At 32.2% G+C, this 106,027-nt stretch overlaps 1 protein-coding gene and 1 pseudogene across 1 annotated transcript; one reads left to right on the top strand and one right to left on the bottom strand.

Moving 5' to 3' along the window:
- Positions 1–47,022: 47,022 nt before the first annotated feature.
- Positions 47,023–85,099, top strand: LOC128167685 (uncharacterized). Its single transcript, XM_052833541.1, has 17 exons — positions 47,023–47,052; positions 49,165–49,212; positions 56,868–56,969; positions 74,647–74,712; positions 74,855–74,890; positions 74,989–75,054; positions 75,170–75,238; positions 75,415–75,774; positions 75,882–75,929; positions 76,045–76,110; positions 76,286–76,387; positions 77,516–77,560; positions 77,656–77,721; positions 77,841–77,876; positions 77,980–78,048; positions 84,339–84,407; positions 84,583–85,099. Exons 2-17 carry the CDS (start codon positions 49,165–49,167, stop codon positions 84,970–84,972), a joined length of 1,638 nt encoding a protein of 545 aa, XP_052689501.1. The 5' UTR covers positions 47,023–47,052; the 3' UTR covers positions 84,973–85,099.
- Positions 85,100–105,005: 19,906 nt separating this feature from the next.
- Positions 105,006–105,673, bottom strand: LOC128165991 (uncharacterized; annotated as a pseudogene).
- Between the last annotated feature and the right edge of the window lie 354 nt (positions 105,674–106,027).

Below are 106,027 nucleotides of genomic sequence, written 5' to 3'. Positions count from 1 at the left end.
TTGTAATGCATTATAGAAGCAAAGTTGTTTATCGTTACAATATCTATCAGAAAAAATCATTGCCACGTCCATTTATTACGTAATTAGGGATTTTTAGGGGCCAAAGTGCTAAAGCTTTGACGCAATATATCTAGAGAAGAAGACATATTTTGTTAAGCATTGTAGAAGAGAAAATATCTGTATTGATGATTCTAATCGATTCCATTAATCAAAACACCAATGTCTGTCCCCATTAAGGATCTAGAGGGCTGGCCCCTAAAATATTCTATCATTTGTAATTATAAAATGAACAACAATTCTACATAAGTGTAAGAACAAAAAATGTTATAATTCGTGAGACCTTTCGAATGAACTCAAGAAAAAGGGGCTGGCCCCTTTATTTAGGGGCCAAGACTGTCGTAAACTCTATTACAGATAACTTAAAAACGATACAGATTTTGTAATGCATTGTAGGAACAAAGTTATTGATCGTAACAATATCAGTTTGTAGATCTCATTTCCAAACCCATTGATGACGTAATTAGGGATTTTAGGGGACAAAAATCTTACATCTTTAATGTTCTGTATGAGAAAAAGCAAAACTTTTTGTTAAGCATTTTAAAGGATAATGACAATCGTTTACATTTTCTGAAAGGGAGTGGTTGAGGGGAATTCTGAAATTTCATTGATATTTTAATGCTATCGTTTAAAAATTGAACGGAAGACCTACTCGTTACTCGTAACGAGATCGTATCTAGTTAAGGTCTTCCGTTTCCAGCGGAAGACCTTATTGTTTTCGTACTGTTTCTTATTATTATTATTTTTTTTTTCCAAATTTTGTGCACGAGATTTCTTGAAATCTATTCGACCGATCTCAACCATTTTTTCACAGATGGTTGGGCGTGATCTAAACTTCATACATTTTTCTTAATTTTTTCGTAGTCACTTCCGGTACCGAATTGTCGGCCATTTTATAATTTTTAACGACCCATTTTGTGCAGCTATAAACTCGGAAACCATAAGAGATATGAATATGAAATTTTCAGAATAGGTAGACTATAGTTTGAAGTTATGCAGCATGTAGTTGTTTAATGCCTGTTGCGCCATTTCTAGGAGCTCGCCTGGGCACGAAAATTGGGCACGAATTTTCATTCAAAATTTTCACACGTTTTGATTTATATCTTTTTATCAGTTGATATTTTGTTTAAACATACAAACAAAAGTGGTAGAGAATCAAAAGTTCTTTCCAACAAAATCAATAAAAAGGGGCTGGCCCCTTTATTTAGGGGCCAAGGCACTCTTAAACCCTATTACAAATTACTTTAAAACGATAAAGATTTTGTAATGCATTATAGAAGCAAAGTTGTTGATCGTACTAATATCTATTAGAAAAAATCTTTGACACGCCCATTTATTACGTAATTAGGGATTTTTAGGGGCCAGAGTACTTAAACTTTGACGCAATATAACTAGAGAAGTAGAAATATTTTGTTAGACATCATAGAAGAGAAAATGTTTGAATTTATAATTAAAATCGATTCCACTTATCAAAATACGAATTTCCGTCCCCATTAAGGATCTAGAGGGCTGGCCCCTTAAATATTCAAACATTTGTATCTCAAAAATGATAAACAATTTTAAATAGGTGCAAGAACAAAAAATGTTAGAATTTGTGAAACATTTCGATTGAATTCAAGAAAAAGGGCCTGGCCCTTTAAATTAGGGGCCAAGAGACTCGTAAACTCTATTACAGAAAACTTAAAAATGATAAAGATTTTGTAATGCATTATAGAAGCAAAGTTGTTGATCGTAACAATATCTATCAGGAAAAATTATTGTCACGCCCATGTGTTACGCAATTAAGGATTTTTAGGGGCCAGAGTACTTAAACTTTGACGCAATATATCTAGAGAAGGAGACATATTTTGATTAGCATCGTAGAAGAGAAAATTCTTGCATTGATGATTCTCATCGATTCCATCAATCAAAATATCAATGTCCGTCCCCATTAAGGATCTAGAGGGCTGGCCCCTAAAATATTCAAGCATTTGTATCTCAAAAATGATAAACAATTTTTAATAGGTATAAGAACAAAACATGTTAGACTTTGTGAGACCTTTCGATTGAATTCAAAAAAGAGGGGCTGGCCCCTTAAATTAGGGGCCAAGAGACTCGTAAACTCTTTTACAGATAACTTAAAATGATAAAGATATTGTAATCCATTTTAGAAGCAAAGTTGTTGATCGTTACAATATCTATCAGGAAAATTCATTGCCACACCAATTTGTTACGTAATTAGGGCCCAAAGTAATTAAACTTTGACGCAATAAATCTAGAAAAGGAGACATATATTGTTAAGCATCGTAAAAGAGAAAATGTTTGCATTGATCAATTTAATCGATTCCATTAATCAAAACACCAATGTCTGTCCCCATTAAGGATCTAGAGGGCTGGCCCCTAAAATATTCAATCATTTGTATCTAAAAAATGAACAACAATTCTAGATAAGTGTAAGAACAAAAAATGTTAGTAGTCGTGGGACCTATTTAATGAACTCAAGGAAAAAGGGCTGGCCCCTTAAATTAGGGGCCAAGACACTCGTAAAGTCTATTATACATATCTTAAAAACGATCAAGATTTTGTAATGCATTATAGAAACAAAGTTGTTGGTCGTAACAATATCAGTTTGTAAAACTCATTTCCAAACCAATTGATGACGTAATTAGAGATTTTAGGGGACTCAAATCTTAAACCTTAAATATGCTGTATGTGAAAAAGCAAAACTCTTTGTTAAGCATTTCAAGGGATATTGACAATGGTATGCATTTTCTGAGAGGGAGTGGTTAAGAGGGGAATTCTAAATTTTCATTGATATTTTAATCTTATCGTTTAAGAATCGAACGGAAGACCTACTCGTTACTCGTAACGAGATCGTATCTAGTTATTATTATTTTTTTCCAAATTTTGTGCACGAGATTTCTCGGAATCTATTCGATCGATCTCAACCATTTTTTCACAGATGTTAGAGCGTGATCTAAACTTAATACATTTTTCTTAATTTTTTCGAAGTCACTTCCGGTACCGAATTGTCGGCCATTTTGTAATTTTTGACGACCAATTTTGTGCAGCTATAAACTCGAAAACCGTAAGAGATATGAATATGAAATTTTCAGGATAGGTAGACGATAGTTTGAAGTTGTGCAGCATGTAGTTGATTAATGCCTGTTGTGCCATTTCTTGGAGCTCGCCTGGGCACGAAAATTGGGTACGAATTTTCATTCAAAATTTTCACACGTTTTGATCTGTATCTTTTTATCAGTTGATATTTTGTTAAGACATATATAACAAAAGTGGTAGATAATCAAAAGTTCTTTGCAACAAAATCAAGAAAAAGGGGCTGGCCCCTTTATTTAGGGGCCAAGGCACTCTTAAACTCTATTACGAATAACTTAAAAATGATAAAAATTTTGTAATGCATTATAGAAGCAAAGTTGTTGATCGTACCAATATCTATCAGAAAAAATCATTGCCACGCCCATTTATTACGTAATTAGGAATTTTTAGGGGCCAGAGTACTTAAACTTTGACGCAATATAACTAGAGAAGTAGACATATTTTGTTAGACATGATAGAAGAGAAAATGTTTGAATTTATGATTTAAATCGATTCCACTTATCAAAACACGAATTTCTGTCCCCATTAAGGATCTAGAGGGCTGGCCTCTTAGTAATCGCTTGAACATTGGGGGAAATGTCAGATTTAAAAGATGCGATCGGAAGGCAAACCGAAAGTAGAAATCGCGGGTTCAGTTTACACCTACGCGGGGAAGTCCAAAAACAATGGATAATGCATTCTGCACATGTAATACAGTCTTTAGAGAATGCATTCTGCTCATTTATTTCAGCCTTTAGAGTTGTTGTCACGTCGTTTACGAGAATTTTCTAATGTTTGAATTAAACGGGATTGATCTATTCTTGATAAAGGAAGAAATGACAAAATACGTAACATGTAAATTTATTCAGTATCAAGTCGATGACTTATATTTTCACAACTCTAACATTCATAAGTCATTCATACGCTCTCTGTGGTCTAGATTTAATGGAATACAACAATTATACATGCACCAGAATTATCATACGAATACTTACATCCCATGCATTGTGTACATTTGGATTCCCCGTACAATCACTAAGTGCCGTTTGATTTCAGGATTTCCTTATAAATTGTTCATTCCGCTCTATATTTAGCAGACAATATGAATGAGGTCCGATGTACATTTACACCAGTTTCTATTTGGGTTGAGTGTAAAGTTTTGGAGTTAGAATTTTTTTCTACAGTACAAGTCAAGCAAGGCAACTGAAGCCCAAAAGCCCAAAAAATTATAACTCCGCAAAAAATGAACGCGATGGTCTGGTCTTTGGTACACTATTTTATTAGGACATGAAGTTGATGTTCGATACAAAACGAGTTTAGAAAACTGAATGACTGATGACTGAAAAAGGGGGGGGGGGGCGGAAGGGGGGGGGGGAGTGTTACGGTAACTTCTAAATTACATTGTAAATAAATGCTATCAAACATTGAACGATTTTCTTGGGGCGTTTTTTTTTATAATTTTTTGGGGTATGTTGCGTATGAGGGCTTCAGATAAAAATATCAAGGTCAAAGGTCATGGGTCAAGGTCACTCTGAATTTTTGAACATTCATTCTTCAAAGAGAGAAAACTCTTGGGGAAAAAAGCACAACTCGGTTAGGGGGGGTCAAAGGTCAAGGTCAAAGGTAAAGGGTGAAGGTCACTCTGAATTTTCGAACATTCATTCTTTAAAGAGAGAAAATTCTTTCGAGAATAATTTTAGTTTTCAAATTATAATAGTCATTTTTAGGCCCCTCAAACCCCTTTAAGGTGTCAAAAAGTAGCCCCTCGGAGCATGTTTTTTAAATTGTACTTTTCGATCTGAACAATAAACCGAAAAAATTTTGAAAATCGGATAAATAGTGAAAAAGTTACAAATTAAGGGCTGTTTTTATCTTCGGCCCCTCCACACCCCTTATTTTTTGCAATATTATTCCCAGGACCCTTTTCAGGTCTGCGCATTGCGTTTATCATTATGTAGATGAAATATTAAAAGCTACACTCTAAAACTATGCGAGAAAACGTAAAACGCGTGAATTCGTACTGTTTCTTATTAAGGTCTTCCGTTTCCAGCGGAAGACCTTATTGTTTTCGTACTGTTTCTTATTAAGGTCTTCCGTTTCCAACGGAAGACCTTATTGTTTTCGTACTGTTTCTTATTATTATTATTTATTATTAAGGTCTTCCATTTCCAACGGAAGACCTTATAGTTTTCGTACTGTTTCTTATTATTAAGGTCTTCCGTTTCCAACGGAAGACCTTATAGTTTTCGTACTGTTTCTTATTAAGGTCTTCCGTTTCCAACGGAAGACCTTATTGTTTTCGTACTGTTTCTTATTACAGTAAAACTCGTTTAGTACGAACACGGATATTGCGAATTTACGGATATAGCGAAGTCATCTTGGATCACCAGCTATGTAAATTTAATGAATTTCTTATACGGTTATAACGAATTACGGATATAACGAAGTAATTTTTTAGGTCCAAGTGACTTCGTTATAACCGAGTTTTGCTGTATTATTATTTTTTTTTTTTTCCAAATTTTGTGCACGCGATTTCTCGAAAACTATTCGGCCGATTTTCAACATTTTTTCACAGATGATGAGTCATGATCTGAATTTTATATGTTTTTGAAAATTTTGTTGTCGTCACTTCCGGTACCGATTTATCGGCCATTTTGGTGTTTTTACAACCTATTTTGTGCAGAGCTGATCTCAGAAACTATCAGAGATATGACTATGAAATTTTTAGGATAGGTAGTCTATAGTCTGACGTTGTGCACTATTATTTTGTTTTACGCCAGTGGCGCCATTTCTTGGAGCTCGCCTGGGCACGAAAATTGGGTTCGAATTTTCATTCAAAATTTTCAAACGTTTTGATCTGTATCTTTTTATGAGTTGATATTTTATTAAAACATGTATAATAAAAGTAGTAGATAATCTAAAGTTCTTTCGAACAAAATCAAAAAATAGGGGCTGGCCCCTCTAATAAGGGACCAAGAGACTCTTAAACTCTATTACAAATAACTTAAAAACGATAAAGATTTTGTAATGCATTATAGAAGCAAAGTTGTTGATCGTAACAATATCTATCAGGTAAAATCATTGCCACGCCCATTTATTACGTAATTAGGGATTTTTAGGGGCCAAAGTACTTAAACTTTGACGCATTATATCTAGAGAAGTAGACATATTTTGTTAAACATTGTAGAAGTGAAAATGTTTGGATTGATGATTCTAATCGATTCCACTTATCAAAACACGAATTCCTGTCCTCATTAAGGATCTAGAGGGCTGGCCCCTAAAATATTCAATCATTTGTATCTCAAAAATGATCAACATTTTTAGATGGGTGAAAGAACAAAAAAAGTTCGTATTCATAAGACCTTTTCAAAGAAATCAAGAAAAAGGGGCTGGCCCCATAAATTAGGGGCCAAGATACTCGTAAACTCTATTACAAATAACTTAAAAACGATCAAGACTTTGTAATGCATTTTAGAAGCAAAGTTGTTGATCGTTACAATATCTATCAGGTACGATCATTGCTTTGCCCATTTATGACGTAATAAGGGATTTTTAGGGGCCAAAGTACTGAAAATTCGACACAATATATCTAAAGAAGGATACATATTTTGTTAAGCATTGTAGAAGAGAAAATGTTTGCATTGATGATTCTAATCGATTCCATTAATCAAAGCACCAATGTCTGTCCCCATTAAGGATCTAGAGGGCTGGCCCCTAAAATATCCAATCATTTGTATCTTAAAAGGGAATAGCAATTCTAGATAGGTGTAAGAACAAAAAATGTTAGTATTCGTGAGACCTTTCGAATAAACTCAAGAAAAAAGGGCTGGCCCCTTAAATGAGGGGCCAAGACTCTTGTAAACTTTATTACACATACGTTAAAAACGATCAAAACATTGAAATGCATTATATTAACGAAGTTGTCGATCGTAACAATATCAGTTTGTAAAACTAATTTCCAAACCCATTGATGAGGTAATTAGGGATTTTGGGGACTAAAATCTTAAATCTTTAATGTGCTGTATGTGAAAAAGCAAAACTCTTTGTTAAGCATTTTAAAGGATATTGACGATCGTTTTTAATATCTGAAATGGAGTGGTTATTTGAAATTTCATTGATATCTTAATCGTATCGTTTAAAAATTGAACGGAAGACCTACTCGTTACTCGTAACGAGATCGTATCTAGTTATTATTATTATTTTTTTTTTTCCAAATTTTGTGCACGCGATTTCTCGAAAACTATTCGACCGATCTCAACCATTTTTTCACAGATGTTAGAGCGTGATCTAAACTTAATGAATTTTTCTTAATTTTTTCGTAGTCACTTCCGGTACCGAATTGTCGGCCATTTTGTAATTTTTGACGACCTATTTTGTGCAGAGCTGATCTCAGAAACTATCAGAGATATGACTATGAAATTTTCAGGATAGGTAGTCTATAGTCTGAAGTTGTGCACTATTATTTTGTTTTACGCCAGTGGCGCCATTTCTTGGAGCTCGCCTGGGCACGAAAATTGAGTACGAATTTTCATTCAAAAATTTCAAACGTTTTGATCTGTATCTTTTTATCAGTTGATATTTTGTGAAGATATATATAACAAAAGTGGTAGATAATCATATGTTCTTTCCAACGAAATCAAGAAAAAGGGGCTGGCGCCTTTTTTTAAGGGGCCAAGGCACTCGTTAACTCTATTACAAATAACTTAAAAACGATAAAGATTTTGTAATGCATTATAGAAGCAAAGTTGTTGATCGTACCAATATCTATTCGAAAAATTCATTGCCACCCCCATTTATTACGTAATTAGGGATTTTTAGGGGCCAAAGTACTAAAACTTTGACGAAAAATAACTAGAGAAGTATACATATTTTGTTAGACATCAAAGAAGAGAAAATGTTTGATTAAATGATTTAAATTGATTCTACTTATCACAATACGAATTTCTGTCCCCATTAAGGATCTAGAGGGATGGCACCTAAAATATTCAATCATTTGTATCTCAAAAGTAAACATCAATTTTAGATGGATGTAAGAACCACAAATGTTAGTATTCATAAGACCTTTCGTATAAAATCAAGAAAAAGGGGCTGGCCCCTAAAATTAGGGGCCAATAGACTCCTAAACTCTATTATTCATACGTTAAAAATGATCAAGATTTTGTAATTCATTATAAAAACAAAGTTGTTGATCGCAGCAATATCAGTTTGTAAAACTCATTTCCAAACTCATTGATGACGTATTTAGAGATTTTAGGAGACTAAAATCTTAAATCTTTAATGTGCTGTATGTTAAAAAGCAAAACTCTTTGTTAAGCATTTTAAAGGATATTGACAATCGTATACATTATCTAAAATGAAGTGGTTGAGGGAGAATTTTGAAATTTCATTGATATCTTAATCGAATCGTTTAAAAACTTGAACGGAAGACCTACTCGTTACTCGTAACGAGATCGTATCTAGTTATTATTATTTTTTTTTCCAAATTTTGTGCACGCGATTTCTCAAAAACTATTCAGCCGATTTCAGTCATTTTTTTAGAGATGATGAGTCATGATCTGAATTTTGTATGTTTCTGAAATTTTTGTTGTCGTCACTTCCGGTACCATTTTGTAGTTTTTTACGACCTATTTTGTGCAGAGCTGATCTCAGAAACTATCAGAGATTTGACTATGAAATTTTCAGGATAGGTAGTCTATAGTCTGAAGTTGTGCACTATTATTTTGTTTTACGCCAGTGGCGCCATTTCTTGGAGCTCGCCTGGGCACGAAAATTGGGTACGAATTTTTATCCAAAATTTTCATACGTTTTGATCTGTATCTTTTTATCAGTTGGTATTTTGTTAAGACATATATAACAAAAGTGGTAGAAAATCAAAAGTTCTTTTCAACGAAATCAAGAAAAAGGGGCTGGCCCCTTAAATTAGGGGCCAAGACACTCGTAAACTCTATTAGAAATAACTTAAAAATGATAAAGATTTTGTAATGCATTATAGAAGCAAAGTTGTTGATCGTTACAATATCTATCAGAAAAAATCATTGCCACGCCCATTTATGACGTAATTAGGGTTTTTTAGGGGCCAGAGTACTTAAACTTTGTCACGATATATCTAGAGAAGGAGACATATTTTCTTAAGTATTGTAGAAGAGAAAATGTCTGTCTTAATAATAATAATCAATTCCACTAATCAAAACACCAATCTCTGTCCCCATTAAGGATCTATAGGGCTGGCCCCTAAAATATTCAGTCATTTGTATCTCAAAAATGAAAAACAATTTTAGATAGGTGTTAGAACAAAAAATGTTATTATTCGTGAGACCTTGCGATTGAACTCAAGAAAAAGGGACTGGCCCCTTAAATTAGGGGCCAAGAAACTCGTAAACTCTATCACAGATAACGAAAAAACGATAAAGATTTTGTAATGCATTATAGAAGCAAAGTTGTTGATCGTTACAATATCTATCAGAAAAAATCATTGCCACGTCCATTTATTACGTAATTAGGGATTTTTAGGGGCCAAAGTGCTAAAGCTTTGACGCAATATATCTAGAGAAGAAGACATATTTTGTTAAGCATTGTAGAAGAGAAAATATCTGTATTGATGATTCTAATCGATTCCATTAATCAAAACACCAATGTCTGTCCCCATTAAGGATCTAGAGGGCTGGCCCCTAAAATATTCTATCATTTGTAATTATAAAATGAACAACAATTCTACATAAGTGTAAGAACAAAAAATGTTATAATTCGTGAGACCTTTCGAATGAACTCAAGAAAAAGGGGCTGGCCCCTTTATTTAGGGGCCAAGACTGTCGTAAACTCTATTACAGATAACTTAAAAACGATACAGATTTTGTAATGCATTGTAGGAACAAAGTTATTGATCGTAACAATATCAGTTTGTAGAACTCATTTCCAAACCCATTGATGACGTAATTAGGGATTTTAGGGGACAAAAATCTTACATCTTTAATGTTCTGTATGAGAAAAAGCAAAACTTTTTGTTAAGCATTTTAAAGGATAATGACAATCGTTTACATTTTCTGAAAGGGAGTGGTTGAGGGGAATTCTGAAATTTCATTGATATTTTAATGCTATCGTTTAAAAATTGAACGGAAGACCTACTCGTTACTCGTAACGAGATCGTATCTAGTTAAGGTCTTCCGTTTCCAACGGAAGACCTTATTGTTTTCGTACTGTTTCTTATTAAGGTCTTCCGTTTCCAACGGAAGACCTTATTGTTTTCGTACTGTTTCTTATTATTATTATTATTATTAAGGTCTTCCATTTCCAACGGAAGACCTTATAGTTTTCGTACTGTTTCTTATTATTATCATTTTTTTTTCCAAATTTTGTGCACGCGATTTCTCGAAAACTATTAGGCCGATTTCAGTAATTTTTTCAGAGATGATGAGTCATGATCTGAATTTTATATGTTTTTGACATTTTTGTTGTCGTCACTTCCGGTACCGATTTATCGGCCATTTTATAGTTTTTTACGACCTATTTTGTGCAGAGCTGATCTCAGAAACTATCAGAGATATGACTATGAAATTTTCAGGATAGGTAGGCTATAGTCTGAAGATGTGCACTATTATTATGTTTTACGCAAGAGGCGCCATTTCTTGGAGCTCGCCTGGGCACGAAAATTGGGTACAAATTTTTCTTTAAAATTTTTATACGTTTTAATCTGTATCTTTTTATCAGTTGATATTTTGTTAAGACATATATAACAAAAGAGGTAGAGAATCAAAAGTTCTTTTCACCGAAATCAAGAAAAAGGGGCTGGCCCCTTACATTAGGGGCCAAGGCACTCGTAAACTCTATTAGAAATAACTTAAAAACGATAAAGATTTTGTTATGCAATATATAAGCAAAGTTGTTGATCGTACCAATATCTGTAAGAAAAAATCATTGCCACGCCCATTTATTACGTAATAAGGGAGTTTTAGGGTCCAAAGTACTTAAAATTTGACGCAAAATAACTAGAGAAGTATACATATTTTGTTAGACATCATAGACGAGAAAATGTTTGAATAAATGATTTAAATTAATTCCACTTATGAAAACACGAATTTCTGTCCCCATTAAGGATTTTGAGGGCTGGCCCCTAAAATATTCAATCATTTGTATCTCAAAAATGATCAACAATTTTACATGGGTGTAAGAACAAAAAATGTTTGTATTCTTAAGACCTTTTCAAAGAAATCAAGAAATAGGGGCTGGCCCCTTTTTTTAGGGGCCAAGGCACTCGTTAACTCTATTACAAATAACTTAAAAACGATAAAGATTTTGTAATGCATTATAAAAGCAAAGTTGTTGATCGTACCAATATCTATTTGAAAAAATCATTGCCACGCCCATTTATTACGTAATTAGGGATTTTTAGGGGCCAAAGTACTTAAACTTTGACGAAAAATAACTAGAGAAGTATACATATTTTGTTAGACATCAAAGAAGAGAAAATGTTTGATTAAATGATTTAAATTGATTCTACTTAACAAAACACGAATTTCTGTCCCCATTAAGGATCTAGAGGGCTGGCCCCTAAAATATTCAATCATTTGTATCTCAAAAGTGTTCATCAATTTTAGATGGATGTAAGAACCAAAAATGTTAGTATTCATGAGACCTTTCGTATAAAATCAAGAAAAAGGGGCTGGCCCCTTAAATTAGGGGCCAATAGACTCCTTAACTCTATTACTCATACGTTAAAAATGATCAAGATTTTGTAATGCATTATAAAAACAAAGTTGTTGATCGCAGCAATATCAGTTTGTAAAACTCATTTCCAAACCCATTGATTACGTATTTAGAGATTTTAGGGGACTAAAATCTTAAATCTTTAATGTGCTGTATGTTAAAAAGCAAAACTCTTTGTTAAGCATATTAAAGGATATTGACAATCGTATACATTATCTAAAAGGAAGTGGTTGAGGGAGAATTCTGAAATTTCATTGATATTTTAATCGAATCGTTTAAAAAATTGAACGGAAGAGCTACTCGTTACTCGTAACGAGATCGTATCTAGTTTATTATTATTATTATTTTTTTCCAAATTTTGTGCACGCGATTTCTCGGAATCTATTCGACCGATCTCAACCATTTTTTCATAGATGTTAGGGCGTGATCTAAACTTGATACATTTTTCTTAATTTTTTCGTAGTCTCTTCCGGTACCGAATTGTCGACCATTTTGTCATTTTTGACGACCCATTTTGTGCAGCTATAAACTCGAAAACCATAAGAGATATGAATATGAAATTTTCAGGATAGGTAGACGATAGTTTGAAGTTGTGCAGCATGTAGTTGTTTAATGCCTGTTGCGCCTTTTCTTGGAGCTCGCCTGGGCACGAAAATTGGGTACGAATTTTAATTAAGAATTTTCACACGTTTTGATTTACATCTTTTTATCAGTTGATATTTTGTTAAGACATATATAACAAAAGTGGTAGAGAATCAAAAGTTCTTTCCAACAAAATCAAGAAAAAGGGGCTGGCCCCTTTATTTAGGGGCCAAAGCACTCTTAAACTCTATTACAAATAACTTAAAAACGATAAAGATTTTGTAATGCATTATAGAAGCAAAGTTGTTGATCGTACCAATATCTATTAGAAAAAATCATTGCCACGCCCATTCATTACGTAATTAGGGATTTTTAGGGGCCAGAGTACTTAAACTTTGACGCAATATAACTAAAGAAGTAGACATATTTTGTTAGACATCATAGAAGAGAAAATGTTTGAATTAATGATTTAAATCGATTCCACTTATCAAAACACGAATTTCCGTCCCCATTAAGGATCTAGAGGGCTGGCCCCTAAAATATTCAAACATTTTTATCTCAAAAATGAACAACAATTTTAAATAGATGTCAGAACAAAAAATGTTAGAATTTGTGAGACCTTTCGATTGACTTTAAGAAAAAGGGGTTGGCCCCTTAAATTAGGGGCCAAGACACTCGTAAACTCTATTACAGATATCTTAAAAACGATAAAGATTTTGTAATGCATTATAGAAGCAAAGTTATTGATCGTACCAATATCTATTAGAAAAAATCATTGCCACGCCCATTTATTACGTAATTAGGGATTTTTAAGGGGCCAGAGTACTTAAACTTTGACGCAATATAACTAGAGAAGTAGAAATATTTTGTTAGACATCATAGAAGAGAAAATGTTTGAATTTATGATTCTAATCGATTCCATCAATCAAAATACCAAAGTATGTCCCCATTAAGGATCTAGAGGGCTGGCCCCTAAAATAATCAAACATTTGTATCTCAAAAAATGAACAACAATTTTAAATAGATGTCAGAACAAAAAATGTTAGAATTTGTGAGACCTTTCGATTGAACTTAAGAAAAAGGGGCTGGCCCCTTAAATTAGGGGCCAAGACACTCGTAAACTCCATAACAAATAACTTTAAAATGATAAAGGTTTTGTAATGCATTATAGAAGCAAAGTTGTTGATCGTAACAATATCTATCAGGAAAAATCATTGCCACGCCCATTTATTACGTAATTAGGGATTTTTAGGGGCCAAAGTACTTAGCCGTTGATGCAATATATCTAGAGAAGGAGACATATTTTGTTAAGCTTAGTGGAAGGGAAAATGCTTGCATTGATCATTCTTATCGATTCCATCAATCAAAATACCAATGTCTGTCCCCATTAAGGATCTAGAGGACTGGCCCCTAAAATATTCAATCATCTGTATCAAAAATTGATCAACAATTTTAGATACTTTTAAGAACAAATATTATTAGTATTTGTGAGACCTTTTGAATGAACTCAGGAAAAAGGGGCTAACCCCTTACATTATGGGCTAAGCCACTCGTAAAGTCTCTTTCACATACCTTAAAAACAATCAAGATTTTGTAATGCATTACAGAAACAAAGTTTTTGATCATAACAATATCAGTTTGTAAAACTCATTGCCACACCCATTGATGACGTAATTACTGATTTTAGGGGACTAAACTCTTTAATCTTTAATATGCAAAATGTGAAAAAGCAAAACACTTTGTTACGCATTATAAAGGATATTGACAATCGTTTTCATTATCTGAAAGGGAGTGTATGAGGTGGAATTCAGAAATTTTATTGATATTTTAATCGTATCGTTTAAAAATTGAACGGAAGACCTACTCGTTACTCGTAACGAGATCGTATCTGGTTATTATTATTATTAAGGTCTTCCGTTTCCAGCGGAAGACCTTATTGTTTTCGTACTGTTTCTTATTATTATTATTATTATTTTTTCCAAATTTTGTGCACGAGATTTCTCGAAATCTATTCGACCGATCTCAACCATTTTTTCACAGATTGTTGGGCGTGATCTAAACTTCATACGTTTTTCTTAATTTTTTCGTAGTCACTTCCGGTACCGAATTGTCGGCCATTTTGTAATTTTTGACGACCCATTTTGTGCAGCTATAAACTCGGAAACCATAAGAGATATGAATATGAAATTTTCAGGATAGGTAGACTATAGTTTGAAGTTGTGCAGCATGTAGTTGTTTAATGCCTGTTGCGCCATTTCTTGGAGCTCGCCTGGGCACGAAAATTGGGCACGAATTTTCATTCAAAATTTTCACACGTTTTGATTTATATCTTTTTATCAGTTGATATTTTGTTTAGACATATATAACAAAAGTGGTAGAGAATCAAAAGTTCTTTCCAACAAAATCAATAAAAAGGGGCTGGCCCCTTTATTAAGGGGCCAAGGCACTCTTAAACTCTATTACAAATAACTTAAAAACGATAAAGATTTTGTAATGCAATATAAAAGCAAAGTTGTTGATCGTACCAATATCTATTAGAAAAAATTATTGCCACGCCCATTTATTACGTAATTAGGGATTTTTAGGGGCCAAAGTACTTAAACTTTGACGCAATATAACTAGAGAAGTAGACATTTTTTGTTAGACATGATAGAAGAGAAAATGTTTAAATTTATGATTTAAATCGATTCCACTTATCAAAACACGAATTCCTGTCCTCATTAAGGATCTAGAGGGCTGGCCCCTAAAATATTCATACATTTGTATCTCAAAAATGATCAACAATTTTAGATGGGTGTAAGAACAAAAATTGTTAGTATTCTTAAGACCTTTTCAAAGAAATCAAGAAAAAGGGGCTGGCCCCCTTTTTTTTGGGGGGGGGGGGCAAGAAACTCATAAAGTATATTACAAATTACATAAAAACGATTAAGATTTCGTAATGCATTATAAAAGCAAAGTTGTTAACTGTAGCAATATCTATCTGGAAAACTCATTGCAACACCCATTTATTACGTAATTAGGGATTTGTATACATTATCTGAAAGTGTGTGTGTGTGTGGGGGGGGGGGGTAATTCTAAAATTATATCGATTATTCATGGTATGATTAAAAACAGAAATCGCAAGGAAGACCTACTCGTTACTCGTAACGAGATCGTATCTAGTTATTAAGGTCTTCCGTTTCCAACGGAAGACCTTATTGTTTTCGTACTGTTTCTTATTATTATTATTATTATTATTTTTTTCCACAAATTTTGTGCACGCGATTTCTCGAAAACTGTTCGGCCGATTTCGACCATTTTTTCTCAGATGATTGCCAGTGGTCATAATTCTATAAGTTTTTTTAAATTTTGAAATCGGCACTTCCGGTTCCGATTTACGGCCGATTTTGTAAGTTTTTACGACTAATTTTGTGCAGACATAAACTCAGAGACTATCAGAGATAGGAATATGAAATTTTCAGGATAGGTAGACTATAGTTTGAAGTTGTGCACAATGTAGTTTTTTGGCGCCAGTGGCGCCATTTCTATGAGCTCGCCTAGGCTCGAAAATTGGGTACGAGTTTCGAATCAAATTTTTCATACGTTTTGATCTGCATCTTTTTATGAGTTGATATTTTGTTAAAATATATATAACAAAAGTGGTAGATAATCAAAAGTTCTTTTCAACAAAATCAAGAAATAGGGGCTGGCCCCTTAAATTAGGGGCCAAGACAGTCATAAACTCTATTACAAATAACTTAAAAACGATAAAGATTTTGTAAAGCATTATAGAAGCAAAGTTGTTCATTGTACGAATATCTATTAGAAAAAATCATTGCCACGCCCATTTATTACGTAATTAGGGATTTTTAGGGGCCAAAGTACTTAAACTTTGACGAAAAATAACTACAGAAGTATACATATTTTGTTAGACATCATAGAAGAGAAAATGTTTGAATAAATGATTTAAATCGATTCCACTTATCAAAACACGATTTCCTGTCCCCAATAAGGATCTAGAGGGCTGGCCCCTAAAATATTCAATCATTTGTATCTCAAAAATGATCAACAATTTGACATGGGTGTAAGAACAAAAAAAATTTGTATTCTTAAGACCTTTTCCAACAAATGAAGAAAAAGGGGCTGGCCCCTTTTTTTAGGGGCCAAGGCCTCCGTAAACTCTATTACAAGTAACTTAAAAACGATAAAGATTTTGTAATGCATTATAGAAGCAAAGTTGTTGATCGTACCAATATCTATTTGAAAAAATCATTGCCAAGCCCATTTATTACGGAATTAGGGATTTTTAGGGGCCAAAGTACTTAAACTTGGACGCAATATAACTACAGAAGTATACATATTTTGTTAGACATCATAGAAAAGAAAATGTTTGAAAAAATGATTTTAATTGATTCCCCTTATCAAAACACGATTTTCTGTCCCCATTAAGGATCTAGAGGGCTGGCCCCTAAAATATTCATACATTTGTATCTTAAAAGTGATCAACAATTTTAGATGGATGTAAGAACAAAAAATGTTAGTATTCATGAGACCTTTCGTATAAAATCAAGAAAAAGGGGCTGGCCCCTTAAATTAGGGGCCAATAGACTCCTAAACTCTATTACTCATACCTTAAAATGATCAAGATTTTGTAATGCATTATAGAAGCAAAGTTGTTGATAGCAGCAATATCTGTTTGTAAAACTCATTTTCAAACCCATTGATGACGTAATTAGAGATTTTAGGGGACTAAAATCTTAAATCTTTAATGTGCTGTAATTAAAAAGCAAAACTCTTTGTTAAGCATTTTAAAGGATATTGACAATCGTATACATTATCTAAAAGGAGGTGGTTGAGGGAGAATCCTGAAATTTCATTGATATTTTAATCGAATTGTTTGAAAAATTGAACGGAAGACCTACTCGTTACTCGTAACGAGATCGTATCTAGTTATTATTATTATTTTTTTCCACAAATTTTGTGCACGCGCTATCTCGAAAACTATTCGGCCGATTTCGACCATTTTTTCACAGATGATTGCCAGTGGTCATAATTCTAGAAGTTTTTTCAAATTTTGAAATCGTCACTTCCGGTTCCGATTTACAGCCGATTTTGTAAGTTTTTACGACCCATTTTGTGCAGACATAAACTCAGAGACTATCAGAGATATGAATATGAAATTTTCAGGATAGGTAGACCATAGATTGAAGTTGTGCACAATGCAGTTTTTTTACGCAAGAGGCGCAAACTTTAGGAGCTCGCCTGGGCTCGAAAAATGGATACGAATTTTTAATCAACATTTTCATACTTTTTTATCTGTATCTTTTTATCAGTTCATATTTTCTTAAAACATATATAATAAAAGTGGTAGAGAATTAAAAGTTCTTTCCAACAAAACCAAGAAATAGGGGCTGGCCCCTTTTTTTTAGGGGCCAAGGCACTCTTAAACTCTATTACAAATAACTTAAAAACGATAAAGAATTTGTAATGCATTATAGAAGCAAAGTTGTTGATCGTACCAATATCTATTAGAAAAAATCATTGCCACGCCCATGTATTACGTAACTAGGGATTTTTAGGGGCCAAAGTACTTAAATTTTGACGCAATATACCCAAAGAAGTAAACATATTTTGTTAAGCATTGTAGAAGAGAAAATATCTGTATTGACGATTCTAATCGATTTCATTAATCAAAACACCAATGTCTGTCCCCATTAAGGATCTAGAGGACTGGCCCCTAAAATATTCAATCATTTGTATCTCAAAAATGATCAACAATTTTAGATGGGTGTAAGAATAAAAAATGTTATTATTCATGAGAACTTTCGAATGAACTCAAGAAAAAGGGGCTAGCCCCTTTATTTAGGGGCCAAGACTGTCGTAAACTCTATTACAGATAACTTAAAAACAATAAAGATTTTGTAATGCATTATAGAAGCAAAGTTGTTGATCATTACAATATCTATCAGAAAAAATCAATGCCACGCCCATTTATGTCGTAATTTGGGGGTTTTAGGGGCCAAAGTACTAATATTTTGACGCAATATATCTAGAGAAGGAGACATATTTTGTTAAGCATTTTAGAAGAGAAAATATCTGTATTGATGATTCTAATTGATTCCATCAATCAAAACACCAATGTCTGTCCCCATTAAGGATCTAGGGGGCTGGCCCCTAAAATATTAAATCATTTGTATCTCAAAAATGATCAACAATTTTAAATAGGAGTAAGAACAAAAAATGTTAGAATTTGTGAGACCTTTCGACTGAATTCAAGAAAAAGGGGCTGGCCCCTTAAATTAGGGGTCAAGAAACTTGCAAACTCTATTATAGATAACTTAAAAACTTGCGTTTTTTAAAGGATATTGACAATCCTATACACTATCAGGGAGTGGAGGGGGGATTTTGAAATTCCATTGATATTTTAATTGTATCGTTTAAAGATTGAACGGAAGACCTACTCGTTACTCGTAACGAGATCGTATCTAGTTATTATTATTTTTTTCCAAATTTTGTGCACGATCGATCTCAACCATTTTTTCACAGATGTTAGAGCGTGATCTAAACTTAATACGTTTTTCTTAATTTTTTCGTAGTCACTTCCGGTACCGAATTGTCGGCCATTTTGTAATTTTTGACGACCCATTTTGTGCAGCTATAAACTCGAAAACCGTAAGAGATATGAATATGAAATTTTCAGGATAGGTAGACGATAGTTTGAAGTTGTGCAGCATGTAGTTGTTTAATGCCTGTTGTGCCATTTCTTGGAGCTCGCCTGGGCACGAAAATTGGGTACGAATTTTCATTCAAAATTTTCACACGTTTTGATCTGTATCTTTTTATCAGTTCATATTTTGTTAAGACATATATAACAAAAGTGGTAGAGAATCAAAAGTTCTTTGCAACAAAATCAAGAAAAAGGGGCTGGCCCCTTTATTTAGGGGCCAAGGCACTCTTAAACTCTATTACGAATAACTTAAAAACGATAAAGATTTTGTAATGCATTATAGAAGCAAAGTTGTTGATCGTACCAATATCTATCAGAAAAAATCATTGCCACGCCCATTCATTACGTAATTAGGGTTTTTTAGGGGCCAGAGTACTTAAACTTTGTCACGATATATCTAGAGAAGGAGACATATTTTCTTAAGTATTGTAGAAGAGAAAATGTCTGTCTTAATAATAATAATCAATTCCACTAATCAAAACACCAATCTCTGTCCCCATTAAGGATCTATAGGGCTGGCCCCTAAAATATTCAGTCATTTGTATCTCAAAAATGGAAAACAATTTTAGATAGGTGTTAGGACAAAAAATGTTATTATTCGTGAGACCTTGCGATTGAACTCAAGAAAAAGGGGCTGGCCCCTTAAATTAGGGGCCAAGAAACTCGTAAACTCTATCACAGATAACGAAAAAACGATAAAGATTTTGTAATGAATTATAGAAGCAAAGTTGTTTATCGTTACAATATCTATCAGAAAAAATCATTGCCACGTCCATTTATTACGTAATTAGGGATTTTTAGGGGCCAAAGTGCTAAAGCTTTGACGCAATATATCTAGAGAAGAAGACATATTTTGTTAAGCATTGTAGAAGAGAAAATATCTGTATTGATGATTCTAATCGATTCCATTAATCAAAACACCAATGTCTGTCCCCATTAAGGATCTAGAGGGCTGGCCCCTAAAATATTCTATCATTTGTAATTATAAAATGAACAACAATTCTACATAAGTGTAAGAACAAAAAATGTTATAATTCGTGAGACATTTCGAATGAACTCAAGAAAAAGGGGCTGGCCCCTTTATTTAGGGGCCAAGACTGTCGTAAACTCTATTACAGATAACTTAAAAACGATACAGATTTTGTAATGCATTGTAGGAACAAAGTTATTGATCGTAACAATATCAGTTTGTAGAACTCATTTCCAAACCCATTGATGACGTAATTAGGGATTTTAGGGGACAAAAATCTTACATCTTTAATGTTCTGTATGAGAAAAAGCAAAACTTTTTGTTAAGCATTTTAAAGGATAATGACAATCGTTTACATTTTCTGAAAAGGAGTGGTTGAGGGGAATTCTGAAATTTCATTGATATTTTAATGCTATCGTGGAAGACCTACTCGTTACTCGTAACGCGATCGTATCTAGTTATTATTATTATTTTTTTTTCCAAATTTTGTGATGCATTATAGAAGCAAAGTTGTTGATCGTACCAATATCTATTAGAAAAAATCATTGCCACGCCCATTTATTACGTAATTAGGGATTTTTAGGGGCCAAAGTACTTAAACTTTGACGAAAAATAACTAGAGAAGTATACATATTTTGTTAGACATCATAGAAGAGAAAATGTTTGAAAAAATGATTTAAATTGATTCCACTTATCAAAAGACGAATGTCTGTCCCCATTAAGGATCTAGAGGGCTGGCCCCTAAAATATTCAATCATTTGTATCTCAAAAGTGATCAACAATTTTAGATGGATGTAAGAACAAAAAATGGTAGTATTCATGAGACCTTTCGTATGAAATCAAGAAAAAGGGGCTGGCCCCTTAAATTAGGGGCCAATAGACTCCTAAACTCTATGACTCATACCTAAAATATGATCAAGATTTTGTAATGCATTATAGAAGCAAAGTTGTTGATAGCAGCAATATCTGTTTGTAAAACTCATTTCCAAACCCATTGATGACGTAATTAGAGATTTTAGGGGATTAAAATATTAAATCTTTAATGTGCTGTATGTTAAAAAGCAAAACTATTTGTTAAGCATTTTAAAGGATATTGACAATCGTATACATTATCTAAAAGAAGGTGGTTGAGGGAGAATTCTGAAATTTCATTGATATTTTAATCGAATCGTTTAAAAAATTAAACGGAAGACCTACTCGTTACTCGTAACGAGATCGTATCTAGTGTTTTTTATATATTTGTACGACCTTTTCTTTTTCCAAGACATTGTGAAAAACGTGATGTTATTAAAAAAAAAAAAGAATACATATGAGCCGTTTGAAGTTAACAAAAGCATAATTATTTTGTGATCTGTCATACACAAATACACATAGACATAGACAATGTACAAATACATAGACACACAACATAAAACACATATATTTCTATTTGTAAAATTACAAGTAGTAGGAATTTTTTTGTCAAGCAATAATGTTTAATATTTATGTAACGAATAGTGTACTTGCATGAAACAGAAGTTTAGCTTCAAAACACATGCATATGAAAGTACAGTTGTACATGTACATTCATTGAAATGATTCAAACAACATGTAAGATACAAATACTACAAGATATCAAATAAATTAACTTAAATTATTTATTTCTATTCTTTCAAATGAAATTGTCCTTGACAAGCCTTTAAAAAACATACAAATATTAAAAAGTGACTTAAACAAGAGGTACGTAATAAAATGCAATTATTAGCTGAAGTTCAAATAATATCAAACTAATTCCAATCTATGTGCATATGAAGCTGGACTAGGAATCAAACATATGAGTCCTGCAACTCTAGTGAGGAGCTCAGGTCGCAATTTACGGTCTTTATAGCCCCAATTGTTAGATTTGCTAGGATGATCAGTCTAAATCTGACATCTGTGGTCCATAATATGAAATATATCTGTACAATGTTCTTAGACACATTTGTTACGTGTATATTAAAAGTTTGAAAAATGAACCGTTTTGATTGTTTTGTTATTTAATTTTTTTTTTGTTATTTTTTTTTTTTGGGGGGGGGGGTTGTCAGTAAAACAACTAATAAAAATTGGCCTCAAATTAGGGACCTAGAGGGATCAGAAACCTTTCATCCAAAGTGCTTTACTAAGGAATATTTTGTGATATGTTATAGAAAAATGTTTATCTTATAGTTATTAACCCAGTTAATTTAAAATCTTTCTCATGTGTAACGTAAAATGGAGCACTGTTTAGGCTTACTATGAAAATATCATGGTGATCAAAAGTTAGTAAAAAGATTTTTCCTTTGTTACAAATCGTTTATGTAAAGTAAATTTTAAAGTTATAGTTCAAGTTGTTATACATTTTGAAAAGAGTTTCTGCTTTGTTAGTACTCATCATTTATTAGAATAAATATCAATGAAAAGAGCTTCAGATCAACTTTATCTGACCTTTGTGTGATACCTTACGTATTATTTATAATTATTAAGGTCTTCCGTTTCCAACGAAAGACCTTATAGTTTTCGTACTGTTTCTTATTAAGGTCTTCCGTTTCCTACGGAAGACCTTATTGTTTTCGTTCTGTTTATTTTTTTTCCCCCAAATTTTATGCACGCGATTTCTCAGAAACTATTCAACTGATCTCGACAATTTTTTCACAGATGATGGGACATTATCTGAATTTTATATGTTTTTGGATTTTTTGTCGTCATCACTTCCGGTCCGGATTTACGGTAGATTTTGTAATTTTTTACGACCAATTTTGTGCAGAGCTGATATTCGAAACTATTAGAGATATGACTTTGAAATTTTCAGGATAGGTAGACCATGGTTTGAAGTTGTGCACTATACAGTTGTTTTGCACCAGTGGCGCTATTCCTTGGAGCTCGCTTAGGCACGAAAATGGGGTACAGATTTTGAATCAAAATTTTCATATGTTATGATCAGTATCTTTTTATCGGTTGATATTTTGTTAAGACATATAGAACAAAAGTAGTAGAGAATCAAACGTTCTATCCAACACAATCAAGAAAAGCGGGCTGGCCCCTTTTATTTAGGGACCAAGAAACTCGTAAAGACTATCACGAATAACTTCAAAATGATAAATATTTTGTTATGCATTATAGAATCAAAGTTGTTGATCGCTACAATATCTGTTTGAAGAAGTCATCGTCAGGCCCATGTTTGACGTAATTAAGAGATTTTTATTTATTATCTTAAAATTTTTTTTGGGGGGGGGGGGGAGGAGGGTGTTAATTTTGATATTGTATCGATATTTCATGATATCATTTAAAAAAATATAAAAAAAAAATCGGACGGACGACCTACTCGTTACTCGTAACGAGGTCGTATCTAGTTATTATTTTTTTTACCACAAATTTTGTGCAGACGATTTCTCGAAAACTATTCGACGGATTTCCACCATTTTTTCACAGATGATTAGACGTGATATGAACTCAATAATTTTTTATAATTTTCTTGTCGTCACTTCCGGTACCGATTTATCAGCCATTTTGTTCATTTTTTACGACCTATTTTGTGCACACTCAAACTCTGAAACTATCAGAGACATGAATATGAAATTTTGAGGATAGGAAGACAATAGTTTGAAATTGAGCCTATTGTTTTTATTTTACGCCAGTGGCGCCATTCTTATGAGCTCACTTTGGCTCGAAAATTGGGTACGAATTTTGTTCCCCATTTTTTGTCTACAAGATTTCTCAGAGATGGGTCGATAGATTTTTTTGAAATTTGCAGGAGTGATAGAACAAAACTTTATCCTCAGGAATTTATTTCATTTTTTCCAAAGTTCATTTACTGTCGACCGTTTTCTGTCCCGCGTCAAAAATCTTTTTGACTTTGAGGTCGCAATAATAATTAGGACTTGGGCATTCAGACTTTGTAGGATTAAAGATCTATAGTTGTAGATGCCTTCAAACTATTTTGTTTTGTTCGTCATAACTTCCGGTCGTCAACGGAAGCACTCTAAAAATTATTTATTTTTTGCATTAATTTTATTTCACATAGTTTTAAAGTATAAGTATTAATCCTTACATATGTCATTTATCCAATGTTAAATAAATAAAAAATTCTACTTCCGGTGAGATATATCGCCTTTTTTAAAGAACTGTTTTACCCACAAGATGTCAGAAAGTCAAGCGATCAATACACCAGACTAAGAAAAATGATAAACATTTGATAGAAATGTGTTAAACCACTTTCATTTTGTCGACCGTCACTTCCGGTCCTCACCGGAAGGGTTCAAACAAATCAAGCTGTTTGAAAGTTAACTATTTCTTTGACAATTTTAGTAAAATTGATAAACAATAAAGTACAGTTGTCTTATGTTCATGAAATACTAACTTTTATTTTCACTGTGAATTTCTGTTTGTCCACTTCCTTGTCAGGCGACAAAAGGACTCCACGAGAATACGGTGACGACCTAAACAACCAAACTTTGTTGGATGATAGCCTAAAGTTTGTATCTGTGTTTACCTTATTTTAATTGATTCGTCGTCACTTCCTGTCGTCACCGGAAGTAAAAAAAAAAATCCCCCCTTTTTTGTATATTTTACATGGAATGAATATACTAGTACACGATCTTATATATTTTTACTATACAATGTTAAATAAGCAATCTAATTCTACTTCCGGTGAGTTATATCAAATATCTTAAGTAGCTATCCATTTCATGATATCCAAGATTTTAGTTACTGTAAGTGATTGAGACATGAAACTTTTATGAATGATAGGCAATTGATGGAAGATGTGTTCAACGGGTTTAATTTTGTCAACCGTCACGTCCAATGCTCACCGAAAGGGTTCAAACAATCCACGTTTTTAACAAGTCTAACAGATTTTCTTATGTGTTTTATCTAGCATAATAAACAGTGATGTGCACTAGGCAAATGTACAAGAACTACTAGCTTTTTTCCATTAATCACTTTCGTTTGTCCGTTTCAGTCTTGAGATATAAAAAATCTAGTTTAACAAGGATTTAAGATTAGGCAGAGAGTGTCGATATTTCATTGTATCGTACAAAACAAATCGGACGGAAGACCTATTCGTTACTCGTAACGTGATCTAGTTTATTATTATTATTTATTCGTTTCATATGTTTCATCGAAGCAGCAGCACTTTTTGATAAATTTAACATATCTTTTATTTAAATTTAAAAGAAAATAACGATCTGTAAAGCGTATACCTTTGTAAAAAGCGGATTTAGACAGGCGTCCCGATTTAAAACACACCAATTTTATACATTAAACACTCTAAGAGAAAAAATACACGCTCCCAAAAAAATTATGCTGGACCAGAACAAGCATAATAAATAGTTTGAGTGGTATGATAACTGTTTGCAAATAATACTCCGTTTGTTTATGAAATGCATTTTATTCTCATGTTAAAAAAATATTCATCTCCCTATCTGTAAACATAAAATGCGTCAAAATTTACAGTACACTGACAATTGCATTGCGATTAGTCAGTTGTTAATATTTAACGTTGTTGAACTTATTCGCCTATGATGTTGCATGCAGGGGTAATTAATACTGCAGATAAATGTATCCTTACACATAGCAATCGCAGGTTACTTTATTTTTCAGCATTTTGATGACTTGTTGCTTTTTGTGATATCATTGTTAACATTTCCCATACTTTTTGGTCAGCACGACCACAAAGTACACCTTAACAGTGCTGTTAAAGGGGATTAAAGGGGTGGGAAGTTCAATACTGTGAGCATTAATATATCAAAAAGAAGAAATGTTTAAACGTTGTATAGAATGAAAGATCCTCAGAATTATGTAAGCCTATTCAGCAATATGTAACCATTACATTTTGTTAAATGGTCCCGAAAAGGAAATAAAAGCCCCTAAAAAATTCAGATATCTCAAGATACCTAATATCTAAACACGTGTTAACAAAATGTTTATAAAATTAAAACAATCAGGTTTTATTTTATATAAAAAAAGGGGCTGGCGCCTCAATTAGGGGTGAAGAGGAGTCTTACGTTTTTCATTCATAGCTCATTACTAAGGAATATTTTGTAATATGTAATAGAAGCAAATGTGTTTATGTTACAATTTTAACATATGCATTAGAATAACTTTCCCATCTGTCACGTAATAATGGGTATTAAGGGTCAAAATTGTAATCAATAATATCTTAAAAAGGAGAAGTATTTCGAAAAGCAAAATAGAATAAAAGGTGGTCAGACAAGATATAAAACAATATCCAACTATCAAAGTTGAGTTCAATAGCCCCAAAAAGGAGATGAAGGGTGGTTCCTAATACGTTCTTTTCCAGATATCTCATGTACGGAAAAGAATACCTAACCACTTCTTGAATAAAATGTGTTTAAATTCAATAAACCTTTCATTCGATATCAAGAAAAAGAGGATGACCCATTAAATTAGGGACCGGGAGGGGTCTAACGTTTTTCATTCATAGCTCGTTACTGAGGAATATTTTGTAATATGTCGTGAAAGCAAAAATGTTCATCACAGTTAATTACCTTTGAAATAGATTTTCCTTTTGATTACGTAATTAATGGTTTTGAGGGGCTGAAATTCCAAAATTGTTATCAATAATAATATTAAAAACAAGAAATACTTTGAAATTAAAAGAGAATAAAAGATGCCTAGATGATGCATTTAACAGTGTGCAACTATCATACTTTTACAAATGGCACCAATAAGAAGATAAACTAATTCGGTTGGTCCTTTCTGGTACCGTGAAAGGTATATCTAGAGGGCCTCTGCGGAGGTATATCCTTAAATTCCAAAATATGTTGTTTAAAAAAATAAAATATTTCAAATATCACGTAGGATGACATAGGCAAAATTTGCTTCAAACGTACAAACAAAGGTATTAATACGATAAACGATATCATTATTTGACGCACACAAATAACAATACAATTGACATAATATCAATGCGGAGAACCAGTCGTCAAAAGCTTTTGAAGAGAATTGATATCAAATTTTGAATAGACGGGTTTTAAATTCTTGTTTTGGGATATTTTTGACAGGTATATAACTTTGGAATTTGATATTATCACTCGTCTACTCTCCTGTGGTTTCTTTTTTGTGTTTTGATCAATTCATTGCAGAAACTTTTGACGACCAGTTCTTTTGAATTATCTCCAGGTGGGGTAATTTCCTGGGAGAAGTCATAAAAAATGCATGGGTATCTAATTAAAAATTTTGAGACCAACGCATATTAAATTTTCACACAATTTTACAACAATTGACGTGTTTCATGCTTAATAGGCCTTGAAAACCAATTTTTAATTTCTATTTGGGACTTAATAAAAGAGATTTCACAGTGAGTTGATACAAACAAAATAGGAAACCGCAGGAGAGCAGGCGATGCGAAATATCAGTTTTTTCGCGTTATTTACCTGCAGTATAATTAAAAAAACGAATAAAGGAAACAATAAACGACGATATAATTTGTCATGTCAAGGCTAATACCGCTACTAATTGCATTTTGTACATTTTTAAGCTTAATTCGTAACATAAAAGAAAGAGTGCAAGATTTCAGCTAAGTGACAATTATGATGAAAATTATTAAAAAGTGCCATTTTTTAAAGTTAAATAACAGTGCATTGACAATAACTCAGTTTGCCTTCATTCAAGTTTAAATATAAAACAAGTGTGCAAGTGTTAAGTATTGTTGATATAAAGGGGTAGAAAATCTTATGTTGATAAGTGTTGCTCATTTCAGCATCATTTATAATTATTTTGATGTGTGCAACGTGATGTATTTATGCCGACGAGTTTTAAGTCTATTGTTGTAACCTTTATTACATAAATATTGACAAAATTCACAAAAACAAAATTATTCAAATACTAAATTGAAAAAGATTAACAACCAATTAAACTTCTAAGTGTGTGCAATATCCATGTAAGCACTGCCTTTGATCCAATGTGCTTCAAGCGTTACAGGCTTGTTTAGATCTGATTTCATACATTATCATTTGGAATTCAGCATTTGAATACAGTCTATACATGATACATTGAATTATCGCACAAAATTGATTAAATGCATTCATAATGTATTGACAAAATAATGATACAGTCAATCAAAGCATATCCTTTACAACATAAATAGCATAGCATTAAAATCTCATAGCATAGCATTGGAATTTCATGCTATAGCATTGGGATCTCATACCATAGCATACAATCTCATAGATTCTCATTTGTCATATCATACCATAGCATAGCGTACAGCATGATTTTAACTCAGTTTTAAATGCTTTTGTCTAAAGGAATTAATGTTCACATTGCAGATTAGTGGTAAAATTTCTCTTCTATTATTTTAATTTGAAATGTTTGAAACTCTTCTGTTTATCGAGGCGTTTTTGTTCAAATCTCATAGCATACCAGAGCACACCATATCATCAAACCATTTATTTCAATCTATCATAGCGTAGCATATAAACCTCATAGCTATGTTCTGTTTAATAATTGTCACATGTGTGTTTGTATCATTTAGATATTTGTATTTGTATACCATGAAAGCAAAATCAAATCGCTTTCTGTTAAATTAAATTTTTTTTTTTACATTCTGTCTACAATTTAATATGACTAGTGAATAATGTTTATTTTCACTACTAATAGAATAATCAAATCATATCTCATTTTAATTATACGTTATTCCGTGATAATGATTGTGTGTTAAAGTATAGGATAGGAAAAGAGTTGTTTGTAGGATAGGATACGGGACATAGGATATAATAGAGTCATTTTATGCATATTTTTTACAATTGTATGCTACGCTATTGTAAGCGATTTTAATAATATGTTATGAGATTTCAATGCAATGCTATATTTGGCATTTTCGAAAAATAATTTTCTAGGAAAACACGTATATAATTTTCTTTTAAAAAATTACCCTCCAATAGGAATATTTTGAACAAATTAATAAAACATGATAAAAAATTCAACTTCAATTGCTCCAATGTAACAATAATTTCAAAGTCATTCATGTATCTCAATAGACAAGTGCCTGCCTTTTTCTATGGCAAGATTTTATGATTTTAAACTTCTTAAAGCTGATTCTATTTCTTCGTGATACATTATCAAAAACAACTTTATGATATTTAAGCTGTGATGAATTTTTTAAAAATTAAATATTTTCTGTAAACATCGGTTAGTTATTCTTATAGTTTCAAACGTGATAGAAGAGGGTTTTTTTTAACTTCCTTTGTCGATGAGAAATGAAAACCCTGAATTGCTAAAAATTGAAAAACATGTTTTCCATGAACTTTTTAAAACTGTTGCATTAAAAGCTCTATTTTGGTTAAATATTGTAAAATTTGAAAAAATTAAACCGGTGAAAGTATTTCAATTATAAGGAATTTATTCCACAATAATATTGAAAGATGCCCCATACCACCTTAAATATTTTAAACACCAGTGTATTTTCAGGGCTAATAAAACGATCCAAAACTTTGTGCTAGAAAATTTTTCTCTTATTCACGAAGTAATCTACCTTGTTTTGCCCTGCAAGATTCTTAAAGACAAAAACATTTAAACAAAATATTATGTAGCACATTTTCTTGTAGAAAATCTTAGCTGATCTCCCTGTCCGTTTTATCATAGTACAATTAACAAATTGCCAGTGCCTACTGTAAAATTGGTTGATATACACCAATTACGGGGTAAAAAAAAAATAAAGACTGTTTTAAGATTGGGAAGGTATATCGGTATGTGTACATGTAGTTCCTACTGCACTCGCCCCAAAGGTCGCACCATAAGATATACCCAAAACAATACAAATATTGAATACTAATATTTTGTATGCAGTAATTAAGTTCTCGACTATAAATCAAACATAAAATGTGTTGGTTGTGATTGTTGGTATCATTCTACATGCATCAACATGAACAACAAGACTACCTCCTCAATATTTAAAACAGACATATCATGGATTTGTGCTAAATGTAGTTAACATTAACAGCAGAATGGTAGATGAATCGATTATTGTTCAACAATAATACTTTGACTTAAATTTCTATCAGAGGAAGATTCATTAGGAGCACCCATTAACACATTAACACCAACTAAAAGTTAACCAAACGGGTGTCACAGATACATAAACGACACAAAAGGCAAACCAGCAAACGAGTTAAAACTGCTAATTGAACACTCAAACCAAAATTTGAGTATAGACAAATGTCAAATGACTTAAGTCCAGAGTTATATAATAGCTATTGGCAAAATATGTCTGAACAGCAACATACACAACTCAGAGATAATGCCACCAATGTGCGAGTGCTATAGGAAGGACAGAAAAGTTTTGATGAAGTCTAATTACGACAATTAAGAACATGCTCAGAAGCCAACAGCTAGATTCACAAGCAAACTGCAAAGCTGAAGCAACTTGAATAGAATATAACCACAATAAATCCACAACCACAATGATGCAGAATAATTGCTGGTCCATGGCGATACCATTTGCAATATCTTTAGGGAAGTAAAAATTATAAGTTTTAATATTCTACAGTTTGATATTTATGGGCATAATAAAAATTTGAAAAAAAAAAAGAATCCAACTTGATTATTTTTGCACACATCGCATCTAACTTACTATTAGAATCTCTTTTTAGTGAAGTGTAAAAATTAATAGCCATTCTAAGAGTTTTCTTTGAGGATATATTACGTTGTTAAATGTCTCAATTTTTGTACTGCTATTTATACAGGAGACCAACCTGTTTTTTTACAGATACTGAAACCAAGTTTTACTGGTAACTTAAAATTTTTAAAACGAAACTCTGCAACACTTTACAGTCATTAAAAAGGAATTGTAAAGTTCAAATTTAAATAAAATTAATCACTTTGATTGGCATGAATCAGTTACATAATCATATCAAAATAATAAAAATTTGACCGTAGGTAAATGTATTTAATTACTCAGGTTTAAGTCTATTTGATATGACCTTTTAATTCAATGGGCATAATGTCAGAACAATGGTGATGGTTGTGTCCCAATTTCAGGTCTTAAATATGCAGAGAGAATACAAGTTACACATTTACAAATGACAAAAGGCTAATTTGCACAAAAATCAAATGAACACCATCCAAATGAGGGTTTTAAAATGCTTAAAATACGATATATCTGGATGGTGATGGTTGTGTCCCAATTTCAGGATTTAAATATGAAGCGAGAATACAAGTTATACATTTTCAAATGACAAAAGGCTAATTTGACGAAAATCTTATTAACACTATCCAAGGGAAGGTTTTAAAATGCTTAAAATACGATATACCTTAATTTTTATGCCTTGAGTGTTCTGCCTTATAATACACATTTTCAAATGACAGAATGCTGATTTGCACAAAAATCAAATGAACAATATCCAATGAGGATTCAAAATGCTCCAAACACAATACAGCGGAACCTCAGTTGTCCGGACCCTTTCGTTCCCATCACTATTGTCCGGATAGGTAAAGCGTCCGGATATCTTAAATGTGTTTATTGTTGTCATGAAAGATAATGTATTTGTATACAATGGCTCCCAGTGTTAATACTTGGTTTTGTCTTGGTTGTTTACTAGTTGGAAAATTGCATAATCCACCAATGCACTTCCGATGTATTGACATTACTTCCTGTACTTCCGGCTTTGACTTAATTTAAGAAGGCATTCATGAGACAATTCGTTTTAAAATAACATTTGAATAAATAAAATAAATTTTGTAAAACTTCCCAGTTTTCTTGATTTAGTAAGCACATTTTTTGTTTAAAATACAGGGATGTTTAAAAAAGTGACGGCACTTGATAGGTGCACAGGTGAAGATATCCAAGCCACGTGCTGTGAGGCGTGACTAATCGTATCTGACCAGCACTGTCGGTAATTTTGAAAGTGATTTGGGAAGTCAATGTTTATGCAAGCTACTCATGAGGGTCTAGCATGTAAATAGGTGTTAAACTAAATTAACAGGTGTTATCTTTCCATTGTATTGAACGGGGTATCATCAAATTTTACCGTCCGGTTAAATGAAGCAAGACTAATAGTAAAATAGTGTTTTGTAATAAAAAAAAAAAAAAGAAGAAGACTGTCCGGACCCGGTACGCGGAATTCGGGTTAAGTGGGACAAAATAACGTATAAAAAAATGTTCCCAAATAAAATCGTCCGTAAACTGAAGCGTCCGGTTACTAGTATCTAGCGTCTGGATATCTGAGGCCCCACTGTATGAATATTTTTTTCTGTCTTGATGTACATTATTCATTTTTTTTCTTAAGATGATAGAAAAAGAATTACTTCACAAAATTTAAAGCCAAATTTTGTGTATTTACGGAAATATTTCAAAAGACTTCGTGGGTGTTTTGTACCACCTTAAGTACCGGAAAGACACAATCTAGATTTCTGAAGATATAAACCTACCTGGCATCGACTATGATAGTAATAACATCATGGTAACAACTACCAAATAAGACCAATGAGAACTAATTGTTATTAATCAATGATGCTGGACTAAAAGAAATTGCTAACTTCCCAACAGAAGGAAACAACACTCTGGCCTGCATCCGAGCTAAAGTACTCTAAAGGATTGAAAACACTAAAAATCCATGAAATTTAAGTGCCAGTCTAAATGAGGAAAGCCCACAACAACTACGAAAGAAAACCCCAAACGTTTTTAATCTTTTAAAAAGAGAAACGTTGTGATGCTTAAGGAATTGCTCCACCAACCAAAGTTAAAAAACTTCCATGACTTTACCCATTGTATTTAGTCAACGTTCATTTTCACTATTCAATCAGCAGTCGTTCGATATATAAATATCCAACTGATGGGCAGTTGGATATTTTTAATAATATAATATATCATAATAATATATTTTTAATATCCAACCGCCCATCAGTTGGATATTCAAATATCCAACAGTGACGTGCTTAAAACAAATAAAAATGACAAAATGTTGAAACTTGGAGTTCCAAAATAAATCCAAAATTTATAACACAGAATCTTGTCATCCATACATGTATAATCGATAAGACACGAATGAAATTTTAGCAGAAATATCTCTTCTTTTGATTTTGATAGATTTTGGATCATATACATGTAAATTACTTCTATCAACACTTTTGGACTTCCTGTTTGCACCTTGAACCATATCACTCCTTTTCATTAGTTTTAACAATATAGGGAATATTGTCGCACTATGACTTCGTAAGACTCCTATCAATTTTTTAAACATATCATCCTCTGTTAATATACGTCAAAATTCTGATTTTTTCTTTCGCCTTAAGCTTGTAAGTCTAAAATATCATTCAAACGGTATCATTCTCTTTACCGGAACTGTGGACCTCTATACTTTGCGTTAAAAAATTCATCATCTAAATCTATCTCTGCTCAGTACGGCGGAAAGGTTTCTATAACATGTGCACCTGTTCACTCGTCCATGAACAGAAGGTGACGTGTTTGGTTAGGCTATTGTGTATGGTATTGTTGGAGTTACATGTAGAAACGAGCTAGATGCTTTTGTATTACAGCACAGTTGGATATACGAATGGGTCAATGCTTTTTTGAGGTTCAGTGGGAGAATTTTTTTAAAGTAAGATAAAAAACGAGATAGTGTTGAATAGTTTAGAGAAAACATTAGAGAATGTTTCCTCTAAACTATTCAACACTATATTATTTATCCATTATATAGATTACCCATACTGACGGCTTGAAGAAGGCAAACATTCTAAACGATCAATTCACCTAAGAGTGTATTTACATCTGAGAACACAACACGTACAGGTCTCAGTCACGCATTCAAAGGTACCAGACAGGCATGGGCACGATTACTTGAAAATGTAATAAATTAATAATGGATTACATAGTGGAATTTTGTGTAATCGATTAATAATCGATTACACTCATTTTTGTTCTGTAATCGATTACTTTAAAACAAGTTATCGATAAATTATCGATTACTTCTATTATTTTTCACTAAAATGTAAATGATACCTCTTCTGAACATAGTGTATAAATTATTCAAATTGATTTGGATTTAGAGTTATATAGGGATTTTTATTAAGAATGAATAAAAATTTGAGACTTCAATTTCAATCTTTATATCGATATGGAGAGATCAGTCTGTTAAATTAGTAAACAAGGGGTTTTTTTCGCATGGTTTAGGTAGAATCTTGACCTCGCATCTTTAGCTATCATAATAATTTCTGTTGTTGGCTTCTTGAAAATTGGAATTTGATTGAAATTTGATAATTAAAATATTATTGGTAATATGCAAAAATAATTGAAGAAACCTTACTACTTGATTTGAATTTATTGATTTAAGAGTTTGTAATTGTTCTAATTAAAATTTAAATCCTTATTGGGGCTTTAGTTTAATTTTAATCTAAACATAAGGGTGGTCACACCTCATTCACTCCATTATTTTGGATTCCTTAACTGACCGGTACAAACACCCTTAGTGACACTAACACACCCCTTTGTCTCTTTCTCTTGCAAAATGGACACAAAATACATGTATACCCCTTCTCCCTCTATGTTTCTCTCTCAATAATGGTCAATCATTAAGCAGTTCTGGTGAGTAATCTCTCTCTCTCTCTCTCTCTCTCTCTCTCTCTCTCTCTCTCTCATTGTCAAGCAATAGGTAGCTCTAATGATTTTTCTAATTAATGAAAAAATTGGCAAGGCGGTGTGAACGTATACTGAACAACTGATTATCTATAATGTACTCAAGTTAACCAATATTTATCTTTTATGTGAAGGGAAAAAAATCATATTAACTACATGAATATAATCAATTTTATTCTAATTATAATATTATAAATAACACTTGTAGAGTAGTTTTTCTTTTAATATGCGCATCACAAAATATTTATGCGAAGAGTAATCGAAAAAGTCATTATTATTACACTGACATATTTAGTTGTAATCGATTAAATTACGATTACAAGTAATCATTACAATCGATTACGACTACGATTACCCCATGCCTGGTATCGGACTTTTCCATCGACTAACAGGGAGTAATGAGAGATCTATCTTGCTTAGATCCACTCAAAGCTACAGGCGTAGGCGGCATTTCTAGACAGTGTTTTTAAGTGCTAGCCAGTGAAATACCGGTAAATTGCAGGATCTTAACTCTAATTTATGAAGCTTCTATCATACGGCATTAAATAACCGGCCTGTATTCCTAACACCCATCTGCTGCAAGATACTGGAACATATTACTTGTAACAGTGAGATACCTAGCAACCAGCCACAACATGAACCACCAAGTTGATGCGATTCTGTTTGACTATAGCAATGCATTTGATAAAATTTTCATCAGAGACTATTAGTAAAGCAGTAAAGACATTTCAGAATCAGATATTACCTCAGTAATTTGATCAGCGACTTTTTAAGTGGACGAAACCAAGAAATTGTTTTAGGAGGAAAATTCGTAACATCAAACGTAACAGCAGGTGTCCTTCAAGGAATCGTGTTGGACTACTACGGTTTCCTCTGATCACAAACGACATACCAGAAAAAATATTGTCAGCGTCTATATTACATGTATTTGACGACAATTGTATTTTAATAATTAATTATAATAATTGCAAGTTTTTATATAGCGCTTTTAAAATTGGCGAACCATTTCTCAAAGCGCTTTACAATTACAATTAATCTGAACAATCAACAGTATAGAAAATGCCGAAAGATCTCCAAAAAGATTTGGCCACACTTCAAAGATAAGAACAGAGCTGGCTTATGGAATTTAACCCCGACAAGTGTAAAGTGATCGATGTAACAAACAAAAGATCACATATACATCTTGACTATAACATACAAGAAAAAACACTTGTCTATGTACCCCATACTAAATATATACCTAGGTTTAACCTTAATTACAGTGAAATAAACACATTGACATCATATCCAAGAAGGTGAAGTCCACCTGCGCCTTTAATTTCTGCGACGTAACATCAGCAGTTGCAGCAAGAAAGCAAAACCCAGTATTATACCACGATAGTTATACCATCCGTTGAATACGCTGCCATGTATGAAACCCACATACGAAATGAACATAGAAAAAGGTCTGTCATAGAGCGGCACGCTTTGTCAATAGGGACTATTCGATATCCGTTACCGTATCAAAGATGATAACAAACCTTAAATGACCATCATTACAACACCGGACTCCAAACATGACGTTCAGAATATCAATCAATCTGATTACTATTCCATCACTATTCAACCTGACTTCAGTTATTACCACCGCAACCAGGGAATACTCGATAAGATTCAGTGTTCCACACTATACATCAATATTCGTTTTGAATTTTGAACACACCATAAGGGCTTCTGTAGGGTTTTTTTTTTAGTCATGATTAAACATTTTTAAATCTACGTTTTATAAGGAAGCGTATATACATGTATATATGTTACCAGATTACAATTCTTAAGAAAATATCAAATACATGTTCTTTCATTATATTTGTCCCTTTCTTTCAAATAGACCTAGTTCTTTATCTTAATAATACTGTGGATGCTCACTTGTACTGTTAAATTTTTCGAAACAAGTAGTAAAAATAAACTCAATGACCACGCGATGTGTAGAACCTATTAGTCCTATGCAGGTGAAACCCGACGGCTCTATAATCTTTTTTGGTCATTCTGAACTATGCTTTCAAGATTTTGTTTGTTGGTTAGGCAACTTAGAGTAAGATGAATTAATTTAAAGCTGTGTATTAAAGTCTACAGATAAAGATCGTGTTTTATTAAAATTGATCAATGGATGATGATGAGATTGGTATTAAACGACTGGTTTAAAAGTAATCGAGTTCGTCCTCTAGAATACATTTTTGGGAGTTGATTTTAATCAATTCTCCTATGCAGTTACTCTGGCAAACCGAAACTGAAACAGTGTTTGGACCTAAGCACAAATCATCATCGCTGACAAGAGTTAGTTCTTGAAAATAATTGATAAATTCGCTGTAATGTACGCTGAAGCATTTTTTAAAAAGGAAACATATTTATAATTACCTAAGAAATAGTCAGACTTTAAATAGTACGAGCAATTTAGAAGTTTATTGCAGTCGTATGTATTCCTACGCCAGAGTTCAATATACATGTAGTCTCGTTCAACCATCGGCTGTCTTCGTACATCTCCGACAAGCAGAGAGTCAGTCTATATTTAGAGGTCTCATAATCAAGCTATCACGTGACCTGGTATCTCTTACTTGTCGGAGATTAACGGAGACAGCCGAGCATCTGGTTGAACGAGACTAGAGTCCATCATTGGTTGGATCCATACACTTTTTGAAATATTTCGATTACCGATACATAGTTTGATGAAATCAATTCTATTTTTAAATATTACACAACATGATTCATAAGAGGTTTTCTCGAAATTCTTGTCGGATAAACCGAGAATCCGTATTATAAAAATGTGCGTAATTCAAATAGAGATTATAAACTACTTGTCAAGCAAAATAACATATCGTTGATTTTAAGACAAATAATAATCGATAAAATCAACTCCATTCAGTACTTCAGTACTTTGATTACGTTATAAGCACTATACACGACTTATTACAATGTAGGGGACATATATTGCTCATGCAATGCTTAATTTGTGCGTGATGACTTAGGTCAACAGTATTCGCTCGTTTTCCATCATTCTATGGTCAGTCATAATTTCAAATAGAATTTTTCAGTTAAAATGTTTTTTAAATTTTTTCAAAGTTTTCAACGGAAGACCTTATTGTTTTCGTACTGTTTCTTATTATTTTATTATTATTACTTTCCACAGATTTTGTGCACGCGATTTCTCGAAAACTATTCGACCGATTTCGGGCATTTTTTCACCAATGATGAAACTTAATATACACTGCATAAATTTTTTATATTTTTTCTGTCGTAATATCCGGTACAGAGTTATCTGCTGTTTTGTTCCTTTTTACGACCTATTATGTGCAGAGGTGATCTCAGAAACTATTAAAGATATGACCATGAAATTAAAAGGATATGTAGACAATAGCTTGAATTTGGGCCCTATTAAATTTTATGTCGGTGGCGTCATTTCCTGGAGCTCAAGAGGCACATTTTGGTACGAATTTTGTTTTTCTTTTTTCCCTTCTTTTTTGTCAGGCAGAATATCTCCAAGATGACTAAATAGAATCAACTGAAATTTTCAGAGTTAATAGATTCTGATTATATCTCTCAGACTTTTTTGTTATTTTTTAAAAAAAATATTTCTGGTTGTCCTTTCCTGTCCCGCGACAAAAAAAAAAATTGCTTCCTCGAGATCTCAGATACGATTAGAACTTGAACATCGAATCTTTGTAGGATGATAGACCAATGACTGTAAAGGTAACAAAATATTTTGTTTTGTTCGTCGTAGCTTCCTTACATCATCGGAAGTATTTAAAAATTTGCTTTTTTACGTCCTTCATTTATTTTACATATTAGAATGAATATATGAGTATAAATCTTTACGTATGTCATTTATGCGATATTGAATTAACCAAAACATTCTGCTTCCGATGAGACCTCAATTATCTCAGGTAGCTTTTTTTAAACAAATGTTTTACCTGCGAGATGTCAAAAAATGCAAGTGATCAAGACACAAAACTTACATGAATGATAGACATTTGATAAAAAAAAAATTCGTTTGACTGGTCTTATTTTGTCTACCGTCACTTCCGGTTTTCACCGGAAAGGTTCAAACAAATCAAGATATTGGAAAGTTTAACTGTATTAGTTCGAAAATTTTATCAAAATTAATAAACAATAAAGAAAAACTGTCTAATGTTCATGAAATACTAACTTTTATTTTCATTAAGCATATCCGTTTTTCTGTTTCATGTAAAGTAAGAAAAACATTGACTTCCTGAGATCCCGTAAACGGTGTCGACTTAAACAACCAAACTTTGTGGCATGAAAACCCTATACATGCATCTGTGTTTACATTATTATGTTTGATTCGTCGTCACTTCCGGTTGTCACCGGAAGCACTTAAAAAATTATTAATTCTGTCTAATTTTTTTTTTTACATTGAATGATATATAAGTATAGCAACTTATATATTTTAGCTATAAAATGGTAAATCAGCAATATTGTTCTACTTTCGGTAAGATATCTTAAATATCTTAGTTGGCTTTCTTTTCACAAATTTGATACCCGCGAGATTTTAGTCACTGTAAGAAGTTGTGACACGAAACTTTTCTGATTGAAAGACAATTGATTGAAGATATGTTAAATGTGCTATAATTTGTCAACCCTCGCTCCCGGTACTCACCGGAAGGGTTCAAACAACTCATGTTTTTAACAAATTTAACAGACTTTTTTGGGTGTTTCATCCAGCCTGATAAACAGTGATGTACACTATGCAAAAGTAAAAAAAAAGCTCTTAATTTCATTATTCACTTCCCTTTGTCCGTTACGTGTACCGAGATAAAAAAAAAAACTAGTTTCAACAAGATCTCAGATTTGGCAGAGAGTATCGATATTAATTTTTTTCAAAATTTTGTGCACGCAATTTCTAGAAAACTATTCAACTGATTTCAACCATTTTTCCACAGATGATGGAACGTGACTTGTTTTTTATATATTTTTGAAATTGTTGACGTCGTCACTTCCTGTACCGATAAACGGCTAATTTTGCAATTTTTACGATCTTTTTTGTGCAGAGGTGATCTAAGAAATTATTAGAGATGTGCCTTTAAAACTTTCAAGATATGTCGAGTATAGCTTGAGGTTAGGCCCTATTAAGTTTTATGCCAGTGGCTCTATTTCTATAATGCAAAGTTATTGATTGTGACAATATCTTTCAGGTAAAATTATTGCCACGCCCATTTATTACATAATTAGGGATTTTTAGGGGCCAAAGTACTTAAACTTCGACGCAATATATCTAGAGAATGAGACATATTTTGTTTAACATTGTAGAGGAGAAAATGTCTGTATTGAAAACTCTATTTGAATCCAACAATCAAAACACCAATGTATGTCCCCATTAGGGATCTAAAGGTCTGGTCAATTAAATATTCAATCATTTGTATCTCAAACATGGTCAAACATTTTAGATGATTTTACGGACAAATAATGTTCGTATTCTAAAGACCTTTCGAATGAACTCAATAAAAAGGGGCCGGTCCCTTAAATTAGGGGCCAAGACACTCGTAAACCCTATTACAGATAACCTGAAAAGCGATAAAGACTTTGAAAAGCATTATAGAAGCAAAGTTGTTGATCGTAACAATATATATCGGGTTAAATCATTGCCACGCCCATTAATTACTTAATTAGGGATTTTTAGGGGCCAAAGTACTTAAACTTTGACTCAATATATTTAGAGAACGAGACATACTTTGTTAGGCATCACAGAAGAGAAAATGCTTTCATTGATGATTCTAATCGATTTGACCAATCAAAACACCAATGTTTGTCCCCATTAAGGATCTTGAGGGCTGGCCCCTAAAATATTCAATTATTTGTATCTCAAAAATAAACAACAGTTTACAATAGATTTAAGAACAAAAAATGTTAGCATTTGTGAAACCTACCGAATTAACTCAAGAAAAGGGGGCTGGCCCCTTAAATTAGGGGTCAAAACACTCGTAAAGTCTACACATACCTTAAATCAAGATTTTGTAATGCAATCTAGAAACAAAGTTGTTGATCGTAACAATATCTGTATGTAAAACTCATTGCCACATCCACTGATGACGTAATTAGGGCTTTTAGGTGACAAAAATCTTGAATCTTTAAAAACAATTTAATGTGCTGTACTTGTAAAAACAAAACATGTTGATATGCATGATAAAGGATATTAAAAATTGTATACATTATTTGAGAGGGGGGATGAGAGAATTCTGAAATTTCAATGATATTTTATTTTTTCACAGATGTTTGAACGTGATCTAAACTTCTGTAATTTTTGACGACTCATTTTGTGCTGCTATAAATTCGGAAACCATTAGAGATATGAATATGACATTTTCTGGATAGGTAGACTATAAGTTGAAGTTGTGCAGAATGTAGTTGTTTAACGCCTGATGCGCAATTTTTCGTAGCTCGCCTTGGCACGAAAATTGGGTACGAATTTTCATTCAAAATTTTCATACCTTTTGATCTGTATCTTTGTATCAGTTGATATTTTGTCAAGAAATATATAACAAAAGTAGTAGATACTCAAACATTCTTTCCAACAAAAACAAATAAAAAGGGTCTGGACCCTTTAATTAAGGGATTTTGAGGGGATAAAGTACTTAAACTTTGATGCAATAAATCTAGATAGGGAGACATATTTTGATAGGCATTACAAAAAGAAAATGTTTGCTTTAAAGATTTTAATTGATTCCACCAATCCAAACACCAATGTATGTCCCCATCAAGGATATAAAGGGCTGGCCCCTAAAATATTCAATCATTTGTATCTAATAAAATGAACAACAATTTTAGGTAGGTGTAATTAATTAGGGGCCAATACACCCGTAAAGTCTCTTACACCTACCTTAAAAACGATCAGAAATTTGTTATGCATTATAGAGCAAAGTTGTTGATCGTAACAATATCCATCAGGTAAAATCATTGCCACGCCCATTTATTACGAAATTGGGGATTTTGAAGGGCCAAAGTACTTAAACAGTATAGGAATTTTTAGGGGCCAAAGTACTTAATTTTCGACGCAATATATCTAGAGAAGGAGACATATTTTGTTAGGCAATGTAGAAAAGAAAATGTTTGCATTAATGATTCTAATCGATACCACTAATCAAAATACCAATGTCTTTCCCCTTTAAGGATCTAGAGGGATGGACCCTAAAATATTCAATCATTTGTATCTCAAAAAATGAACAACAATTTTGATGGGTGTAAGAATAAAAAATGTTAGTATTCTAAAGATATTTTCAAAGAAATTAGGAAAATGGGCTGGCCGCTTAAATTAGCGGCCAATACTCTCGCAAACTCTTTTACACATACCTTAAAAACGATCAAGATTTTGTAAGGCATTATAAAAACACAGTTGTTGATCGTAACAATATCTATCAGGTAAAACTCATTGCAAAACCCATTGATGTCATAATAAGAGATCTTAATCTTAATCTTAAATCTTTGATGTGCTGTATGTTAAAAGCAAAACACTTTGTAAAGCATTTTAAAGGATGTTGACAATCGTATACATAATTTAAAAAGGGGTGGTTGAGGGGAAATTCTGAAATTTCATTGATATTTTAATCGTATCGTTTAAAATTGCACGGAAGACCTACTCGTTACTCGTAACGAGATCGAGTCAGGTTATGAAGGTCTTTCGTTTCAAACGGAAGACCTTATCGTTTACGTATTGTTACTCCTTATTATTATCTTTTTCCCACATGTTTTGTGCACGCGATTTCTCAAAAACTTTTCAACTGATTTGAGCCTTTGTTACAGATGATTTGAAGTGATCTGGATTTATTTTGTTTCCAATATTTTTGCCGTCGTCACTTCTGGTACGGATTTATCGCTTATTTTGTAGCTTGTATGACCTATTTTGTGCACGCTTCTTCTGAAAAATTATCAGAGATACATTTATGAATGTAAATTTTTCAAGATAGATAGACCATAGTCTGAAGTTGTGCCTATTGTTTTTGTTTGACGCCAGTGGCGCCATTCTTAAGAGCTCATTGTGGCTCCAAAAAAATGTGGATACGAATTTGGTTCCCCTTTTTTGTCCACAAGAATTCTCAGCGATGGTTCAATAGATTTTCTTGATATTTTCAGGAGTGATAGAAAAAAATTATATCTCGAAGATTTTTTTTCATTTTCTCCAAAGTTCATTTCCTGTTGTCCGTTTCCTGTCCCGCGACAAAAAGCTTGTGACACTGAGATCTCAAAAAATGATGAGGACTTGAGCATTCAGACTATGTTAGATTATAGACCTATACTTTTAGATGTTTTTAAACTTTTGATTTGCTCGTCATAACTTCCGATTGTCCCGGAAGCACTTCAATAATTATTTCTTTTTTTTGCATTTAATTTATTTTGTATAGAATAAAAATAAAGGTATTAATCTTTACATATGTCATTTATCCGATGTTAAAGTAAATTCTATTTCCAGTGAGATGTCTCAAATATCTCAGTCTAGATAGCCTTTTTTAAATAAATGTTTTACTCACTAGATCTTAGAAAGTCAAGTAATCAATTCACGAATATTATACGGATGATATACATTTGATAGAACATGCGTTTAACCGCTTTCATTTTGTCAACCGTCACTTCCGGTCCTCACCGGAAGGGTTCAAACAAATCAAGCTGTTTAAAAGTTTAACTGTTTTTCTTTGACAATATTAGTAAAATTGATAAACAATAAAGTACAGTTGTCTTATGTTCAAGAAATACTAACTTTTATTTTCACTGAGCATTTCCGTTTGTCCATTTCCTGTCAAGAAACAAAAAAAAAATGACTCTACGAGATCTAAAAAACAGTGACGACTTTAACAACCAAACTTTGTTGGATAATAGCCGTAAGTATGTATCCGTGTTTACATTATTTTGTTTGATTTGTTGTCACTTCTGGTCGTCATTGGAAGCATTTAAAATCATTTTTTCCTTAATTTATTTATTTTACGTGGAATGAATATATCAGTATACAATCTTTTATGTGTTCACTATACAATGTTGAACAAGCAAACATATCTACTTTCGATGAGATATATCAAATATCTTACGTACATATCCTTTATGACAAATTTGACAAACCCGCGAGATTTTAGTCATTGTAAGTGATTGAGACACGCAATTTTTTGGAATGAGAGACAATTGATTGAAAATGTGTTTAACGGGTTTTATTTTGTCATCCCTCAATTCCGGTCTTCACTTGAAGGGTTCAAATTATTAATGTTTTTAACATGTTTAACAGATTTATTTTCGGTGTTTCATCTATTATGGCAAATAGTGATGAACACTAGGCAAATATACAAGACATACCGGCTTTTATTTTCACTAATCACTTCCGTTCGTCCGTTTTCGGTCTCAAGACAAAAAAACCTAGTTTCACCAGGATCCCAGATTTGGCAGAGAGTATCGATATTTCATCGTATCATATAAAACAAAGCGAACGGAAGACCTACTAGTTACTCGTAACAAGATCTAGTTGTTAAGTATAATTCTGTCCAACAATAACTTATCTACAAAACCTTTTATTCGTCTGTTAATACATAATACAAATCAAGAGTAGTGATTTTTAAACAAAAATAAAAAATAGTGAACGTAAATATCATAAAAGAAAATCTTGTTTCACACAACGTAACCTGTGAAAATTGTTGGTTCTCCACACACCCATATGTGATTTTAATCAAATAGCACACAAGTCATTCAGTTCAAGACTAGTACAAAAATGTTTGTGGTGTTAAACAACTTTTCTAGTCAGTTAGCTTTGTTTGGACGCTGTTAAGGAAAATAAACTGCAAAATGTTATTTTGTAGGTATATTATCCACTCTATGGAAAGTGACAATCGGAAAAAATGTGCTTGATTTAGATCACTACCTATATTGATTTAGGAATTTGTGCATGTTTCAAAATTCAGAACTTTCAAAAGGGGTTTAGAAGACTAACAATTTCAAAAGGTTAGTTTTGAGTGTCTAAGAAAAATCTAGTTACTTAATTTTTTCAAGAAGCAACACAAAACATTCATAAACAGCGTTATGAACAGCGTATCCGTGTTTACATTATTTTGTTTGATTTGTTGTCACTTCTGGTCGTCATTGGAAGCATTTAAAATCATTTTTTCCTTAATTTATTTATTTTACGTGGAATGAATATATCAGTATACAATCTTTTATGTGTTCACTATACAATGTTGAACAAGCAAACATATCTACTTTCGATGAGATATATCAAATATCTTACGTACATATCCTTTATGACAAATTTGACAAACCCGCGAGATTTTAGTCATTGTAAGTGATTGAGACACGCAATTTTTTGGAATGAGAGACAATTGATTGAAAATGTGTTTAACGGGTTTTATTTTGTCATCCCTCAATTCCGGTCTTCACTTGAAGGGTTCAAATTATTAATGTTTTTAACATGTTTAACAGATTTATTTTCGGTGTTTCATCTATTATGGCAAATAGTGATGAACACTAGGCAAATATACAAGACATACCGGCTTTTATTTTCACTAATCACTTCCGTTCGTCCGTTTTCGGTCTCAAGACAAAAAAACCTAGTTTCACCAGGATCCCAGATTTGGCAGAGAGTATCGATATTTCATCGTATCATATAAAACAAAGCGAACGGAAGACCTACTAGTTACTCGTAACAAGATCTAGTTGTTAAGTATAATTCTGTCCAACAATAACTTATCTACAAAACCTTTTATTCGTCTGTTAATACATAATACAAATCAAGAGTAGTGATTTTTAAACAAAAATAAAAAATAGTGAACGTAAATATCATAAAAGAAAATCTTGTTTCACACAACGTAACCTGTGAAAATTGTTGGTTCTCCACACACCCATATGTGATTTTAATCAAATAGCACACAAGTCATTCAGTTCAAGACTAGTACAAAAATGTTTGTGGTGTTAAACAACTTTTCTAGTCAGTTAGCTTTGTTTGGACGCTGTTAAGGAAAATAAACTGCAAAATGTTATTTTGTAGGTATATTATCCACTCTATGGAAAGTGACAATCGGAAAAAATGTGCTTGATTTAGATCACTACCTATATTGATTTAGGAATTTGTGCATGTTTCAAAATTCAGAACTTTCAAAAGGGGTTTAGAAGACTAACAATTTCAAAAGGTTAGTTTTGAGTGTCTAAGAAAAATCTAGTTACTTAATTTTTTCAAGAAGCAACACAAAACATTCATAAACAGCGTTATGAATAGAAAGTGAGCTATCATTTTTTTTTAATCAATGCTAAATTTTGTTTACAAAATTTTTCGGAAAAAAAACTACAAATAAAGTTTTATTCAGTTTTAGTAGATATTATGATGATTTTTATATTCTCTTTTATCCTTTAAAAGCATTGATATTCAACAGGGAGACAATATCAGGTAAAAAAAAAAGGTGTTATAACAGTGTAGATACGGGCGTGCGACTTTCAATTAAAAAAAACAGAATAATATGCAATACAATTCGTTGAATTTGTTTTTAATCTATGTCAATCCAAGTTATGGTAGTCATTTTGCGAGATTTTTTTTCACAACATATGATTAGTAAATTTGGTCCCAAGTAAAAAAAAGTCGTCTGGTCGCCAAAAGACTTCGAATTATTTGTCAGTTATTTCTAGACGTTTCTCGTCTTCTATTGCTCCAGAACGTTCACCAATGGACTTGAATAGCACTGCAATTCTTTTGGCCAATGACTCAACGCTTTCCTTGGCATCTCTAAATATTTTCTTCCATGTTTCCTTTGTCCACTTGTACGTTACTGTACCATTCGTTTTTATAGTTATCCGAAGTCGGTTCTGCTTTTTTCCAACATCGACTTTAATAGGCTTATCAAGAATATCATCGACGTATAATACAACTACAACATCTTTTGCACAAGATTGTATCATTGCACAAAAGCCATCTCGAATGCTATAGAATGCTTCTCTCTTTTGTTCGTGACCTTTAAACTTCTCCTTTACCCTGACAAATGCTTCATGCAGATCCTCGTCATCCAATTCTTTGATTTCCTATAAATCAAAATGCTGGTTAGATATCTATACAACAATGATGAAATCATTCATGCTATTTTAAGCATAAAATATCAAACTAAATGTATTACTTTTTCATATCAATTATGAATATAATAATAATAATAATAATAATAATAATAATATACACATCGAATGAATTAATACCTCCATGTTAAATCCCCCGAATGCTGCCTGAATGTGATTGGTTTCATGCGCGACCAGACTTTATATATGTTCCGCTCAGGAAACAACAATCAATGCATAAATTAGAGCCTCGCTGTGTCTTCACGCAGTGTGAAAGTTTGAGAGAAAGAGAGAGATAGTTGTGGGGGATCGAAATCAAGTAAGGTAAGCTACTTAAAGAATAAATTCAAAATGTATCTGCGATCATTAGAACAATCTTTTTTTCCTTTCTATATAATAAATACGAGTAATCATAGAATATATTGAAATAAATTGTTGATATTAATGGTGTGTTCTTTTGCATCTTTAAACCTTCCAAAACCTTAGGTATACATGTAGATGCAAAAGAATTTATTAAAACATGTAATAAGGAATTTTTTTAACTTCTTCGTTCTGTATCACAACTCGTCCCACACCATCACTAATCACTTATCACCCAAATATTTTATGTTGTTATATCCATTTCCCTTAATCATAGGCTATTATGACTCATTCATTATTCAATTCCAAATATACAAAAAAAAATTCTTTTACGTTGAAGTCCTATTTACGTAAAAAGTGATGCTACAAAATTTAAAAAAAGTATGTCAAAGTGAGCAACGATGTGCAATATTTTCTAAAGATACTTAGGTACATGTGTATAATTGTCAACGCATTTTTTGCGAAGTCGTTCTCATTCCTTTAATAACTGTTTGCATAATATTCTGGCGCCTTAAACATTGTATATCATCCTTCGAGCTTTACTTGTCGAGCTGAAAAATGACCTCGGGTTAGTATAGTATTAAGTATGAATATAAAGTCATGTAATAATCTATACATGTGTATGAGTATATCATTGTAAGGAAGAAGAAAGTTAAATCGACCGTGCTTTTGAAATTTACACACTAGTAATCATCGATCATCATCAGAAACACTCATGTTTATTTTTGATTTGCCTACACATTTTTGAATACCAAAACGCTTTTCCCTCGCAAACGCTCAGGAAAGTATTTTGAAACTAAGCTGACTTAACATTTTTTACTGTTATATGATCTCCAAAAACACCTCTATGATTATAATCCTGCAGATGAGGTGTGAAAAATATTGAAGAAAAAATACATGGAAATATTACTTGGTATCTATTGGAAATTACATTTTTGCAGGCATTATTATAAAAAATTGTGAAAATTAAAAATGTTTCATCTTATAGATAACGAAATTACTTTTTTGTAACGTTTTGATAAAAGTCCTGAAAGACCTCTCTAGATGGAAAAAGTTTTGTATACAAATTGCTACTAAGTCCATTAAAAATTAGGAATTATTTCGCGTCATCATTTTAATGAAATCAATCGTGGACATTATAATTTTGCATACATTTTTTCTGGTTAAACTATTAGTATATATAAAGATTTATAAGGAACTACTTCTTTATCTAGTGAAAAGTTATATTGTAATACTTTGACTGACTCTTGTCCAATCAGATCGTAGAAAGCTGAATTGAGACACAATCGCTCATAATTTAAATGAGAGAGAGACGGACTGACGGACGGAGTAAATGGAATAAATCATAGGTGGCGAAAATTAACAAATTGTCAATATAGCAATGTTTATAAAGAGTTCAAAAGAAATCCTTTAGCGAATTCGTTATAAAATAATCAGCTGTAAGTACATAACTAGATTAATAAATTATCATTTGTTTGCATTTGAAAATGTTTAATACCCAAGGAAAATTACTTCATTCCTAAAAGAAGACATTGTTGTTGACCGTCCAATCTTACTTTAAAACACTTCAGTTTATTGTTACATCAATATACATGTAATATTATACAATCGTAGGAATTAATCAATCAATTAATCAATCATGCACTAAAACCTTTTAATTTGTCAGTTTAAAACTAATGATGATTTATTCATCTGCATCAACTATAATTTACTGCATTAACTTTTGCTCTATCTCTCTTCTCTCTCTCATTCAAATCACAAGTGGCAACGTCTTAACTTCGCCATACTACGATCTGTTTGGACAAATGTCAATCAAAACATTACCTTGAAACTTTTCTTGAGTAAACGCCTATATTAAAATCGTTTATGTACATGTAGTTCACCATGCACAACTAATTCAAACAATTCTTAAAATGGAAATTGTTTTCTGTAAAGATATATAAAGTTTGTTTTTTCGTTGTTTTCGAATCTCAGCATACTCTAGCCGTTTTATATAAAATATTATTTATTTTATTTCCTATATATAACCGTGTGTTTTGTTTCATACAACAAGTATTTTCATATATTCTTTTTCAGATGGAAAACTTCAATCGGACCGTAAGGAACTTTGTTGGTATTTTGAAGGTGAATGTGCATTTACTCTTATCTACTAAGTAATCAATTTCAAACTAAAGAACATAAACTTTTTTTAAGTGGATGTTTCCCTTTCCTAATTTAGAATACTATACCACATACCCACATTTACATATAAGTACAATACAATTTTAAACATTATATACGAAATACGAAGGTATTGACAAAAATATCAAGTAAACAAATTATAGATAATTGCTTGCTTCAAAATATATGTCATCGTTTCAAATACAAACTTTCTTAAGAATCAGATGTTGTAAGCAAAGACAACTCTTTAAATCTAAGATTTATAAAGATTGTCAGAACAGCTAAAAAAACGTTATAATATTTTTTGAAAAAAATATTTACCAAAATGAAAATAAAAAACTGAAGATATTTTTTAAATATATTGATAAAATTTACAAATCAACTGTCACTCGTCTTTAACATTGCTATGCAATCATACTTCAACATGAAATTGAATTGGAAAATAAAAATTCGAGCCGATCGCGATTGTAATTATGCTGAACCCGAACAAAATCATACGAATTTGGAATGTATCACACTTTTGCAAAATTCCATCTTGTTTAGCTGTAAAATGGTTTGATAATTTATTGATCTTGTAATAATTATGCATTTCTCTGACCAGACTGCAGTATTTTTGTAAACTCACAAACTTGAAATGATTCTGATCGGGATAAGGTTTTGATGGGTTCTTTTTTAACTGGGATCGATTCTTTTTAAAATTGCAATATTTCTAAACTATTGCATTTGTTGTTTCAATTTCTTTGTAAAATGTCATTGTTTTTTAAGTGCTTTAAGTGACAATATAATTGTAATTCTTTCGATTTTATAATTCGACTCAAAAGATACGAAAGAATTTCAATTTTGATTTTTAGAACTTTTGTTTTAATTAAAGACGTTAACACTTGACTAGACCATTTTCGGCATGTATTTACTTAAATTATATTACGCATTAATTGCTACCACCTTTACAGCACTAAAATACCATATTTGGAGTCAAAACATTTTCAACAATAAAACAAAAACAAATCACTTACAATATTTAAAACCAATATCTGTCTCTGTTTTTTAAAATAATATTTGAAAAAGCAATTCTTTATGGATCCATTTAATCAAAATTGGTGTGTCGATGAACCTTTAAATGCCATTTAAAAGTTAATAATTAAAGTCTGCAATTTTGTTTCAAACACAAACATGAATTTCTATTTATACTAGACTTTGACCCGTGACATTGCATAATAATGAAATCGGACATTTACGCAATAGATACATTAACACACCGTATTGTTGACATTTACATAACCAAGCATTAAGCTTACAGTAATGCTATTAAATTCACTACACTCTGCTTAGTTAGAATAATCTAGCTGTGTCTCAGGACAGGCCATCGCCACGGTTAAAATGCCAGCGTTTTTTACTCGTTTCGAATTTGCACACCATGTTGACATTCAAAACTCTCGGGGCTTTTCATATTACATGTAAACATGAGTTACTGAGTTAGAGTTATCTCCCGTATTTCCTTTGATGAACAGAATATATGACAAATGTTCAATGAAAATTTACGTGTATTTGTAATATTGTTTCTGAGTTTATCCATGCAAATGTGATATTGTGGAAACATAAAGTAAAAAGCCTGCAATGATTTAGCGTGTGTAATGCGCATGCGCAAGATTGTAAAATCCAAAAAAATCCAGATGATTTCCGGATTTGAATTTTCGTTGATTATTAATTAGCGAAGCTTGATTGAGAAAAAATAAAAACAAATTAGTAATCTTAAAGTACCAATGATGTTTAAAATGTATAAAACAAAAGACAGTACTCTTCCGATTTCTCGGTATTAAAGCCCAAAAATTCGACTCTATTATTTAGTATAGTAGTATAGATGTACAGCTATATAAATTTATAAAGTCAAAATTATTTTGTCACATGCTTTCAGAAATTGGTCTTTGAAGTTTTGTATTGATTAGAATATAAATAATAAAAACCACTCTTTAGATTTATAACAGGTCTGACTTAAAATCTATAAATTGTATATGTTTTGATTCGAGGGGCCTCAATGGTATAAATGTTAAGCTCTATTATGATAATACATGTTGTCAATGTATCAAAATAATGATCAATTGCAAAAGAGCTTTCATCGATTGTTTTCGACACCGATACACAACCATCCTTTTTAATTGCAAATGACATTATCTGATATTTTTTTGTTAACAGCACACAAACCTGTTTACATGAATATACAAATGTAAACAAACCTGTCGTATTACCTTGTTCTGCATGCTTCTTTCATGCATTTCAAACGTTAATCGTTTATGAATATGATTCGGTAAATCGCCGTTATTCATCTTCAAATTATGGCTAGTAGATCGTTAATATTCATCAAAAAATTGCAAAATTTCCAATAAACTTCTTTTTCTTATATCTAGTCATGCTGACAAAATTTGGGTTTGGTTTTCAACATTGCAAAAATGGCATTAAAAAGCAGCATATATACTTTTAATGAATGTGTGATATACAATGGGAAAATATGCAAAATGATATTGACTAACAAATAAAATCTGTCTTTTATGATCATCGTACTGGCAAAAACATTTTAGCGGAAAACAAAGCTGATATACTTAGCCCATATATACTTTGTTTATCTCTAATTCCATTTTTGTTTGAGCCTGATTCAATAATACAGTAAAATATTTGAATGTGTCAGAAATAATTCATTTTATAAAAATGTCTTGAAGTTAGAACAAATTTAACTCACGATATTGAACTTTATAACAATCCAAATCCGACAACCCAAACCCTGAGTAAACAACATCCTTAAAGGCAGATATTTCGTTTATAGATATATGTGAAAAAATGCTGCATTCTCAAAATTACAGACACTTGTTTTTACAACATTCTGTATAAACGTCTTTTTTACGAGAATTTTATTTAACATCTTATGTATTATTCCTTGATTGTCTTATGCAGTATTTTATGCATCAAAGACGCCTTCGCTCAGCAAATTTACACTCTAAATCTATAATAACTCATCAACCTTCCTCTACTTTTCCGATAAATGTATTTTTTTTTATTCTTTCCTTTTTTCATTCATATACACGTTCTGAAACGCTTTTAAAGAAATCTTGTTTGCATATAACTAAGCACATTAGATATAGAATTACAATTATCATATAAGCTAATGTAAAAAATGGGATAAGGTCAGAATGGTCTTCGGATAAATTAAGGATTTAAGACTAGAAATGTTAAGTTGCAATTAGTGATTATCCCAGTTATTATTATATAATGAATATAAATTTTTTTTGCAACAAGAAAGTGGCGTTTATAAAAAAAAAAAGGGGGCCCCACCTGTAAAGTTGAAATTTTACTCAATTTATAGCACAAGGAACCATACGAATAACAAGATATGCATGTCTAACCATACACATACATACAATTACCCACATACCTACATACCTACATACCTACATACCTACATACATACATACATACATACATACATACATTCATTCATACATACATACATACATACATACATACATACATACATACATACATACATACATACATACATACATACATACATACATACATACGCGCGCATGCACACACATATACATACATGTACAATTACACACATAAATATACATACAAATATGTATTACAAAATGCATGTATACAGTTTATCCTAACAAGGAAGGAGGCGGGAAGGTGTTGGTTAATTTTGCACTTTGTAATAAAAACTAACTTGAGCGGTAAGGGTGTTAGCTTCTGGACGTTCGATCCCGATAGAATTAAGAAGGTCTATAAACCAGAACTCAAAAGATTTGATAAATTAAATAGCTAACACATCGAAGAAAGTAGGGATATAAAACAATTTATGGTACATAAAACTTTATTTATTTTCACAACTTTTTCATGCTGAGAATTCTAAAAACAGTACAACGCCGAATGCCTTTTCCGCAATGTCTAATGATTTCTCCGCAGCTTGTTCTTGTTGCGTGAATTTTAGAAGAAAAATCTTGACGACCCAGTGAGTGATTGTGTCATTTATTGACCAAATAAATGACATAATATAGCTAAGCACATTTAATATAGAATTGCAATTATCATATAAGCTAATGTAATAACTGAGATAAGAACGGCTAATCGCCAAAACAAACACCTTATTATTTTAGGCAATTATGGGGTCCTCTAGAGGGGTACAGGTAGAATTTACCTGTGTCCACCTGGATTCCCTATATCAATAAATTAGCATAAATATATAAGAAACAAATGCATGTTTCTTTAAATCTAGTAATACGCATTTTTTAAAGGGCATCAATGATACAGTTTCCAGTCATTTTTGTTAATTTTCTTACTTTTCAACAACATGTATCATATATACTTGAATGCTATAATAATAAAGGTCTTCCATTTCCAACGGAAGACCTTATTGTTCTCTTACTGTTTTCTTATTAAGGTCTTCCGTTTACAACGGAAGACCTTATTGTTTTCGTACTGTTTCTTCTTTTTTTCCACGAATTTTGTGCACGCGATTTCTCCAAAAAATATTCGGCCGATTTCGACCATTTTTTCACAGATGATTGCAGTGGTCATAGTTCTGGAAGTTTTTGAAATTTTGACATCGTCACTTCCGGTTCCGATTTACGGCCGATTCTGTAAGTTTTTTCGACCAATTTTGTGCAGTCATAAATTCGGAGACTAACAGAGATATAAATATGAAATTTACAGGATAGGTAGACCATAGTTTGAAGTTGTGCAAAATGTAGTATTTTTGCGCCAGTGGCGCCATTTCTTTGAGCTCGCCTAGGCTCGAAAATTGGGAACGAAATTTGCATCAAAATTTTAATACAATGTACATTTTGATCTGCATCTTTTTATTAGTTAATACTTTGTTAAAACATATATAACAAAAGTGGTAGATAATCAAAAGTTCTTTCCAACAAATTAAAAAAAAGGGCTGGCCTCTTTATTTAGGGACCAAGACACTTGTAAACTCTATTACAAATAACTTAAAAACGATAAAGATTTTGTAATGCATTATAGAAGCGAAGTTGTTGATCCTAACAATATCTGTCAGGTAAAATCATTGCCACGTCAATTCATTACGTAGCTATGGATTTTGAGGGGTCAAAGTACTTAAACTTTGATGCTATATATCTAGAGAAGGAGACATATTTTGTTAAGCATTGTAGAAGAGAAAATGTCTGTTGCTGATTCAAATCGATTCCACTAATCAAAACACCAAAGTCTGTCCCCATTAAGGATCTAGAGGACTGGCCCCGAAAAGATTCAATCATTTGTAACTAAAAAATGAACAACGATTTTATGTACGTGTAAGAACAAAAAATGTTAGTGTTTGTGAGAGAATCTTTGGTAAACTCAAGAAAAAGGTACCGGCCCCTCAAATTAGGGATATTGACAATCGTATACATTATCTGAAAGGGAGTGGTTGAGGGGGGATTCTGAAATTTCATTGATATTTTAATCGTATCGTTTAAAAATTGAACGGAAGACCTACTCGTTAGTCGTAACGAGATCGTATCTAGTTCAGTAACTATTTATATAGGAAAGACTCAATTTTAAGTCCCAATTGATTTTAATTAGCCATGCATATTTTACTATTTCTGTTACTTTGATTAATATATCAGAATCATCGCCTCTAATAAACCCCATCATCCCAGCTCGAACAATTTCATGTTAATATGTTTTAACTCTCTCTCTCTCTCTCTCTCTCTCTCTCTCTCTCTCTCTCTCTCTCTCTCTCTCTCCTGGTGTTTCCATTCATTTTCGTGATGTGTTTCTCTCCATACCTAAATATTCATGTATAACATTTAATTAATTTGAGCATTGAAAACCAACTGTACATGATAAGCACGGCTTACATGTATTTGGAACTGCGAACGAAATTTGCTCCGTTTTTTATGTTATACATTTCTAAAACTGTCCGAATTTACCTGCTCTGTGTCCGGAAATATCTTTTCAATACCCTTCTCTGTGAAAGTTTTTTTATTTTCTTGGTTAATAAAATTAAATTTTGAGAAAAATAATATGTAAAATTTTCTTAAGAAGAATAACGTACGCAATTTGATATCTGTACAGAAAAAAGTTACTCTCTAGCTAGTCAATTTAAAAAAAAAAAATTGTACATGTAAATTGAACTGACTAATAACTGTGTCTGAAATCACCGAGATATCCCCTAAATATTAGTTTTCAGTTTAATATTGTCAAATAAAATTCAGAAAGAAGTGCAAATACACAAGTATCAAAAAATCCATAAATAGACCTTATAAATTAATGTCAAAAGAAATATCTTTTAAAAAGAATTTAATGCATTCCTATCTCTCACATTAAGCTTTGAAACAAAGGCAAAACATTTTTTTATTTTGATATTTTTCTCATGATAATAAAGGATAGATTAAATTCTGTAATAAACAAAATCAAAAATGATATCTTAGATTTGGAAAATATTTTTCGCTCAAGTTTTTCAATTAAATAATTTCATATTTTTATTCAATCTTTCTTGTAAAAATTTGTTAGTTTGTTCGCTTGCTAGGAAATTAAAGAGTAAGTATCTACTTATTTTGTACATGTACATGTATGTAAAATATAATGTTAGATTAATAAGTCAATAAGTAAATTAAATACATATAATGCACTTAACAACAAAAGGAATATCTTAGTTTAAGAAATCTTGTCTATTCTTCTTGACTTGTTGCAATGAAATAAAATTAATCCAACATACGATGATGGTAATAATAAATATTCAACTCTTGTACCATCCAGGTAAATATTAGCATACTCTACACCTGCCCCTTAGAGGGCCCCATGATTATCTAATTGCCTAATTGGCGAATAGCCGTTTGGGAAACACACCAAATAAATGCCTAACGATTTTATGTATTGCTTAGCAATTATTACACTATACTCTGTCCCAAGATATCCTGAATTTACATTTTGCTTAATTGCATGATATTTATAAATACCCCAGGGTTCAAGCGATGTTCATTCAAAACTATGAAAAAATTCCAAGATTTCTCAGTCGAAACGCTCCTGCTAGCTTATCAGGTTTCAATAAAATGCTAAAAAATGTTATGTCAACGGGGATTTTGTATTGCGGTTGGCCCGGACGATAACGTTGTAAAATTGGGCAAAGTATTCCAAGTGTCTTCCGAATGGAGAAAAGATGTAAACATTCCCCTTCAAAATCTCCGTAAGGAATCTTTTTTCATTCCTGTGAATTTTTCCTAGTGAAAAATGATAATGTGTCAATAAAATTATCTTGGAAATTATTCCTTTCAACTATTTTAATTGCACTTCTTTCACATGTATGTATATTTTTTTATAAAAAATGGTTCAAATGTGCAGCATAAATATCTTGTGACAGACTATACGAATATAATTGTTATCTCCACATATACTTATCAATGAAAAAAAGTTATATATTTTTTCTTGTATACTAGGGTACATTTAATTTTTAAAAAAAATTGTCTAATTTTAGACTTGTAATGCAGAGCAGCGATCAGTTGCAAATGAAGTTTTGGAAGCATTTAATACCTTTATAGACGTAAGTTTTAAAAAATAAAATTTCACATTATTTAAATTTGCTTGGCAGTAATTTATTTTTTGTTTTTGTCTTGCAGGTAATACTTTGGTCTTTCAATAAAACAGTTGGTTCATCAGATACCATCAATAAAAAACAACTGTTATTTCAAGACCTTGTCGACTTAAGTCAGTATTTTCAGGTAATAGGCATAGGTTTACTAGCATGATCAAATTTCTTGTTGTATTGTTGTTGTTCGTTTTGCTAATACCTGCTTTCAAATGTAGGTAGAATGATCAGAGAAGTATAAGGGCTGTTTTGAAATTCATTTCGAAATAATATTATTTTCAGCTGGAAGAAAAGTAAATGTCTGCACATAAGAAACATATGGAAGCCCATTTAGGACCTATCAAAAACTATTTTTGAATTTGATATAACGAATTCTTGAATTTGTTAAAACGAATTTAAATTGTTATAACAAATTGTTGAATCCGTTATAACGAATTAAATTTGTTATAACAAATTTTAGGAATTCGTTTTAACGAATTTAATCTGTTATAACAAATTCGCTGAATTCGTTATTTCAAATTTTAAAATCTGTTTTAACAAATTAAATTTGAAAGAACGAATTCTTGAATTCGTTATAACATATTAAATTTGAAATAACGAATTCTTGAATTCGTTATTTTAAATTCTTAATTCGTAATTACGGTTTTTTAAAATCGGTTATAACATATTTTCACCCAATTTTTGGTAACAAATTTCATGTTTTGGGGAACAAATTAAACGGGGCGGACTTTATTTGTCCCATATCGGCGTATGACGAAATGAGCCGATCAATTGATCGGCGTTAAACTGCGAAGTGGTAAACGAAGCTGTTGCTGTAACCATGGTAACAGATGTAACAATTCCAAAAGACACCTTACTTTATCAGCTTTGCTAGAATCCCTACATAGATAGAAACAAAATATTTAAGAACTGTTATATATGTAGCAATGCAATTTCACCAAAAACACAATATATACAGATTTGTTTCAACGGGTTTCTGTGCAGAATTCCAAATATTTTTTTAATTAATGCTATCAATCGATGAGCATGCTGATTTATTAACATATATCTGCATTTATCATCTCATTTCATCACCAAACCGTGAGATTACGCCATACTTAAAAAAATACCTTTCTGGAATAGAATTGATTTAAGAATAAGGAATCATTCTTTGAGTATTACTAGTCTCAGGTGATTTTGGCCGGGACGTGTTCAAATCAAATAAAACTCGAAGGGATTTATGAAAGATTTGACCACGCTCTGACCGAAATTATCAACTCGTAATATTCAAAGATTCCTTATTACTTTAATACTTATATTCATATTATTTCCAATTTCTACACTTTAAAACAACATTCTAAAACCACTGTTGTTTTTAATAAATAACACATGCTATGTATTATTACGCAGCGCAGCCAATACTGTTTTTCGGTTTTGCTGTAGGACACGCCCATTTTGTGTCGCTCGTTTTTTTATGAAATCATTGGGCTGGGTTATCACAGTAAAGGACACTTTAAAATATCAGTATAATATTTTATATGATGTAGCCAGGCATTATAACCAAGATATGTGCACGCGTGAAGCAATTTTCCATCAGAACGATGTATAGAATAGGCTATTTTTTATATAGTACAACCAGGCACTACAGTACCCGCAACGTTATTTTTTACAATCCTATCCTATCGTATCGTGTATCAATCCTATCGTATCGTGCGTGTATACTGTCCTATCGTGCGTTAATTCTATCCTAACGTGCGTGTATACTGTTCTATCGTGCGTTAATCCTATCCTATCGTGTGTGAATCCTATCAGGTTTATCGTTTAATTTCAACAATTCTTCCGTTTATCCTATCGTGTTAATCGTTTCGTGCCTTTTCATAAGCAAGTAAATTTATTACTAAGTTGCAACTCGTTCGGTGCGCCGTATACGAATATTAATCGAACAAGAATTGTAAAATCCTGTCCAACATTCCGTCAGGATACTAATTTTTAATTTTTTAAGATCAAAATTAACCAATATTATATGTAAATCATATCTTTTAACATTTAAAATGAAAAACGAAGTTCTTAGGAACAAGATAATATATTTACCTGTATATCGAAAATATTAAATCGTACGCAGAGTGTATACCTGCGTAAACATTAACTTTTTATGCAATATAATTTTGTTGCATCATATTTTACAGAAACAAAACTATTTGTGACATGATTTATATTTAATTAAAACCCGAGTTGTATTTTAAACCCGTTATTTACCGTGTGATATTTGATTTCAGGCTGAAATGTACTCGGCAATCAGCTGTAAATATTTAACTTCATGCGCGGATCCAGAAAATTTTTCCAGGGGGGGTCCGAAGGATAATTGTGTTTGCCAGGGGGGGTCCGAGGCATATTTTCGCGATAATTTTACTATGTAAATTTAATAAATTTTCATTTTCCAGGGGGGTCGGGACCCCCCCCCCCCGACCCCCCCTCTAGATCCGCGCATGAACTTGTCTGTAATAATTCGTTTTTAATGCATCATTTTCTTATACAGAAAGAAATGTTCTTATGATAGATTTTATATTTACTTTATACAAGAATTGGATTTATATTATAAATATTAATTAAACCCGCTATTTTTCGAGTGATTTAATCTCGGGCTGAAATATTCGCGGCGATCGGCTAGGGTGTTCGGTAATGAAAACAATTTTAACAATACAGAAAAATTATTGATCATTAAAGCTCATATTTTTAGTTGAAAAAAAAAAATTAACTGGTCATTTTTATACATTCTATAAATGATGCAGCGATGATTAAAAACTCGGCAATTGTTACTATAAAGAAATTCCACGCAAATCTTTATTTGTACGTGTTCACTTTCAAATTCTGCCATTATCAGTTTGTTCGTAAATATCGTTTTAATCCATCATTCGTATATCATGAACATCGTTTATCCTTTCCTATCGTGTATCAATCCTATCATATCGTGCGTGTATACTGTTCTATCGTGCGTTAATCCTATCCTTTCGTGCGTGTATACTGTTCTATCGTGCGTTAATGCTATCCTATCGTGCGTGAATCCTATCCTATCGTTTATCTTGTAAAAAATAATGTTGCGGGTACTGTATAACCAGGATGTGTGCATGGGTGTATCGACTTTTCGGAAACGTTTGGGAGGAAATTCGAAAGTTGTATGAGGGAACTTCGAACTGATATTAGTGCAATTTAAAAAAGTTTAGAAAAAGTCGATTTTAACAGTACAAATGTTGTGTACATTAGATTTACACCAAAATGTTAAATAAATATTAGTATTTGAGAGAACAAAAAAGAGCAATGTTACAGGAAAACAACAGGCACTTAGCATCGGAGTGGAAGAGAGGGTGTGGAGTGGAGCAGGGGCAGGGGGACGACCTAGATTACTCCCTTCAGCACACGTTTACTCGCAGCAAATGTTTTCTTAAATTTAGATATAAAAGGTGAATTAACAAAGAATTCCCTTCCTAATGTTTTGGGACCAAATAAAAACTAAAAAAAAGAGAGAGGAAATAAACTGTAGATTTGAAGTTAACGGTACGCCTTACCCCATATTCCCACGGATTCTGCATGGGTCTGCATACCAATAACCTGGGTCAGTGTACGTATCATCAGGGTCAGTGTATGTATCACTAAGGTCAGTGTTCGTATCACCAGGGTCTGTATACCTATAACCTGGGTCAGTATTACGATTATCAGGATATTTATATCTATTACCAGGGTCAGTGTACGTATCACCAGGGTCTGTGTGCCCATCATGTGGGTTTGCATACAAATAACCTGGGTCAGTGTACGTATCATCAGGGTCAGTATATGTATCACTAGGGTCAGTGTTCGTATCACCAGGGTCTGTATACCTATAACCTGGGTCAGTATTACGATTATCAGGATATTTATATCTCTTACCAGGGTCAGTGTACGTATAACCAGGGTCTGTGTGCTCATCACCAAGTCATTCGACCCATCATCAGGGTCTAAATGCATATCACCAAGGTCAGTGTTCGTATCACCAGGGTCTGCCCATTACCAGGGTCTCAAAACCTATATTGTTATAGGTATTGAGACCCAGGTGATGGGTATACTGGCTCTGGTTACGCGTATTCATGTACACACTCTTGTAATTGGGTACACTAACCTTGGTTATAGGTAAACTTACCCTGGTGATGGGTATACTGATTCTGGATATGGGTATACATACGTCATTGATGTGCACTCTGGCCCTATTAATACTAGTATACAGACCCCAGTGTTAGGCATATAGACCCTGGTGAAACGTACCCTGACCCTGGTGATAGGCATTGAGAGCCTGGTGATGGTTACGTGAATTTCTGGCTATGGGTAAACAAACTCTGGTGATTAGCGCAAACACACATTGACCCTCGGGATAAGTATTGAGACCCTGGTGTCCTGGTGATGGGTATACTGAATCTAGTTATGCGTATACAGACCCTGGTGATACGTACACCGACTCTGGTAGTACTTACTCTGACCCTAGAATTATGTACTCTGACCCTGGTGATGGGTATACAGACCCTGGTGATGGACACACAGACCTTGGTGAGGGGTTATCGATAGAGCTACATGGGGTCGGTGTTCTGACCACCCCTAACCCTCACCAATAACCCCTGAAATAAAAGAAAACAAAAATAAATTATCCCTCTCATCCTTACCTTGAATTTTTTTTATATTGAATTTAAGCGTAGGTGTTTATAGAACCTGGTGAATGGTACAGTAATATCAGTCAAATTCTTTTTTACTGGTATATATAAGGAAACCGTGATATTTTGTTCAGGCGGGTGGCATCGTATACAAGTGAAAAGGGGGGGGGGGGTTGGGATGGGAGAATCGCCAAACAATTCTTGACATGCAAAAAAATAATTCGAAAATCGTACACCGTGGGGGTAGCTATAGAAATGCTAAGTTTACCTCAAACTTAAATTTCACTGTTTATTTCCTCTCAGTCACTTTCAATTTTTTACATGCTCCGAAAATGCTAGGAAAGGGGGGAAGGCAACTGCATGGGGACAGGCCTCTCCATGCCACCTCCACCAACCCACCCGTTTGAAGCTATGTGTCTATTGTTTTCCTGTAACATTGCCTTTATTGACCTCGCAAATATTTAATTAATTTATTTTAGTGTAAACCAAAGTTACATAACATTCTTATCAGTTTTAATGACTATATGATATAAAAGTTGCGGTTTTCTGTTTTTTGTTTTTTGGCACCAATCATCAGTTCGAAGTTTCTCCAAGATGGTATCAAATTTCCTCCCGAACGTTTACCAATCCCGATGGAAAGTTTGTTCACGCATGCGCACATCCTAATTATAATGCCTGGCTATGTCATACAAAATATCATATTTATATTTTTCAAGTGTCCTTTACTGTGATAACATTACAAATCAATTTTGAAAACCTATTGCCCAATTATCTCAGAAAAAAAGGAGCGACACAAAAAAAGCGTGTCCTACAGCATAACCGAAAAACGGTATTTGCTGCAATAATACATAACATGTGCTAAGGATAAAAAAAACCAGTGGTTTTGAAATGTTGTTTTGAAGTGTAGAAATTGGAAATAATATAATTAAAAGCAAAAAGGCATCATTCTTTGAATAATATGAGGTGATAGTTTCGGTCGAAGCGTGCATATCAAATCTATCATAAAGCCCTTCAAGCTTTATTGGATTTGAACACGCTCCGACCAAAATAAATATGAATAATGAACATAAATCTGCCCATGCAAGCGTTTAATGATATCCTATTCATCGTTAAAAGGCGATTAGAATAGCAAATTTTTAAATTGTTTAAAAAGAAATCTGACTGTAACAAAATAATTACGGATAAAACTTTCTAAATTTACAATACTTAAAATAACTAGATACGTCAAAACATAAGCTGACCTATATCAATCATTTTTGCTGTAAAATTGAATATATTTTGTATAGCTTTGTAAGGAAATTTCCCTAGTGTTGACCTCGTGACGTCACTGACGCCTTGTTATCGCCTAATCGCATTTTCTCTTGATTAGATTTCTAAAAGAGGTTAAAATAGGCACTTTGAAGAGGCTTAACTCCATTATTTTTGCATCGATTTCGATGCGGTTTTTGAATTAAATTTTGGTAAATAAATTCTATGACATAAGTTCGACATTGGCTGGACTGCAGGTACCCTTTTATAAATCAACATGCTCAATAATCAATAGCATGACTAAACAAATTTTTGGAATTTTGCGCAGAAACCCATCGAAACAAATTTATATATTCTGCATACTATTTTTGGTGGAAATGCGTTGCTACACATATAGCAGTTCTTAAATCGTCGAACGCCGATATGGGACAAATGAGGTCCGCCCTGTTTAATTTGTTCCCCAAAACATGAAATTTGTTATCACAAACTGTGTGAAAATATGTAATAACCGATTTTAAAAAACCGATATTACGAATTAAAACTTTGAAATAACGAATTCAAGAATTCGTTATTTCAAATTTAATTTGTTAAAACAGATTTTAAAATTTGAAATAACGAATTCAGCGAATTTGTTATAACAGATTAAATTCGTTAAAACGAATTCCTAAAATTTGTTATAACAAATTTAATTCGTTATAACGGATTCAACAATTCGTTATAACGATTTAAATTCGTTTTAACAAATTCAAGAATTCGTTATATCAAATTCAAAAATATTTTTTGATAGGTCCTAAATGGGCTTCCGTAGAAACATTATATACGCGTATGCAAATATTTTGACTGTCTAAATTCACAGATCTTCTTTACATATCATGAAAATACGGAAGCCCATTTAGGACCTATCAAAAAATATTTTTGAATTTGATATAACGAATTCTTGAATTTGTTAAAACGAATTTAAATCGTTATAACGAATTGTTAAATCCGTTATAACGAATTAAATTTGTTATAACAAATTTTAGGAATTCGTTATAACGAATTCAATCTGTTATAACAAATTCGTTGAATTCGTTATTTCAAATTTTGAAATCTGTTTTAACAAATTAAATTTGAAAAAACGAATTCTTGAATTCGTTATTTCAAAATTTTAATTCGTAATTTCGGTTTTTTAAAATCAATTAAGACATTTTCATCCAATTTGTGGTAACAAATTTCATGTTTTGGGGAACAAATTAAACGGGGCGGACTTCATTTGTTCCATATCGGCGTACGACGAAATGCGCCGATCAATTGATCGGCGTTAAACGGCGAATTGTTAAATGAAGTAAACTGGCGTAGAAACAAAGCTGTTGCTGTAACCATGGTAACAGATGTAAGAATTCCAAAAGACACATAGCTTACTTTATCACCTTTGCTAGAATTCCTTCATAGATAGAAACAAAATATTGAAGAACTGCTATATATGTAGCAACGCATTTTCACCAACAATACCATGCAGGGTATACAGATTTGTTTCGACGGTTTCTGCGCAAAATTCCCAAAAATTGTTAAGTCAATGCTATTAATCAAAGAGCATGCTGATTTATTAAAACGTACTTGCAAATCAGCCAATGTCGAACTTATGTCATAGAATTTATTTACCAGAATTTAAAGCAAAAACCGCACCAAAATCGATGCAAAAATAATAGAGTTACACCTCTTCAAAGTGCCATTTTTACCTGCTTTTAGAAATCTTATCAAGAGAAAATGAAATTAGGCGATTACGAGGCTTCAGTGCCGTCACGAGGTCAACACGAGGGAAATTTCCTTACAAAGCTATACAAAATAAATTCGGTCTAATGATTTGACGTATCTAGTTATTTTAAGTATCGTAGATTTAAAAAGTTTTATCCGTAATTGTTACAGTCAGATTTTTTTCAAACGATTTTAAAACCTGCTATTCTAATCGCCTTTTACTGATGAATACGATACTAGTATCGTTAAACGCTTGCATGGGCATATATATGTCCATTATTCATATTTGTTTTGTCGGTGCGTGTTCAAATCCGATAAAGCTTGAAGGGCTTTATAGCTTTATATTCATAGATTTGATATGCACGCTCGACCGAAATTATCACCTAATAATATTCAAAGAATGATGCCTTTTTGCTTATATCTATATTATTTCCGATTTCTACACTTTAAAACAACATTTTAAAACCACTGGGGTTTTTTTCATGCATAGCACATGTATTATTGCAGGAAATACCGTTTCTCGGTTATGCTGTAGGACACGCCCATTTTGTGTCGCTCATTTTTTATGAAATTATTGGGCTATAGGTTTCAAAATTGATTTGTAATGTTATCACAGTAAAGAACGCTTAGAAAATATAAATATATTTTATATGACATAGCCAGGTATTATAACCAGGATGTGCGCATGCGTGAACAAACTTTCCATCAGGATTGGTAAAAATTTGGGAGGAAATTCGATAGCTTCTTGAAGGAACTTCGAACTGATGATATGTGCTTAAAAAACAAAAACAAAAAACAAAAAACCTTTGGTTTACACTTAAAAAAAAGATTTAAATATTTGCGAGAACAATAAAGGCAATGTTACAGGGAAACAAAGGCAGGGAGGAATCTGTCTCCATGCAGTTGCCCCCCCCCCCCCTTCCCCCTCCTTCCTAGCATTTTTGGAGCATGTAAAAAATTGAAAGTGACTAGGAGGAAATAAAAATTGGAATTTAAGTTTGAGGTAAACTTAGCATTTCCATAGCTACATGTAATCCCACGGTGTACGATTTTCGAATTTTTGAAATACATTTCTTTTTGCATATCAAGACTTGTTTGGCGATTCTCCCACCCACCCCCTCTTTTTATTTTTTTACGATGCCACCTGCCTGAACAAAATATCACAGTTTCCTTACATATACCATTAAGAGGACAATAAAGGCGATGTTACAGGAAAACAATATACACGTAGCTTCAAACGGTGGGTGGGGGTGGCAGGGAGGGGCCTGTCCCCACGCAGTTGCCCCCCTTTTCCCAGCATTTTCGGAGCATGTAAAAAATTGAAAGTGACTGGGAGGAAATAAACAGTGGAATTTAAATTTGTGGTAAGCTTAGCATTTCTATAGCTAACCCAAGGGTCTACGATTTTCGAATTTTTGAAAAACATTTTATTTTTGCATGTCAAAATTGTTTGGCGATTCTCCAACCCCACCCCCCTCTTTTCACTTTTTTACGATGCCACCTGTCTGAACAAAATATAACAGTTCCTTACATATTGGGTTTATATATAAACCAATATTACTGTATCTCATACAATATACATTTCACCAGGTTCTATAAACACCTACGCTTACTAGATTCAATGTAAAAAAATCCAGGGTAAGGAGGAGAGGGATAATTTATTTTTTAAAGTTTTTTTTAGGGGTTATTGGGGAGGGGTAGGGGTGGTCAAAACAGCGAACCCATGTAGCTCTATCCATAACCCTCACCAAGGTCTGTGTGCCAATCACCAGGGTATGTATACCCATCACCAGGGTCAGAGTACATATTACCAGAGTCGGTGTACGTATCACAATGGTCTATATACGCATAACCAAATTCAGTATACCCATCACCAGAACACCAGGGTTTCAATACTATCACCAGGGTCAGTGTACGTTTCATCAGCGTCTATTTGCCTATCACCGGGGTTTGTATACTAGTATAAATTAAAAGGGGCAAAGTGCGCATCACTAGCGTATGTATACCCATATACAGAATCAGTATACCCATCACCAGGGTCAGTTTACCTATAACCAAGGTTAGTGTACCCAATTACAAGTGTACATGTATATGCGTGTCCAGAGTCAGTATACCCATCACCATGGTCTCAATACCTATCACAATATAGGTTTTGAGACCCTGGGAATGGGCACCCAGACCCTTGTAATATGTATAATGACCTTGGTGATATGTCTACTGACTTGGTGATGGGCACACAGATCCTGGTGATACGAACACTGACCCCGGTGATACGTACACTGACCCTGATGATACATACACTGACCCAGGTTATTTGTATGCAGACCCAAGTGATGGGCACACGTGCACATCGTAATATTGACCCAGGTTATGATTATACAGACCCTGGTGATACAAACACTGACCCTGGTGATACGTCCACTATGCTAAGATAACATTTAAAAAAAAAACCTAATCCTTGGAAATAGGGGGTTAGGTGAACACTCAACCTCAATTTTACAATTTATTTCCTCTCTATCATTTCAGTTTTTACCTGGTCCCAAAAACATTGGGGGTAGAGGGGGCAACTCTTTTTTAATTCACATTTTATGTGTAAATTTAAGAAAAGTGTGCTGAAGGGGGTAGTCTCGTCCCCACTTCCCCTGCTCCACTCCACAACCCCCTCCCCCATTCCGATGCTAAGTGCCTGTTGTTTTCCTGTAACATTGCTCTATATTGTTCTCTCAAATACTAATATTTATTCAACATTTTGGTGTAAATTTAATGCACAAACTTTCCTATCACTTCAAATGATTATTTATAATTTAAAAATAAAATTGTTCTATACTTTTCTAAATTTCGCAAATATCAGTTCGAAGTTCCTCCAAACAGCTTTCAAATTTCCTCCCAAACGTTTACCGAAAAGTCGGTACACGCATGCGTACATCCTGGTTATAGTGCCTGGTTGTACTATATAAAATCAAAGTACTGAAGAACTGATGGGAGTTGATTTTATCGATTATTATTTAGTTTAAAATCAATGAAATGATATTTTGCATGGCAAGTACTTTCCTATATGTATTTGAATTACTCACATTTTTAATAACATGAATTCTTCCACAGGAATTTCGTGAAAAACCAATATAAATCATGTTGTATAATATTCAAAGATCTATTCTATCAAACTACGTATCAGTAATCGGAATAGTTATGAGAAATTGTATGGATCCAAGCAAAATTGGACTCTAGTCTCGTTCAACCAGACTCTCAGCTGTATCCGTTAATCACCGACAAGCAAGAGAGAATCTGGTTTAACGAGCGTAGGAATATATAAAATGTGCGACTTCAAAAATTATCTAAATCTAACTATTTACAAGGTATCTATAAATAAGTTTCCTTGAAAAACAATGCTTAAGAACTCATTACATCGAATTTATCGATTATAACTAAATGTTGTCAGCAATGTTGATTTGTACTTAGGTCCAAACACTGTTTCACTTTCGGTTTGCCTGAGTAACTGCATACATGTAGGAGAGTTGATTAAAATCAACTCCCAAAAATAACCTATTCTATACATCGTTCTGATGGAAAGTTGGGTCACGCATGCGCACATCCTGGTTATAATGCCTAGCTACATCATATAAAATATTATATTTACATGTTTAAGTGTCCTTTAATGTGATAACCCAGCCCAATAATTTCATAAAAAACGAACGACACAAAATGGGCGTGTCATACAGCATAACCGAAAAACAGTATTGGCGTAATAATACATATCATGTGTTATTCATTAAAAAAATAGTGGTTTTAGAATGTTGTTTTAAAGTGTAGAAATTGGAAATTATATATAAGTATAAAAGTAATAAGGAATCATTCTTTGAATATTATGAGTTGATAATTTCGGTCAGAGCGTGGTTATATCTATCATAAATCCCGTCGAGCTTTATTTGATTTGAATACGTCCCGGCCAAAATCACCTGAGACTAGTAATACTCAAAGAATGATTCCTTATTCTTAAATCAATTTTATTCCAGACCGGTATTTTTTTTAAGCATGGCGTAATCTCACGGTTTGGTGATGTAATGAGATGAAAAATGCAGATATATGTTAATAAATCAGCATGCTCATTGATTGATAGCATTAATTTAATAAATTTTTGGAATTTTGCGCAGAAACCCGTCGAAACACATCTGTATATATTGTATTTTGGTGAAACTGCATTGCTACATATAGTTCATAAATATTTTGTTTCTCTCTATGTAGGATTTCTAGCAAAGCTGATAAAGTAAGGTGTCTTTTGGAATTGTTACATCTGTTACCATGGTTACATTTACTTCATTTAATACCATTTCGCCGTTTAACGCAGATCAATTGATCGGCGCATTTCGTCGTACGCCGATATGGGACAAATGAAGTCCGTCCCGTTTAATTTGTTCCCCAAAACATGAAATTTGTTACCACAAATTGGGTGAAAATATGTTATAACCGAGTTTAAAAAACCGAAATTACGAATTAAAACTTTAAAATAACAAAGTCAAGAATTCGTTATTTCAAATTTAATTTGTTATAACGAATTCAAGAATTCGTTATTTCAAGTTTAATTTGTTAAAACAGATTTTGAAATTTGAAATAACGAATTCAGTGAATTTGTTATAACAGATTAAATTCGTTATCACGAATTCCTAAAATTTGTTATAACAAATTAAATTCGTTATCACGGATTCAACAATTCGTTATAACGATTTAAATTCGTTTTAACAAATTCAAGAATTCGTTATATCAAATTCAAAAATATTTTTTGATAGGTCCTAAATGGGCTTCCGTATGAAAATCATAATAGTTTGGTTTTTAACATTAGTTGATTAACCTTTATACGTTTTATAACTTCTATATAAAAAGTATAAATAAGCGTAGCCAATAATTTGTCCTAAACTTGACGCAATAATCAAATTGCATTGTCAGGTCAAGATCTAGTAAACTTAAGGACACTACAGATTAATGAGATTTCAGCTATGAATTCTTTCAATAATGCTTCGATACAATAGCTTTTCTTTATAAGGTGTATAGGGCTTAATTTTAAGATAAACACAATGAAAAATCTAGATTTAAACTAGCATTTTTAATAACATATGAAGGAAACCATCTTCAAATATTGGATTGTTTCCGTCTTTGACATATGATATATTGAAAATGCAAAGAACTCCTCTAAAAAGGCATGTAGAATGCTTTTGACCTATTATTTAATATCATATTAAATTGGACATAAATATCGGGATTACCTTTTGAAGGATTTTCAATGGACTGTAAAGAAAATGTTATATCTTCTATATAATTTCCTTATATTCATACTATACGGGGTTAAGATATATTTAATCAACTATGACGTCATGATACATTTGGCACCAGAAAGACACTTCGAAATCGTTTCCTAGATGTTGACAATGATTTAAGTTCAGAATAAAGGTAAATAAACAAAATTTGCTGTGTTTCGTCGAGAAAATTTAATATAATTAATTTCTTGTTTGAGATGCATTTTCATGAATACTGGTTCAGTTGACTGTTAGTTTACCGTAGTATCATATGCACACTAAATTGTGGGTCTTCCGGTGTGAACGAACGAGATGTAAACAAAATATAAATTATGTCAAAATTTGATACCTGTTGCTTTTAGGGGCTTCGACCATCTAAATTGGATGGAGCTTCAAGGAAAAAATTTTGCTTATCTAAATTTATAAGCAATAATAATAAGTAACTAGACACGATCTCGTTGCGAGCAACGAGGAGGTCTTCCGTTCGATTTTTAGAATGAAATATGACATCATCGACTTTGATTTTCGACAACAAAACATGTTATGGAAAAAGGAATGAAGTACTAATGCTTTATTGTACCGCTTTTTATAAGTTCTCTTGCTTTTTTAAATACTTGCATTTCTTCCAATTAAGATAGAAAAGATCAAACTTGTTCAAACCTCTGGTCCCTAAAAACCCTAATTGGGTAACGCAAGAGAAAATCATTATATTGTAAGGATATATAAACGTATTATACCTAATGTAGCCTTAATAACCTTTCACAAAATTGCTCTCATTAAAGGGCTATAGATAAAAGATTTTAGAGCTCTTTGATCCCCTAAATTAAGGGGCCAGTCCCTTTTCTTGATATCAAATGAAAAGATATTTAATTCTGAACACATTTTGTCAACAAGTGTTTAGAAAATCGTTACCGTTCTGGAGATATATGAGAAAGAAGGTTTTAGAGGCCTATCCCTTATCTCCTTATAGGGACCGTTTAGCGAAATTTTGAAGGATGCATATTGTAAAGAACATTAATTTGAACAACTTTTCTTCTGTATTGCATTTCAAATTATTTTTTCTTTCTGAGATATGGGTGATAGAAATTTGGACTTTTGGCCCCTAAAAACCCTTAATTACGTAACACATAATAAAATCATTCCATTGCTTGGATACATAACCGTAAGATAAACATATTTGCTTCTATAACCTTTCAAAAAATATCCCTCATTAAAGGGCTACAGATTAAAGACTTTAGAGCCCTTTGGTCCCCTAATTTTTGAGGCAAGCCCCTTTTTCTTGATATCAAATGAAAGGTCATTTAATTCTAAACAAATTTTGTTCAACAAGTATTTAGAAAATTGTTACCGTTCTGGCGATATATGAGAAAGAAGGTTTTAGGGGCCGATCCCTTATCTCCTTATAGGGACCGTTTAGCAAAATTTTAAAGGTTGAATATTGTTAAGAACATTAATTTGAACAACTTTTCTTCTGTATTGCATAACAAAATATTTTTCCTTTCTGAGATATGGGTGATCAAAATTTTGGACTTTTGGCCCCTAAAAACCCTTAATTACGTAATACATGACAAAATCATTACACTGCTTGGATACATAACTGTGAGATTATAACATTTTACAAAATATCTCTCATTAAAGGGCTACAGATTAAAGACTTTAGAGCCCTTTGGTTCCCTTATTTTAGGGGCCAGCCCCTTTTTCTTGATATCAAATGAAAGGTCATTTAATTCTAAACAAATTTTGTTCAACAAGTGTTTAGAAATTTGTTACCATTCTGGAGATATATGAGAAAGAAGGTTTTAGGGGCCGATCCCTTATCTCCTTATAGGGGCCGTTTAACAAAATTTTGAAGGCTGCATATTGTTAAGAACATTAATTTGAACAACTTTTCTTCTGTGTTGCATAACAAAATATTTTTCCTTTCTGAGATATGGGTGATCAAAATTTTGGACTTTTGGCCCCTAAAAACCCTTAATTACGTAATACATGACAAAATCATTACACTGCTTGGATACATAACTGTGAGATTATAACATTTTACAAAATATCTCTCATTAAAGGGCTACAGATTAAAGACTTTAGAGCCCTTTGGTTCCCTTATTTTAGGGGCCAGCCCCTTTTTCTTGATATCAAATGAAAGGTCATTTAATTCTAAACAAATTTTGTTCAACAAGTGTTTAGAAATTTGTTACCATTCTGGAGATATATGAGAAAGAAGGTTTTAGGGGCCGATCCCTTATCTCCTTATAGGGGCCGTTTAACAAAATTTTGAAGGCTGCATATTGTTAAGAACATTAATTTGAACAACTTTTCTTCTGTGTTGCATAACAAAATATTTTTCCTTTCTGAGATATGGGTGATCAAAATTTTGGACTTTTGGCCCCTAAAAACCCTTAATTACGTAATACATGACAAAATCATTACACTGCTTGGATACATAACTGTGAGATAAACATATTTGCTTCTATAACATTTCACAAAATATCTCTCAGTAAAGGGCTACAGATTAAAGACTTTAGAGCCCTTTGGTTCCCTTATTTTAGGGGCCAGCCCCTTTTCTTGATATCAAATGAAAGGTCATCTAATTCTAAACAAATTTTGTTCAACATGTGTTTAGAAATTTGTTACCATTCTGGAGATATATGAGAAAGAAGGTTTTAGGAGGCCGATCCCCTATCTCCTTATAGGGACCGTTTAACAAAATTTTGAAGGCTGCATATTGTTAAGAACATTAATTTGAACAACTTTTCTTCTGTGTTGCATTTCAAAATATTTTTCCTTTCTGAGATATGGGTGATCAAAATTTTGGACTTTTGGCCCCTAAAAACCCTTAATTACGTAATACATGACAAAATCATTACACTGCTTGGATACATAACTGTGAGATAAACATATTTGCTTCTATAACATTTTACAAAATATCTCTCATTAAAGGGCTACAGATTAAAGACTTTAAAGCCCTTTGGTTCCCTGATTTTAGGGGTCAGCCCCTTTTTCTTGATATCAAATGAAAGGTCTTGTAAATATAAACTTTTTTTGCTTTACATGTGTTTACAAAATATTTTTCAGAAAAAAGATAAACTAAGAAAACTATGAAAAATTACAACGTTTTTTTAATCTCAATTTTCGGGACCGGGCGAGCTTTAACGCTATTTAAGCATGACAAATATGAATGCAAAATTGCACATCTACAATCTCTTGTCTACAATCCCTGAAAGTTTGAACACAATATCTTTTACCGTTTAGGAGGAGATCCCTGGACAAGCCGACCCTCTGAAAATCGCTAAAACGTCATTTTCTCAAGAATGGAAATGACGTCATCAAAATAAAAAAATGTATATTAAGTTCGGATTAATATCTATTAGATCTGAAAGTTTCACGAAAATCGATTCAGCCATTTCCGAGAAATCGCCTGCACAAATTTTGTAAGAAAAAAAAATAAAAATAATAGGGAAAAGAAACCGAACGAAAACAATAAGGTCTTCCGTTGGAAAACGGAAGACCTTAATAATAATAATAGGGAAAAAGAAACAAAGCAAAAACAATAAGGTCTTCCGTTGGAAACGGAAGACATTAATAAACAAATCTTTAATATAATTCTTTGAATATCATACCCGCAAAAATGCATGTTAAGAGTAATAGAAAGTTTTTATGATTAATAAAGACCGAAATATTGAAGATAAACATTTAAATATACAGTCATAAGATTAATTGACCTGTATCAGGTCAAAATGCATACGCTGATACATGTGAAGGAAAAATGTATTGGGTAGTCAGTTATGTTAATCATGAAGTTATCTTAATTTGAATACATTACTTAAGGTAATGCGAAACACCCGTGAAATTTAATATTTATAACATTTTCTCAAAAAACACAAAATAATTGCTTAGTATTATGTTAAAGTTAATTTTAATCCATAATCGTTAGAAAATACCGTACATTATACCCATCAATTACATTTGAATGGTGTTCGTTTACTTTTGTGCAATTTAGCATTGTATCATTTAAAATTGTGTAACTTCTGTTCCTTTGATAGTAAATACCTTAATTTGGACACTAAATACCATTACCAGTGTTTAGACTTTATGCCTATCAAATTTTAAGGTTATATCAAATGGTCAAAGTCAAATATGATGACGTCATTTAGGATTCTTATCAATTTTCACACCCGTCAAATATACTTTTAAATATACTTAAACATCAATTAATCTAAAACCAACAGTCAAGTTTTCATAATTTTAATATATTTTACTTGATTGGTCATGAAAACTATACTGCTAAATTTTAATCAAATTTGAACAAGTCAATTTCTTTTTAGAGACCGTTTAAGTGTTGCATCTAAAAAGATTATTTACAAGTTCTAGATTTACGTTATATTACATAAGAAATGACCAGTTACCAGTCAAAATCTATTTAGCAGTACAAACATTTGTAATATCTTAAAAAGGTAACTAGCAAATTCTAACAATGACTATTTCATTTTACTCTCCACTGAAAGGAGATTCAAATTGTAGGAATGATGCGATGTGGGCAAAAATTGTCAGGTTGGATTTTTCTTAAAACGTACATGTTTATAAATTTCATAAAAATAACAAATATTAGCATTTCAGAAAAACTGTACTATAGGAAAATTTTAGCTTATCTGGAACGGACTACCTTATATGTTAATAAAAAATGTTATCATTTAACATGACTTAAATTTTACTAATCTTAACACTAGTCTTATATACATGGATTTGCTTTCTTATTCGAGGTAGCCAGAACAACATGAAAAAGTGTGCTCCTATCTGAAAAGACTAGAGGCAAGTTTGCAGTTGAAAATAAAATGATTCTAAATGATAGGCATAACATCAGTTTATGCATATCTATCTTTTTTTCAAATTCCAGGAATCAAAGGAAGATTGTCTCAGTAGACTTCACAGAACTATTACAATGTGTACAGACAACCTTCAGGTTTGTTAAAGGGTTTTCTAGATCTAAACAAAAAATTTAAAGCGTTTATATACACTTTGCTCAAGCTTACTTAGCTAGTTTACTCAAAATGCATGAATATCAAGTGAAAAAATTATTTCATATCCAGATAATTTTAATTTAGGTCGCTGAGGAAGAGATGCTTGAAAAGAAAATGAAGGTCTGCAAAATGTGACAATATATGCCATTTATTGAAATGCATATATTTTTATTTTTATGTATTTCCATGATATAATACCCCTTATTTATTTCGTCTAGGAAGAAGAAAAGATAGACTTATTGAATTTTGTAACCGTGACCACCAATATAATTCAAGGCATAATGGTAGTATGTTTTTATATTACAGTTCCACGATTTCACTAAAAATCTTTTTCCTCTGTACTGACAATGATTCATTCGAGCATGATTAAATTTTTTTAAACTTTTCATTGTAACTCAGAGCAACCCAAACGACAAATATTTGAAAAGTCTGATGAAAAGGATGAAGGATCATTGGGGAGCATTAAGTGTAAGTGATTTTTCATAAAAAAAAAGAGTCCAAAAGGGTATATTTATCACATATCGTTTTAAAATTGCGTTACAAAGATTTTGTAAACATTTGTAGGTTTAAGGTGATTTGTGAATCAAACTTTTTTTATCCTTTGATTTCTTGAAAAGTTATTAATATTTATGTTAATGTTTTAGTACCATGGCAAAGAAATAAATGTGGAAGAAATCAGCAAAACGAATCTTTGGAAGATGATCAAACGTTATACTAGTCATGAAGAAGTTGATGAGAAACCAGGCCTTCGCCGTCTTCTTCAGGCCTGCATTGACTTTCTCCAAACACAGCCAGGCGAGTTTTGGAAGAATGCTTCCATAACAATCTATGACGAGGACGACAAACTGTACAAGATCGCCAGTGGAACGAGAAAACATCAGTTTATTTGCCGAATGAAAAACGGGGAACCGTTTATTAGCGAGACAACATCGGTATCGGAGCACAAGGAAGCTAAACCAGATCAAAAGCCATCAACTGAAACAACACGCAATCCATCTCAAAAAGTAAGACGTTATATCTGGAGACAGAGTTCCGTATCAAAAAAGCTGACATTATGCATAAAATTGTTTTGTGATTTAAAAAGGTCATTTTTTTATTTATTCTCTTTCAGATGGAAATTTTTGAACAAACTGTAATGAATTTTTGTCGTACATTGGAGGTATTGTATAAAATCAGTTATCATGACCAATAAACATAAGTGAAATATTTTATAAGTTAAATATATACATCATTCATATACATTTTTTAAGATCATATTTATTTTTTGATCTTAGGCTTGCAGTGCAGAGCAGCGAATAGTTGCAAATGAAGTTTTAAAATCATTAAATACCTTTGTAGAAGTAAGTAAGATTGGCAAATATGATCATTATTATACTCAGATATGCTTGATTATTATCATAATTGTTTTTGTTTGTGTTCTTGATTGGTTGTATATTAGTTTGATTTGTTTTTTGTTTTGTTTTTGTTTGTTTTTATTCTGTTTTAGGGGTTTTTTCTATACTTTTTTTCTTGCAGGAAATACTTTTGGCTTTCCATATAACAGTTGGTTCATCAGATACCATTAATGTAAAAGAACTGTTATTTCAAGACCTTGTCAACTTAAGTCGTTATCTCAAGGTAATATGTATATTAATGTTTGTAATTATTATTTTGTCATGCTAATAACTGCTATCGAATGTAGAATGACCAGAGGAGTGTAGAAGATGGTTTAAAAAATTCAATTTCAATTATAGAAACAGTAAATAAAATTAAGAAAAGTTGTTTATCCAAAGTATTCATTGGGAAACCAGAAGTCTATATAGGTTACGTTTTGCGTATAGAATTAAGCTGCATCATTCCACGTGATCTATGTAATCAAACCTGCAGGAAGTTAATGAAATGTGGACAGACTGAATTAAGTCAGAGATAAACATGAGTAAAAATTATTGTCATCGGATTTGCTAGAACACGTATACAGTTTTGTTAACCTTTTGTCTGACCACTAGATACTTATAGACTTTTTGGTTGATAAGAAAAAAATCATTACTGCAAAAATAACTCAATGGCATAAATGTTATCCACGACGTTTTATAACAACTCTTTTCTCCATGTATGATAAAATTATGATTTGGTTGGTCTTGAGCCCAGCTGCTGATATTGATTTTCCCACCTCCAAACCGAGACACCGTTTATTAGAAAATGAATGAATTTTAATTACTGGGCACGAAGTACCCCATCTTTGGTGCTTTATGTACATTTGTTATTGTATGTTTATTTTCTATCCTCATTAGTATTGTTTGTTTTTTCATTGCTTATTTTATATCATTTAAAGTATTAAATCACAGCTTCACACCTGTTCGTTATTGAATTCCACCAAACGGAGCATACACTGTGTTGAGAAAAAATAGTTTTGCATAATTATATGTACCTACCTTAAATGAATATTATTATATCCGACTATTAAAATTAACACCTTTTTAAACGGTAGTTAAGTAGAAAGACATTGACACATTATCTCATTGCATTGTGCTAATCGTTTGTATAAAAACCAAATGACGAGATATTAAAATCATCAAAATATATTATTTATTATATCTAAATGCCTTAAAACGACTTCATATGAATATGATCTCGTGCATGAATACCATCAAAACCAATTTGTTGAAATACGAAAATTTTAAAATAAAACATTTACGTGAAAAATAACCATAATAAACTAACATTGAGTTTACTTATCTTTTTCTAAATATTACTTTTTTTGAGCAGCCAGAACAATACAAAAACGTAATTTCCTACCTGGCAAAACTACAGGTAAGTTAGGTGTCCAATTGAATGTGTGTCAGTTGAATATAATTTATAGAAAAAACATCAGTGCATTAACATGTGTGCTTTATTTATATTTCCAGGAAGCAAAGAACGATCGTCTTAGCAGTCTTCACAGAACTATTGCAATTTGTGGTAGCAACCTTCAGGTTTCGTTAAATTTATTGATTTTTTAAACGTTTACACACAATTTTCTCGCCTCACTTAGAATAGATTTCAAAAACCAGCATTTAAAGATTTGAAGATAGTATGACATTTTATATTCTAGGTCGCCGAGAAAGAGGTGCTTCAAAAGAAAATGAAGGTCTGATTAATATGATGTTATGTGCAGAAGAATTTTGATAAGAAAATAAGAAAATAATCTGTTTGTGATATATTTTTATTTCTCTTTCGGTTCTACGTCTCAGGAAGAAGAGAAAAGCGACTTGGTGGATTTTTTGACCATGACCACGCTTTTAATACAAGGAATAATGACAGTATATATATATATATATATATATATATATATATATATATATATATATATATATATATATATATATATATATAGGCTTCATACACTGGATGAAAAATCAAGTTTCAGCAAAACTGAAACTATATGGAAACCTTGCTGAAACTTGAAGTTGAAGTTTCATGTATAGTTTCCGCAATGCGGAAACCATTATATCGATTCAGCAAGTATCCGTTAGGTTTCAGTCAGCAGAAACTTTAGTCTAAGATTCCTGATGGTTTCCGCAATGCGGAAACTAAATTTGAATCGTGTGAATAGTTGTGTAAATTATTATGGAAATATCAATCAGTTTCAGAACATTTCCGCTAGGTTTCAGTATGCTGAAACTTTAAGTTAAGATTCCTGATGGTTTCCGCAATGCGGAAACTAAATTTTGAATTTGAAACTTTAAGTTAAGATTCCAAATGGTTTACGCATTGCTGAAACTATTACTAAAATTGATTTGAGTTTAATAGTGATATCATTTATTTTCAACAGGTTTAAGTTTAATTCTAGCCTAATGATAATGAATCCGTACATACTAAAATGTATAGTAAGGTTTCAGCGTGACTGAAACTATATGTATACATGTAACTATCTTCAAATGTGCCAAATAAGGCGATTAAGAACCTTACTAAGTAATTAATTGAATTTGAAAAGAAAAACTGATGTCTGATCTTGTTTAATGCATATGATGAAATCATTAATCTTAGGTACTCGGGCACGTGTATACATGTGTATACATTCTTTGTCCAGGTGACCACCTCTGTGATTTTCCTGTATATTCTGTGTGGATTGCAGGGTTTTTTCTGTCAGGAGTGAACAAAAGACTGTTACATAACATATACACAGTACAAAGCGTGAGTTTATAACTGGAGCCCGGCGGGAATTTTTTTTCAATTTGTGTGTACCTGAGTTAGTAAAACTGATAAGTAAATTATAATTATTTAGTAAAATAAATTAATATACCTATTTTGTAAGACTCCTTCTTAAATCATTTAGTTATCATTTGAATGAACATTGAGGTACAGTAACTAATTAAGCAAACAAATTAAGGTAAAGTCGTTGTAAATTTTTACAAATCGTACCAAATATTCGTACAACCTGAAGTTTAGAGCTAATTCATTTCTTTTTTAATACCACGCCAACACATGTACACAGGAATTTTTTTTTTAAATTCTACAGTTGATAATAACAAGTAAAACCCACTTGGAGTTTGAGTCTAATATAATAATTGTTTAATTATTTACATGCATTTCAGACTTTACTGCATGTATGACTGTATCATGATTCACTGGCGTCGGAAGCAAATTGAAAGTGGGGGGGGGGGGGGCTAGACTAATCCTCAGAAATATTGAGGAAAAACCCTAAAAAACCCTAATTCCCAAAATCATGAAAATCCTAGTCCGTGAGGGGGGGGGGGGGGGGGTATACCTATACTACATCCGAAAATAAATTTCCCTACCCAATTTTTTTCCCCAAAATCATGAAATTCCTAATCAAAGGAGCAATTGTAAAATAATTTACTATTCTTGCAGCTTATCCAAGATATCAATGTGCACGGCATAAACTCTTTCTACCCCTTTAATTCTACGGAAACAAGTTGATATATTAGGAGGGGGGGGCTAGTATGCCTATTACTCCAACTTCTCAATCTTTCAAGGTAAATTTAGGAACAATTACATTTCCGGGGAGAAAAAGTGGGGGGGGGGGGGGGGGGGGCTATATGCCTATTGGTTAAGTCTAACTTTGCACTAAGCCCCCCCCCCCCCCAGCCCCCCCCCCCTCCCCTCGGTTCGACGCCTATGTGATTCGTGCATTTCTATACTTTGTATTTACTTTCTGTACTGTAAACACAGATATTGTTACATGTTTATGAAACATGCACATGTTTCTGTTATAAGATATAATAAGCATTATTTATGATTTTACTGAAGTTATACGTTATATTACAAAATCAGTTTAAAATCCAGCACTAGCCATGTGGTGCAAGTGATTTTAATCCCATTTTTAAAATTTGATTATACATTCGTATACATTTGATGTAGAAAGTATACCAAGTAATTAAAATTATATTTTGTTTATATATGGTCAGTCCGACGTGTACGTCTTACTTCCCGGCTTGTTTAACGCGTTTGTATTTTAATTTCATAAGTATTCTTAACGTACTGCTCATTGCATGACCAATCAGTGCACATGTGTAACTGTAAAATAATTGCCATCAATTCATCGTAGTTGTAAATTCACCGTACGGGTGAACGCTGTTAACCGGACCCTGTTAATTGATCGGCATCTAATTATATTTGTGATTTCTGTGTGTTCATGCAGAACCTGCTCTGTGATGAACATAATATTTTCACACCTCTATATTTTGAATAAGAATATGACCGTGCTTATAATCGCGGTGAAAATTGGACAAGTCACGACTAACTTGTCAGTAAACTATATATGGCTCTATCATATTTAGTTTGGCAAAATCATCAGTACATGTAAATAAAATATAGTTAAAGACAAAATCTGATACATATGTCTCATTAAAACTTGTTTAATTTCATAAGACATTTGTAAACAAACGGTCGGCCATTTTTTTTGGTTTATCACGTGTTACAAATACAATTGCAACAAACACACGCCAATACGTTGTCGTATTTAACCAGGAAATACTGACTCCGACAGTTCTTATTTAAAATAAATATACATGTAAAAAGTATACTATTCGGTAAAAAATGATAATTTTGATTAAACATTATTCATTTTAAACTATCCCAAGATGCACTTTTCCAAGATTTAGCGGGTTCTGATTGGTCAGTATTGGCGCACTTTATGATTCCGAGCGAAGGTTAAAATGGACAAGAAGGTGCTGATGTAAAATGGAGAATTGGGAAGCATTAATAGCCTCTACAACAAGGAGATAATGCAGAAAGGAAGAACTCATATCAAGGTAACTTAATTCACAATATAGATACTCCCAGTAACATTTTCAAGGCTGTAATTTATCTCTCATTTGTAAACGAGATCTCGCGCCATCAAATCAAGATGGCGTCATTTTTTTTCAAACTTGGTTCGGCGTTTTAATTTTTATTACCGTATCTCTTTTAAATATACGTTTTGACCAAGTTAACCAATAACCAACTTCATATGCATGATAATCAAGATTATCCAGGGTATACACATATATATTTATATAAACGTTCCTAATATATGAATGCTTGGTTGGTAAACAAGACAAACAATGAATCTTTCGCACATTTTACAATTTACAAACTCTAAATGTAACGAAAAAAAATTATTAATTAAACCCGGAAAATGAAATCTATCACGTTTTTCTTTTTCAGCATTGACAGCATACAAAGTCAATGTTTCCGGTGATTAGTTGCATCCTCTGTTCGGTGATTCGGGTGAATGTTTTTACCAGCTGGACGATGTGAACGCAAGGTATTGCTTTGAAATTGATTATTTTCACCATTAACTCATACATTTGTTGGATGTTTATAATTTACTGTAGTAATGTTTGGGAAATCCAGGTCTAAGTTCTTGAAAAGGATGTTGATGGGGGGGGGGGGGGGGACACACTTATTGTTGATAAGTTTTTCCATTGTTCAACAAACAATAATTGAATCAAAATGAAAATAACATAGCTTCAAACATAAAATGAAACATTTTAGACCAGATACTACTGTAGTCATTATATGACATAGTTTAAACAGCAACTGGCAACTGCATAGTAGCTTCTGTATTCAGAATTTTATTCAGAATGCTTTTATAACATGTTAGGCTGAATGACTTATGTTTATAAAAATCTAAATGAAACTTTATTATTCATGTTTAAGGTAAATAGAACAGACATAAAGTACAGCCCAGTGAAAGGAACAAGTTCATCGCAAGAAGAAGAATTTTAATGCTACCACTGTCCAGAACTACTAAGTCTGCTGTAGCCATGATGTGATCATTTGAGTGCTTCACCGGTCTGGACAATGCTCGAAAGTCCCCCAAAAAGGCATATTTCCATAAACCACGACTCGGGTTACATCAACAACAGCCAAGGACACTCCTTATTGATTCGAATGGACACATCTCTACGACCCGACTAAACCTCTGCAGAACAAGACTTTTTAACTGTAAAGTATTCTTATTTCAAAAAACCTATAAACTATAAAAGTACTTTTTTTATATGATCAAATACCAGTATATTACAATGTCTGTCTGTAAGCTAGAATCTTAGAAAATCACATGGTTTTGACTTATTAAATGATTGATTAGACCTTGCAGATATTAACTTTCATTTTCTTAAATAATTTGTTATATTTGCAAATATTGCATAAAATATTAGACTCCATGTAACATATATCCTCACACCTCCAAGTGGATAAGTGTTAACTACTTTTTTTTCCATTTTCTTTGTTTAAACATTTATTGATAACTTAGTTTTTATTTGCAGCAATATATGAAAAATTAAGAAACCAATCTTAAATGTAAAAACACTGCATTAGGAGATGAATGCATGGGTCATAGAAATGATAAAATACACCAAACAATATTCAATTATGTCGTATATGAAAATATATAAAGACAACATATACCCCATGTATTACAATTTTTATATAACAAAATTACTTGAATGGAAAGTTGTTTCCATGTGGGTTTTATTTCAATCTGTGTTATGTAACTAATATATAATTGGAGTTAGCTTTTATATCATAAGTAAAATGCTGGTATTGATGAGAATTGTAAGGTGAATGATCTGTGTGATACTTTGTATTTTATACATTCATGCTACAAAAAGCAAGTACATGTACATGTAGTAATACTTGTCATATATAAACAATGTATATTTTACTTCATGTCTTGGATTTAAAATATTTAAAAATATTAATGTAGGTAAAGTAGTGAAATGTAGGAAGGTAAACCGTGTGTAAAGAAGAATATTCATCAGGAATGAAGTGTGTTGCAATCAGCATAATTAATTAAATGTGTACATCATATTTTTGCACATGATTTGACAGACTGCTCCATTGTTAGCTTTTTATTGGCCAACAAGCTTTTCATATCTCCCTCTGGGTCATCTATTAAATACTGACAGGCTTATGATATTAAAATCTGATCAGTTGGTACATCATGGGTGGAAATGAAAAGTTCACTTTGGACTTAATGGATTATCAAAAAAATGATATCAAATCCTGTTCTATTGTAAAACATTAGATTATATTACTAACAAAGAAAAGGTTTATCCCAACTTGTAAGTGGGTCACTTTGACCTCATTTTGGAATTTATTGACATATTCAAATCAAATCTGGGTCATACCTCTATAGTCAACTACTATCTTGTAGTGTATTTTTTTTAAAGATGGATACTTTAGACTTTTCAAAACTATTTTATGGTGTACATAGTCATTGTAGTTCAAAACAAATTGAGACAAGTGTATCATGTTCATGTAACAGTGAAGTTTTCTTTGTTTATTCATGTACGTGCAGTTATTTTGTAAATTGCATTCATATTTTTAAAAAAGTAAGATCTTTGTTGCATTTTTAAAGGGAGATTTGATAGGCATTTAATCGAGATAAAAAAAATACAAATGTAAAGATTTCTATGGGAGTTTTTTTTATTGTGCAATTTTATCATTTTTTACATAAAAGTCCCTAATAAGGGAATTGCCATATGGATGTTTCTCCATTATTGTATCTTGGCTGTATTTTATTTATTATTGGAAACAATTTCAGATTTTTGAATAAAATAAATTTGGAACTGTTTGAAATTGTTTTGTTTTTATATAAAGTAGAAACCTTGCTCAGCTTTTGTGAAAGCAAAAATATAAAAAGTTTCAGTAAGTTTCAGTTGCGGAAACCCTTTGTAAACAATATGTTTCCCAATTGTATATGGAGGTTGAAACTATGCAGAAACTTCAAGTTTCAGTAAGTTTCCGTCGCGGAACCATTTGTAAACAATATGTATCCCAAACGTATATGGAGATTGAAACTATGCAGAAACTTCAAGTTTCAGTAAGTTTCCGTTGCGGAAACCATTTGGATTCATGGACAGCCTAAGTTTCAGCACTGCGGAAACTTAATGAAACTTGAAGTTTCCGTGCTGAAACCTGTCGGAAACTTAAGGTAACCTTAAGTTTCCGCAGAGTTTCCAAAGGGTTTCCGCAGCGCTGAAACCAGATATTTCATCCAGTGATAGTTTAACAATGTATTGCACTAAAAAAACTTGCTCATCTTAAATGAACTTCCATTCAAGTATGATTCACAAATTAAAATCATTTTACTGTAACTCAGAGCAACTTGAAGGACGGGTATCTGAGAAGTCTGGTAGAAAGGATGAAGGAGCATCGGGGAACGTTTAGTGTAAGTGATTTCTTTATAGTTTAGATGAACAAAGTGCCAAGTATATAAAGTTATCAAATATGTGCGTTATATTTTTTGAAAACATCTTTTAAGATAGTTATTTGTGAATCCGAAAATTATTAAACATGTAATTTAGTTCGTTTAAAGGCTTTTGTAATTGTTAATATATTGTTAGTTCAAAGACAAAGAAATGGATGTCGAAGAAATCAACAAAAGACATTTGGGAAAGATGATCATACGTTATATTGGTCATGAAGGAGTTGCTGAAAAACCAGGCCTTCGCCGTCTTCTTCAGGCCTGCATTGACTTTCTCCAAACACAGCCAGGCGATTTTTGGAAGAATGCTTCCATAACAATCTATGACGAGGACGACAAACTATACAAGATCGCCAGTGGAACGAGAAAACATCAGTTTATTTGCCGAATGAAAAACGGGGAACCGTTTATAAAAGAGAAAAAATCGATTTCGGAGCACAAGGAAGCTAAACCAAATCACAAGCCGTCAACTGAAACCACACATGATCCATCCCAGAAAGGACATGACCACAGTTGTTTAGTTTCTTAATTTTTTTCCAGAATTAGTTTTCGTCTGCAAACAATTTTGTTTTGAAATAAATTATAAATATATTGTGTGTTTTATACAATTCTTATAACCTCATACAGTGATATCATTTTAAAATTTTAAAACAGGCACACACACACACATACACACACAAACACACACATTCATTAGTAGTAAATTAATCTAAATAAATATTTGCCTTATTTGTTTTTGTGTTTTCGTTAAACGATGGCGTTGACATAGAATGAAAACAAAAGTCCATTGATCATAATTATAAACCATCTATTGTATGTTTCAGCCTATTCTATGGTGTAGTGCTATTATTAGCAGGATCCATTGCGTAGGCAATGGCCAAGCTATAATTACGGTGCACGGTACCGGATGTTGACTGAACAAGCGTTGAAATTGTTCTCCGCAAAAGATATAGTTCCAACTTAAAGAAAACCGTAAAATACATAGCGTGCCATTTAGTAATTTTAAGTTTACATCTGATATATTTTAACATTACACGGTACTATAAATCTTTTTCTCTTTAATCATATTAATACTTCGAGTTTGCAATGTCAAGTTGCTGAGCGGCGAAATACAGTGTTTACACTTGTAGCCTAGGTCATCCTTATCAAGCTGAGGGAACATAGTCAAATTGTTCCGGGACTTGTTTTAATAGTGTAACTATGCAACAGTCAATCTAAGTTAGGAGTGTTAAATATCTTACCCTCCCACGATTTATTACATTTACGATATCAATACGAATATTTATAAACATGTTTATAAACTCCATGAATTCTTTAATAACGACTCAATGTGTCTATTAAGTCTATAATAATGTCATATCATAAAAAGTCTGTCTATACTTATCAAATGAGCCTGTACATCTGTACTTTGAGTACTTTGATTTACTTCATAAAACGAGGTTATTGACCTACTTTTTTAATTTGTGACTTTTGAATATTTTTTTTTAAAAATATATATTAATTTAAAATTTCACACTATAACTGAGATTTTCAATTGTGAAAAAAAAATAACTTTGAAAATACAAATTACGGGTAGAAATGTAGCTAAAGAGATTCAAAGCATTAGGATTTGAACAAAAATTTTAAAATATTTTATTCCAAATATCTTCTTATAGTTTTCCAATCTCAACCCCTTTTATTTAATTTAACAAAATATTGAATAATATTTGTTTATGCCAACACATTTATAGACCAAAACTACTTTAATTAGGATCTTATTCTGAATTAAATTTATGAGATATATGATCAAAAGTTTAAGATATATGTCTTTTAATGTTTTGAAGCATTTTTCATTATTTTTGCATTTCGTGCCATACAACTATCTTATAAGTGAGATAAAACCAAAAGAAACTATGTACTTTTTTTAACTAACATATAAAATCTTAACTTTCATTATTATAGTGGTGCCAAAAAATGTTTAACTGGAAAACAGAATATGAAAACCTTCGTCTTTATTTCCTTTTTTTTGCTACAAATATATATTTGTTTTAGCCCAATTCCATAATATAGTAAAAATATCGAATGTTATGTCAATAATATTTTATTTTATTAAAAATTTTGTGTTTAAACAAATTTTACTCATGACATTTACCTTTATAACAATCCGAATTTTACAACTCAAAGCTTAAGTTAACAACATTATCAGCTCTTTTGTACGGTAAACGTGAAATACAAATTAAATACTGTTTCCCTGCTATTGGCAATATATTTATGTCGTGTCATCTGCAGCACGTGGTCGTACTTACGTGACTGATAATAAAGGTAAGCAGATATGATATTTTCAATTAAACTACATGTATGATGAATATAAATCTTTTCTCTTGAATTGATCATAACTGCCCAAATGTAAAACATTGCAGTAAAAGATTTTAGAACCCTCCCCCCTTTCCATTCTTTTGTACAAGGATTGAATTCTTATATGAACTTGACCCTCGATATTTGAACTTTAAATTTAATATTTCTTTCTCAAATGACACCTAAGAAAGTGTTCCAACCATTTGTCAGAATCTTTAAAAAGTCTTCAACCCTGACTGCGATTTTGCTCCAGACCAAGTTTTTGATTATGTCTCTAAAATAAATCCCACCTTCAGTAAAACTCTGTAGAACTCGTCGAAAATTCATGGGATTGTTACTCACGCCTGAATCTAAATGTCTGCCTTTGAAACAAAATGAACCATATTGAAGAAAGTTATCCACTCAAGTGGCATCAAATCATCATCACGAGAAACGAAATTTCAACTCTTCGATATTTGAATTTAATAAGTGCATGCTCATATTTCACTGTAAATTTGTGATAATTATATTTTTATCAGGAACCTGTGACGATATTTGATGAAGTTCTAGGAAGGATAACTCTTTCTTCCCAGATCCCGAGTTTACATGTATATGAATTTAGTTTACATTTTCTCTCAGTGTGTGTGTGTGTGTGTGTGTGTGTGTGTGTGTGTGTGTGTGTGTGTGTGTGTGTGTGTGTGTGTGTGTGTGTGTGTGTGTGTGTGTGTGTGTGTGTGTGTGTGTGTGTGTGTGCGTGCGTGCGTGCGTGCGTGCGTGCGTGCGTGCGTGCGTGTGTGTAGTGTTTTTTGGGGGTTTTTTTGTTTTTCGACTGGGCTGAAATACGTGACTGGCTTTTATTCATTTCAGATTTTCTGTACTTGTAATCCACAAATACATGACAGTTAATAGGTTTTGGAGCACATGCATTTCAAATCAGCAGGAAAATGCGTATCAGTTAATCCTACGTGTCCTTCCAACATCTTCAAATAGCCCAGATGTGCAAACATTTTCGTACCTTATGACAACATGTAATATGAAATTGTTGAAAAAATTATGTGTTTATAACAAAGATATACGAGGTAGTCTGTACTCCATGAGTTTTAAGTTATATAACTATACCCAACTTAATAAACATTTTATTTATATATGTTTATACTTTTGTACTTCTGACCAATTCATATTAATATGTTGATGGTATATTTGTCCTCATGTACCATAAAATGGTTTTTAAGTGAATAAATGAACTGGTTTCCTTATTATATTGAATTGGAAATTGATTTTTCTCTAATTACTCATTAATTATGAACATTTTCGTGAATTCTGTTTGTAATTATGAAAAGTGGAAAGACCTCTAATTGTTCCGTGACCTTAAACTAAAATAAGTTACGATTTTCCCATATATCTATTAAGAGATTTTAACCATAAGATTTAATTTTTGAAAAAGGAATAATTGTAAAAAAAAAATGCTTTTACTGCATGTCTCTGTCCTCTTGTATTTCTGTTGTTTCCACAACACAGTATGTATATACCGTCTGGCCCAATGAACCAGGAGTAACCAGAGGATCTCTATGACTAATATAATTAATAATATACATTGACAAAAAGAATTGTTAATGATGAACACCATTTTAACAAAGTAAGCTAAAGCTGTAAGTAAGAACACAACAAGAGTACTTGTATGAATATTTCTACACATTTACTTTGTTAGGGACGTGTTAAAAATGTATCGGTATATTTTTATTTAAAATAAATTTGATAAAACCCATCAATCAATACAATAAATCAACACGTGCCGACTAATCTAAATATTCAATGGTAAGTCAGTTTCAACCAAACTGGTGTACCCTCAATGATATTTGGGCGGTGGGAGGTCTTCATGCTTGGAATGGTCACATGACATGACATGTCAGTTACATTAGTACAATAGTGAATACCACAACCAGGTAAAAAAAAAAAGGCCGGACAAGGGACGTCTAATCCGGGCATTCTTTGACCAAATGTATTATTTTTAAGTAAGAAAAACTTATCATATCAGTGTAAAACTGCAGACGTTTGATCAAATAATACCCAAAGGGAATAATGACGAAAATCCCAACACTATCATACATGTGTATACATGTGTAAGCTGTTGTAGCTCTTCTGAAATTGAAAATTATTTGTAATTATCATTAAATATGTCTGTTGTAGTTTAACTTTTGTATGATTAATTGTTTCTTGGGTTTTAATCAGATTTATTGCATTTCTGAAATCTTTTTAACCAATGTGCAAGCATCAACATTAAGATAACATAGAAAAACAAACACGGTTGGTGACCTAATTTCCTTTTGGTCCACGGTTCTCCTTCTTTTCCTATCCCCCTTAACAAACAAACAATTCGCTCAATGATTGAAAAATGATTAGATAGGAAATAAACTTTCCAAAGAAATTTGGTACTGAAAAATCAATCGAACACGATTAATGGAGTTATGGTACTGACCTTTTCAGTTTTCTAGCGGGAACAATCACCTGTACTTTCAGGTCCTGGGGGACCAGGTGGAACCTGAAGATACAATAAAGTCAGTTTAACAGTAGAAAAAAGAAAAGGAACTAGACACGATCTCGTTGCGAGCAACGAGGAGGTCTTCCGTCCGATTTTTAGATATGCAATGACCTTACTCTTGACCTTCATCAACGAAACGTAATCGGAAAAGGAGGCGGGATCTATGAGTAATGGGTGAAAGACTATCTATCCCTTTGGTGTCCCTTATTTGAGGGATCAGCTCCTTTTCATTCATTTTAGTCAAAAGGTATTTTTGTGTACCACTAATAAGTATTTAGAAATTAGTTACCGTTTTTGAGATATCTGGGGAAAATCGTTTTGATATCCGGTCCTAAAACTCCTTTTAGGGTCCAGATAAAAACAATATATATGGTTGTACATTGTTAAGCTCAATATTTTGAGCATCTTTTGTTAAATATTGCTTTCCAAAGTTTTCCTCTATTTTGAGATATTAAAAAATCAAAGCTTTAGACCTCTGGTCCCTTAAAATCCCTAATTACGTAACATAAGTGTAAATGATTGCCATGTACAGGTACATAACATTAGAATGAACATAATTGCTTCTATAACGTATCACCAAATATTTAACAGTAAAAAGTTATCATTAATAGACTTAAGAGCCCCCGCAGCCCCTTATTAGAAGGGCCAGCACCTTTTTCATGATTTCAAATGAAAGCTATTGTCAATTCTAACACTTTTTGTTCAACAAGTAATTACAAATTTTGTACCGTTCTCGAGATATCTTGAGAGGGTCGTGTTAGGGGCCAACCCTGTATCTCCTTTTAGGGACCGCATAACAAAGAAATTATAGTTGATTATTGTTAAGCTCTATATTTTGAGCATCTTTTGTTAAATATTGCTTATCCAAATGTTTCTTCATTTTGAGATATTATGCATTAAAGTTTTGGACTTCTGGCCCCTTAAAAATTACTAATTACGTAACATAGGAGTTATTGATTGCCATGTATAGGTAAATAACCTTAGAATGAACATAATTGCTTCTATAACGCATCACAAAATATTTCACGGTAAAAAGTTATCATTAAAAGACTTCAGAGCTCCCTCAGCCCCTAATTTGAAGGGCCAGTCCCTTTTTCTTGATTTCAAATGAAAGCTTTTGTCAATTCAAACACATTTTGTTCAAAAAGTGTTTACAAATTATGTACCGTTCTCGAGATATCTTGAGAGGGTCGTTTTAGGGGCCGACCCTGTAACTCCTTTTAGGGACCGCATAACAAGGAAATTATGGTTTCAGGTTGTTAAGCTCTATATTTTGAGCATCTTTTGTTAAATATTGCTTATCCAAATGTTTCTTCATTTTGAGATATTGAGCATCAAAGTTTTGGACTTCTGGCCCCTTAAAATCCCTAATTACGTAACATAGAAGTAAATGATTGCCATGTATAGGTAAATAACCTACAAATAAACATAATTGCTTCTATAACCCATCACAAAATATTTCACGGTAAAAAGTTATCATTAAAATACTTTAGAGCCCCCTCAGCCCCTTATTTGAAGGGCCAGCCCCTTTTTCATGATCTTAAATGAAAGCTCTTGATTTATTTAAGTTTTTTTGTTCTACATGTTTTAACAAAATGTTTTCATGAAAAGAGATATTCAAAGAAAACCAAGAAAAATCACGACGCCTTTTTTATCCTCATTTTCAAGCTCGGGCGAGCTTCGGCGCTCTTTGAGATAAAGATGATTAATGACCATTAGACACTATTTCAGTCTTTCGTCTATCAGCCCTGAAAAGTTCAACATCATATCTTAAATGGTAAAAGAGGAGTTCTCGTGACAAAATACCCCTATAAAAACCGATAAATCCATGATATCTCAAGACAGGAAGTGACGTCATAAACAAAAAAAATTTCCAACAAGGTTCAGATCAATACCTATCAGAACTGAAAACTTGACGTAAATCAGTTGAGCCGTTTCCGAGAAATCGCGTGCACAAAATCGGTAAGAAAAAAAAAATAATAATAACTAGATTCGATCTCGTTGCGAGCAACGAGTGGGTCTTCCGTCCAATTTTTGAATAGATAAGATTAAACTTATCAATTCAACTTATCAATTCAAAGATAAAATCATAGATCTTAGCGAAAAAAAAGGGAAAAAAAATTTGCGGCACTCGAACCCAAGTCGCCTGGGCCATGTCCACGACTATAACGACTGAGCTACTCGGACTCCGCTTCAGAACTTTGCGCTTAATTTCTCGAGAATGCCTTGATCGATTTTAAAACTAATTACATATTCTTAATCAGTAAAAGGGTCACTATAAGGTGTAAAAATTTCAAAAAAAAATATTAAAAAATAAAAAAGTCGAAACATTCAATTTTTGAAATTTCCTTCCGGTGACGACCGGAAGTGACAGCAGACATTTTCTTGACCGAGGTACACCAGAAAAACGGTAGTTCTATCATCTCTGAAAATTTCAGCCCTATATCTTTACTCGTTTTTGAGAAACCTGACAGACAAAATTGACTTTAAAAAATCGTTTATTGACGATAACTTCCGACCGGAAGTGAATTTTGAAAAAATATCACGGGGGTACAAACTTCAGATGGCGAGGCATCATCAGTGAAAATTTTAAGGAAATCAGCCATTTTCGAGAAATCGCCTGCACAAAATGTGTAAGGAAAAAAAGAATAATAATAATAATACGAAAATTGAGAAAGAAACACTAGAATAATAGAAGGGTCTTCCGCTGAAGACGGAAGACCCTAATAATAGGGAAAAAGAAACCTAAGAAAAACAATAAGGTCTTCCGTTGGAAACGGAAGACCTTAATGATTTAGAAGAGAAAGAAATGGCAATTTTAAAAAAAAATTTAAAAGGTGTATGGATAATTTTTTTTTCATCTGCAAATTATCAACATTTGAATGATGTCTATTTTTTGGTTTAAAAACCGATGTCATCATATATATTTTTTGGTTAGTTAAAGCTAAAAATATTATTATTGCGTGTTATATTGTGTATGCATTTGTGTTGAAAATTGCAATCATAAGTTCAAAACGGTATACGTTATTCTTGATCATAGAAAATCTGGAAAGAAAAATAAGTCATGCTGATCATCATGCACCCTACATAATTCTGTATGTTATACATAAATGTACTATGATTATACTATGGTGCATGTATATGAATGTGAATGCTTTTGAAATTAATTCGTCCGTAAAAGGTTCAAATACAGCCATGACTTAATCTTTAACAATCTACTGTAATTTTCAAAAAAGAAAATATGATTGAGAGTCAGTTGCCTCTCAAAAGTAGTAACACAGGCGATGCAAAAAAGAGAAAATAAAGTAAAATAGTTATTTAATAAGAAAAAAAGATATCAAGACTATCACATTTTAAAATATCATGCATCTTATTGGGGTTGCTTTTTTCCTAGGTTACTTACGGTTTCAACCAATCGATAAACGGAGCTTGTAGATTTCAGACCTGTCTGTTTCTACAGTGCTATGACATGTAATCAAATTCCGTATGAAATAGAGGTTATCATATGTGGTGGACGTAAATATATTGTTTTAAGCTCTATTTCTACAGAAACCCTTCACAACAATAGTCTAACAACAATAGCAACCTATAGAATGTTCACAATATCTATTCAATGAACTGCGAGTACATGGCGGTAATACAGCTGATGATATTCCTAGATTTACGTACATTGCATTGCAAATTCTGACACCAAAAACAACGCTTTGTTATATTTTGTAAACAAAAGTAATGTAACATTTAAGCGGTAATTGCTTAAAGCCTAACTTAACGTTTCTAAAGCATGTGTTTGACGAGGACTATTGATGATGCAAGCAAACATTCTTTTCAGACTTATCAGAACCATGATACATGAATACATGACCTACAGGCACTCCCATGGGTCCCCATTGCCCTTCCTCTCCCTTATCAATAGGGGTGTCAATTTTACACGGTTGGCTTAGTCAATCAATCGGGGGCTTTTGTCGAGCGATGGTCGAATACTCAATGATTTATTTGAAACTGTGTCTTTTTCAAATCAAATAATGCTACTGTCACATACACCTTATCTTAAACTCAAAAACATTTTAAAAATTAATGATAATATGTAGCAAATGAATTTGATTTAAAATTAATTAAAAAGTAATTTATCAAAGTATCCGTTAGCAAATGTCTTAGCTTTTCCTTTTTCTTGTGGCGCTTACAGATAATTGAGCTCGATATCATCTTAAGCAATCAAATGTATATGTTAAGTCATTGTCCCGTGCCTAATGATCGGTTAAAGATTATTGTTTATATAAACAAACGCCTTGGGATGATTATTGAAGTGATTCTTCAGTGAAGTATAAAACTTGCTCAAAAAAATCTAAAAATTCAAAAATTGGGTCGAAAAGCGTCTGTGTATTCTGAAAGACCTGTCTGATTAATCCATGAACATTTTATCAATTTTTATTGTGGGGCCAAATTTGGCTGTCATGGCCCCTAGCTCTTTTAATGAACAAACATCTTTTTGCAATAAATAACTGATAACAAGAAACACAAATTGTTCTTCTCAAGTACATGTCTACCTAAGCACAGTAAAAAACAATAATTTGATCTACAAATCGTTAACTAACGAAGTGTAACTTACGATCAAAAAGTGCCGAGAAAAAAAATTATTTTTCTTCTAAGCCACAAAACTGCCGCGTTAAGAAAAAATAAAATGTTTTGAATATTTTCACTTCATAATGAGTAATCGAATGAGAAAATTTTAGATCGTCGAGTACTCACATACTTGTTGATATCCCTACCCTGATATCACCTTAAACAAAACGATCAACGTTTAGTGTAACATCGATATAACAAGAATGTTGACACTTGCAAATACATCCTTAAATGAACTTACTGAAGGGAAAAGATAAGTTTCTCGGAATTTGATCAAATTTTGTGAGCTTTTTATCATTACTTTTAAATTCTTAAATGAATAAAAAAATGTCCGAGATACATTGTCTTTGACATACAATATGTAGGCTACTCTGAAATCTAAATATAGACATGGGTAAATAATGAGGCAACTTTGCCTTTGAAAACACTATACACAGATGCAAAGTTATCTGTGATTCAAAATGGAATTTTCTCAGATTTTTTTAATAATGGGTGCGGATGTCGACAGGGAGATCCTATTTCACCATATTTAGCATAATTTAATATATGTGTAGAAAAAATGGGTATTATAATAAGACAAAATAGACTTATCAAAGGAATACACATACAATGAGAATTTTGTTTGTTTCAATATGCGGATGATACAATTATGTTTTTAGAGGAAACAGAAAAATGTTTAAAATCAGCTTTAGACCTTCTTTTTCAATTTTCAAAATATTCAGGGTTAAAAAAAAACTTCGGAAAAACCAAGGCCATTTGGATAGGGTCAAAATTAGGAAACAAGGATATTTTGTGCTCTATTTATAAAATACAATGGACAAACGAGGATTTCAATGTATTAGGAATCTTAAAATTCAACTCGTCTAAATAATATTAGGAAAATAAATTTTGATCATAAACTTTTTTTGATAATCAAGGAAATTAATAACTGGAATAAAAGGCAGTTAACTCCCTTAGGAAAGATAACTGTTATAAAGTCAGTATTACTACCTAAATTGACACATCTTTTCATAACGTTGCATACACCCAGTAAAGAGTGGTTAAAACAACTGAAAAAAACCTTTTTTCAATTCATTTGGAATGGAAAAAATGATAAAATACAAGAGCATTATTAATTCAGAAGTATACTGATGGGGAGCTCCAAATGGTACATTTAAATTCCTATATCAAATCACTGAAACTGTCTTTGTTCAGGAAAATTTTACGATCAAAAGATAATCTACTGAGTACTCTCTATAGTGTAATTACAAGAAGTACAATATCTAAAATTTTGTAATTAAGATCTGATTATCCAAAAAAACTCTCTAAAATAGTATCAATAACTTATTTGGAAAGAAACTTTAATATCATATAGTGATTACATTGACATTGCACATAAATCATTGGATGCACAACACAATCCTGTCTGGTTTAATCCTCAAATCAAAATTAATTAAAAGTCACTGTTTTTTGAAAGTTCAAAGTATATTTGTCTGATTTTTTAATGATCTTGGAGAGTTTATCCAGCTTGGTGAATTTAGTGTTAATTTGCCATTTACCACTGTACTTGGATTTAAAAAAGTCATTTGTTTACATATTAATGACAACTATTGTACACATAAGCAATTTCCTCTCCTACCAGAATATACAAATACTTTTAAAAGATAACAAAGAAGTGTATAATGTGTTTATTGGAGATATCCAATTTTGTGCTAAACATTAATATAAATTGGGAAACTTTACTTGAGTTAGATGATACATTTAGTTGGAAATCAAAGTATAATGTACTTTTTAATTGTATAAAAGAAAGTAAGTTATTATGGTTGGAATATAGGATATTCCATAGAATTCTAGGGACAAACAAATATTTATTTAATTGCAAAATTACATGCAATAACAAATGCAATCTTTGTACAAAAGAACCTGAGTCAATTGAACATTTGTTTTTTATTGTCACAAGAGTGAACAATTATGGGTGCAATTAGAGCATTTTTTGTCATATTATTGTCATTTTGATATAAACTTCTCATTAAGTGAAGTAATATTTGGCTATACAAGAGAAAAAAATGATATTGCTAATATATTGATATTATTAACAAAGCAATATATTTTTTACAATTCAAGAAAAAGTTCTGATCTGCATATTAGCGAATTAATGAAATCAATATTTGCATATTATTTGATTGAGAGAAAGTTGTTTGCAATAAAAATGAGATGTGATGATTTTATTATTAGGTGGAAAACTATTGAGAATCTTATTGCCAACATTCATGTTTAATTAATTTTAATCATCTCCATATGCTTAATTGTTATAATGGGCATCTCAACATGTAATTATGATATGCATATAACCCCTTAGTAACCATGGTAACTGTACATTTAGAATGAATGAGAGTGAAAGTTTGTGTTCTTTCTTTTTGGTGTGTTTGTCTTTATATATAGCATTTCACCTTTGCTACCAACAGAACATTTTGGCCTACAAAGATGAAAAATGATTTATAAGAACCGAGTTTATATATTGATACATTTATTAATTAGAAATGCAGGTTTGCATAATATGAAAAATAAAGATAATTATTAGAGCCTAATGACTCTATATTTATCTTTATTTATGACCTTCCTTGTACCCCATGTTGACCTTGCAAAATGTAAATATTTTCTAATACAACGAGTATTTGGTCAATAAAATTCTTTTAAATTGTTTGGTGTTGACTTGCTCTTGCAGAGATGATGGATGGTGGACCAGGAATTCAAAAAGAGAACAAAATCTTTTATTCGAGAGTATCCTGTAAAATTGCATTGATTAATTGCAAATAATATTGCATACTTAACTAAACAGCGAATAGTATAAACACCTCCTTATAGATATACGAGTTCAAACATGATTTCAAATATACAAAATAGACAGTATATGATGCTAATCTAATTTGTACTAATTTTGGTAATTACTTTTATAAAGCAAGATATTTCTAACAATGCAGAAAATACGTTTGTTATAATCTGATTTAAAAACCATTAAATCGCAAAACATTACTAACGGAAATATTTTTTTAAATCAATTTCCACTTCCTCCTCGATCTCTCTTCCTCTATCATCTTCGGCGGAAAATCTTCACCTTTTGGTAAAACTTTTCTTTGAATTTGGGGTTACGCTTTTAGTTTTCAGTTACTTAAAAAAACCTACAACACGGCTTATGCCTTTATAATCGGAGGTCTCTATAATGCGTTTTTCCCTAAAAAAATAAAAATACTGATTCGGTTCATACATCAATATAAAACTTTTGTCATCGTTTTAATATATTTGAAAAAACAGGCTTCACTTTATTTACATGTTATTTTTCGGTTTTGTTATTGTTGTATAGCATTATGGATGTTCATATCGTTATCATGACAAAAAATTAGCAAGTTTCACATTTTCTAATTAAAGGGACAAGGTCACGATTTCGGTCAGAAATTAGTTTTTCGATTTTAATGTTTACAATGCTTCAGTGGGGCATTTTTAATAGGCAACCAAAATTTGAGTGTCATTTGCTGATTTATAAGTGAGTTACAGAGCTTACAATTCTTCGCTATGTAAACAAAGCTTTTGTCTACATTGTGAATGTTGAAGTGAAAATTCCAGTTTAAGACCTCAATTGAATGTGTTAATCGTTATAGGAACTGTTTATTTAGGCTTAAAATGAAAAAGAAGATTGACAAATCAACTTGAAAAAGATTTTTTACAAATATATTGAACCTATGTAAACCAAAACAGGGTACGAGCCTTGTATACATGACCAAAATCGTGACCATGCCCCTTTAATATCACGTAGTTTAAATATTCCTTGAACAACAATTTTCGTTGCTGTGGTGATCCCCGATTTCAAAATTTAATTATCAAAGTAGAATATCTGACTGTAGATATATAAACAAATTCGCTCCCCACAACATAATTGTAATATCAATGGAAGTACGAAACTTAATGCCAATGAATATTAATTAAACCACAGAATTTGACACAAAGTATTGCAGCCTAGAGCGTGGACCCCAAGCGGTCCTGGAGGTCCTATTTGACCATCCTTGAAGAACTTCATCACTTTTTTCTCCTTTATCTCCCTGAGAAAATATATAGTAACTAATAACTATATCGTACTAGGATTTCGCTCAATACGATATTTCAGTTAATTTGATCCTCAGGACCTTGTTCGTTCTTGACCAGACACCTGGCGTTGTCTGTACCACGTTATATAACCCAGAATTCTCTCCTCTTCAACCTGGGGAATAGCCCTTTCCCTGTATAAAAAGAGGAGGCAAAAGACAGCTTCCAGTTGACTACTTCTTTTATTCAATTTTACAAATAAAACATTCCAATCAAATTCCACAATATAATATAATGTATAATTAATAACAATAAACATTGATTACAAAAACTCTGAAAATAAGATATTATATTTACTTGAACCCTCTGAATCATTTTTGTTAACTTTTATTAAAACAGCGCAAGTATCTTAATATGATTTTACCTGTACAAAAAGAGGAGGCAAAAGACAGCTTCCAGTTGACTAGTGGAGAGCCGCTTTCCCCGCACCTCCTTTTTATACGCACGGACACTACCTCCGATCTCCGGACCTTATAAGTAAATGCGATTAAGTGCATACTAATGATCTGACGCACCGTGGTCAGTAGAAGCGTTTTATTTAGATTTTTGACCCGGCATCGACAGGCTCATCACTGGACTTAATAACACATTTATCCATGAACATAAATAAACCTACGTTATCTATTTACCGCATGTACTTTAACCAATTTCTATAGAATTTCCGTTATGATAAATACATGTAGAAATACAACCACGCCTCTAGACTATAGAAAGTTTTCATTGTGTTTATCTCAAAAACGTTTATACATTATTCGGTTTTACTAAAACTTTACATTCAGGTGCTGCTCTCCACTATTTCTGAAAGATCATTGAAAACTTTTAGTATCATTTGTTAAATATATACATCAAGTATCTAAATGATGAAAGGAAGAAACTGTATTTCAATTAAAAAAAAAAGTTCAAATATCAGTTAAATAGTTTTAACTTACATGGATCATTCCCTTGCATTTTTGCATCATATATAGAAATCCCCCACCCCTCAAAAATAATACATAAAGATGAATACATGCAAGTGTATGCGTCCTTGGACTGTAACGGTATAAATCTTGAGTAAAGAGATAATAAACATCAGGATAACATTCTTTTAAAACAATTATAATGGTATATGTATGTCGTTAAAAGGCGAATGCCTATAAGTGTAATTAAAATACTAATATTGAAAAAGATTTGCAAACTAATTCCTTAAAACAATGATTTGAATGGTAGAATATCTTCAAGTAGAGATAGGTTAAAGCAGTTTTTTTTTATTATTTCAAAATAGCATTGTGTATGTCGCTAAGAGAATGATTAGATGTGTAATTATTTTATCCTCGTTAAAAGATAGAACCATTGCTAGATTTAAACCCAATCTCTATGTTTTAAACCTCTTAATCTAAAATGCCGAGAAAAGTTACCAAATAGCAGTCTATGTTACATAACAACATATTTCAAATATTACAGTAGAAATGAGTGACGTATTCAGAAGTAAAATATTATTTCCTAGTCCTTTGAAATAATTTACATCAACAGACTAACTTTGTAAAAAATAATAAATAAAATAGTTTATAAAAAATAGAATAAGGCGGACAAAGTCAGTTCGTATTCGATAACGTCAATTCATGGCTAAAATATTTATCTAAAGAAATTAATTTTTTGTTTTAGCTAGATATTCATTTGTATATTTTTTAATTATATTGCAGCCTGAAATGTTGAGAGTTGACAGTCACCATTAAACTTTATTTATTAATATTGTAGCATGCAAATACTGGCTACTGACAGTCATCTTTAAACTTTTTTTTAGTTTTTATTGATACAGTGCTTTTAAAAAGATTTTTAGTGATAAACTTAAACAAGGCGCATGAGAGAGAAAAAGATATAATTTTAAAAAATTGCCAATCTTCCAAACCTTAATCAGTGAATGGATGACGGTTTGCGGTACTTACAACTTCTGCTTTAATGTTAATATGAAATTCGGGGGGGGGGGGGGCTTTTAATTTACAATCTTCTGTATGTAAAATGTAAACGTAAGAAAAACGTCTGTTTTTAGATAAAGACACCACACACACACACACACACATTGCTACCTGCTTGAGGAAGATAATTATCCATATCTTCACCCCTTTACAAGGTGATAAAATCTACGCTCAACCATAAGTAATATAATTCATAATTTGTTATAAATTATAATATATCTATATATACATATCCTTATTCAAAAGCCCCAACAAATGAGGTTCAACCTACACGTAAACATTACAGTTCAACTTAACCCCATCCCAATTAGTTAACTTCATAAATACTTTTTCCTCGTACGATATTCATCTCAATATTACCTATTTCTGGCATTTCCTCCACCTATCAATTCGTCATTAGGTCTACTCATTCACTAGTGATTTTTTTATAAATCCTGCTTGGTATGATATCCTTTTAAAAAATTATCAACAATGAATTTCCTAATTTACACTTGTTACTTGTAATAAATCCAATTTATTCACAAAAAGCATTTACTTTAACAGTGTTAACTTACAATCAAATTGTAGGGTTAAATCTTAGCACAATTAAAATAGATAAACAAACTTTTATTGATCACAATGGTACAAAAATATTCATCCCTTGTTTCAGTTTATATATGTACATGAATTTTTGCAGAACATCAACCTGGGACAAAATAACTGATAAAAAACAATAAACGACATATCGGAACAATGATCTTTTTTTCTTTTTGCTCAATTTAAGAGTGACGCAGAAATCCATTTTTAGATTCACGAATATGGACAGTGTGCTGTTCAATTCATAATGGATACCACAGTCAAACCTTTTAATAAATCAAGTGTTCTGATGAGAATTTCACGAAAATTTTCACAACTAGTGTACTAATTGTTCATGAAATAATTAGGTCTTTTAACCACTAGTTAAGTAAACATTCTTGTTTTATTTAAATCCTTCGCAGAAAATCAGTAAATAAAAAAAGCCGCCTTTCGGCATGTCGGTAGCAATCCGAGGTCCCTTTTGATCCGAAGGCGAGAGCTATGTCACTTCTCACTTAGAGTAATGTAATATCTTGTTATTTCATGACCTTAGCCCAAATAAATATGCTTTTCATGTTTCTAGCCAAGTACAGATATCAAAACAACAGATAATTATGATTCAGATATTTATCCTGATGTATATACAAAACTAAATAGACTTTGTTTGTTTGGCGTATACTACAGCCAACGCGGATCCCGAATTTTCCCGCGACACCGTGATGGTGTTTTAATCCTTTCCGCGATACACCGTCGTGGTATTGTCATCGCAGTGATCGCGGGGCCACGATTTTACCGCGATGGTGTAAGACACCGTAACAGGTGGTTATCTGTATTAGGGATTAAACCAAGAAGGAGAAAACAAGCGCTGTTTTAATTATTGTTCGAATTTAGAAATAAATATTATTAGAAGAAAAATTCATTACTTTCTTTGAATTGTTTTTAACAAAAACTTCTAGAAAACTATTGCTGCATGCATTTTGTTAATGTTGTTCAAGAGTCCCAAACATAGCAATGTATAACGCAAATCATGCATATTATACGTGTACTTGAAAATTAGTAATATTTTAAAGTATTATTTTTTGCATATGATGAGTTGAATGTTGAGACAACTCTCTCTCTCTCTCTCTCTCTCTCTCTCTCTCTCTCTCTCTCTCCCCAAAATCAAAATATATAAAGTTCTAAGAAAATTGAAAATTAAAACTTTCTTAATTTTAACATGGCTAGAGAAATAAATAATATACCACATCATGATCGCGTAAAGAACTTTTTTTTTACTTATGCACACAAACACACATTTTTGTTCATATGATTCCCATTTGATTCATTCAAACAATCACATTTTTACCATTTTATAAAGTACAAATACTAGATGTGTATATAAAATTTACTTTAGCTGTGTTCTCAATTACTCTCTCTATTCCTGATTAACCCTGATTATAGTCTTATCGTTAATTGTATTTCAATCGAGTATAAAGTATATCATTAAAAGGTAATTTTATGGATGTATTTTGTAAACACTGTTACGCAGAATAATTTCCTTAAATTTAAATTGAAAAACAAATTTTCATTTGTTTGAAATTAAATTATTCTATCAAGAAAATTTTGCTGTTTGAAAGAACGGACTATATACTTCTATTTAGCGGACCTCAAGTCACACTAAATTCTATATACACATACTGTATACGTAATGTTACGCAATTCAACTTCCTCTGTTGGTCAACCGACACTGCGAAATTTTAACATGTGATGGATACCCCAGAATAAATAATCATTCATATTTTTGAAATCCCGGGTTTTGAACGACAAACAAATATTGGGCGACCCACTGAACATCATACTTTTGCTAGATAGGATAGGAAAGTCAATTTTTAAATCGACAAGATTTTAACATTAGAATTTTCGTAAACTGATTGAACCTTTTTTTTTTAATTTAAAAACGTTTGAAAAACAAGTTATACAACTTATATTAATATCTTTCGTTGGCACGGATGTTAGCGCGAGGGGGTCATCGATATGGGAGAAAGCCGGAGTGCCCGGAGAAAACCCACGTGTCCAAGCGGGCAACCACCATATCTATTCAACTAATGTCGATCACGGGGATAGAACTCGGGTCGCAGCGGTGATAAGCGAGTGCACTTCAAACATTTTATATCTACATGTATTTTGTTATTCATTAAATGAGTTCTTTAAATGTATTTAAGAGAAATGACCAAATGTAAGGTATGTTTTAAAGGTAAGAATTAAATATGAAAGATTGTAAATGAAACGCTAATTAGTATCCCTTTCTCGAGGCAAAATAAGATATTTTGGTGAAGCGTTTATTACCGGGTATATAATTATCAATCAAATTCATTGATAACCAAGAATTGTCAGCGATGAATGTGCCAAGATTAATTTATATGTAACGTCATCGAGTATACAAAATAGTATACAAAATTCTGTATTAGCATAATTGCACCTTCCTTTTATTTCTCCCTCTTTTTATTAAATAATAAAAAATTGTAACAATCAAATCTTTTTATAAAATAAGGGAGTATGAATTAATATTCATTAATTCTCTCAATCATATTTCCCGTATGAGAAGAAATAAGGGGAGGTATCTCGCGTTAAAAAAACAAGAATAGTTTTTACATGGGACTGGTATCACAGTACCGCGACGGTGTGGCCAAGGTGAGAAGGGGGTGTTCCCGTTTTGCACACATTTGATAATTGGGTATAGAACAATAGGTGTGATTTGTGTTGTGATAGCAATTATAGTCTGCTTTCAGTCAAAGATTTTACCTGGATTTTTACCTGTGTTTTATCAGCGCCTTTACGATGAAACAAAGGAATATAGATATTTTGTTGTGTTTCAGGTATAATAACAAATAACTATTACCATTTTTTCATTTGATAAAATAAAGATATTGATATGTTTAGTCTTAAATTTCTACTCACTGATCATCTTCACAATGTCAAGACGTTGTGAAGATGATGGGGTACTTCGTGTCTCTTTTTACATCTTGGTTGCAAAATATGTAAAACGCATATTTATAATTAGTTGAATGGTATCAACAAAAAAATATTATGAAAGGAAACAGATCTTTCTCACAAAAATTTCAATCTTTGAAGTAGTGGCTTTGACAGTAGTTTTTATGACATCACTTTCTGGTGCTGAATACACGAAGGACAAAAATTTCCGGCAAAAATAATAATTTTGATATTGATTCGATAAGTTCTTATGACGTCACCGCTTTAGTATATATTGTGGGTCACTTTTATGGTTTTTTCCAAATCGGAGCATAAAAATTCCGACAAAAATAATAATCTTAATATTGATTCGATATTCTTCAATCTGAGGAAGGTTGAACATGCATGAATAAGGTCTACATTTGATAGACTTTCTGAAAACATCTTTACAGTTTTTGAAGCATATAAAATTGCCTATTTATTATCATATCATTATACAGTTTGTCTATTGTCCTCGAATATTCAAGCCACAGCATAAATGAAAAATATTTAGCAGCGTTTTCACTAGACACATTTCCTCAATTTATGTCAGCAATAATTGAATATTAAAATATATTTTCTCTTCAAACTTGTAACATGTACATGTACTTCCTATACACAGAGTAAAACAAAAGCATTACATATCCAACATTTTTGCAAAAACATTTCTTGTTTAAATAAATTAATGAAATTGTTCATGACCAGATTGATGTTTGAAATTAAATTCAAGAACATGCGCTTTTTTGCAATTCATATTGTAACATAAAATAGATGTAAATATCAATTGAGAGTACATATGTTTTACTTATTTCATTGTCAATAGCCCTCACAGGAACTGTGATATAGACTATAGCAATTAAGCAATTATCTTACCTGGTCACATTCCCGTTTTGCACACATTTTTTCGATACCTATTTTTCAAATGTGTGCAAACGGGAACAAACCGTGAGAAGCTGTACCGCGAGGATGCGCGGTTTTACCCGTGTTACCTGTGCTAAACCGCGATCAATTTCACAACACGAGGACTCGCGGTAAATACGCAAACCGCGTTGGCCGTAGCATGTAGTTGTCGTGGCTGTTTAATCAAATATGCAAACATTAGATAAGTAGATGAATATCAGATATATATCAGTCAGATATATAGTACATGAACATCAGATAGATTTCATACATGTACATTGAACTCGACATGCGCCGTTCAAACAATATGGCAGCATATATCAAATGTATATATGTAATATACAACATTAGAAATACTCTCTTGACCCGAGGAGCCTGGAGAAAACAGTGCCCCATGGTGACAGTATTCTAATCAAAATTATGCCAAATGGATCACGGACACTGTCACGTGAACCATCCGCCAATACCAGGCGGCAATTTTGACAACAATGACACCCGTAGATACATGTATGATACATATGAATGTCTATACTTGGACATTGGACCATGAGTTGCCAGAGATATATCAGCTAGTATATTTTAAGGATAGGTGCGAGAGGAAGATGTCACAAACTGCACAATAGCATTTTTCAAGGAATTTATGTATATATTGTTACCCAGATCTGACAAATGCACACCATCTAATCTAAATAATTTCTTTTGAGTTATCTTGATATCTGGATATTTGAGAGATGCACCATTAAGCTTTTTCAAAACAAATGTTGCAATTGCACTACTTATTCTACGCCTAGAGCTTTCACATTCAATGGTTGATAAAGACTGCCTCCAATTACTTCTAGGCAAAATATGTGACCATATAATGAGAGTGTTTGGCAAGAGGTATGCTATTTGAGATAAAGAATGTTTTAATACCTTTCAGGGTATTTTGAGGGTCCCCAATATTATTACCACCGCAGTGAATTATGAGAATAGTTGGTTGTTTATTGGCTATTAACATACTTTACACAGTTGTATACAAGTTCTCCCAAACCAACCCCCTTCTACCATTCCAACTAATGGTAAAGTGGTTTAATCCAAGGTTTGACTGATTTGTGGTCTCTGCATGTTTCTGTGCCCAATGAATAATAGATGAACCAATGATCCAGGCTGAATCTGAAATTTATGTATGATTTAACAGCATAAAACTAGAAATAGTATTAACATGGTCTTATGTACGATTTGAAAGCCGAGGAACTCCATCTACCCATGTGCTTGATTTGTATTTCAGACACCCCTTTTAAGTACATGTGAGTTGCACCTCCAATCCTCCTTTTGATCCGAAGGCGAGAGTTATGTCAATTCTCACTTAGAGTAATGTAATATCTTGTTATGTAGTCAATTTAAATGATAGTAAGAAGAGCACATGGCGATCCCCGGAAGATCCATAAGGGCATCCATGTTTGATAGCCAAATTATGCAGTGAATAAAATAAATTAATTTAATAAATGGTCTGACAGTCGTCAAATGTCTCAATGCAAATAATTCTAGAATTCACACAAATTAGAGACAGGGGTTGACCCTATTATTCCAATTATATTTATTGTCACACTGTTGTTGAAGAT

This window comes from Crassostrea angulata, chromosome 10, assembly GCF_025612915.1.
Source record: "Crassostrea angulata isolate pt1a10 chromosome 10, ASM2561291v2, whole genome shotgun sequence".
NCBI lineage: Eukaryota > Metazoa > Mollusca > Bivalvia > Ostreida > Ostreidae > Magallana > Magallana angulata.
This window is presented reverse-complemented; position numbering and strand designations above follow the sequence as displayed.

What these genes read in the sequence shown, in the direction of transcription:
- LOC128167685 (XM_052833541.1), top strand. Translation starts at nt 49,165, where the DNA reads ATGGAAAACTTCAATCGGACCGTAAGGAACTTTGTTGGTATTTTGAAG. An exon ending in CATTAAATACCTTTGTAGAA is followed by an intron (nt 76,111 to 76,285) that starts GTAAGTAAGATT and finishes TTTTTCTTGCAG; the next exon opens with GAAATACTTTTGGCTTTCCA. An exon ending in AGCATCGGGGAACGTTTAGT is followed by an intron (nt 84,408 to 84,582) that starts GTAAGTGATTTC and finishes ATATATTGTTAG; the next exon opens with TTCAAAGACAAAGAAATGGA.